Source organism: Melopsittacus undulatus, chromosome 12 (genome assembly GCF_012275295.1).
Source record: "Melopsittacus undulatus isolate bMelUnd1 chromosome 12, bMelUnd1.mat.Z, whole genome shotgun sequence".
NCBI classification, from domain to species: domain Eukaryota; kingdom Metazoa; phylum Chordata; class Aves; order Psittaciformes; family Psittaculidae; genus Melopsittacus; species Melopsittacus undulatus.
Window position 1 is genome coordinate 663,635 of NC_047538.1, and position 143,188 is coordinate 806,822.

At 49.1% G+C, this 143,188-nt stretch overlaps 1 protein-coding gene across 1 annotated transcript; it reads left to right on the forward strand.

The window, feature by feature from the left end:
* The first annotated feature begins 31,931 nt into the window (after nucleotides 1-31,931).
* RTN4R (reticulon 4 receptor) lies at nucleotides 31,932-105,362 on the forward strand. Its single transcript, XM_031043440.2, has 2 exons — nucleotides 31,932-32,305; nucleotides 103,331-105,362. Exons 1-2 carry the CDS (start codon nucleotides 32,284-32,286, stop codon nucleotides 104,761-104,763), a joined length of 1,455 nt encoding a protein of 484 aa, XP_030899300.1. The 5' UTR covers nucleotides 31,932-32,283; the 3' UTR covers nucleotides 104,764-105,362.
* The last annotated feature ends 37,826 nt before the right edge of the window (nucleotides 105,363-143,188 follow it).

A 143,188-nucleotide genomic window follows, 5' to 3' on the forward strand; every position in this document is an offset into this window, starting at 1 on the left:
TGCTTATTCAACAGCTTCCCTCAAGTTCTGGAGGCAAATAAAAACTACTTCCATTCAGGTGGATGATAAAGACTGCCTAAGAAATAGGCCACATTAAGATCAGTATAGGGTGATGGGAATCCACTGTTTGTTTCATAAAGCAAAAATGTGTTCTACTATGTCTGAGTTCCCACTAGCCAGCAGTTCAGATTAGCTCAGTGCACCTTGGAAGTGTGGTGGTGAGGTGATGCTGAAGGTGTCATGCCAGAAGACCTCACATGTTCATGGCCACACAATGGAGGATGCTCAAGAGGAGCATGAATGAGATAGATATCCTCTCTACCTATGCCACTGGGGAGCCTGGCACTGCAATGCCCCTCTTCTGGTGCCCTGTTCTAAAAACCACATGCTCTTCGATGGGGAACAGGACACACAAACCTGCCTAGAGTCCTCAAGGATTTATGGTTTCATGAGCACTTCTCATTCCTGCTTGCTGGGTTTGGTTGGCTGCAATTTGGACATCATCTGCCAGACTGGCAGCACCATCTGTACTGGGGACACTCCAGCTGGTGTTCCACAGCAGTTTCAGGCTACAGTTCTGTAAAACAAGGAGCTGAACCCAGCATTTCTGCCAGTTCCTTCTCCTCATCCCTTGCACATGGCCCGTTCAACCAACTCCCCCATCACAGAGTCTCTTATCCGTTTTACGACTATCTCCTTTGTGTTTGAAGACAACCAACTTCTTCCCCTCTGCCAATCTGCAAGTTTCTAACCACTCAGGACCTGTGAGACCTTTCCTTTCCTGTGTGCCTTCCTGAAATGGCTCAGGTCCCTCTTACCACAACTACCACAAGCCACGGGACATGAACTGTTTGTGTTGTCTAAATAATTCTCAACCCTCACATGCTGGGCTCTACAACATGGTTTATCATGCTCTTGCCAGGAACATGTGGGGCAGGTAATTCCTGACAGGTCCAGCCCCTGCTTCTTCCTCCAGGTGTACTGGTGCCATGCAGCTCTCAGATCTCTGCCAGCTCTGGCAGCCGCGTGGGGAGCCTGTGACAGCCAAGTCTGAATCCTCACTGCAGGGGAGACAAGGTCCACAATCACTGTTAGCAAATGTATGGCTCCATCTGTGTGTGCTGTGAACACGGGGGTACATGAGCAGCAGTGCCCTGGGTACAAGGGATGAAGGTGGTTTGGTACCTGGGGAAGGACATGGGATGGGAAGGTCATTGCTGCTTCCTTTTCCTCATATATCATTCTGGTGGTAGGAAGTGAAAGTCAGACACGGAGCAGGACCACAGCATGATTTAACCCTCTGAGCAAGGAATCATCACTTTGCTTTACTTTCCCACTAAATCCAGATTGGCCCCAGGGAATGGGGACAGTGTTTGGTGGGGGGATTTCCTGGGAGCTGTGGCAGACAGTCTTCTTTGCCAACTGCCTCTACTGGGATTTGTGTGGTCTGAACACCTCAATGCATGCCCCCAAAAGTGCCCACAGTCCTGGTCCAACAGCAGGAATGCTCTGTCTCCTTCCCCTTCCAGTTCTGATGAGTTGAAGCCCTGCTCAGTTCTAAGAAGAGCAATTAGGGAGAAATAAGGTGAAAAGAAAGGCAGAAGCCATTGAAAGCAAGGTGGGAACAAGTAACAAATTCTCACAGCCTGGTTTTGAAGTGGACAAATGAAATCACAGTCCTATCACTGATTGATAGCTTGGCTTTGTGAATGAAGATTTGGGAAAGGCTTTACCCACGCTTACTACAAGTGCGTTGAGGACTAAAAGGGCAATGTGGGATAGGCAAATCCAGTTGGAGAAAAGGCTGCTTGATCATTCAGGATGTTTTTGAACAAGACTGTCACCTCCTTGGTCAGTCTCGAGCAACCAATGTCCTGAACCACCTGCGTGCAGGGCTGCATCCTATCATAGTCTTAGTGTATCAGCCAGCCATGCCAATGGTGTCCATCCTTCCCTAGAGTATCATGCTGGGAAGTGACGTACAGTGATATTCAAAGAGGAGATCCCTCTTTGGATCTCCTACAGGAGAGGAGAGGCTGATCCCTCATCCCCATCTTTTCAGTGGAGCCATGATTCCTGCTGAAGCGTTTCCAGGCTCTTGCTGTAGGAAATGCTGTGAGTTCATGCACACAACCAGCCCTGGGGTTGCCCTGCAAACCCCAGCGTTTCCATGCCCAGTAAGAAGCAGCTTCAGGATGTTTCATGGAAAACAGTGCTTCATTCATGACATTGTTGGCTTGAGCCGACAGCTTTCCACCTGCACCAGCTGCAGCATGGACTCAGCTGCCAGCTCCGGGCACAGGACCCAGATCAGTCACTCAGAGCTAGTGTATTCTAGAAACGGCAGAAAGGCAGAGGGAGGAGTTAGCTAAGCTGGAGCGTAGAGAGCTGCAGGATGCCTGAGCTGACCCTGTTCTCAGCTCATGCTCTGGGATGAGTGGGAAGAAACAAGGGAGATGTTTTCCTAAGCACATTGGCAAATGGTGCTGGACAGAGGTGGTGGAAACTTTGCCCTTGCAGCCAAAGCTGAAACATGCTACAAAGTCCAGGGTGAGACATGGATGTTCCTGGTTGAGACGAGAGCCCTGGCTGCAGCCTGTACATTTACTAGGCCAACCAGTAACACTCATCTTGGCTGGTGCATTCAAGCACACAGCAGGATGCTCATGGACTCAGCCTGTTCAGTCTGGATCAGTTCAATTCCAGATGCAGGAGTCTGGAATAATGCAGAGATGCTCAATCCCGAGCCTGGTTGAGGCTAACCCAGAAGACTCCCAAACCATCTGCAAACTGCCAGGCTCATTCAGCAGATGGTGATCAGAGCCACTGCCCAAGCAGGAGCAGTGCTGTTGGCCAGGCTGGGGTTGTTCCTGGCAGTACTGCAATATTGTCTTAGTCAATAACTGACAAGATGCTACAGGCTGTGAATTGCCAATACTACATTAATGAGTATGGGCTGAATTATAGGAAGTGTGTAGCTGGAGAGACAGATACCAAGACATGTAGATACCCATGAGCACCAGGACAGTTTGGGAGAAGCTAGGACTGAGTCTTGGCAGCTGGAGGACAGACCTCAGGGGACAGACCCTGTAATGTCTCCAGGGCTCAGGGTCTACTTGTTTCTCCAGATTACTCTTACACCAAAAGTCTCATTATAGGCAAAGGGGAAGACACCATACCTACAGAGCCAAGTCTGGTTACTACTTTGGCCATCTAATAGTGCAAGTCACCTAATTCATACAGAACCCCCTACTTAGTAACATAACCAGAACTGTTATGCAAAACTGTTCCCAATGTCTGTCCTTTTCTCTGGTGCTGCACTCACTCTCAATGTCCCTCTGGGTCTGTGTGTACTTAGACATTGCCCAGAGTGCCAGGCCTCCTGAGGTAGAGAGGTGATGGGGAGGCAAAGAGAGCCATCAGTATCTGTAGTCCTTTGCTGTCTGATGTTCATGGTAGTTTCCTCTGCCTCAGTTTGGAGACCCCTGTTTCATTCTTTTATGCTCTATCTTCCATCAACTCCTAATTAGAGTTTGAAAGATGCACAGTAGCCTCCCACAGCCTGACTTGACATGAAGAGCTCTTTTCACTAAGCATGGCAAACCTAGATCTGTTAAACCATTAACGTTACAGTGTGTACAGAGTTTAGTTAAAACAGTATCATAGAATCCCAGCCTGGTTTGTGTTGGAAGGAACCTTAAAGCTCATCCAGCTCCAACCCCTGCCACGGGCAGGGGTCCCTTCCACTGGAGCAGCTGCTCCAAGCCCCTGTGTCCAACCTGGTCTTGAACACTGCCAGGGATGGGGCAGCCACAGCTTCTCTGGGCACCCTGTGCCAGCGCCTCAGCACCCTCACAGGGAACAGCTTTTGCCTAAGAGCTCATCTCAGTCTCCCCTCGGGCAGGTTAAAGCCATTCCCCTTGTCCTGTCCCTACAGGCCCTTGCCCAAAGCTCTTCTCCAGGTCTCTTGCAGGCTCCCTTTGGGCAATGGAAGGTTGTTATAAGGTCTCCCTGGAGCCTTCTTTTCTCCAGGCTGAAGGCAGTTGTTAAAACAAGCTAAAAGCAATGCAAACCAAGGCAAGACCAGACCAGTCCTGAGACTCTTCACTGTCAGGTCAATAAGGTGCCTTTGGCTTTATACTAGAATGACAAAAATTATAGGGCTACACTGCCATCATGATCAAACACATACGCACACACACGGTACCATGCTGCTAAATTTAATGTCACAAACTGAGTAATGCTTTTCAGCCTTGGGTTATACAAAGCTCCTATTTCACTGCCACAATGCCATGAGCTCCCTGTGTTTCCTTGCAGGCACAGGACTTGGCTCAGAATGAGGGTGAGCAGCACCAGGTTGGGACAGGATGCTGCTGAGCCCATTTTCCTGACCCATACATGAGGAGTGAGCAGGGATCAGGCTCTCCTGGTTGCACCAGGCAGACTACTGGGAGCAAAGATGCAGGTGGGAAATGTGCAGCTTTCTCTGTGTTCTCTTCTGCACATCTTTTTTTCAGAAATTATCTATGAATCAATCCTGACTCTGCTCAAATGGTTAATGCTCACCTCAAGCCCCATTTGCAATTGCACAATGCTCCTCATGTCTTATGTGATAATCTCCAGTTCATTTTCACCCCTCACTCAAGACCATTCACCCCTCCCTTTGATGCATTCAAAAGACTCTGATAGAAACCTGTACCCTGTACCCTGAATAATCTTCTCCAGCAAAACACCCTGAGCCACCTGTGAGCAATATGCTGCAGCATGACACAGGAGAGCTCAGACTGCACTAGCCTTGAGGGTAGCTCCCACTGAAGAGGCTCCTCATTTCCCTGCTTCCTCATACCAGGGCATGAGTTTCAGAAAGGAAATGGAGATTGCAGAATAAGATCATTTTGTGTCAGCGTGGAGGTCTCTGAGTCATCTCACTCACTGCTGTCACCTGAGGACATTTACCCAAGAGCTCTGCCAGCCTACCTGCTTCCAGGGATGCTCTGGGTGAGGTGAGGGAAGGGATGCACTTCCACCATGCTGTACCTGAGCATGCTGTGATGCCTTGCCTGTGCAGGGGCTCCTTTGAGCTGCTTATGGTCTTCTTGAGACACTGATGAAAGGAAGGAAGACACAGGAGGAAGCCCACAGTGTGTCCTTGTGGAAAAGTCATGGATGGGGAGTGTGTTAGCTCTGTACTGCTGTGCCTCAGCCCTGCTGCTCACACTATGGCTCGGACTCGCCCAGCAATGGAAGGTCCTGCCCTGACCCACTCCTCTGTGAGGCTCAGGCAAGAGAGGGGATGTGGGGCTGCAGAGCTGGCACCAAGTGAGCCAGGAAAAGAGACGACAATTTCCTTACTCTAACACCTAATTTCAGGTTCTGGGATGCTCAGTGTGTGTGTGCCACTCTGATTCAACTCCTTCTACAACCCCTTTGTGGAGATCAAGCGCACTATAGCACTAAGAAAATAACATGCACCAGCAGCATAGCAGAGACACTGTCTGGGAACAGGCACCGTGGACGGTGGCTTTGAGACAAGTCTGTCTAGAGCTCATTATCTGATTGCAAGGAACGTGGGCAGCAGAGCACTGAGACACTCCACAGCTCCCTCACCAACTCCCGGCACTCAGAACACTTGACTCAGGTCTCAGAAAACATTATGCTGTCCAAAAATAATGAGATTTTAAAAATTAATAAACTCCAGCTCTGTTTATTTGCCTTCCTATTTTTTTTTTAGCTGTTCAGGATGGTGTTTCCAGCTTCCCTCTGCAGTCACAGGTTTGGCTCTGATGTGATTTTCATTCAAGACTGAGCATCTCCTGTAATCCCCCAACTCTGGCAGCAGAAAAATAACAGCTCTCTGGGGACTGAATCATCAGAACTGCCAGCTCTGGTCAACCTTTTTGGGCTGGAAAAGTAGGAATGGGGATACTCTTCAGAACACTCCTGCCTGACTTGGAAACTAGAGAATTACTTTACTTGTAAATGCCTCACCTCTGGGCTTCGTGATCCTTCCTAGGACACAGCAATCTTCTTCTGGACCTCACCAAAATCCCAGGACCAAACCTTGCCATGGTGGTAATGGTTCAGAGCATGAGCACTGTACCACATGGGGATGTCAAATGTCAGGAGGAGCTGACTGGTGCTACCGTACCTGCTGGCACCACACCTGTCCTTGCAGAGAAGGAACTGGCATCTCTGCCTGGGATGGCAAAACATGGCAATCGGTGCTGGCTGCTTTGCTGTGATGTAGGGCTTGGCCTGGGGTAGGGGCTTGGGAACAGCCCAAATGAAGCTTGACAAATTTCAGCAAGTTCAAACCTTTGCACAGTGAATAACATCAAATTCACACCCATCATTTGTCCTTCACTCTTTTTCCACTCACTGACAGTTGATTTTCTCACCATGCCAGTAATGCTGCTGTGAAAACTCTGTGTTTCCGCAAAGAAGCGGGGAAGACTGGCTCTGTAGTTGCTCTTCTGTGCTATATGCTCTGTCCAGGCCCAGTGTCTTCCAGAGTGTTCACCAACCCAAATGATGCAGTTTAGTCATTTACTTCTTCAGCCCTATATAAGACAGATTTGCTTGAAAGCTCAACAAGAGAATTGGTCCTTTCTGAAAGCTTAGGAAAATGAGGACTCAGTATTCTTCAGTGATAAATTGTGCATGCTGACAATTCCCTGTGCCCAGTTTTCCTTGTTTGTACTCAAGAAACAAACAAGCTTGGGAAAAAAAGAGAGACTGCAATTGTGATGGGAGAGCCATGCGTTCCTGAAGTATTAATAAGTGAGGTATTGTAAGTAAGAGCAAGGCTGCTGGGCTCCTCTCCACTGAAGGAGCATTGCAGACATGCACATTCCCTGAGGGTAAGTCTGACTCATCCTGCTCTGGATCAACTCCACAATCTCTCCACAGTCATTAGAGGAGGAGACAGGGACTTTGTGGGCTGCAAGTGCACACTGAAGCAGGATCACGTTCAGTTTCTCATTGATCAGTACCTCCTAGTCCTTCTTCTCAGAGCTGCTCCATCCTGTCCAGCCCAGCCTGTGTTTATGCTAGGGGTTGCCCTGACCCAGCAGCAGGACCTTGGTTTATATATACAATACATAAACATCTATACATTACATAAATCATATCTAAATCTCTCTCTGTTCCTTAAATACATTATTTCAACAAGAGTAGAAAAAACTTTTGCTTCATCTTCTTATTTTACAGCTGATCAAGAAAACCAGGAGCGACCCTGTCGCCCACAGCCACTGTCACTGCATAATGAGCACAGAACATGGGGCAAGGCCAGGCTAGCACAGCGCAGCATGCTGCCTTACTCGCAGCTCGGGGTATAAAAAAGTGGGATTCAGTGTGCTGGATTTTGATCCGACAAGACTGATGTGTCCCTCAATTCTGGCACAACACAGGCCTGTGCAAGCCTCTCCCGCTTCTGTCGCTAATATTGAGCATTCCCTACAACACCATTCCTTCTTTGGGTGAAGAAACTGAGGGTACAGAAGAGCCACATGCTGGCACATGGCAAGGGGAGACAATTATTGCTGAATTATCCCCCTTCCTGTTCAGACTGTTTTTTTTGGGGGGAGGGGAGGAAGGGGGCAGTTTTTTCTGTGCTGATTGTGTTGCTTTTCTATGGGGATTGCTTGCTGGTTTCCATTCATTTAGGTAAGGAGGATTTGGTGGTTTTCTCTTTCTCCTTTTTTCTTTGGTTGATGGGGTGTAGGATTGAATGAGTATCAAGAAGGCAAAGTGCTGGGTCCTGCATTTGCATTGCAACAACCCAATAACAGTACTCAAGCTTGGGGAAGAGTTCTGGAAAGCTGCTCATGGAATAGGACCTGGAGGTGCTGATTGATGGAGCTGAACATGAGCAGTTTGTGCCCAGGCAGCCAAGATGCCACCAGCATCCTGGCCTGTATAAGCACCAGTGTGGCAGCAAGAGGAAACAGCCTCAAGCTGCACCAGGAGCTGAGGAACAATTCCTGCCCCAGAGGGTGCTCAGGCATTGGAACAGGCTGCCCAGGGCAGGGCTGCAGGCACCAGCCCTGCAAGTGCTCACACAGTGTGGAGATGAGGCCTCAGTGCCATGGGTTAGGGGTGGCCTTGTCAGTGCTGGGGTAAGGGCTGGACTGGATGAGCTTAAAGGGCTTTTCCAACCTGTCTGGTTCTATGATTCACCCACAGCTCATGTGCAGTTGCTGTATGGGTGTGTTAGCTGACAGATTCCTCTATCTACCTCTCTTTTTATCTTACTTTTGCATCCAATGTTTTCTGTTTTGTTTTCCTTAAATCTAGTTTGTTGCTTCTGTTTTCTTCCAGTATAATCTAGGGGCTTCTCCCCTTAATGCTTCTGCTGGTTGGCTCCCAGCTGGTGGCCCCTCATTAAAAAGGCGTGCACCAGTAGTCTGTGACTGTGGGAGAGGTTGGTGCCTCTCCTGGGGCTGGGGGTGATGGTGGGCTCCTGGCTGGGAGGCTAGTGCTGGCTGAGATGCTGATTTAGCAGAGGAAGGAGCTGTGGGGTCAAAGAGCAGACTGCCCTTGCAGGGAGGATGAGCACAAGAGTGATGGGGTTTTTGTAGGGATTTTAAAGAGACAAAGGCCCCTGAGGTCTGTGATGCAGAGGAGGAGGGGCAGCAAAACGTGGGGCCAGAAGGACTTCTGTATCAAGACTTCCGTGATGGAGGAGACTGGGCACTTGTAACTTTGGGCATGGGAAATGACCTTTCTCTGCCTGCTGATCTGTGTTAGCAGTCTGGTACAGATCCTTCACAGCCAAGGAAGGGACCAAGCCCCATGAGGTTTTCAGCCAGACCTGAACAAAGCATTAGGAGCAGGTGGTGCTGGTTATCACAGCTTCCCTCCTGTGCAGGATGAAGGCATGCATCTGCTGACTTGAGCTATGGCATAGGAGGTTTGTATGTTGTCAGTGACCTGGATATGGGATGTTTTGGAAATGCTGATAAGGCTTTTTTGGCTTTCAGGCTGTTTGGCTTTGCTGAAAATCAGGCCGGACGTGATGCTGCTGCCAAGGAATACCTGTAAGACATCAAGAATGACTGTAGGGCTGCAAGGGTGAGAGAGAAGGATTTAGAAGCCCAGAGGATGCTGGAGCTGCTGGAGTGAGTTCAGAGGAGGTACAAAGATGCTGTGAGGACTGGAGCAGCTCTGCTCTGGAGCCAGGCATCCCTGGGATTGGTGAAGCAGGACATGCAGAAGGCCTTGCGCCAGCTGCTTTCATTTCTGAGCTGAGTCGCATCTTCCAGATACGTTAGAGAAGCAGGGAAGGACTGAAGAAGGACTGTGTGGAAACAGCAGTAAGAGGGGTAAATGGCATCACTGGCTCAGCTTGGCTTTGACAGCAGAAAGAAGAAAGAACAAAGTACAAAGCCTTCAGTTTATAAGTACATATGGTATCTCCAGGTGATGGAAAAGAACCATTGGGGATTTGTCAGAACAAATCATTTCAAATCAGACCAATTTTTTTTTGACAGTAACTGGCCCAGTGGATAAAGAGAAGCAATAGATGTGAAGTATATTGACTTTAAGGCTTTTAACACAGTGCAACAGGATGTTCTCTGAGCAAACTGAGGAAATATACTCCAGATTTCTTAAGAGGATGAGGGTGCAGGTAGGTGAAGGGCTGTTCTCAGTGAGCTCCTAACAAGCTCTCTGTCAAACCAGGAGGCTGTTCAGAAAGGTCTGCCCTGACACCGATGCTCTTTTGAATTTTGATTCCTGATGTACAGGACAGAGTTGAGAGGATGCTTCCAGCCCTGTGAGGAATGCCCAGCTGGAATGAAAGACAGCATCAGAAATAGAGTGGTCTTGATGGAATGCAGAAGTGCTCTGAAAACAATCACCTAAAGGAGGGCTATGGAGAGGATGGAAGCGAACATACCTCTATTAAGAGAGAATGGGCATGAGTTGCAGGCCAGTGGTTCAGTGGAAATTTTCTTCACCTTCAGGACCAGAGAAGTGGTGGAGACTCCTCATCCCTGGATATGAGAGAGGAGCTGGAGATGGGATAAGAGGGCTGAGGGGAAGGTAGAATGTGGCGTATTTTGTGCTCAGCACATTAGACATGACAGACCTACATGGGTTGCCAAATGAGCTCCTTCCACCATCATGTTTTTTCCCAAAGTAGAGAGCATATAAACTCCTGGTTAGTTCTCATGAGGAAAAGTAATCCACATTAAAACAGAGGGACACTGCAGGGCATGCCACCCATCAGTGCTTGAGTCTGACATCACTGAGCTGCCTGTCATCTCATTGACACCCATGTGGAAGGCTGATACAAAGGAACAAATGCTCTGACATGTGCTTCCAAGAGGAAAATAGCTTTGAACCCTCCAAGAATCCATCCCTCCCTTCCATCCTGCACATGGGGCTCTGGGTTAGCCGTTGCAGCTTGCCTACCCCACCAATTATAAATCCCTACTGAAAGTCTTTTCTCTCTTTCATTTCCCTCTTGCATTTGGCTTAGAGGATGACAGTGATTTCTCCAAGGTCTTAACTCAAAGCTTGGCTGATGGCTCATCTCCATTTCCTTCTCCATCTTTACAGTGCTGGGATGAATCCTAGATACATACAGCATCTCCTATGTTTTCCAGGAGAAGCAGCACCACCCCATCACCAGCCTAGCCCAAGGACAGCCTGTGTGACATGCCCCTCACTGGGGCTCTCAGAGGCAGCTGAGCTGGGCTGGAGCACAACAGCATTCGCTTCCTAACCACACATTACAGAAGAGCCTTAGAAAGTTTTTGCTATGGGAGTTTTTTCTGGAGCTTTTATATTCTGCTCCAGTGGTGCATTTCTCAGAGCAGAGTGAGCTCTCCCTAAGAAAAAACAGGCAAGGAAAGGTCAAGCCAAACCTCGGCACAGATGAAATCCCTGAAAGAGCGGATGTGTGCAGCTCAAATGCTGCATTTGCCAGACTAAGATACAACGGCTCCTGCCAGCCTTTTGCGCAGCTCCCAAGAGCTTACCGTGGGTTTCCACTAATGGCAGGTGCTGTAAGAGCCCGGAGCCCTTGACAGGAGTGTTCCAGCAGGGCTGCAGACCAGCAGACACCTCCTTTGCCTTAATTGCTTAATTAATACTCTGTGCAGGCATCCAGTAGCATGAAAGCAAGCAGGTGTGAGGTTGTGAGCCACCCTGCAGAGCCACTTCCCATTAACATTCACTTGGCTCTCTGCAGAGGAAAGTGAAAGAGCAGGGCAGATAAAGCGTAATTAAAGGGCCATTCATTCAAATGTTACATTTCCATCTACTCCAGAGCTATCAGGAAGGCTCTGGCCTGATGCAGAATGCCAGCAACTGGATGTGCTGCAGGGACTGAGTCTGGAAATGATGCTGACCTGGATGGGCTGGTCAGAGAGTGTCCCAGTGGGTGCTGGGACTGGACAATGTGGGAGCAGCCTCTTCCAAACCAGCCCCAGCGAGTGAATTAGCAAGCTTGGGAAAGAAACTTGTTTTCAGAGGGGGAAGTTTAAGGTGCTTTTGTTCATGTGTGGACAAAAGCTGAAACTGGGCTTCATCCATAATGAAATCAGTGATGTTGAGAGGAGTCACCACAGCAGCCTGGCTGTGCATGGACTCCTTGCTGTGATGGACAGCATGAGCTCCCCAGCTCTCCCCTGCTGTCTGCTGGTGAGAGACGTCCCATCTGCAGAGAGCATCATAGTGATGCCTGAGGGGGTTGGTAAAATAAGAGAGCACACGTGGGGCTGGAGTTGTCTCTGTTGCTGACTCACTGTACCCCACAAGGCAAAGATGGGGATGGCTGCTGTTCCACATTGCATTGTCTTTGCAGCTCCTTCGTGCTGGTTGCTGGCCCTATTTCACCCCTTGTAAGCTCCAGAAAGGTCTGACTGCTGTTGCTGAAGTAACTGTGGGCATCGCAGTGTCCTGAATGCATCATGTCCTGGGTGGCTGAAAAGCAAATCTGAAGTTCTCTGGAGCTCTCACCTGTTGGGGCATATCCATGCTGACTGCGTGCCATGCATGTTCTCAGGTGTGATGGCTCTTGCTCAGGGTCACAGCCTAGAAGACATCTTTGTGGACACAGGTGGCAACTGCAAGAGAATTTTGCCAGCTGTTGAATTGGAAGGAGGTCCAAAAGCAAGCACCTGCCTTGGAAGATAATACTTCCTTCCAAGAAACAGGTCAGATGTTTTCTTGCAAACAGGTACTTGTTTGGCTGTGCTGGGAGTCAGCAGAACGGCAGCTGTTGATGTTTTCTGCTGGATAAAAGGCACTGTTGGAGTTTTCTTACCTGCAGAACATGTCTTCCCACCTACAGGCTACATTGCAGAGGTGCAGGTGATGACACATTACTCCAAGAGAAGGAGCCCCATTAGAGCTGGATTAGCAGCAAACACCCTGTTGGCTTCTACCCTTCTGACATCCCCACGAGAGACAGCTTCTGCTTGGAAGTGGTAGCAAGGCACTAGGCCCCTTCCCTGGAGCTGTCTGCCGTACGAAAATGCTGCTTGTCCTTTCTCTTCCCTACTTCCTGGGGACCAGTGTGGCCCAGAACTGCCACTGGAGCATCTGCATCTACAAGCCTCCAGGAGGAGGTGGGCCGCTTTCTTCTCCCTGTCTGCAGAGAAAGCTGCTTGTGAGACAAAAACCTGGAAAAGGATGCATGTGTCTGCCACTGTGCGGGCAGGGCTCCTCCAAAAGGTGCCTGTTCTGGTGCTGAAGTACTCCCTTCTCCAGCATTGGCCTTACTGTGTGTTCACTGCCAACCACAGTAATGCTGACATCCAAAAAACTTCCACATCCTGCTGGAAGCAGCCAGGAGCCCTTTCCCTGGGTGGGAGAGCACAAGGCTCTGCTCCCCCAGCTGCAGAAGAGGGGCAGGGGGTGGCTCTCACAGCTCCAATAGGAAAAGCACAGAAAGCATGACAATACTTGGTCGGGAAGCTGGGTAGGATGAGCTGACTGAGAAATGCAGTGGAATTAGAAGGAAATTTGGGAATGTTTGAATAAAAGATGTGAAGAAAATAATATCTCCCAGACATCTTTCATTTTATCAGAATTGTTCTGACTTCAAACACTTTTGACCAATTCCTTATCTCATGAAACCTTGTTTAGTCATGCCTGTCTAGTGTGGGAGCCCTGGATGGATGATGGAGCTTCCCTTGGAGCCACCAAAGCTGTTGCGACCTGCAGCAGTATGGGCTGCCCTGCTTTCTGCTCCAATTTAGGGACATTTCTGTGCTTTCCTTCCTCACAGAAAAGTGCACACTTAGCTTTGGAGTACCGGCAGTTCCTCCTTGAAATACCAGCCTGTACACTCTTCTGCTTCGGGACAGGGCAACATGACCAAAACCTGATGCATTTTACATTGCTCTGTGTGCTGCTGGAAAGCACACAGGTATGGAGTGGAAGGGTCTGGTGTCAGGTCCACCAGATGCAGTGGCTGTGCTGCCATTTCACAGCCTCAGCCACTTCTAGATGCAGCATCTAAGCAGGGAAGGACAGAACAGCGCACAAACACAGGCAGGGATCAGACACTCCTGAAAACCCATCAGACAGCTTTACAGGTGCTTTAATCAACATCGAGGACTGGGAATCCCAGTAAAGTGAGAAGAAAACAAATCAAAGCCTTTGCAGGGAGAGGGGAGGATGGCGACAGCGAGACAAGGAATGGCAAACGGCATCTTGGAGCTCTCATCACTTCTTGCCTGCAGAAGTGGCCTCTTGTGGCACAGCAGATGGTTGTGCTTTGCTTTTGGAGGGTGAACAGGCCTCCTGGGGCTGTTTACAGACCAGCAGAACTGATCCGTCCCTCACTTTTGGTCACACTTTCACTGATAACTTTGTTTTGGTGGTGAGCAGCAGGTAGCTCAGACAGCTCCTGCAATGTACCAGTTCCAGCACCCACGGGAAACAGTTCCTATTCTCTCCTCACCTCCCATCCCTCAGTCCAAACCAGGGAAGGTCTTGGAGCCTGTCTGCAGAGGAAGGCATGCTGCAGCCAGTGAGCAGCTACGTGGCACAGTGGCACTTTAGGCTTTGCAAAGCCTAGCCAGGCTTCCAGGGAAGTCTTGGGTTCATTATGTGAAAGACACACCAAGGTGTTTTCACTAATATCAATGCCTTGTTGCGTACTGTTCCTCTGCCAGTAATACTTGGAGTAAACTTTGCCACATCTTTACAAATGCCCCATCTTTTGGATGGAGAGAACTGCGTGAATGCAATGCTCTTTCCTCCTGTTTTGTATGTCCAGCTGCATCTTACTGATTGAAGCCACGACCTTCCTGCCCCAAACAGCCCTTATAATAAATGCGCAAGTGCTTCCAGTGTAAACATATTCCCTCAAAGACCAAAGCTCTTGACTTGCTTAAGTGAGCCTCTAATAAAAAGCAGAGCACTGATGGGATAGATGAGTTTGCATCAGGCACAGTCAGCTGCATAATGAACACCTGGGGAAGCATGAGCATGTTAAACAGGGCTCACTTACGCTATATGTGGTCACTTTTACATGCCCTTCATTATTGGAAGCTTGTAACAGGCAGATTCCTCTGCCTAGCGTGAATTAAGAAAGGAAAGACCTGACATTTAGGCTTCTCATGGCCCCTTCATTTGCTGCCTAAGAAGCATTTTTCCAGCAAGAACTTATACAAATAATGAGCAGGTGACTCTCCTTGCAATTCCTTGACATTTACTCTGAATGTCCTTAACCCCTGTCTGGAGCAGGTGAGTGCTACTGTCAGTGCACTGGGAAATGAGGCAGTTATCTCCAAAGCTTTCCTTCCCAGGACCCGACATCCCATGGAATGGGAATCCATGAATTAATCTGAATGGGACAAAGATTCCTGTTTTGCATTCAACCCACTGGGATCCCACAGTGGCTCTGAGCCATGCTGCAGAGCTGCTGGTACATCAAGCACGGAGCCAAGCTAAGAAAAGCTCAGCCCAAACTCTGGAAGGTGCCTGGATTCCCTCAAACTCCGTGTTAAAAGCTGTCTGTGAGTACCCAACATGCTGAGTGTATCTGGGAGGGAAAGGCTGATGCCAGACACTTGAGGGCATCTGGTTGTGCCAAGATGACTTGGCTTCAAAGCCTGGGTTTTCAGCAACATTTAGGTGTGGTAGAGTCAGATATTGTCCTATTTGTTCCACTGACCTCTAGGGGAGCTCCCAGCCTAGACTGCCCTCTTCAGACACCCTACTGCCCTGGGGCTTCATTCCATCTCCCCACACTCGCCCTGGACTACTTTCTCTCTGGATTACACACCAGGTCATGCCTCCAAATTCACTGCCAATTGCTCCCAACGCAGTGACAGTGACAGTCCAGGGTCACTGGTGCCATTTGTCTCCCTTTCGGCACTGGCAGGCTTGGCCATGCAGCCAGAACCCCTCTGAGGAGGAGCAGAGCAAGGCCCACAGTCTGAATCCAAATTTCCTATCTTACCATATGCTTGTAAAATTGAAATGGTCCCTACTCACGGAGCTGGGCTTTGTCAAGTTTAACGTTATCCGGAATATTTCAGCCGTATTTGGGATACTCACAGTGGTGAGATCACTTTACTGTGGAATCTACTTTTCAGTGCTTGCACAGAGATAGAAGATGCATAGATTTTGATAGGTAAATCCCATTTTTCTTTGCTACTTACCCAGAAAACCAAGGGATTTTCTGTTTCCCTTGGGAAAACACGGGAAGCCTGAGAGTTCAGAAATATTTAAAAAATTTCCTCAAAAATTATGAAAGTTGCTTAAAAACCATTGTTGTTTTTTCATAGACTGTTCCAAATATCCTTGAATTTTACAGATGCTTTTTTCATCTGCCCTCTTTTCTTCCTTCCTTTCCTGCCACTGAGCCCCACTGATAAAAGAGACAGCAACTCCCTGGTAGCCAGAGACATTTGTAAATGTAACTCCAGGCAGTTTGGACTATTTGTAGGACTTGTGTTGACTCTTCTGATTGCAGCAGCCAGGGCCCCTGAAGCAGAAATGGAGCAGTGTGCCTTTACCACGCACCAGCTGGGGACTGGCTTCTGCATAAGTCTGTGAAGCTCCCGTGTCCATCTGGGATGATGAGGCCAGACCATAAATGGTTCCTATTTGAGGTCATCCTGGATGCTGCTCAGCTCCCCTCTTGCCAGACAACTGGTTCTTTCTCTTTACATCTAAGAAGTCCCCCAAGTGCAGAGCTGGAGTCTGGGGTTGTATTTTCGGGTTTGTTTCAATTAATATTCTTTTGATGAGCTTCAGACTCCGAAGTTTCAGGGTTTTTCTGTCATTTCATGAATTTTTAATGATGTTCCCAGTGGCATCATTTGCTCACAACGCTGTTCACTACTGGGAGGCATCTGGGGCAACGCAGTCAGTGCTTCTCTCTCCTGAATTGTGCAGTAAACAGCTCATTACAGCCACAGTTCAGGGGAAAAGCCTTCCAAAGCTTGTCCTACCAGGCTGGGCACTGCTCAGGTGGCAGCCAGCAGATGATGCCTGCTTCAGGAAGGGTGCCAGTCACTGAGCAGGGCTATGAGAGAGCCTGAAGGTCACCTGAGAGAGAAGGAAACCCCAGCAGAGAAGATGTGTCCTCACAGCTCCTCATGCTGTCCCCTGTGGACTGACTGCTCTGCTCCAGCCAGGAGCTCTCCTCCCCTGGGTATCTGTTCTTCCAAGCTGGATGGGCACATGCTGCCCATGAATGACAAATAGCAGCAGCAGGAGTGCCAACTTTGCTTGGCTTTGACTCTTCCTGCAGCTCTCTGCTCCTAGAACCAAGCTGTCAGATGCCAGCTCTCCTCAAATTCATGTGTTCAGGTGGAGGCAGTGCTTGTTTTTGCTCCTCTGGGGCTCTAACTTCACATCCTGACATTAGGATTACAGAATCAACCAGGCTGGAAAAACCCTTTAAGCTCATCCAGTCCAACCATTCCCAGCACTGCCAAGGCCACCACTGACCCATGGCACTGAGGCCTCGTCTCCACGCTGTGTGAACACTTGCAGGGACGGTGCCTGCAGCCCTGCCCTGGGCAGTCTGTTCCAATGCCTGAGCACCCTCTGGGGCAGGAATTGTTCCTCAGCTCCATCTAAACCTGTCCTGGTGCAGCTTGAGGCCGTTTCCTCTTGTCCCATCCCTCGTTCCTTGGGAGCAGAGCCCAGCCCCTCCTGGCTCCATTCTCCTGTCAGGCAGTTGTAGGGAGCGATGAGGTCTCCATGAACCTCTTAAACCTCCTAAGAATGTTTGATAGTCAAGTCTTTAGGGTTTTGATCCTTTCTGTACAGAGAAAACTTCCCAGAAGAGATACAGCTGGCAACCCTTGACTCCAGTCTCTGCCCCTACCCCACCTTCTATGTTCCCGGATATGGTCTGGATGCTGCTGGTGGCCCTGGTGACCACACCTGGTTTGGCTGCATTGGTTATTCTCCGAGCCAGCTTGGTCCTTTCCTTTGCCCCTGCTCAGGATGCTGAGCTGGTCAAACCTGTAGTGCAGAATTGATTGCCACTGCAGAGCTGGTGCCTGGCAAGGTGGGGGAGCTGAGCAGGGAAGTGGAGAATGCTTTCCCAGCCAGGAATCCAGCCTCACAAAGCATCAACATGGCATGTTGTAAACCTGTGCAATGTGGATTCACTCACTTTTCCTTTGGTAGTACCTGGGGTGAGCTGCAGCTGCCCTGTGTGACCGTGACCCATTTGCTGTGACAAGAGAGGACATGCAAACCCTGCAAGACAGGACGTGAACAGCACATGGCACTGAAATGTCACTTTGCACCATTCCATGTGACACGTGGTTGAGTGTAGAGAGTTTGTAGCTACAGATTAAGACAGTTTGTAAAGACTGTTTTTTTACATATGTTTTTCCTTGTGCTGGACAGCTGTGGGCAAAAGCCTCACTAAGTCTGATTATCCTCTGCTGAGCTGTTTGTGCCAATGTGCTGCTTCTGCCACTTGGTGTATCTACAGCAGTTTGTCCTTCCTGCTCAAGCCTTTGTGCTGCTCAGAGCATCCTCCTTCCCACATTTCAGCTCCAACTGGAATAAGCCAAGACTCCTGCTGAGCCTTCACTGTTCCATGCCCTTAGTGCACTCACAAGGGCTTGAACTCGCCCAAGAGCTGCACTATCAGTGCATTCTGCAACCTGACTCTGAAAGGAACTGACAGAAGATATCCTGTGCCAGGCTGCGAATGCTCATGTTGAGTTGGAGAGCTTCTTGTCTCTTGCTTTGGTGACTGGCAGTCTCTTGAACTAAGCTTGCCATGATTTGTTAGTGACGTTTTGTTGGTTCCTAAATGGCTGCTTCCAATAAAAGAGTTGTTAATGCTTGGGATTAGAGCAGCCAGCTCTTGGGAGGGGGTTGCGGGGGGTGGTTGTGGGGAGCTGTGTTCTGGTTTAAAAGCCAGCTGACAGTAATGATGACATACAAAAGGTCAGTAAGACTGCTTTCCCTGCCAAATTCCTGCACTTATTTCCCTGAAGCAGCCGAGAACTCTCCAGAGGAATCTCTTACTAAACCAAAGAGGTGACTTTGGCTATTCCTTGCCCAGCTATGGGGAGGGTCCTGAGCCTGGAGTCCTCCTGAGGCAGCATAACGTTGCGGGAAAGGTGTTTTCTGCCCAAAGGATTCCTAGCATGGGCTGCCTATGGGGAAAAGTGAGTGACAGTGCCATGCCAAGCAGGATGCAATTGGGAGCCTTGTGATGCCACCAGCTCCAGTGCCCTGGCCAGAGGCAGTTGATGGGAGGGCTTTGGGCAGGTCAGGGCAGGGCTGAGCCTGCAGCAATACACCCTCCTTGGCTGCCCTCTCCCTGCCTGCCTGTTCCCCAGGCTGCTGCAGCACAGGATATGTACCCTTTAATAGCTAAGTAGCCCTGTTGACTCTCTGCCCAAAACTTCAGAGAAAGAGGCTCCATCTCTCTGCTGTACCACCTTTGGTAAATCAATAACGTCTGGGCCTTGGAGATCCCAACTAAATGAAGCACTAATTATTAATTTAATAGTCAGAATAAAAATCTCTCAGGTCATAAAGAGAAAGGCCACTCCCCTCAAAGGTGAACACAACAGTAAGCAGAAAGATAAATAGGCTGATAGAGCTAATGTCTCATCAATCAGCTATATCATCTTATCAGAGCTTTCTAAAAAGGCATCTCTCAGCCTTTCCTGTGCTTTCTGTACTGTGTCTACATTTGGTTTCTTAGATCCAGCAGCTTCCTTCTGAAGCAGAAGGTTTATTGTGAGGGAGAATGTTAATAGCAAAAGTTCAAGTGCTACAGTCAAAATCTGTTTCTCTTATTGGAAAGCTTATGCAAAAAAACCCCACAAAAACATAGATATGTAGAAATAGAGCTAGGAAATACATCACTTGGAGCAAGAAAATGAAAGCTAAAGCCTGTGGTTGCTCTGCATCTTAATCTAGATGTCCTGGCTAAGGTTTCCTTTTCCATTAGTGCATTATTTAGCAGCTAAAAGGTAAGAGGATGTAAGCTGCAATGCCTAACACATCCTCAGAGAGGTCCGTTCCTGTGGCAGTTACAGTGCTGAGCATGCACTCCAGAGACCTTAGTCCAGATTTAATGATTCTCCAAGAAATATGGACACACCTGGGCATGTGGTTAGATGCTGTGAATGTGTGAACGGGGTGGGAAGGGAGACCCCAGACTCACATGGCTGGTTTTGGCTATGGCTGGTTCAAAACCCCCAGTGGAATCCCAACAGCATTGTATGTCATTCCTGTGTCTGAAACTCCTCCTGTAGAACAATCTCCTCCTGCTGAGACCTGAGATCCTTCTTTTACCATGAGAGTGGTAAAACACTGGCACAGGTTACACAGAGAGGTGATGGGTGCTTTGTCAGGCTGGATGCGGTTCTGGGTAGCCAGATCTAGGTGAAGATGTCCCCACCATGAAGATGCAGGGGAGTTGGATTAGATGACCTTCGAAGGTCCCTTCCAGCACAAACTATCCTACGACTCTATGATTCTATGACATATCCTACCCATGCTCACCTGGAAGCACCAGTCTCCATCCCCATACGCCCCAGCTAGCAGCCTAACCGAGACTGTGTAGCCATGGCTGTAGGGGAAGACTAGAGCCACTGCATTTGGTTTTGGATGCCTAACAGCTTCCTGGCAAGCCCCAAAGCACATCAGTGTTACTGCAGCATTCAGATGTGCTGGGAAATGGAGCCACGAGTGCCAAAGCAGCCGGCTCTGGAGGGAGGAAGCATTACTGAGCTCTATACCCAAGGCAAGTGAAAGACACCAAGAGCTCTTCCTTTGTGTATTTATCCCCTGGAATCTTTGGTCCCTGCCCTCTGGCCTTTGGGACTGCCTGGGCTCTCCCAGCACTGTCAGGCAAATAGAACAGCAGTGGCTGCAGTTGTGGATATTGATGTACGCCTGTATTCATAGCTCCATAAAGCTATTTTATGGTGATATAATAACCCTAAATATGGGACATATTGGCAACAGGGAGTTAGCAATTCAAAGTGGTCTATCCATAGTGAAATAAATGCCTCCCAGATATCAATAGAGGAGCTTGATGGAGTCAAGTAAACAGCTGCTTTTCAATACCTCTCTCTGCTTTAGATTCACAAGGTATCAATATATCTATTGGAGTCCTTTGTGAATAAGACATAAATCCGGGCATTTGTTTGCTGGGAACAAATGTTTTATTATTAGCAACTTGTAAAGCAGGGTCTGGGCACTCTGTTAACAAGTGCACGATCTGCAATTCTAATGGCAGTTCATCTCCCATCTCACACACAGAGGCATGCACACACACACACGCCCCTCCAGTAAACACCTCTGTGGGAGTGATTAGTATCTCCTGATGACTGATAGCCAAGATTTCTCCTCCCGCTTACACTGCTGAAAATTAGATCTGCAATTGCTTCAGGCCTGGCAAAGAAGCACAGGGAAGAGCTGGGCAGCACTCTCCATGCACAGGATGGCTGCAGAGCATTTGAACATTTTGCCAGACTTCCTGAAAAAGGAAAAGGGGAAAAAATCCATTTTCATCAGTCCTTTTCTGCTCGTTGTCATTAAAAGTGAATTGGGAGCTGTGATTGTCAGGAGCCACAAGGCAGACAGGCTGCTCATCACCCATGTGGTGGAGAACAGGCCAAGCCAGGCTGGGAGATGGCTGCAGACATCCCTCAGGGCTCCCCTAAGGGATATCTCCTCCCCTGGTTTTCTGTTTTCCCAAAGCAGCATCATTCCTGGTCTGGGGCACGAGCTCTGCAGCAGCTCAGCAGATGTTCTGTGCAATTTAAAGGGGAAAAGCAATGCTGCGAAAGGCTGATGGGATGGGATTCAATCTGATTTCAGAAGACTTTCCTGTGCTGCTGAAGCTCACCTTCCCTCCCCAGTGACGTGCAGGCTGCAGGGCTGTTATTTCAGGGATACTTCAGAAGTGTGGTTAGCAAAGCACTGATCTTGACAGCAGCTCCTCTGGAGCACCGCAGACAGGCACCTACCACCCACTCCCCTGAGAACACATCCAGATATTTGCAAGCTACATCTGAAATGCTTTGAAACAGTTTTCTGAGTGAATTCTGGCAAATCTGTCCATGGTCTTCCTCAGCCTGGAGCTGTTTTATGCTATTTCAGAGAACAGTATCACACACATACAGGAAGATGCCCTTCAGAAATGGCTTGATGTTGCTTTAGCACACACCTTCAATTATATGAATGTTTCACAGACCCTCTGGAGCCTAAGGAACAAACCAGCCCAAGTCCAGACACTGAAGGTCCTTCCACAGCCAGGTAGCGGTTCAAGAACTTCCAGCCTGCAGTTCTCAAGCGCACATGACTGATAGCCTTTCTCCACAGGGCATCTGTTAGACCAGATCAGAGACGTTTGCCATGAAAACAGCCATGGAAGATAGAGTGTTTACATGAGGCCTTCCCCTGCTGCCTTGGTGGGAACTCAGGTAAGGTTAGTGTAGGCAAAACAACCAACAAGACATGCAGACCAACCGCTGGAGGACCTGATCAGTCCCCATGGACTTGCCTTCTTCCAGTTTCTATGTAATCAAGTGCACAAGAGGCGCCAAAGCTGGATAGGGTGCAGACTCATAGGGGGTCTTTCACTGGTGCAATTGTTCTCCTTGGCTGCTTGCATAAGTAAGGGGCTCCTGCACTGCTCCCTGAGCATCACTCCTGCTCGCAGTCAGAGATGCAGCTTCAGTCAGGACTGTCTCCACTTTCTACAGGAAAGCCTCCTTCAGCCATGCCCATCATGCCTCAGATGCCCAGGACAGCAGCATAACTTTAACATTGCCTTCTGCCTCCAGCCTATCATTGCTTAAGCCTGTGTCCAAGCCAAAGCTGCAGTGCTGAGCACATACAGCAGAAGCGGTTATTTCCAGCATACTGTGGGCAAAGCCCTGGCCCTGCAGGTACCACTCATGAAGAAAAGAAGCCAAAGTGACAGCTCCTGCAGCATGGAAATGCTCAGGGCTGCTTTGCCTGGCACCTGAGACTCTCAGCCTTGTGCCCTGTGGCCGATGGCTTTACCTGATGTCCCCAGCATCCTGCTAACTGGTACCTTGAATCCCTTCTGCTCCTGGAAGGCCTAATGCAATTCCTGCTCTCACCACATAGATGGCGTTGAGCTTTGCTCTGCTGTTTGCTGCGTACCAGTGTGTGTAGCAGCACACCTGTGTGTGCATGGCTTTGCACGGCCAAGCACGTATACATACACATATATATATAATTTCAAATTTTATGTTTTGATAGTGATCGATTTTCAGTGACTTGACTGATTTGTCTCTGTTTCATGCTCATCTCTGTGGTGCTTAAGACCCACTTCACCACTGTCACCCTGGATCATCTCCTGCTTCACATCTCTCCTTTATAGTGCCTAATAAGGGGACTATCATTTGTACCTGCTTGAGATAAGTGCAGTGATGTCCCTTGCCTTTGTGCTACTCAAGCTATGTGCCTGCACTGATGCTCTCCTGCTTCCTCTGGGGCAGCATGGTCGGATCACCAGCACCCTGCCAGGCTGGATTTTCACTGCCAGCTCCCCCAAGGTCTGGCCTGCTGTTTCCTTGAAACTTGTCCTGTACTTTACTTTGAATGCAGCAGGGAGTCAGAATTACGCCCACTGTTCCCTTCTATTCTTGGCCCTGCGCTTCCCTCACCTCCCAACCAAAATCTGTTCGCCTTCTGAAAATGGCTTATATTTTCTGACTGTGAGAAAGCATCTCTCCCACGGGGGTTGTGGTGCCATTGGTTGTCACACTTCAGAGCTGAGCAGCCTCGGGCAGGGCTCTGCCTCTTTCCCCTCCTGACCCCTCACTCCAGCCATGCTCAAGTGGGTCATCTGCCTGGTGGCAGTGGGTTTTGTGGCTCCTCCAATCACTGTTTGTTGCATTTATTGATTTCTTTGTGCCAGCATTGCTAAATTTACTGGAGTTGTCGCTAGGAACTATTTTGTGTGTCCGTATCTCTCTCCTTTAATGCCTCTGCTTGCTGCGTGAGGCGGAACATGCTGCTTGTCCCCTTTCCAAACAACGTCTCTGTCGAATCAACAAGAACAGATTATTCATCTGCTGCAGGAGGCTAATTGCAAACAATCATAAACCAAAATATTATTGCATTGCAAAGTAATGGACAGCACTGTCTCTGGAACATATGGCACCCGAGTTCAAACATGGCCTGGTCTGAGCACAGCCCTTATGCAAGCATTCTTCCACTTGCTTAGGGGGTATTCATTTAATGGGACATCTTTCTCAGCAAGGCAGCAGCAGAGAGCTGTTAGTGATAGTCCAAGGAGAGCACCTACAGTGCCAGAACAGGGTGAGGTGCTTCTAGGTAAAGCAAGAGGCCCTATGCTCACATTATGGCACGGCTGCAGCACCTGCACCAACTCTCCTGAGTTTCTGAACCTCTGCCTGTAGCACGGGAAATTGTGAGGTGCTCTCTGGAGTGATCCTTAGACAAGGGGTGGCACAAACACCAGCACCCAGGAATCAAGGCAAAGAGGAACATCATGGAGACAAGTGTGGACACCCTTCAGTTCAGAAATGTTGTGATAGGTTTTGAAGGAGATGAGGTTTCTGAGTCTTGTTTTCACAGCATCCTCCAGCATCCATGGCTGGACATCACCTCTTATGGTGTACAGTGACATTTATCCTTGATAAGCAGCTAGCATGGCATGAGTGTGCCTGTCTTTACCTGGACAAGAACTGATCAGCACAGCCTTGAGGAGTCCTAGATTTATCTGAGATGGGAACAAGAGACATGGGGCTCACAGTTTTCACTGCTGCTGCTATGTACATAAATCAACCAGCTGGTTTCCAGACAGCCAAATTTTCATTGAAAAGAACTGATTTCATGGGACACTGAGTCTTCCCACAGAGAAGTATATGTTTACCTCCAGCCTTCTGTCTTTTCCTGAACACTACTTTCTTTAGGAATCTATGTGGACACACAAAAACTTTAGGAATTTACAGGGACACACTATGCAAGAGCAGGCTTTAAGTCATCTCTTCACTAAAACAGGAAATGATAGATGACCGTGCAGCCACCAGATCAGTACGGTTCACAGGGTTGCCCAACCACAGGAGGTCTTTTAAGCTCAGGTCACCACATCTCTCTCATCAAACATGGCAGTATTGTTTGCCAAAACACTCTCTTCCATGAGCTGCTTTCACCACTTCCCAGTTTCCTCCTGGGAATCAGGTGCCCAAATGTTCCCCTGCCGTTTGTCAATAGAGCAAAGCCTCAAAAGTGACATTTGTCAAATCTTCATTAAGAGCTGTTGAATAATCATTTCCTTTGGGTTAGTTCTCAAAGCTGACATTTCCTTTGTAAAATCTCAGTAGTTTCAGCACGGATCTTCCTGAGAAATCACTGTGGTCCAGAGCCACAGAAACACTCTGGCTTGGTGCTTAGTGTTAGCTGGGCTGTAAGACGGGCAGATCCAACAGGCCAAACACTGGCATGTGGGGAGATCATGGTAGTTTGGGGCAGTAAGTGCCAAAATGGATAAAAGCCAAATCCACCAGGTTTCAGCTCACTGTTCAAGTGTTACTGTACTTCCCCAATATAGAACATACAGGACAGAAAATGAGGTTTCAAAACAGTCCACTCATTCTCTCCAGGTGATGTCTGCAGTCATGTTTAATCTAAAACCTTCTTGTGTTGTGAACAATATAATGTTCTTCCAGTCTTCTGCCCCACATGGCATGATGATGGATGGAAAATTCTGCTCTGAACTTTGCACTTCCACATCCCAGCTAGATGTTCCCACACTGTGCTTTCAGGAGCACATGGAGAACTCTGTTTAATTGTTAAATTCTGATAAAAGAAAACAATAGTGCCTCATACCTCTCCGTGAAGCACCTGAATGCACTCCAATCCAACCTACTGTTTCATATGCTGAGTTCCGAAGATGTGTGACTGCGCCAGTTTTTAGAAAGCAAAAGTAGCAGACTGTAGCATCTGGAGATCCATGGACACCAACAGTCACGATGACAAAACTACCTAAACCTCAGCTGAAGGTCCCATAGGAGGACCCATAAACAGCTCAAGTCACTTCAGAGGGAGCAATCTCTGTACACGAGTGAACAATCAGTGCCATATCCCAGCTTCCTATATTGCACCTTCCTCCAGCTCCATATGTTTCTCTTTAGCATGTATAGTTTTTCTGCTCTTTAGCCAGTTTCTTATGCATCAAACAATGCCAAGTCCTAAACTCATCAGCAAGAGTGCATGGGCATGGGATGCTGAATCCCCCACATCATTCAAACACAGCCTGCTCATAGTCTCGATTGCCTGGACAGTCTGCCTGAGATCAGTGGTGTTTGTCCAGGCTTAAGCTATTCTTAGGGAACTCATTTCTCTTAAGGGCCAATTTCTTCTAAGACTAAGGATTTCCAAAGGATGGCTGGGCAGAGTTCCTGGTTCCTCACACAGGTGAGCTCCAGCATCCAGCACACATGCCCTTATTCAGGAATGCTTTCATCACATACAGATGTGCCATGATGTGGCCCAGCTTTAAGTTATATTTTGCCTTCAGCCTGCCCTGCTCCTCAGTCTTTTTGGTATGTGCTCTCCTTTCCCCTCCATGCCCACCACTCCAACCCCTCCCTTCCTACCTCTATTTTGGTTTCTGCTCCAGGGTGGTTCCCTTTCCCCCATCTCTCTCTGATGATGACAGCAGGGAAAGGGTCTCGTTTTCAGCCTGGAACAGCCTTACCTTCACCTTCTCTGGACAACCCATTGAGTCGGTTCATGTTTGTTAGCAAATCCACATTAGGTGGGAGGGATAAACACTGGCCAGGACACCCTCATCTGCCTCACCATCATTGTGCCTGCCCCAAAACACAGCACTGCTTAGGGTATAGGAGCATCCCTGGAAATCTCTGCAGGTGCTGAAGGTTTGCAAGTGAAGACATGAGTGAGGAGAGTAATCTGAGATGAATAATTTATTTTGGTGAATTTTCCTTCCCTCTGTTTACAGATTGTCTGGGAGCAGATTGCTGATTTCGCACCTCAATTCATTATTGGAAACTATTTGCAGATAGTTCCCAGTCTGCAACTCATTTGCTAACTCTGTTGGGAGTGCTGCAGCTCTGAACTCGGAGCTGTTTTCATTGGTCATGTGGTACTGCCATGCTCTCCTTCCTCCAGGAAATAGATGTGACGTTTAGAATCAGGCTGTGAAGACTGGTGCTCCGACTCACGAATGAAGTGTTCATTCTCTGCCATTGTTCTCCAGTAGCCCTTCTGCATGTTCCTACAACGGCCCCTGCCAGGGCATTGGTCAGCATTGAGAGGAGTCAGCCTGAAAAAATATAGAATAAAGTTTCCCTGTCTTGTCTTTAACTGGAAAACAAACAAACAAACCCCAAACCAACCAGGATAAACCAGGTCTCAGTAACACAAGAGAAACCATACACAGCAACATCCATCCAGGATTGGCACTGTCATGGTGGGGACACTGTCAGCTTGGAGGAAAACAAAAAGCTGTCTCCTTTAAAAAACATATGATCTACAGCCCACAGCACAGAATCATGGAGTCACAGAGTGGTTTAGGTTGGAAGGGATCTTAAAGCTTGTCCAGCTCCAACCCTGGCCACAGGCAAGGATACCTTCCACTGGAGCAGCTGCTCCAAGCCCCTGTGTTCAACCTGGCCTTGACCACTGCCAGGGATGGGGCAGCCACAGCTTCTCTGGGCACCCTGTGCCAGCACCTCAGCACCCTCACAGGGAACAGCTTCTGCCTAAGAGCTCAGCTCAGTCTCCCCTCTGTGGATAAGAGATGCCAAGGAGCAGCAGTACAGAAATGGAAAGGCCATGGTTCTTTTCTTCTCCTCTGGGCAAGGTTACTGGTTGGGCCTGTGAGACACACAGCTATGACAGTTCAACCCAACCTCATGCACTCTGCCCACCAGAATGCTCAGGGGTCCCCTGGTTCAGGTCCATAGAGGAGCAAGTTTTACACTTGGTCCACACTTAGACTTCTGCTGCCCTCCTCCCCACTTCCCTTGGTACCCCCTGCACATACTGATGAGAATCCCCTACCCTCATATGGTCCATGCAGTCACAAATCCTATCAATTTTTAGAAGGAAAGAACTTCATCCTGCCCAGAAATCAGGGCCTAATCTACTGCCTGATCTGCTAATAGAGCCAGACACTCAGGATGTGGAGCCATTCTTAGCAGAGCCTACAAGCACCCAGATCCACCATGGGGGATCCTCCTTTGAATCAAGAATATGGCCAAGAAGTCACTAAAGAAACTTCTTAGGGCTTTATGTTTCCCTTTCTCCAAAGTCCATTTAGCATCTTTGACTCTTTACAGTTGCTTCCCAGTCAGTGCAAGGAGAGCTCAGGGTGGCTCCAAGCTGTGCACAAGCTCTTATCCTGCTAAGTCCCATTCTGGCTTGAAACTGAGCAGCTTTCTGCAAGAGATGCCTAAACAAATCTGTGGCCCTTCCTGCATGGCCCTATGACGCTCGGAGTGATTCTTGGTGCATACCAATCCCAGCAGCAGTGCCAGGACCAGGTGGGAACCTTTTACTGCGTGATGAGAGGCGATTGATGTGTCAGGCTGAAGCGGGTGCTGAGATGATTTACAGGAACAACTTGTCCAAGCCAACCCTATTGCTCAGGCAGAAGAGGCCTGAATCTGAGAGAAATCACGAAGTAGAAGCTATAAGACTCATAATTTACCTTCCAGGGAGAGGCAGCACCCATGGGGAATCACTGGCTGTGTAGGGGGTGGATTCGCTGACAGAGGAGAAGGTTTTCTCACTCTCCCTTGCCCATCCTGGCTCTCCAAGGCTCTGGTGCAGCTTTTCACAGCAATAAGAGCAAAACAACACATAAGAACAACAGATATTCAGTGCCATTGATATGACAATGAGCTGAGACAGTTGCAGAGATAGTGTTGTGTCTACCATAGCAGGTGCATGGTTCAAGCCAGACAAAGCTCACACCAGGACCCAGGACTCAACCAGCATGTCTCTGGCATGACAGAGACTATAGGAGTGGCCAGCCATGCTTCAGTCTCATGGCTGCTGGGTCCTCCTTGCAGTGCACTGTTTGCTCATACAGCCATGGGAGGTGTTCAGGTACCCAGGACCCTCTGTTCAGTGGGGTGTCCTGATGCAGGAAAGAAATGAGACCTGGGACTGGTCTTATGTCTGTATGTGCATATATGTATATATGTGTGTGTGTGTATATGTGTGTCATTTACAGGACCTTGCAGCTGGCAATGTCTTGTACCTCAGTTAGGGCAACTCCCAGCACAGACACAGGCTGGGTGGAGATGGGATGGAGCAGGGCTGAGGCAAAGGACTTGGGGGTGCTGGGTGAGGAGGTCTCCATGATCTGGCTTCAGTGAGTGCTTGAGCCCAGAATCCCCCCCCCCATGTGCTGGGCTACACCCCCAGAAGGTGAGCAGCAGCTCATGGAGGGGATCCTGCCCCTCTGCTGTGCTCTGGGGAGACCCCCCCTGCAGCCCTGATCCAGCTCTGGGGCAGCAGCACAAGAGGGACGTGGAGCTGTTGGAGCGAGTGCAGAGGAGGCCATGGAGCTGCTGCGAGGGCTGGAGCAGCTCTGCTCTGGAGCCAGGCTGAGAGAGCTGGGCTGCTTGTTCATTGGCAACACTTTACATGCCCTCTCTGCTTCTCCACATCCAACTCTCTCTTCCACCTTCTTCTCAGCACCCTTGGACCCAGAAACACACCCGAAACACATTAGAGCCACTCTACCCACAAATGTAGGTTAAAGAGTGCAAGTGAACAGCTGACACTTTGCAAACAAGACTCCCATTGTAAAGGAAGAGAATTGATCTAAGTGTGATTAAGCATTAGGTAAAGACGAACATGTAATTATCCAGTCAAAGTAAGGTGTCTCCTGATCTTGGTGAACGCTGGCTGCTTTCCAAGCTGCAAATGAGCTACACAGAATTACTTGCACTGTAACTCCAAGCTACCCCAGTTTCCCCAGACCTCCTACTTGGGAGACACCTTCTCCTTTCCCCTGTCCTCGTCTGACAACGCTCAGACACAGGGGGAATGGGAAGTGCAAACACCCAATATGCAGGCACAGGGAGAGAACCAGTGTCCTCTCCCTGGTAACACAAGCTGTCATGAGGACACCCATCCTTCTCTGGTGCCACGTGCTTTGCATGCCATGGTCACAGCCACTGTGTTGCTCCAGTGGTGACCTGTGTCTGATAAAGTGTTGGTTCTTAACCCATCCCAAAGTGGTGCAGGAATCCACAAGAAAAGCCAGTGCCAGCCCTCTCCAGATGTGCTTTCCTTTTCAAGATTAACCTTTCAGAAATGTCAGCCCAACATCCACACGCAGCCACTGCCTGCCTGCTAGAACCTCTCATTTTCAGCCTTATTAACTCCTTCAGTGATCGTGTTCACCTTCCAGCTCTCTCCCAGACAATTCCAGCTCCAGGGTCCTTTTATGTGCAGCAATTTTGATGCTCTGCACATAGGTGATCTCCTTCCTGATGCACCACGTTCGATGGCAAAGTCAGAGGGCACTACTGAAGCATGAGTGCTTGAAGGTGTGTTTAAAAGTGAGCAGCAGCATATTCCTAATCTGTGGTAGCTGCATTGTCACTGCAGAAATAGCAGGGCAAGAGCATTCTCTTTCCCCAGAAGATGTTCACAAATCAACAAGGCGGCATGCTGCCAGCAGATTGCATGGGAACACTTCTTGTCTTCTCAGGCCTCACCTTTCCTTTACCGCTGACAATCAGAATCATACAATGGCTTGAATTGGAAAGAACCTTATGATCATCCAATCCCAACCCCCCGCCATGGGCAGAGACACCTCACACTAAACCAGGTCACCCAAGACTCCGTCCAACCTGGCCTTGAACACTGCCAGGGATGGGGCAGCCACAGCTTCTCTGGGCACCCTGTGCCAGCGCCTCAGCACCCTCACAGGGAACAGCTTCTGCCTAAGAGCTCATCTCAGTCTCCTCTTGGGCAGGTTAAAGCCATTCCCCTTGGCCTGTCCCTACAGGCCCTTGCCCAAAGCCCCTCTCCAGGTTTTCTGCAGCCCCTTTAGGCACTGGAGCTGCTCTAAGTTCTCCCTCTAAGGAGACTTCACTTCTCCAGACTGAACACTACAATCATCTATGGAAACAAAGAAAGAAATGCAAGGAAGGCCTAAGTGGACATTGGAGCCAGATGGAGGTAGTCTACTAAGTGCAGGCTTCAATTATGAAAACAGCCTCAGCTGTCCACAGGTGCGAGGGAGGCTTCCAGATATCTTCTAGATATCTTTTGCTGACATTATATTGGACACCCACAATCAAAGTGTAAGAGCAGACCAGGGGAAACGCACAGGGTGCTCAGAGAAGCTGTGGCTGCCCCATCCCTGGCAGTGTTCAAGGCCAGGTTGGATGGGGCTTGGAACAACCTGCTGTAGTGGAAGGTGTCCCTACCCATGGCAGGAGTTGGAGCTGGGTGAGCTATAAGGTCCCTTCCAACACAAACCAATCTGGGATTCTAAGATTCCATTTACAGCTTTCTCTGGCACCATCCTTCCCTCCTCCTTTCCCCACCGAGGAAATGAGTTCACTTAATAAAAATCTTTCTGCCTCCCAGGACAACTGCAGATGGAGCCGCCTATGCAGTGAGCTCTTGTCCACTCCAGGGCAGGGAAGGAGGGAAGCTGCAAGGGGACTGAGGAGGATGGGAAAGCCAGCTTTACCCTGCCTCATCCACGACCAGTATAAGCCTCGTGCTTTTTGGGTAAACTGAGGTAAGCCGTTATGCTTCCCATACATCGGACAGTGATCCCAAAGAGCAGGGGTGGGACCTGGTGAGAGGGCTCAGACACGCCAGACGAAGACCTCTTTCTTCCTGACCCTATCAAAGGGCTTGTCTGTGCCAGGCTTCCTCCAGGGAACACAGCGGCTCCACACCAGCAGAAGCAAAATCAGGCGGGGGGGTAAGGATACGGCCCTGCCTGGGGTCTCCCGCCGCCTGCCCGGGTACCACAACGTGGGGATGAGACACCCGCTGACCCTCCAGCACCCCGCAGCTGCGCTGCATCCCGCGGAGCCGCCGGGGCCTGGCATCCCAGCGCCGGGCTTGGCTGCGGCGGGGAACGGGCCGGGCCGATGCCGGCAGCATCCCGGGCTTCCCTTTCCGCATCTTCCTTTAGGTGGCACCTCTCCTCCAGGAATCAGCCGCCCGGCGCCGCCCGGCCCCTCGCAGCCGTGCCCGGGCCGCTGCCGCGCACCGCGGGGGCTCCGCCGAGGACCCACCGCTGCCGTCGGAGCGTCCCCTGCGCTCTCCGTGTGCCCCGGCGCGGCCCCTCCCTCCCTCCCGCCATCCCGTGCCCGTCTCCCCCGTCCTCCCTCTCACTCCTCCAGCCAGTAAATCCGATCTAGGCTGATTCCTCTCACGTCAAACCACATGATCCCATAAAACATTCATCGCCTCTCCATCCCCGCGCCCAGCTTCGCTCGCGCGCTCTCTTCCCGGGATACAGTGCAGCGGGCTCCACGCTCCCCGCCGCCGGCTCTTTCCTGCCGCAGCCCCGGCCCCGTGCGTGCGGCGGGCGGGAGGGAGGAAGGACGGACGGAGGGAGGAGGCAGGCAGGGAGGCAGGGAGGGGAGCCTCGCCTGGATGCTGACTCCAGCTCGGGGGCTGCTCATTCCCCCGATGAGCGAGGCCGCCGGCACAGGGACACCCCGACCCCCAGCCCCGAGCGCCGCCGCTCCGCGCTCGGGCTGAAGTTTTCGCACGAGGATCTGCCCCTCTCCCGCAAGGATTGTACCGCCGCCGCTCGACTTTGCGCCTCCAGACGTGCCTTCCCCGACCCCTAAGATGAAGAGGGCGATAGCTGAAGGTAGGTGCGTCCCCCACACCCACCCCCCGCCGGGGCCCCCCGGGGGGCGGCAGGGGCAGGGCAGCCGCGTCCCCAACTTCGCGCTGTGCCGGGAACTTCCCTCGCTGCAACTTTATTTGTCTTTATTTTGATATCTTTATCTCTCTTTTTCCCCGCGGGGTCGGCGGGAGCGGCCCTGTCCCACCGAGGGGGAGAGGGGCCGGACCCCCGGGGGCCGGGCCGGGCAGGCGGTGGGGGGCGGTGGGGAGCGGGAGATCCGCGTCTGCAGGAGTGGAGGAGAGGCGAGGCCGGAGCGGGTGCGAGCACCGGGCTGTGCCCCGACACTGCGCGGCTCCATCCGCCGAGCAAGGCAGCGGGATGGATGGAGAGCAGAGGGCTGAGCCCCCACCAGAGGGTTAACCCCCCCCCCCCCCCCCGCCTCGGATGGGCCTTGGGGCGCCCGGGCCAAGTTGGTACCGCTGGGGAAGCGGCACTGCGCGTTCTCCAACCCGCATCCCTCGTGGGCTCGGAGCTGCTGCCCCTGCTCCGCTCCCAGGGCCCGGCCGCCAGCGGGAGCCTCCGACCGGGGAAGTTCGCTGAGGCTTCTCCAGGGGGGAGGGCGATTACCGGGGTGCGGCGGGGCCGCTTCTCTCTCGTGTCTGCCCTGTGCGGGGTCCTTTAGCCCGTGGCTGGGAAGAGCGGGGGTGCCGCGGGAGACCCCCCCTTGGGCTCGCCCCGCTGAAGCAGAGGCACAGAGCATGCGGCGGGGCAGGGTCCTATGGCTGGAAATAGCCCTTTTTCCACCTGCTCTGGAGTCCCTGGCGATGGTTTGTGCTTCCCAGCCCTCGGTGTGAAGGGATGGGGCTGCGGCTGCTGTCGGAGCCGCCCCTCCGTGCGGCTCCGGGTGGAACCCGAAATAAAGACCTACACTCGGAGGAGCACACGCTCTCACGCTGCAGGTTCAGACCACTCGGGGAAGCGTGTGCCACCACCCGGGTGTGGTGGCTGGAAACCCAGCCCACGGGTTGCAATTTTAAGCTGGAGGGATCAGCCCGGTGTAGGAGCTCTGCTGCCGTCCAGGCTGCTGGTCAAGGCAGTGTTGGGCAGGCAGAGCCTCCTCCCGTGTGTGCCATCTCCAGCTTGCTTCCTGTTCCCATCAGAGACACAAATACAATCCTTTTATTTATTTTTTTTTTCTTTATTCCTTTCTGTTTTGGAGGGCACTCTGGCTGATTTATTTGTGGTGATCAAAAGACATCTCCAAGCCTTGATCCAAATGACACACCACCTCCTTTAGAGAGTTTGCATTGCTTTTAAACCTGAAGCAGCCGATATATTCCTGTTTGGAAAACACCTTGGGAGCAGGTTGCAGTGACTGTTTCTTCCACGGGCCCATGTGGGAGATACTGATGTTTGCTATGTGCTATGCTGTAGCCTGGTACACGGGTTACCTGGTGATGTGAACCCCATGGTTGTGTGCCAAGGCACACTCCTGGTGCCAAGCTGGTGGTGTGGCTTGTTTGTGTACAGTGATGCTGTGGGGTGGCTGTGGGCTGTGTGGAGTAGTACCCAGGTGACGGTGTGGTACAGGCACGCGGGGTGGCCTTTCCCCCATCCTGCTCCAGCACTTCCCCTACACTGTAACACTCCCGGCTGCTACCAGCATAATGTGAAACAATGCAGAGATAATGAAATATAAAAACTGTGTTACAACAGCTTTATTTATAGAACAGGCTTTGAGGAGTTTGGTTGGGTTTTTTTCCCCTGCAGTTTATGAAATGCTCCCGTGAGAGGCTGGGCAGCCTGGATTGCTGCTAAATGCGACTGTGAAGTCCTTAAGAACCTTGTGAGATGATGTTTAGATGAATGCCCATCCTACTGTATGTGGACTACATTTCCCACCGCGGGCTGCCAGGATACTTCAAGTCTAAGCCAGAAATAGCCACCAGGGGCAGTTTGGCAGCAGAGCTTTTGCCTGTTCTCGGCACTTGCTGCCTTATTAACACAATTTATTTCTATTGAAAGCGGCCTTTCCATACTTATTCTCTTATAAAATATATTTAAAACCAAAACCCAAAGACAAGCTATGTCTGACAGGTCGGTGCTACGAGAACCTGCATCAACCGCAGACAGTAATTCACTGCTGTGAGAGCAACAATTTGAGAGAAAACACGATTCATCAGCTATTATTTCATCAGCTATTATTTTATATTTCCTTTTTGTATCATGTTCACTTTGTGTCAAGGAGCTGCAGCATTTCCTGAGCTTGGTGCCCCCCCCCCCCCCCCCCCCGCCCTCCCCTCAGGCAGCACATCCCTCAGCCCCTGTGGGATCCTCAGAGAGGCGGTTGGGAGCTGGGTTCTTAAGAGAAATAGGGCAGGAAGACGGAGGTGCCGCTGCAGCGCCCCGAGCCCGGAGCTGCGCCCGTGCAGGTGCCGCCGTGGCCCTGCTGCCGCTGAGATGCTTTCCCCGCTACGAGCGCCAGACAAAGCTCGCTCGGAAGATAACGGGAAGCGGTGGGAAAGGCGCCGCTGCGCTCCCGGCGGCCGTGGCTGTGGGCAGCGGGAACCGGTGCCGCCCGCCGCCAGCGCGGGCAGCTCGGCGGCCCTGCCTCGGCAAGCCCGGTCCTTTCATTAACCGCCTCCCTCCGTGTTCAGGGGCTTCGGGCTTCATCGGAATGAAACCCACCCGGGAGCCTCCTGCTGCTCGTAAGTGTGGAGGCACCGGTGGTGGGAAGGAGCAAGGGGATAAACTGCGACACAACTGAGGTGTTCCCACTGCTTTTGACTGCTACCTGCCCTGCTCAGAGGGCTTGGAAAGAGAGGGCAAGGGAATGCTTGTCTGTCACTCAGCCTTGTGGCTCACCATGGAGTTGGAACCTGGCACAGAGGATGTGGAGGTCCACAGCTCACATGATGTCTTGATAACTCAGTGACAATCAGAGTGCTGGGAATGAAGGCCTTGTGCCTCCATCATCTTCTTCTGACGCTGATGAGGACTTTGGCCATTAAACCTTCCAGAGGAATAAGCAAAATTTGCAAAATCCAGCAGCGCTTGTGTGAATTTTCCACCTTCTTTGGCTCAGAAGCAGTGAGGGAGACTATCAGATGGGGGCAGGGAAGGGGAAGGATGCTCCACAGGCCAGCTCTCAGGCTTACTGCTACACACACTGCAGGCACAGTGATACTGGCTGTGGGGAGCTGCTGCCTGCCCTGGAAAGTGCAGTGTCTTCCTTCCCTTCCCATCCTCCTGAGCCTTGAGGGAGAGGGAAGATCAGCTGAGCCAGAGACTCAGCATAAAGCAGGACAAGGAAGACTGTGGATCTCTGAGCTCCAATCTCTGCTCTGAGCCTGCAAATGACTGCTGTGCCAGTTGCTCACACAGCCTGGTCCCATGTGTATCCTCTTGGAGGGGCTGACGCTGTGGTCCCAGAGCAGGATTCACCTTGCACATCCAGCCACAGGCAGAAGAAAGGAGTCAGTCTAATTAGGTGTGCATTCTCTTCCCCTTGGATTTGCAATGCTTTCTGCTGCTGTCACCTTCATTAAGATGTATCTCTGAGTGCCAAGTTCCTCTTTTGATGTTCTTAGAGAGTTTTTTTTCTTTATGCAGGAGGCACGCACACAGTGAAATAGGAGTATCCTGTACCACTGCAATGAGGCCTTGTAAGAGGCAGCATTATAGTATGGTGCCTGCAATGGCTGGGAATCGTACTCGGGCTTCTCTCTTCTGCCCATGCAGAAAGCTTGGTGCTGTGTCCTAGAGCCAGATGGATCTATCTGGAATTTGTGAGTAATGGGGTTTCAGGCTCCCCCATCACAGACACACACAGAGGTGTGGGAGGGAGGAGCAAGGCTTGTGATCTACAAAGCCCAGACTCTCCTCCCCTTTCATGCTTGTGGTTGCAACTCCTGGAGGTTTCCAGGGACTGAGAAAAAATGAGACAATTGTACTGAAAAGTCATGATCAGCTGAAAGAAGCAAAGCATGGATCCTTCCATGTTTGCCTGGAGATGCCAAAGCAAGTCACACAGACTTTGCTAAAATGTGCAACTCACCTCAGCCTGCACTGGTGCCTTTTTATGGCCACTGAGATACGCAGCAGCATGAGTGTTGAGTGGCTGAGTATTCTTGATGGTGGTGTTCAGGGATGACGTGGAGATGCAGAGCAGACTGGCGTCAAAGTGAGAGATACCCCCTATACGGTGTGTGCAGCATGTGTGGAAAGGCCTCTGTGTAACACAGAACACATCTGCATGTGTTACATAGACCCTGTCCATGTTTACTTGGCTTTTAGAGAGCTCCTGGGAGCCAGGGCTCCTGGAGTCTCGTCTTGGCCCTGCTTCTGGCTTCTCTGTAACCTTGACCAGGTCAATGAGTATTTCTGTGATTTAGTTTCAGCATTTCCAGCTCTAACACAGGAGAATGATGCTGAGCTATCTCCCAGGGGATCCAGAATATGCTTTTAAAGGTCAGTCCAAAGCTAAAACGTGGAGGTCTGTGCAATTACAGATCACTCCTTGAGCAGTGACACAGTGCCAGGTGACAAGACCTGTGATAGTCCCCTTAGGGTTGTTGTTGCATCACCAGCAGGTTTGTCTCTGGTCTGGCCTCACCTTCCTCACAACGTTTGCATTGTAGCTTGGAGCTGATCAATAGCACCAGCAGATCTTACAGTATTTACTGTACCTCTCAAGTCTCTGCTCCTGGAATCGGGGGATTAGAAAAGTATTTTGAGTTTGATTTTTATAGCCTTCTTGGTTGTCAAGAAAAGCTGAAGCATTACAGAAGCATGTGCAAAACATTGGGGAAGCTGGAAGCAAGGAAGTATTCCAGTGCTGTGCGGTTTAGTACAGTTTCTTGATAGCTCAGCAGTATGAAGCATCAGTCTGATGACTCACAGGTAGCAGGCTGCAACCCTTCTCCCCCAGCCAGCCAGCAGTGTCAGGGTCCAGGGTTAGAGCCAGGCAAAGCAGGGCTTAGAGCATGTTTTGCTGTCATAAAACATAGGATAGTTTGGAAGAGATATCTGGAGGTATCTAATCAACTTCCTGCTCAAAGCACAGCTCATCTCAAAGCTAGATCAGGTTGCTCAGAGGCTGTCAAGGATGGATGTCATCTCCAAGAGTGGAGATATCCTCTTCTCTGCCTTAGCTCAGGTTTCTTGGCCTGTCTGGCCAAGGCTGCTCAAGCCCTTTGTCACCTGGCCTGGGTTAAGACCATGAGTGGCCCATGTCCCTTAGGCAAGGCTGGGATACCTCTTGTCCATCACCAGGCCTAGCAGTGATGGAGTAGGCGTGATGGTGCACATAGTGCCTGGAGAGTTGCTTTGGACAAGGGCCTGCAGGGACAGGACAAGGAGAATGGCTTGAACCTGCCAGAACAGGGGAGACTGAGCTGAGCTCTTAGGCAGAAGCTGTTCCCTGTGAGGGTGCTGAGGCGCTGGCACAGGGTGCCCAGAGAAGCTGTGTCTGCCCCATCCCTGGCAGTGTTCAAGGCCAGGTTGGACACAGGGGCTTGGAGCAGCTGCTCCAGTGGAAGGGGTCCCTGCCCGTGACAAGGGTTGGAGCTGGATGAGCTTTAAGGTCCCTCCAAGTCCAAACCATTCTATGGTTCATGTTCACCCTGGTGTCCACCATAGCTCCCAGGCTGTTGGCAGCAGACTGCTGCTCACAGCCTGCAGGCTGGTACTGATGCATGGGGTTATTCTGCTTCAAATGCAGAACCTTATGCACTTCTTCTACTGACTGGGTACTTCTTCATACTTTTCTTCTTTCACTCATTCAAAACTCTTGGATATTCAAGAAAATAAATGTTTCCCTGCATGTAAATTGGTTTCTTTATTATACAGAAGTGTTACTTAGCAGTGGGTCAGAAATACTTGAAAAAGCCCAGGGTTTCCACCTCCCACTTGGCTTCTCCAAAGCTGAATGGTTGTTTCACATTCCCCGTGCTACTGCCCATGTTCCAGTCCAGACAGCTAAGGAGAAGCTACTTCTTGACATGGGTTGTCTTCTTCCTTCCACCATCAACATCCTTATATGATCAAAGTCCTTTCTCCAAATGATACTTGTTTTGCTGTTTAGTTCCTCCAGCTGGCTGAGAAAAACTTTATTGTCTTGCATTTCTGTCCTTTATCCAAGGAGGTCTCCATGAAGGTCTGGAGAGTCTTTATTGTCAGCTATGCTTTGATCCCCATCCCCAGCTGCAGTTCCACATGGACATGAAAAAGGTCCAGAGAAAGCAAATCAAATACAGCAGCAGAGTGAGGTTCACTGCCTGCATGGGGGTTTCCAGCCCGTCACAGCTTTGCTCTATCTCGTGGGAGTTTGACATATTCCCTCAGATGGCTCTTTGAATCTTGTTGCCTTTTTAAAAGTTGTGCTTTCTTTCATCTCCCTGTGTTGTACCTTCTGCTGCAAACAAAGGAGTCTTTGCATTCAAATTTGATGCTTTCCTTTCTTCCCTGAGTGCATGGGATAATTACAGTGCCATACATGGACTTGTACTAATTGATCAGTTATTAGTGATGATTACAATTGACATGATAATTTAGGAGGAAGAGGCACTCCTGTGGTGGGAGCGATGCTCTAGGATAACCATGCAGAATAGGTTGCTCATGTTTCACATCACCTCCTGTGTGCTGCTCACTGGGGAAACAGGCTCACTCTTGTTTTAAAATCCTCTGCAAGAACCATCTGGCTACAGAATTCTTCTCCTGGAGCTGTGCAGTTTGCTGGGAGTTCATTTGCCTCTTTAGCTACTAAAGAGAAAGTAAAAGTGAGTGATTAGTCTGAGGCTGGGGCCGTTCACATCAAAATGACAGATTTTGTGAGCTGGATTGGGAAAAGTGTTTAAAAGTGCTGTGTTTTCATTACATTGTGAAGCCTGTGGGCAGACCCGTGCTCTCCCAGCTCCAGCACAGCTCTGCTCCGCACCCAGGGTCGTTATGTCAGAGTGAATTGTGTGACTGCTTAAATTTGGGTGTGCTTGTTTGATGACTTTAAATATTGATTGTAATTGTGCATCGTTCTTACGGCTGTGAGTGATGATGGGAGCCACGTGTGATGCCCCATGTGCATAACAGAGACGTGAGCAGGGAGGAGATGTGAATTCAAGCTGGCTCTTAAGCAGAAGGTGAGGAGGGAGAGGAAAGGGAAACATCTTTGGAGGTCTCGATTTCAGCTTTCCTGCTCTCAGGCACCACGGGGCGGCGGTTTGGCAGAGATGTGCCATCAGCTGCAGGGCAAGAGGGGATTTCAAAAGTCTTTTGCAAGTGAAGGCTCCCCACCTTCTTCTGACAAAAGGCACCTTTTGAATCCTATGAGCAAATACTGAGGCTGTTAATGCTGTATTTGAGTCTGCAGAGAAAAACAACCACCTGAAAGCCACCAGGACCCTCAGGACTGGAGCATCTCCAGGGCATGGGCATGTTTTGAGGGGTGGTGGGAAGTTGCAATGTGAGCAGTTTGGGAGCAAAGCCATCTGCATGGGGACAGGTCCCTTCCCAAGAGCACGTGTCCAGTGTGGGTCTGGCTGTCACTGAGGCACTCCATGCCCGTGCAATCACAGTTAGCGTTGGCTTTACACTAGAGGGCTGTCTGTCCCTTTCCCTTCAGAGAAAAGACACGAGTCTGTGTGCTGATATCCACACAGTTTGACAGCAGCCAGCGTTGTCAGGTGGGTAACGTGATGCCGGCCTGTACTTACTGCTCACTGTTTCTCTGTGCTGCACAACAACACCCGTGTCCTGGTCTGGGGGCACTTTGAAACTTTGTGATGTGGAGCGCCTCTGGTGCTACCAACAGGCAGTGTTCTCCTGCATGGGTCAGCAACCTTTATTCAAGAGCAAGCAGGCTCAGACCAGTGGTACCCTTCCCCTCTTATTTGTTCAGGAGCAATAGCACCGAGTGTTAATGCAGGGGCTCACTCTGGGTTTCCAGGATTGTGGCATTTTCTCTGCTTGTAGAGCTGTGTTTTGCACCCAGGCCAGAGGTGCTTTGGAATTGGGGGCAGGAGGAAGTTCTGCAGTGTCCTAGGGCTGGAAGACATGTGGCAGGTTTTCTTCCATAAGCTCAGGTGGGATGATTTGCCCTGGCTCTTCTGTTAGCAGCAGGGCTGGGACCTCTGTAGATATCTTAGGCACTGTGAAGGCCAATTGCTTCATGTTTGTGCAAACACTCATATCATGGCTTTGTTTAGTTCTGTCCTCACTCACCTTTGTCTAGACTGGCTTTCACTTAGGTGAAGATGAAGGTGAGGTTTGCCTCCACTTAGACTTGGTTTGAATGCAGACCTTCCCTTAAAGAGGTGTAGCTGCCTGGAGAGATGCAAGCACAAACACCAGCCCCTCTGTGACTTCCACGTGCGTGGTACCAGCTGCGTTTGTGGCATTTGTGTCCATTCCTGGATGGCTGTGCAGTCATGTTTGGCTTGGTTCTTTGCCAGCAGCTGATTTATCAAGTCCAGGGGCTTCTCTCCCACCCTCCCTCTTTCCTCAATCTGCAGCTAATACTTCCTGAAGGGAAGGGGGATGAACGATGGTAATTACAGCAGCTCACAGTCCTGAGTATGTACATTAACCACATGCACAGTGATGGATGGTGGGATGCTCTGCAGGAGGAAGTTGGATGTGGGGATGGCCTGTTGGACCTGTTGGGCTGAGGCAGCGGCTGCTGCCAGATGTGAGGCAGGAGGGGGACCAGCAGCAGGAGCAGGCTGAGATCTGTCACCTGAACTCAAGGCATGTTCCATAGCTGATGATGATTAGGGATGAGCCCATTAGCTGCAGGCAGGCATTGCCTTGCAGGCAGGCAGGAGGCCTGATCCTGCTGTCACACATCTGCCTTGCCCCTTTGCTCTGGCCCTGCTCCTCTAACAACCCTCTCATACCTTGCCCTGGGGTCTCCACAGAGCATGTAAAGGTCTGCAGAGCAGCCCAGCTCTCTCCAAAGACCAACAGCAGTGCATGACCAGTGTGGGTTTTCATGTTGGTGCTGCCTGGGTGGTCCCAGCCAGGCTGGTGTTTGGGGCAGTTGGGAAGCCCCATGGGCAGGGGCCCAGGCTGTGCTGTAGGGCTGCATTGTCCACACCAGCCCCTGCTCCCCCTGCACTGTGCAGGCTGACAGCTGCTGAATCCCCCAATTGGCTGCTTCAATTTCAATCCATAATATGAATCTGAGCCCCTCTGGGTGAGACAGCAAAGGGATGCTGCCAGCCAAGCCTGCCTGGGAGCCATGGGGTGTCAGATTGTGCGGGATTTTGATGTGTCATATTTAAGCCTCAATTTCTGACAACGCGCATTGAAGTGAGACTTCAGCTGGGGTCTGGAGGCAGAGCCTGGCCAAGGGGTCGTGGAACCTAAGATGGGAAAAGGTAACATCGTTGGGTTTGATGTCACCCACAACTGTGGCAGATGAGCCATCTCTCCTGGTGTGTCAGGGACAATAGATAATGGTCCATGGTGAAACACACAAATATAGGAAAGTACTGTCTCCACAGTACTGTTTGTCCTCTTTGGCTCCTTCCTGGAGTGTCCTTCTTTGGCTGCTCCCCTGAAAGTCCAGCTTTGGTTCCTACCTGGAAAGTTCCTCTTTAGAACTCCCTGGAAAACTCCCAACCCTTGGAGGCCTTTCTAGATATTGCTGGCCACTTCTTCCAATGTAAGCTGGCCCCCTGTGTCAGAATGAGTGTGCATTTTGGTCAGTATAAAAGCCCAAGCCTCATGCAATGCAGGGAGGCAGACCCCCATACCACCCAGGTCAATGTTGCCTCTGTGGGGATGCCTGCTAAGGTTAAGCCTGCCACCTCACACTGTGATGCTGTTTCTTGGAGCTGGTTTCCTGATCATCATCACATAGTCCTTGGGGTTGGTAAGATAACCAAACATCAGAGATACCCTTTACTGTATCTTTTGTTACCTCTATATTTTCCCTGTATTAATAAACTAGTTATCATTCTTTATTATGCTGAGCTTCTCTCAACCCGGAATCCTCAAACTCCAGAACACCTGCTCTTTTTAGTAAGAGACAGTTCTGTCACAACACACTGTTTGCTGCTGGGGCACTGGGCTGTGCTAAAGGGAAATGTGATGTCCAGAAAGCAGGCGGTGTCCAGTTAAGCATCCTCAGCTCAGCGAGCCCCATTCCTATTTTCCTGAGGCTGCTTCCTCTCCTGTGTGCAGCCCCTGGGAGGGGCTGGGGCTGCTGCTGCCGTGTGTGCGAGTAACGGGCCCGTTTCCTCCCAGGTTGCATGGGAGCACCGCGGAAGCAGCACAGCCAGACGGAGACGTTTATGCCAGTGGCACAGTAAATGAATGTGAGCTGCCTCCTGGGAGCCAGCCCAGAAGAGACTGACTTTACTTGGCCATGGCTCTCTGGTGGGAAATGCTCTCCTTTTGCTCTGTTTATTTTTAGCTTTCCTGCTGTTCTGCTAGGCTTACAATTAATCCTGAGCTCCTGGGTGGCCAGCTGGGCTGTGGGGACACAGCTCTGTTCAAAGCAGTGTGCTTGGTCATTTCCTGAGCACCTTGGATTTATAAGGAGCTTGGGAGAGCTTGACCTCAGGCATGTGCGCACAATGCTCGTGATGGAGAAGGGGTGCCTGTGGCTGAAGCCTGCATAAGGAATCAGTTGGAGAACCAATTGGTATGCTCCCATCAGGTAGACAGGGAATTTTCTCTCTCTTGGGATAGCAGCAGTTGGTATGTTGCTGCTGGGAGCTGGCATGTGGGGAAGGGGCTGACTGCATATAGCTGTGTGTGTGAGCTGGTGGCATGTTGGCACGGTGCTCGTTGCATGGGAGTTGGAGGTGGGCTTGCCCCTCACGTAGTGGCATCTGGGATGCTTTAATTGTCATGAGGATCCCCCAGAAGAAGACCCCTTGCCTGCTCCAGCCTTGCCACCTGCCCAGCGTTATGTGAAGTGTCTTGGACATGTGCTGTGATGGATGGGCTTCAGGGCTGGCAGGTGTGGAGAGAGCTGTGCTGGGCTCCTGGAACTCCCTGCACTGCATGGGCTCTGCCTTAGGTGCTGGAGGGGGATCCCAGCCCTCTGACGTGTTCAATGCCTGCGTTTTGAGCTTATTTCTTTGGCAAACACCCACAGGGTGCCAGCCAATTCAGCTCTCTGTGTGCTGTGGACTCATTTTCCTGCCCGCACCCTCTTCCCTGCTCTTGCTGCAGCTGAGGTGGACCCTCTGGAGTGTGTGAGCTCTGTTGGTTTTGGCTGGATTTCTGAGCCTTTTTAACTTGCTCCTCTCTTCCTAAAATGAAGGCTTTACTGCTGCTCATCTGAGCATGACTCCCTTGCTATGCACATTTGTGCTCTGTTTCCTGCTCATAAAGCCACCCTGTAAAACAATGGCTTAATGGGGGAACCTGCTGATGTTGAAACCCCTAAAACCCACAGTGACAGGTGTGGGGTTTGTTCTACTCACTGTGTGGATGGGATACTTGAGCTTGGCCATGTGCTGCTGCCCGCAGCTGCAGTGCAGACACCGTACAGGCCAGGAGCAGAGCACGGGATCACCAGGTCCAGCTCCACTGGTGACCCACTGTCAGGAGAGTGATTTACCCTGTGACATGCACAGGCCATGGGCCAGCGACTACCACTAGCTGTGTGTAACCCAGGCACGCAGCCCCTCCTCATCAGCTCTCGTCATGGTCCCTCTGTCTGGGTGTCAGTAGTGATGTCTGTGTACCCCCTGCCTCTCCCCACACCCCCTGTGTTAGAACACACCCAGTGCAGACTGAGCATCCCAATGGGAGGAGATGGGGCAAACTGATGGCACTGCAGGTCCCATGTCCAGTTGCTGTGAAGGTGGGGAATGCAGCACTGGGCTGCTAATGAAGAAGTGAGCTCATCCTGCATCCAGGGCTGGGGCAGGGCAGGCATTTACTGCTGCCTCTAAAATTGAGAGGTGTTGTGAATTAAAGGAATGAGCCTGACACTTTGCACTAGGAGAAGTGGGAAGTGATAATGGGAGATAGGGCTATAATGGCACAGGATTCTCTCAGTGTGATGGGAGCTAAATGATACTGTAAGGAAAATTGCACCTCATTGTGAGTGTCAGAATCGACAGAGAGGAAAAGGAGATGAACGGTGTTTGCAAGTGCACCCCAACAGCCCCTGTACAAGATCCTTGACTCTGAACCTTTGGCTCAGGCTGCAGTCAGGTGCCAGAGCATCTCCTGTGATCCCCAGCTCCCCACTGCTGCCTCCCCTAAACCTTTCATGAGGTGATGGGCAAGATCCACCATTCATGTCAAGTGCACCCTCGTGGAGCCTTGCAGGGGCCTTCCAGGCCTTTCTGGATCGTGAGGCTGTAGGGATGGTTGTGGGACCAAAATGCCCGTTTCATAGTATGAATGTGCCTGGATGTATGGTACCATGTGCACATACGTGGGGCTGTTTGTGCCAAGGCCATACATGTGTTTGGAGCCAGGTGGGCATGGTGAGTGCTGCACAAGGGGCTGCCTCTGTTTCTGTCTGGGCTGATGCTGAGCTACATGGCATTGCTGAGATGGGAGCTGGTGCTGCAGGGTGGTCCTGTGCCCTGCATCTCCCACCATGTGCGCTGCTGAGGAGCTTCTTCTTGTGTTTGAGCAGCCTGTGGCTGAGCCTAAGCCCTGTCCCAGTGAGAGCCCTCCCTGATTGCTGCTTTGCTTCTGTTGAGCTGAAGCCAACCCTTCCCTGTTGGGTGATTCACTCATGACTTGTTCATTTGAATTTGTAACAGTCCTTTGCACACACCAGAAGAGTATGTAATGTGCAGCGTTTTGTTGAGCCTGTAGCCTTTGGAGCTTTTTGTTGAGACTTTCTATGGCCTCCATGGACACATTATTGGAGCAGTACAGTCCCAGGCACAGTGTTGAAAGCAGATGTTATGCTAGTTAATACAGAAGTGCCTCCTTTGCTTCGGGGTGCATCCAGTCCTCGCTGTGCCTCAAAGGGAGTAATGGAGGCAATGCTGGCTTCCTCCTCAGCACCCTGGGCTGTGCTGTGGCTGCATGGCCAGAGCTTCACCCCCTCCACTGCTCATGCTCCTTTGGTTTGCTCCCTTTCAGAGCTAAAGGTCCATGTGGAGTAGTTGCATGGTGCCACCCAGGAGGGTCCCTCAGCCTTGGTGGGCTCCGGATGTTTGCTGCTCCTTGTGCAGCAGGTTGGCAGCAATTCCAACCAGTGACTGGCTCTTCAGAGCAGCACCAGGAAATATGCAAATCTAACCTTTGAATTGACTGAGCTGTTCTTTTCCTGGGAAATGTCACTCAGGGTATCAAGCTGGGATTGCCAGGAGGGAATGGGCATCACTGGCATATGCTCTGTCTCTGGGGATGTATCCGGCCAACCCACAGCATGGGGAGCTGGGTCCTCTGGGGAGTCTTTGGATGCTCCCTGAGAGCAGGATCTCCAGTGCTGTGAAAGTGCTGGGAGCTCACGTGCTTGGCCTTGCTGTCAGCAGAGCCTGACCTTAGCTGATGTGTTGTGATGGGTGGAACGTGTTTCAGTGGTTTGAGCCGGCTCCTGGGCGATGTCAGGAGATGATGTCCCCATCGCAGGGTACTGGGGGTGAGCTCTCAGCAGTGACACATCTCACAGTGGCTGGAGCACCCTGGGGGAGCCAGCCCAGTGCTGGGAAGGGTTCCCCTGCCCCAGGGACCGCTGCCAAGTCAGATCCAGATGATGCTGCTGCAGCAGGAGGGAGCTCCCTGTTCCATTGAATGTGCAATGGGCAAAGAGCTAAAGGGAATCCCAGCTCTCACAGCTACCAGTGACTGATGGGACAATCTGAGCTCAGACCTGAGGCTTGAAATGAGTGGCTGAGTTTAGAGGCTGCCCCTGGGAGGTAGATATGGAACAAACAAGGAGGTGTGATTACAGTGTGGGCTGGAGTGACCGAGCAAAGTAGATGAATTTCAGGACGGGTGAATAACCAAAGACTGTATCAACATCCCTGGGGGGCTTTGCCCTGGTTGCTGGATCTCCTGCCAAAGCCTTTCCTGCCACATCAGCTCTGTTGCTTTTATGAGCTCCTGCCAGGGTGGATATCATAGAATCAGAGTAGTTAGGGTTGGAAAGGACCTTAAGATCACCTGGTTTGGGCTGGGAGGGACCTTAAAGCTCATCCCTGCCACAGGCAGGGACCCCTTCCCCTGGAGCAGCTTGCTCCAAGCCCCTGTGTCCAACCTGGCCTTGAACACTGCCAGGGATGGGGCAGCCAGAGCTTCTCTGGGCACCCTGTGCCAGCGCCTCAGCACCCTCACAGGGAACAGCTTCTACCTAAGAGCTCATCTCAGTCTCCCCTGTTCTGGCAGGTTCAAGCCATTCCCTTGGCCTGTCCCTACAGGCACTTGTCCCAAACCCCTCTCCAGGTCTCTTGTAGGCCCTCTTTAGGTGTTGCATGTTTCTATCTCTGCAGCATTTCCACAGTTCCTCTGTGGACTGTGCTAGCTTCAGGTGCAGCTCTGGGGAGGCAGAATACACGTGCAGAGCTGTGTGAATGGCTCTGGCTGTGTAGCCCTGTGCAGGATGTCACCTCCAGCTTTTTGCAGGGTTACTACAGTTGCCAGTACAGACCTGTCTCTGTTCAGGACAAATGCTTCAGGGTCAGCAGAGCAGAAACTCTCAGAGAACAAGCCAAGGTGTGCAGCTGGGCACTCCTCCAGGACCCTTTGCTATCAGCCAGCATGGGCAGCTCTAGGCTGGCAGGACCCTGAAATAACAGTGTAGCCTGCCTTCACAAGCATCCCTAAAAATAGCAAGGCAGGATGTCCATGTGATGGGTTTCAATAGGAAAATAGATTCATTTCCCAGCTCCCAGAGGGGTTTTGGAAACAGCACAGAGTAAATAAGGGTTTTGAAAGTGATGACAAATACGTTGGAGGTGCCCTTCCCAGCAGCCTGAACTGTCTGAATTAGCACTCACATATCTGGTGTCTCTGAGGAGGGGAGCATGAGGCTCTGAGGATCTCCAGATCTAGTGTACTCTTATTTGCCTGGGTGCTAATGAAGAGAATGACAAAGCTCTGCATGTATTGTGGAACTCTCTGTACATTCAGATAAGAGCTATTACAAATCCATCACAAGGTGTATTAAAATCTACTTAATCAATAAACAATAAACGCAGAGGTCTTGGGAGAAGGGCTGTGAGCACTGAAGGGGAATATAGGGCAGAGATGGACATCAAGTCTCAGACCAATGAGATGGGGAGGATGTTCACTAAGGAGTATTTCCATTTCAGGAAGCATTTCCTCTCCCAGATCAGGATGCTGTGCTGGTGCCACCCACTTCTGTGGTATGCTGCCTCTGGGGACACAGCATTTCAATCCACATGACTATGCCTGTACCCTGGGTAGAACTGTCAGACTCACTCCTCTTGGTCTTTTTCTCATGTTGCTCTTACACCAACCAGGCTGGGTTTTCCTGGTCTTTACTGTCTTTAGGACATCAAGTGCAACAGCTAAGAGGGACATACTACTGGGTGGGAGTGCAGCCAGTAAATGGAGGTGGCCTGCTTTTACTAAAGCTATCTCAATTCACATGTTGGCACTGATTGTGTGGTCTTTCATGAGCAAGAAGGCAGTTGTGTCCCTTGCTTGGTGGGTTCAGAAGCCTGAATGTCCCTGACTAGGTTTATTACTTGGCTCATGCTGATAATATGATGTTTGAGTCCATGCCTTGTCCAAGTTGCCTTTAACTCCCTGCGGTACTCCCCATGTGCACCAGCGGAGGGTTGAGGGGGTGATGTGTGACCAGCATCCGGGTGCTGCACTCACAGTCTGGCAGTGCTAACAGAGAACTCACCAGGCAAAAATGCAAAATCTGAATCACCCTCAGACAGCATCTTAAACCCCCAACAGGCTCCAGACACGTGGTTTCTGTAACAGACTCTGCTCTCATCTGCCCTGGGGCAGAAATACTGCTCTGTCTCCTGCTGGTGGTGCTGGTTCTGCCCCTCAAACTCATTGTGTCCTTCATTGTCTGATCCTGGCATCTCTTCCGACCATTCCCTGTCCTGGGCGAGCACGTGTCATGCTGCAGAGTCTCCTGCTCCACTCTGGCACCTTGCAGGGCAGCTCCAATGGCTTTGGCTTTGTCCCTTAGGGACAGAGGTTGGGACTTTGGAGCCTGGCCTGAAAATAGCAAAGTACAAGTGATTGATTGCTGTGTGTCTGTAAAGAGAGTCTGTCTGGTGTCATGCTTCACTGTCTAGATGAGAGCAGGGGGGTGTGCAGTGGTGGCACTCATGTGTACCTCTCCAGCTGTGCTGCCTCGGCCATCTCCAGCTGTTCCTGAGGCAGATGTGCAACTCACCAAGTGCCCATGTCCCTTACCCCCAGCACAGAGACCCTTGAAGTCACCCCAGCCTGCCTTCTCAGGTACCTATACTAAAGGTTTCCAGCCACCACTATCTATTGTAACTCCTTTTCCAGGGAGAGTGACAGCTCCTACTTCAGTGACCCATTACTGGGGTACCCATGCTGTGTGAAAGCTGTGCTGTGGCCTCGATGGACTCACAGCATCAGCAAAAGGATGGATGGTGAGGGCTTTGCACAAGGGTTGCATATGCGAAAGGGTCTTTCATAGGTTACTGACCAGGTTAAAGCACTCCAGTCTGTCTGCAGCACTGACCCAGCACTGCGTAATGCCCCCATGCTGTCTGCCCTGCTGAGAAATCCCTTCAGCAGGCTGTGGCCAGCCAGGCATGAGGGAAGAGCTCTTGCTTCAACTGCAGCCCGGGGGCATGGGGCTCTGCTTCCTGGATGTGCCCTGGGCTGGCAGGAGGGGCCAAGTGTCCTCCAGAGCAAGCCAAGGAGGGCCAGGCACTGTGCAGGGCCAGGGGGTCTCCATCCCATGTGCTTTTATCTTCAAGATGGCTAAAAAGTCTGCATAGAAAGCCACCCTCCATACACCTTCAGAGGTTGGCCCTGCCACCAGGGCAGCCTGTGCAAGCCAAGAAGGGGTTTTGGACACAAATCCAGCATCAGAAGCTGTGGGCTGCAGGGTTTCTTACCCCACTGACATCCTCTTCACCGCTGCTTTGCTTGGCTCTGGAGATAGTCAGCTTCTCCACATCTGCCATATGGTGATCATAGAATCACAGCCTGGTTTGGGCTTTTCCAGCCCAAAGCTCCTCCAGTGCCAACCCCTGCCACAGGCAGGGACACCTTCCACTAGAGCAGCTTGCTCCAAGCCCCATTCAACCTGGCCTATTACAAATACTTATGGTTTTTGAATAAAGATGAGGGCTCTCCCATGTCTGGTAATACATCGCAGCTGCACACATCCAGAGCTGCAGCTCCCACCCACTGTGTGATGCCTGTGCTCTGGGGTGGAGGCATTTCTTCCAAAATGCATTCAGGAGCAAACATGTGAGCTGCTTGTGCACATGTCTAACTGCAGCTGTAAAGGGAAACAATGGAGGTTTCAAATGGCACTGCCTGTTTCACCATTTCAGGAAGAAGTGTGCCTCATAATTGCCTTGCTTATTTGGAACAAAACCCCCACTGTAGTTACTAGAAATTCAATATAGAAATTGGTAGTTACTACCCTCTGTAGACTAATTTTGAAGGTAGAAGAAGAATGAGGAATTTAATGCACACTATAATGAATGTCAATCTTCTCTCGTAATGAATAGGAATCACAGTTTGCTGCACATTGTAGGGAAATGAAAAGCATCCAAAGTTCAATTCACTTTTTCCTCCTTTTTTTTCCTGTTTTTTTTCCCCCTTTCTTTTGGAGGGAGATAACACAGTGCACAGCAGATGGGTGCATTCATTTGTGAACATTGAGGATTTTTATCTCTTGCTGTACAAGTCAAGGTTTTCCTTCAACTGAGCTTTGTAAAATTCCCTGTACAAGCCAAGGCATAATGGCATTTCCAGAGCTGGAGCCTTGAGAGCAGAAGCGGGTTGGATTATTTTTTTCTCCCTCCTGTAGCAAACCACACAGACAATTCAAAACAGGTGACCCAGCTTGTGCTTGATACGTGTTTGCTATTCTCAGCCACAGCTTTGCTCACTGGATTCAGGAGTGTGTGTGTGACTCTTGTGCAATTAGGTTCCTCAGAAGGGACACAAAGCCCCATCCTATTTCTGCACATGAAAGTAGTGCCTCTGCCTTCTGCCTCGATGCTTCCCTCATCAGCAGGGATCCCCCACTGTGAGCCAAAGGAGGAGTTTGCTGTGAGAGCTTTCTGTTTGAAGAGACTGATGTGGTTAGCATGGGGCAGCCTCATTCCTGCCTGAGGATTGCGTGTGTTATAGCAAGGAGAGGGTGAATGGACTCACCACACCCAGCTCCATGGTCCACAGGACCTCGATCTGAGAGAGGTTGCCCTGCTTGCATGGTGCAGGGTCACTGGACGGGCAGAGCATCTTGTTCTCACAAGGGGCAGGATGTCTGTGGAGCAGCAGAGCCTGTGCCAGAAGCACTTTGTAGTCATAGGATCCCAGAATCCCAGAGTGGTTTGGGTTGGAAGCTAGAGCCCCTGTCTTGTTAGAAGTTACACCCTGAGCCTGCGTGGACTTTAGGCTGTGGTTGGCTTTTCAGATTTCTCCTTGAATCTCTCAGGGTTTTGAAATCATTACACTTGTCTGCAGGAGCCACACTGAGGACCAACGTAAGCCCCAGCCTGGCCTGAAGGGACACCGATGGAAAGTGCCCCATGGCCACAGACCCATGCTACAACGGAGGTGATCCATGGACTAAATGCTGCAGAAGGGACCTGTGCCTGCCCTGAGCAGGTCCATCTTGCTGCATTCTGTATTTGCTTCTAGTTCCCTGAGCTGAGATCTATCAGTGCCCTCAGGAAGGAGCTTTATGAGGAGCAGCATCCTCAGATGACCCATCTGTCAGTGTTGTAGGTGGGGCAGTGCATGCTCAGCCTCTCTGAGGGCTGTGCTTTGGCAGGTGGGACCATTGTGCTGCCCCAAACTTTCAAGTGCAGCCTGTCCTGGGCCAGTGCTAAACCAGTCCTAAACCAGTGCCAACTCTGCACACTGTGAACTTTCTGTGGGAAAACCCAGCCCTTGTGGACCAGTACCTATTGGAGAGGCCTGAATAGGTTATAAGAAGGATACTCTCGTATGGTTCAGGTCCTTTGCTCAGCATGTTCTCTGCTGGATTACGTGCACATCTTCCTAGAGCCTGCTCTGTCTCCCCCTCCTCTGCATGGACAGTTCATGCAGGCATGGCTCTCCATCATGCAGATTGCTTCTTGCATGCTGTGAATTCACGCTGATGAGGGTGGTTTTAAGGCATGCACTATGATCAGAAGGTCTGAGATGGTTCTTTACTCCAAGAATGTCCATTCCACCAAATGGCAGAATCTCCATCTCCTGCTTATTTTGTGACCCCCATCAGTCTTGAGCAAGGACAGAGCCAAATCTTTTTTTCTGGAGCTGATACTGCCCATCTTCTGCCCAAAGCCTGTGATTTTCCTGATGTTCCCAGGCAACTGCTCTGTGCCCTGCATCTGCTTCTCAGTAGCAGGGGGAGGAGGCTTTAGGTGTGTGTGAACACTGGGGGTCACAGAGAAGGGCTTCCCCCTGCAGGTCCTAGCACCCAGAGCTCAGGCATGGAGAGGGTGTGCGACAGACAGGGAAAGGGAATTCTGAGGAGCTCCTGAGGACTGAGCTGAGGGCTTGGCTCCATCAGCCCCTGGGTGAGTCTCGGGAGACATCCTGGGTAGGGATGTTCCAGCAGAGCGTGGTTTGCCCTTGGTGTGAGCCCAGCATCCAGGTACAGACCTCGGAGGAGGTGTCTTACAGGGCTCCTGCTTTCGGAGGTGGAGAGAGGAAAGGAAGCTCCACCCAGGCAGAGGTGCTCTGAGGTTCCATGCTAATGTGGTCCCGGGGACCGGCAATGTGTTTTTCCATCCGCTTTCTCTCATGTGCAAATGCAGCCTCCAGCTGAGCAGGTGCCAGCTCCGTGCCAAAGGAGATTAGAGTTCCATGGGTTTAAAATATTTATTAATGTGAAGATGTTGTTAGCACTTAAGCTGAGGCAATACAGTAGAAGTCTTTCTGTTGGAATGGAAGTTAGTGATGCTGAAAAGCCATTAAGCTGTAAATATAAACTGTATTAAGTGCTCAGTAGCAACCTTAAATATCTCTTCGCTGGTTGCTTCTGCAAGGCTGGGTGTCTGTGGAGAGGATTACTCACCTCTATCTCTCCATGTCAAGCCCAGCTCTGCCCAATCGCTTTAAGAGGGGTGTGAATGGGGCGTGAAAGGCTTTGCAGGTGAGGTTTCCTGAGCAGCACAGCTCAGGGCTTGCCTTGCAGCAGCTCATGGGTCCACAGAGATGCTCGCAGGGAATGTGAGTGGGGCAGGACAGCAGAGAACTGGAGAGGCTGCGTTGGGAGCCGGTGGTTGCTGGGCTCATGCATCACAGGCTGGTGCCTTATTTCTCTCTCCTTGGTCTCTCTTATGGTGCAGAAGGTCAAGGTCTGAATTCCTGCTTTGTCCTGGAGGCACCAGCACCTGGACAAATTGAGTCCCTGCAGAAGAGAGGCTGTGAGGGAGATGCTGTGCTGGGCACTGCTCCTGGGCATTACTCACAGCATTCCACATTCAGCCCCTGCACCTTCCCATCCAAATGGGCTCCTTGCCTAGTACAGGATCAGCCCTGATCCTCTATCCTTGCAGATCAGTCAGAAAAGAAGGGCTTTTCTCAGAAAGTGCTTCCAGAGCTCAAAGTGGATCTCATGTAATCACACTGGCTCTGAGCCTGCCCCTCTCCATCCCTTTCCTGCAAGCTACTCATAGGTACAGCCGTAAGGGAAGAAATGGGGTGATGCTGGCTGTCATCCATATTCTCTGGGCTATGGCTATGCTCCATAAGTTCATGCTCAGCACAGGGTAACGTAAAGCAGCAGAAACCCTTGGTGCTTGCTCAGCCTGGAGAAGCCTCTGGGATGACATTATAACAGTTTTCCAATGTCTAAAGAGGCTACAAGCAACCTAGTGAGGGGCTTTGGACAAGGGCCTGTAGGGACAGGCCAAGGGGAATGGCTTTAACCTGCCGGAGGGGAGACTAAGATGAGATCTCAGGCAGAAGCTGTTCCCTGTGAGGGTGCTGAGGCGCTGGCACAGGGTGCCCAGAGAAGCTGTGGCTGCCCCATCCCTGGCAGTGTTCAAGGCCAGGTTGGACACAGGGGCTTGGAGCAGCTGCTCCAGTGGAAGGGGTCCCTGCCCGTGGCAGGTGTTGGGACTGGATGGGCTTTAAGGTTCCTTCAACCCAAACCAGGTTGTGGTTCTATGGTATCCTCCTGCTTGTCCAGCTTGGCTCTGCTGCCCAGAGTTTAACAAACCTTGTACTTTCTACCTGAGCAAACACTCAGCTCTTCCTTGGACTTTGGGCGTGCTGAGTTCCAGGAGCTGTTTTGGGGCAGATTATCCCAAGCAAAAGGGCTTTATGGGCTCTGCACTGTTCTCAGCCCTCCCACAGACCCTCTAGCAGCAGGGCACTATGCAAAGCAAAAGGATGCAGCCTGCCTTGCAGGAACTGCTTGCATCCATTGTTTAGCCACATCCTTCTGTGCTTCAGCCCAACTGTGGCACTTGATTTAGCAAACTCCCTTTATCCAGCAGAGCTCATATTTCAATCTTTAAAACCATCCTGAATAAAGATTGCAAAAAGAAGAACCTGCTCTGGCTGCTCAGAGTATGGAGCTGTATGGATTTCTTAGGCAATTAAATTTTACATAATAGAGTCCCTAGATTGTACAAATTTAAAGAGCACCTGGAATGTGCAGGCATATTCTGAAACTTCTAATCTCGTATTTCAGCCCTAGACCATTAATCTGTCACATTTCTTGCCTCTATTTCTTTTCTACCCATGCTGCTTCAGAGTTGAGATGTCACTGGTAAATGCATCTCTTCCACATTTGCTTCTAGCTCCTGTTCTGTAGGAGGGATAAGCAGTGTCTGGGTCACTACAGAACCCACATCACAGAAACCTCTGGCAAAACCTATTTGCTGACACTGCTGCCTGCTGCTCAGTGGCTCGATATCATCCCTCTCATTCCCTTCTGAGCTCCTGAGCACCCTGCTGAACTCTGGCTATCATAAGTAACAGTGGCCTCTTTCCAAAAGCCCAACTGGGCCATGCTCTGCACGTGACCTGCTTCTTCCCCTTCATACTGATCCCTGTGTAGCTGCTGCCCTCAGCCAGCCCCATCCAAGCTGGGGTGAGGATGCAGAGCCCCATCATCCCCAGCCTCCTGCCTGGCCAGCCCAGCCCTGACTTCTTCATTCTTCCCATCCCCAGCTAGCCCTGCCTTCCAGCCCTGGCTGCTGGCTGCCTCCCAGGACATGCTGCAGTGTGTAATCCTCTTCCTGTTGGGCAGCTAATTCTGGTGCGCCGGCCCCTTCCCTGCCACTCTCATCTCTGAGTTCACCCCTAAGCTGCTTTCCCAGGTCAGGCAGACAGGGGCGGTGCTTCTGCTTGCCCTTCCTGAGTGGGAGGATGCTCTCTGCCTGTGCTCATAGGCAGATGTTCTATGTCTGTGAGCATGAGCTGACTTCAGGAGCCAGAATCTGTTAGTTGTTTCTGATGGTTTAAAGCCTGAGATGCAGCCACTGGGCTCTGGCCCTGAGCATGGGGAGAATCAGGGAGAACATCTCCATGTTTTCTGCTCTCCCCAGTGTGGCTGTTGCTGTCCCATTTTCATGGGGGCCCTTTTCTGCTCTGACTTACAATTTCCCTGTTGGCAAACAGTTGTAAGGGGCCCAGCTGTACGAATCCTGCTGCTCTGAAAACTCCTGTCTAGGGAGGAGAGCACTTTGGCAGGCTAATATCCATGGGACAGCTCCTATTTGTGCTGTTACAGGTTTGTCTTTGGGTGAGGAAATGAAAGGGGGAATTTTTCCCTTTACCCATTCCAACAGTATCTTCCATAGCACAGCTTCTGTCACCCATAGCCCTTTGTTGCTTCTCTCCTGGGGAAGGTGGAAGGTGTCAGCCTGGGGTTTAGCTGCACACTGTCCCCAAGGTTCTTCCAGAGGCTTTGGAGAAACAAAGGCATAGAGGAGGCAGCACATCTGGGATGCCACACCAGATATTCCACCCTGCATGATGCCACATGTCCCAGCCTCCATGATGCCATGCATCCCACCCTCTGCACTGCACCCATAGGCATCTGTGGGCTCAGGGTCTTTCCTCTGTGATGCAGCTTTGTTCTGCCTCAGCTGAAACTCCATCTGCTTCCATTTGAAATCCAGGTAGAGAGAAGAGGGGAAGAAGACAACTGACCTGGTTTAGTTTGACTGTGCACACAGTGCAGTCCTCTTGGCTGCTTTAAGCTACTGGTCCAGATGGTTAAAAGATACATTATTTTCATGTGAAATTGTTTGGGAATAAAGACAGGTCTGGATGTCAATTTGCTCTTTGTTGTTGCTGAAAGAACTGAGGGGGTTTGGAACAAGGCAGCTCAAGGTTTGTGTTGTTCTTTTTTCCTAACAAAGTTGGAGGGATCTACTTTGCAGAGCAAAATGAGCAAGAATGGAAGCAAAGATGTGGATGTGATCTCTGGAGCCTGAGACCTCTGAGATGCTTTGGAAATTCAGAGCTGACCCCACTCCCTGTGCTTAGAAAAGTACAAACTAAACAAACCAGCTCTGCTTCCTGCCCCATCCATGGCATTTGTTGTGAGGACTTCTGAAAGACTCTGCAATGTGCTGCCTGCTGAATAAATGATAACCATGCTCCCTCTGGTCGGGCGCGTGTTTCAGACTGCACATCCACAAGCAAATGAAGTGCTCTTCACTGTAATTCCAAATGGAGCCGTTTGCTTCATTTTGAGGACTGTACATTCAAATTGTTTGTCTTTTTCTCAGGCTGCTCATGAGGCTGATCCCTCTGCCTGGAGCTGGGATGAGGAGCGGGCTGGATGGGGGTGCTAGTGTGAGATGGTGTGTGCTGCTCCAGCTCTGCACCAAGTGCTGGGGCTGCCCAGTTTTGGAGAGGGCCCATGAGGTACATACTTAAATCATGCTGTTATTTTAACCCAAGAGAGCCCAAGTCCTGTACCTGGGCTGTGGGAGGGCTCCCGTTGTGCCCCCCTGCAAGGCAGCGATGGGGCACCGAGGTGCTGCCAAGTCTCCTTGGAGCAGGGATTTTGCTGTAGGGAGCCAGACCTGTTAAACCTGATCTTCTTGGCTGCTGTGCTTTGAGAGCAGCCTGGAAATGGCCCAGCAAAGGATGGGGTAGGAAGTGCCAGAGTGCTCCACAACGAATCTTACTGAAGGACATTTTGCAGCCCAGCACTGATTCAGTGTGAAGGTCCCTGGGATGTGACACTGAGAAGCAGGGATTAACCCTGTTTGGGAGGCACAGGGCCTCCTAGTGCTGTGTGGGAGATGATGCTCCCACTCTGTAAGTTTGCTGAGCATGGGGCAGTGGTGCCGTACACCAGTAGAGCTGCATGTGAGATCTGTGAGCCCAGGAATGTGGAATGCATGGAAAATAGTGGGTCTGGGGCTGTTCCAGCTGCTCCAGTTCTCCACAGGTTAGAGGAGAGGCAATAGATGAACATTTATACACTTAAGTTATGTAAGGATATAATAGCACTTTATGTTGCAGAGCAATGCAAACTGCACCTCATCACCCCTTTTGCTGGCTTCGTGCCTGCAAACTGGATGCATGATGTGTCAGTTCCAGCTTGTGTCTGTCCCCAGCGTGAATTATCAGATTGGTTTCAGAAAAGGCTTTAAGTATATTTGGAACATAAAGGGGAGCAGGATCCCCGCGCACCTTCTCCATGAGCAGAGTCCAGTCAGAAATATTAGATTGATCAGTATTTCATCTGGGAAGGAGGATGGCTCCTTAACATCATTAAGTGGTGACCTTTAAAAGTCATATTCTCCTGTCAGGTGGATCGGGCAATGGATGGAGCAGAGACGGATGGCAGCGGTGGGGAATAGAACAAACTGTTTGCTGAGATCAGTGCGTGTGTGTTTGCAGGGCTGTGGAGGTCCCTGGGCCACTCTTCACCATCTCATTCTGCACATTTCTTTTTTACAGCAGAATAAATTCTGTTTGGTGCCCAAGATGAATTTTCAGAGTCATATGTCATGTTTTACAAGGGGCTGACAGCACAAATTGGGGGAGAGTAATGGTGCTCAGCCCTAACTCACATCAATGACTTTATTAGATTTCTCATCCAGAAGCAGAAGAGTAGGCTGGGTTCTTGGGGTGTTTTCTGTTGAGAAGCTCATCTGTTTAGTTTGAGCTTCAGGTTTTGGTGTGTGTTCGTGGTCTGCCCAGATGAGACTGTGAGATGCTCTGGGTGGCAGCACCAGAGACAGAGGTGAAGCTGTTCATTGGGGAGCATGCAATGGCAAAGCAGACCTGGGCAGGCTTGCCTTGAACCCTCTGAGTTTATGGCAGCCCATGGCAGAGTGGTGGTGGGAATCTGCTCTCTCCTACCTTCTGTGTGGCCCTGTGTGTTCTAAGTTTGTGCACTAAGTTTGTACATTGTTGATGCTGTGAAAACAAAACCTTTTCATGGTAGAAGGCTGGATCATGGCTGGCAAGTGTTGCCCTGGTGGCCTGGGTCCCTAGAATCATAGAATGATTTGTGTTGGAAGGGACCTTAAAGCTCCTCCAGCTCCAACCCCTGCCATGGGCAGGGACCCCTTCCACTGGAGCAGCTGCTCCAAGCCCCTGTGTCCAACCTGGCCTTGAGCACTGCCAGGGATGGGGCAGCCACAGCTTCTCTGGGCACCCTGTGCCAGCGCCTCAGCACCCTCACAGGGAAGAGCTTCTGCCTTATCTCCAATCTGAACCTCCCCTGTTTCAGTCTGAACCCATCACCCGTTGTCCTGTCGCTACAGTCCCTGACGAAGAGCCCCTCTCTAGCATCATTGTAGCCCCCTTCAGACACTGGAAGCTGCTCTGAGGTCTCCAGCAGCTTCTCCTCTCCAGGCTCAACAGCCCCAACTTTCTCAGCCTGTCTTCATATGGGAGGTGCTCCAGCCCCTGCTCATCCTCATGGCCTCCTCTTGACTTGCTCCAACAGCTCCATGTCCTTGTGTTGAGCACACCAGAAGTGCACATAGTGCTGCAGGTGGGCCCTCAAGAGAGCAGAGTAGAGGGGCAGGATCCCATCCCTTGACCTGCTGCTCATGCTTCTCTTGGTGTAGCCATGGAAATGTCTTCATGATCTTGGCTCTCATCTTCCCACTCCTCCATCTTCCATGGCTACAAGGTGAGGGCAGGTCCAGCTCCATGCATGGCAACACGGTCCTGCAGGCACAGGACAGCCTCTGCCACAGCCATCCCTGGAGCTGCAGGTATTTGTCACCCCTGTGCTCACAGATGGCCTGGATGAACTGTTGCAGATCTGTGGCTGCTCTTGCATGTTGGCTGCAGCCTGGGAGCCCTCACGCAGCCAGACCCTGCATCTCTGCTGGGGTGAGACCAATGGGTGTGCACCTCTCTGCTGTCCCACAGCCTAGTGAATCCAGCCTCTGGGGGTGAAATCAACCTCATGTCCATGTGCTTGGAGGGCCCAGCTTGCTGTGTTCCCACTGGCTCATGTAGCTAAGGTGGGCGCTGTGAAGTGGGTCCAGCTCTCATGCTTCTGCCCACAGCTTTGACTCAGTGTCTGGCAAGCAGGAGAGACACCCCAGGGGAAGCGAAGTGGGAAGGAAGCAGGTGAAGGTCTGGTGTGGAACGGGTGTAACTCTGTGAGGTTTCTGCTGCCCCAGGGCAGTGGGTGACCCATGATTCTGTTCCTGTTACTCCTGGGGCTGGATGCAGAGAGGCAAATCCCAGTTTGGTCTCTGCTTCCAGAGCCTACAGCCCTGAAGCTCAGAGTGAACCCTGGAGCATCCTGCAGACAGCAGGGATGCATGTGGGATGTGCAGGAGGATGAGGCAGGGCAGAGAGAGCTTGTGTGTGGTGAGGGTCAGTGCTGGGGCTGGATCCTGAGTGTGGGAACATGGCATCAGGCCACTATGACCCACTTGTGGCTTGTGGAGGAGCAGAGGAACAGGCTCTGTGGTACCCCGAGCTGTCTGCTCCTGCCAAGACACAGTGCAGGGTCATCACAGGGTAACGTGATTTCAGAGGTGGGCAGGGAAGTGCTGCACCTCTTTTATGGTCCTTTTCTTTGACTTCTGAGAGGTGATGGTGAGGACTTGGCACTCATTCCCATGCACCCAGCATCACGGCTGTTTGTTGTTCACCAGTGAGGCAGTCGCTCACCCTAACCAGATGTTTGGGGACAGTGGCAGAGAGGAGCTGCATGCAAGGAGGGGTGACAGGTCCCAGGGACAGCGGGAGGGGCACAGAGACCAGCTTTGGTCTCCCCTCTGAGGACCCAAATCAGTGTTTTCCCCAAGCCCTGAGCAAACGCAGCAGTTGGAAGGGCAGCTCTGTGCCCCTGAGCCAGGCTGTGTGTCCCAGGGAAGTGAGGACAGAGCTCCTATGTCTCCAGTGAGGATCTGCCTGACTTTGGGATGTCTTTGCAGAGCTCAGGTAGGCCTTAAAACAGAAGGTTACCCTAATTTATAGTCCCTGGATTTATGGGAGGTATATATCAAGGGAGAGTGTAATAGCTTTCATGTGGCCCATCAGCAGAGGGGGGACCATCCTGAAGTACCTGGGAGCAGGGACAAGTAGGGAGCAGGATCATTCACAAGTGTAGCTGCTTTAACTCTTTCTTTTCAGGAGCAGGGAAGAGAATCCTGCCACTGCCTCAGTGCTGCTGCATCTGGTTCCATGCACTCATTGCAAGCAGATGCTGAGTGTGCTGGGAGGAAGTTGGAGGTGGTATCCAAACCCCCTTGGATTCACATAGTGAATGTGAAACTTAAGAAGCAGAGACTTCCCAAAGCTCATCCAACGCAGCATATGAGGCCAGAGATCTCACCATTACCATCAGGCTCCCTCTCCTGCCTGAGGAACCTTCTTGCAGATGCTCTGTCCCACACACACCTTTTGTCCATGCTCATCCTCCATTCCAAGGGCATGTTCGGCCTTCCTAACCATTGCTGCATCCATACCCATGGTACTGCTGTGCTGGGCTCTTGGTCTGGCACTGGGGACTTGCCCCAATCTGTGCCTTCAGCCAGCATCATTTCTTGGTGCTCTTACCTTATGAAAATGGCTTCAGTGCCCTTTGGTTTGACAAACAGAAAGATGGAATGGCTGAATTGCTCCCCCTTTGCTCCCCATAGCTATTCCAAGCAGCCAGTGGGCCCTGAGGAGGGCAGGAATAGAGCTGCGGGGTCTGATTACTGCTGCACAAACCCTTTCCTTCTCTCTGTGCCATTGTGTAGTGCCCCATTGCCCCCACCCAGAGCTGCTGCAGGGGGACGTTCACTGCCTTGGCCCTGCTGCCACACTGGTGCTGGTACAGCCCAGGATGCTGGTTGCTTCTTGGCTGCCTGGGCACAAGCTGTTCATGTTCAGCTGGCCCCATCCAGCATATACCAGATATTCCTAGCTGATGGCTTGTCTGGGAGCTGACTGCAAGCAGCCGCTTCCCAACAGGAGCTGCTGGATGAGCTGCAGCACTGGGGCGAGAAAGGCTCCTTGGGGTTTGGTGCCTGGTGTGGACTGAGCTGGGCTGGAGCAGACTGTATTCCCTGCTGAAGGGCCAGCAGAATTACTCCCTTTCTGACTCATTCCTGAGGCTGCAGGCAGCGCCTGAAGCAGCTGACAGATTCTGAAGCTCTGGGAGGAGTGGGAAGAGGGAAGGGTGAGCTCATGGGTGGGTGCAAGCAGGGTCCCCGACCCTGCATCCATCAGCACCAACAGCCCCACGCATGATGGAGAACATGAGTCTTCCTCACATGCCCCAGATAGCATCAGTGGCTGGAGTACCTCAGCTTCCTGAGCCTGTGCTCTCACTGAGCAGGCTCCTGACACCAGGAAGAACCAGTTGGATTCTGTCACAGACCCAGCAGGGCAGGATGAGCCCCTGAGGTTCTACTGACCCCACCAAATGGAGCTGCACTTTTAGAGCTGCTTTGTTGTGGGTGTAGGAGGAGGATGGTTGCAAAGCTGCTATTCCTGGGGCCCAGGCTCTTGCGTCCTTCCTCCTCCTCCTCTGCAGTCCCTGTGTGGAAATGGCTGTTGCCCACTCCAGAAGCTGGCGTTGCTGCTAGGAGATATTCTGCTTCTTTAGCAGATCAAGAGCTTCAGCAGTTACAAAAACTTCTCTTTAAAAATTCATGCTGTTCTGTATCATGTTAAATATTTATTCTTAAGGAACAATGAGTCCCCTCCTCCCCCATCCTGCTATGATACCTCTTTTGCATATAAGCTGATTAATAATTAAGCATTTCCATTTTATTTTGACTAACAGAAGTTGTGCTTTAGCCAATTGGATGCCTCTTGTATTCTGCTGAGCTGTGAGTTCACTTTTCGCCTCCAGACCAAGGGATCCTCTGCGGTCTCATCCTGGAGCTCTCCTGCACTGGGAATCCTAATAGGCCATGGGCAGCCCTGGACCACCTTCATACCTGAAATGATGCAGAGCCCATGCTTACCTGGCCATGGAGCAAGCTGCTCTAGTGGAAGGTGTCTGCCCGTGGCAGGGAACTGGGACTGGATGAGCTTTAAGCTCCCTTCCAACTCAACCCATTCTATGCTATGGTTATATGATGTGGTTGGGCATCCAGGATGACCCACTGCAGCAATGAATGCCTGGGTGCTAACTTTATCCCCTGCTGAAGCAAGAAATATAAAGAAATTGGGCTTAAAGTTAACTGTCCCAGCAGCACAGAGCTGCTGCTGAGCCACTGGACTCTATGATGAACATTCAGGTGGTGACATGAAGTCCAAGAGCACAGTTTCTTCCAATGCAGTTTTGAGTGTCCCCTTTTGGGGAAGCCACTGCCGAAGCTGAGACACAGACTCCCTAAATATGGAAGGGGAGACCTGTGTCCTTGAAACAGGGACTTGCCCTGGTGATGCAAGCAGGGCTGCTTAGTCCCTTAGACCCACTGGATGCACACTCCTTTGGGAGCAGTTGGTAGGTCCAGATCTGCAAATGGAACCTCCCTGCACTAGAGTTTTGTGCAAAAGAGAAGCACGGTGTCTACAGCTTTGTGAGACTGGGCACAAAGCAAAGCTGTGCATGTGCTGACTGTGCACCTCCCAACAGGTATGGGGCCCTTCTCCTGTGAAGCCAGATCCAGTATACAAAGGGTACCTGGAGAGACCTGGGACCCAGCCCTCTAGGCATGAGGCCTAGGCAGCTCATGGCAGTGTTACTCAGACACAGCTAAGCTCAGGAGCAAGGGCTGAGGAAAGAGCTGACACAAGGGCAAACTGCACCCAAGGATTATAAAGATTTAATCCTGCTAAGAAAACTGGATTACTATTCAGGAGAGATGCTGAAAACCCAGCATTTGTATTCTGTGGGTGATTTCAGTGTTAGCCCCCTCTTCTCCCCGTCCCAGATTTCCCAAGGAAGAACAAAAATAACTCTTAAGTTTTCCCCTGGAAATACAATCCTGGCTGCTCTGCAAATATGGGAGCATCTTGTTTTCTGTAATTCCCATGCAGAATGTTGTATATTCTTTTCAGCAATAAAAATGAAGCTACAGGATCCATTTTGGAATAGATATTTGAATGTTCAGGAAACAGGGCAATTAAAGCAAATTGTGTTGAGGTGTTTGTTTGGGGAGCTCTTGTCAAAATAGATGTGATTCCTCATTGTAGTCTCTTTCAGGAGTGCTGCATTCTCCAAATGCTCTGTCAAAAGCATCTCAGCTGGCTCTACCCTTCAGACTGGAATTACAGAATGAAGAGACTGCAAGACTGAGATTTATGGGAGCATTTGGTGCAGATTCCACATGAAATCATTGTCTCAGGCTGGGTTTTAACAGCCTGGCTTGTAAACGCTGTCATGAAGAGCAAAGATTGCCTGTGGGGCTGTGAGCAGAGGGCAAGGATGGGTGATGGCAGAGCACGGGGTGGGGGCTGCGGCTGCGTGTGGGTGCAGGGGACACGCGGCAAGCGGCGTTCCTTATTTAACAGCTTCATTAGTGAGCTCAGGCAGGCGCAGGCAGTGTGGTGATGGAGCCGCAGATGGTGCTGAGCTGGGGGTGTTGCAAACAACAGCTCAGTGTGCAGTGCCTGGGAGAGGATGGGAAATGAGGCACGATGGGGTGACTGACACTCAGCTCACAAGCAAATGGCCCAGCACAGAGGTGGCCAAGGGTAAAGCTGGCAATGAAGCAGCAATGAAGACCAAGGGGAGAGCGTGCTCAGGAGGCTGGGTGGCAGGTTTCATGTGCTGTACGTGCCGCAAAGCCCTCCTCAAGCAAGGGGAGCTATGTGCATCCGCATCCCCGGCTGCACTTGGTGTCAGGGTTCCAGCAAAACCTGATGACCTGGAGCAGAGAGGGCAGCAGGAGAGAGCAGGGTGTATGCTGTTTGCATTGATGAGGGTGCTGTCTGCCCTTGCATGGGTATGCATGTTATAATCTGCTCGTAGGAGGGGAAGGGACCATGAATGTACAAGTTCCACCTTGAAAGGGCCAGGCACTGGCTGTAATTGCATACAGGGCTGTAGGATCCTTCTGAGGACCCAGAGCTGGGATTGTCTAATGGAAGAGCTGCAAGTGTTAAGTACAGCCTCGGATTGGCTGCCACATCCCTCACATCAGGCAACGGCGGCTTTTTCCTGTGGGGCTTGATTAAAAGAGTGATGGTGCATGGGCCCTGCGGGATGGGGTGTGGGGATGCAGCTTGTATTTCGAACACTGTCTTTGAAAGTGCCAGTAGATGGAGGAGCTGCTGTTTCCATTCACTGTTCGTGATTGAGGTTCATCACTGTGACTCATCTCATTTCTGATTTGAATTCTCTGGCTGTAACCATAAGCCACTGGATCTTGCTTTGCCATCCTCTGCTGAGTTAAAGAGCCTTTGAGTATCCTGTAGTTTTCTTCTCTGAAAGTGCTTAGGTGCTGTTATCAGGTCACCTCTTTTGGCTTCTCTTTAGAGGAGAGGCAGATCATGTGTCCTCTTCTCACCATTTTTCCTGGCTGTTGGCACTGTTTTAGGCTCTTCTTTACAGCTGGTCCCCCTCTTCAGGATTGTGCCTCTCTCTAAACACACTTGGGATGGTTTTGCATGCAGTGACACTGTAATCCTGTCTTCCTTTTGCTGCAGTATGGGCCAATTCCCTTCCGGACTTACAGAAGGCCACCGAAGTGTGATCATGTTTATTGCTGGCATTGTTTCCCAGCACTGCGACTTGATCCATGACACTGGCTGGATACTGCATGTTTGATGAGCAGTTCTTGTTTTCGGACATGCCCTGGCAGATCCACAGACTTGAGGAACAGGAAGAGTTGGATCTGGTGAGTTTGGACAAGGACAATGAAGTTTTGTTTTACTTTGTTCCTCTCTATGTGGAACTGGCTGACCTTGTGCCAGCAGTTCTGCTCTCCTGTGCTTGGACAGTGGCAGCCTCTCCCTCCTTCCTCTGCATTTATCTGCTGTTCAGTGCCAGTGCTTGGCATGGGGCTTGAAGGGGGGTTTGACTTTTTATGCCATCCTGGATGGATGCAGCCTTGACTCTCCCACTGTAGGGTACAAGCTGTGGCTACTGCCTGGGCCTCCCAAGCTTCTCCTTTACTACAGCATCTTTTCTGAGGCGGGACAACATAAAAGATTAGTGTGGCTGCCCCATCCCTGGCAGTGTTCAAGGCCAGGTTGGATGAGGCTTGGAGCAACCTGCTCTAGTGGATGTCCTGGGCTGAGGCATTGAATGGACGTGGTTAAAATGGTCAAACCAGAGGTGAACTGTCTTAACTCCTGCAGGCCCTTTCCCTTCCTGTGCAACTGCCCCAGGGCTGCAGGAGTGAGAGGCTCAAGGTTCATCCCTAGACACCTAATGCAGTGGCAGAGGCAGGACTTGGGCTCAGTTGCAGTTCCCCACACCAAGGACCAACCCCCAACCCCTCTGAGGTGTAAAGGCATAAGCTTGGTGAGTCTTCCAAAGACAAGCTGGTACCCAGCCTGTCCTGCAGCAGATCCAGCATTCCAGCTCACTTCTGCTGGCAAAGCCAAGGCAGTTGATGCTAGGATAACAAGGGTAATGAATCAGTGGCAAGGGAGAGCAGCACCAAGACTTGGACCAGAACTGACCTGGAGCCTGTCTCCGAGTTGCAGGGACCAGGAATTGCCCCTATGCACCCTCAGCCACCTGCTGCTCCCCCCGAAGCTGGACTTCTCTCGTCATCTTTTCTCTGCCATGTGGGTTGCAGCCAGGATCAGATTGGTGGGTTAGCAAGTCCCTCTATTTTGTTCCATCCCTGAGAGCAATGGTAAGTCCAGGAGCTTGCTGGACATGGCTATTCCAGGATACAGAACTACAGTCGTCAGAGTCCTTTGGGATCCTGCCTTCAGGGCAGTGACAGTTTTAATTGCCAGCTTTGAGTCTGAGAGAAAAATAAGTGGTGTCTAAATAGCAGAGACACAGTGGGAACAGCAGGCGAGTTTGCACAGCTGGATGTGTGCAGTGTAGCAAAGGCAGGGGTAAATGTGCACAGAAGTTTCTCCCTCCTTTTTTTCCTGCTCTTCAATTTCTGGTGGAAGCCCTCTGGTTCTGCTGACTTTTCTTTCTTTGCTCACACTGAGCTCCATGAGTGCTGCAGAAATACTCCTTTTCACTGCAAAAACACAGGCACAGTGAAAAATCAGCATTTTCCAGCACTTGGAGCAGGGGGTGAACATGTGAGCAGGGCTGGGGATGGAGCAGGAGCTTTGCTAATAGAGGTCAGCACCTCTCCTCTGGCTCAGGACCCTGTCCTGAAATTGCAAGCACTGCCCATGGGTGAGAGGGACACCCCAGGAGGGACAGTGTGCATTCACCCATGATCTACCCACAGGAGCCTGGTCCTGCTGTCCTCCTGTGCTGAGCTGCTTGGTGTCTGTCTCCTTCCTACGGCATAGGGTGATTCTGAGCTTCACTTGCCCATGTGGGTATGTGGATGGTCTCATACTGAGCTTTCCCCATAGCCCCCCTCAGCAAGGTGAGCAGCAGTGGGTAGAGGCACCAGTAATGTCATGGCTGATGCAGAAAGCAGGTATGAGCCCTTGCTCAGCTGGAGGATGCTCAGGTCCATATCTCCCCTAGCCAGGAGCTTGTTCCTACTCCAGCTGACAAACAAGGAGCTACACTTGGGTCTGCACAATGCCTCCAAGAAGGCACTGCTTGTTCCCCTTCTTTTCCACACTTAGCCATGCTTTCTGCTGGAGTTCCCTCCTCCGCAGGTTCTGCAATGCCTATTTCCATTGGTTTCAGGCAAAGCCAGGCCAGGGCTATACCTAAGGAGCAAAGCTTTCCTAGACAATGTATAGGAAGGCTAATAACTCCTTCCTCTCCTATTCTGTGTGCCAAGCTTGTCTCCTGGGAATGTCTCCTCTTTAAATAGCAGCCTGATTGTTTTTAGATTTCAGAGTGGTTTTGCAACAAATTGCATCAAGGACTCTCAGTGCTCAACCTTTCCCATCTCACTGCGATCCCTGAGCATGAGGCTCAGGCTGTGAAGTGCCTGGAGCTGCTGCTGACCCCAGGGGACCTGCTCTGGCATCCACAACTGGTGCTTGTGATGGGGCTCATGAAGACCTGGCCCATTTGTTGCATGGGAGGTGTTGGTGGAAAGTTCCGAGGTGTCAGGCCACAGCCTTGACATGTGCCATGCTGGTGCTGCTCTGCCTCTGGGTGTGATGGTGCTTGGCTGGGGGGTGCTGGGTCTGTAAGTTCCTCTGGCTGAAGTCAGAGGGGCCAAGTGGCACCAGAAACACAGACACTGAGAGTGGGAGGAGGCAGAAGCACCTGAGGTCTGTGCATGAGCAGACCTGAGGGACTTCGAGCAGCAGGAGAAGGTCACACCAGCGCCATGCAGGAGATGAGAGGGGCAGCCAGCAGGGTCTCCTGCCTGCAGAGGGGCTTGCACAGAGCTGTGGGTCGCAGGCCCACAGTGGCTATGCCAACCCCACCTCAGATACACGTCTTTGAGCTGCAGTGGCTCATGTCTACCAAGGCCAATGCAGATGACACCTGAGTGGGAAGGGCTCTTCAGACTGGTGGGAAAAGGTGAGATAAGGGCTGGTATCAGGAGCTGGAGCTAAAGCACGTGTTGTTTAACTAGGGCCTGCACTAGCTGCTGTGCCAAGGGGGATGGTGGCTCTGGTGTCACTGTCAGGTTAAGGGGACAGTTTTTGCATTTGCCTCTTGCTGTGATCCTGAAGCGGAATTAAACCCAGGAAGTTCTATTGTCTCTGCAGTGCAGGAGGTCAGAAAGCATGGCTGTCTCTTAGGGCTGCTCAGCCAGTGACCATGGACAGGGCAGAGACGTGCCTATGGGGCAGGTTTACTCTCCCTTCAGCTCCCTGACCTGTCTCCTGCATGACAGATCCTTGTTCACCCCTTGCACTTGCTGGACCAGGTCTGTGGGCTCCATCCCTTGCCCTGCAGAGGATTGCAGTGCACTGCTTCTTCAGAGGAGGAAAGTGATCAGTAAAGGCACATACATGGCTTGGACACTGCTCCTGATCCTGCTGCAGGATCTGGGGGCCTGAATGAGCACAGATCTGCTTCAAAGCCAGCACTTCAGAGAGCTGTCAATGTGTGTGTGACACGGCAGTGGCTGAGCTGTGGCCAAGGGCTGTTCTGTGCAGAGAAACCAGGGAAAGTACAAAGCAGTTGGGGAAAAAAATAATTAAAAGAAAAGATGGTTTTTAAATTTAAATTAGTTTTGTTTCTTTTTCTGTTGTGCGGCTGCTTTTCCTTCTCTTCTTACAGGCTTCTCTGCTGCTAGCATTGTTTTGTGCTGCTTTCTTTAATTAGTTTCTTAGTAGCTTCCCAGCTTTTCTAAAGAGGCTTCTGCTTCTGAAGGAGTTTATTTGTTAAGGTTAGTCCTTAAGATGCTCAGCCATACTGAAAAGCAGCGCCAAAACCCAAGGAAAATCTTTGTTATAGGAATGATATATTTAGGCCAGGTTGGACAGAGCCTTAGGTGACATGGTCTAGTGTGAAGTGCTCCTGCCCACGGCACGGGGTTGGAACTGGATGATCTTAAGGTCCTTTCCAACCCAACCCATTCTGTGATTCTGTGATACAGACCCATTTGCTGAGCAACACACTCCACCTTCTGATGCACTGAGGTATCTCCTAGCAAGATGGCCAGGGGTTTTTATTTGACCATATCCTGTCATTAGAGTTTGAAGATTGAACTTATTATGACTTTGTCTCCTCAAGCAGTTAAATGCTTTAGAAAGGCCTTCCTAATTCTCAGGGGCTGGGGGTACGAGGTTTTATACTGCTTCATTTGGAAATGTCAACTTGTGCGTACAAGTAATTTACAGCAACTTTTTTTGTGCATTGAAAACTGAGATCACTTTTGAATGTCAAAAAGGAATCCGTTTGTTTGGAATGTGCAAAGATTTTATGCCACTGAATAGATTTTTTAATATGTGTATATTAAGTCTGTGTGTATATTAAGTTTGAATAATCATAGAATCATAGAACCATTGGATGATTTGGGTTGGTAGGTACAAAATAGGTCTCAGGTGGGGAAGGATCCACGTAGAGTATTTTACACTTTCAGAAACCTTTTACACAGAGGTCTCCAAAGCAATGAGTGGGGGAGGGCAGATGATCAGACAGTCACTATAACACTGGCAGCATGCAGTACAATGGGCAGTCTCGTGGCACATCCATCAGTTTTGGAAATCTTTGCCCAGGATGCTGTGGGAGTCAGAGAGTGAGTTTAAAGAGAGGAAAGCCAAGCGTGGTCTCTGGGATCCACTGGTGGTGGATGGTTCATGTGCAGTCCTGATGTTGGAAGTCTCCAAACTGCTGATCCTACCTTTGACAGTGTGTTAGGGGAAGGCTTATCACATTCTTGCCCTGCTTCATGTACTCTACCTAAGTGGAGGCTGCTGGCTGTGTTAGAGACAGGATGAAAGCCCTGCTGACCTTTGCTCTGCTTCAACATGCCAGTTCTTGTACAAAAAAAAGGATGTAAAAAACAGGTTCATAGGAGCAGCTAAGACCCGGATTCGGAGCTGCTTAAGTGATGCAGAGACAGGGATTCAGTGAAGCATCCCACAGGTTTGGGGCTTTTTTCCTGGTTGGTTTATTCTGTGTGTGTGTGCAAGCACGTGTGTGGAAATGCACAGTGTATTGGTGCTACCTGCTTAGTTTCCATAGACAGCCCATCCAGCTGCTCAGTACATCATGTGTAAATCACACAGCAAATACAAGTAGCATCAATCATTGCAGATGTTCTGAAACAGTATGAATTGCCTGTATAAAGAAGGTCCCAAATAACAGTATTACCGGCTCTCCTTGTTCATTGTGATCGGATCAGAAAGCTTTTGCTGTCAGTATGATGGGAACAGTCATTCACCTTCCAAGCTAGCTCTGAGCTGGAGGAGCCTGGCTATCTCCTCCCAAGGATGTTTCTCATCCTGGGAGGAAATAACCTCTTAGTGTGAAATCCCAGGATCCTGCACCTCGCAAATGCAGGATGACGATGAGTGTCTGTCCCAGCTTTCCAGACTCTCATCATGTGTGCTGGGGAAGGAGTTGCTTCGGCTGGATCATCAGCAAGATGCTGTCCCTATGGGACTGCTGTTCTGTGTGTGCCAGCCTGACCTGAAGATCACATCTACCTCTTGACGGGGTTAAAACCCTCAGTTTGGCTGATTTCACCAAAGTCAAAGGGATCCTCCTGATGACAGCCTTGATTATAACAAGAAGTTAGCAGAAGGTTACTCACTGGCAAAGACAACCAGCAAATCCAGCTCCACTCCCAGGTCTCCTCTGGTCTCTGCTCCCCCACATCTTCCTACCATGTCCTCCAGGACAACACAAGCATGGTGACACCGCGTGTCTGTCTGAGCTGGTGGACTCCATGCATGCGCCCTTGGCTGGGGAAACACAGAGCAAACACAGGATACAGGCATGTCCCGGGGACTCCAGAGTAACTTCCGTCCACATCACAGACACCATCTCCAGGATCTTTTTATTGTACTGCTGTTGGAGCTTCCTTACGTTGGGGTCTTGCTGGCAGCCCTTGAACATCTGCAGGCCTCCTAATGAAATGCTCTTAAGATGATTTGAGAACAAATCTCTTTGATAAACAAAAAGGGACCCTCAAGTGCTGATTTCACCTCTTGCAAGAGGTAATTGAGCTGCTGTCATAAGAACACACTGTGACAGTTTGCAGATTACACTCCATAGGAGGTCCTTGGTGTCCTTTCACAGTTTGAGCTCGGGTTTCCCTCTCCTTACCAGCACACCCTACACCATGAACCTTTTCACCACTTCACAAAGAGCTTGAAGTAAGAGCATTTCAGAAATCATTGATTATTCAATATTTATGACAACCTCAGAAGGCAATTCCAGTTGCAACAAATGAGCGCACAGGTGCTTACTCTGTCATTACCCAATTTCTAAGGGTTTTTCCTGGAACCCTTATTTTTCATGGTTTCATAGTCCTCTTGTTGCAAACCTCTGATTTTGCCTAGCAAATGACTGTACTTCACCACTCACCCTGAATTTACTTTCACCTATCTCCTTACTCCATCAGGAATGGGAGTTGTCCCCTGACCTTGACTTGTCACAGTCTGAGCATGAAGATGTCATGCTGATCTCTCCCAGATTTCTGGCCCAGGTCAGCAGATAGAATCCCAGCCTGTTTTGGGTTGAAGGAACATTAAAAGTCCTCCAGCTCCAACCCTCTGCCACAGGCAGGGACCCCTTCCACTGGAGCAGCTGCTCCAAGCCCCTGTGTCCAACCTGGCCTTGAACACCGCCAGGGATGGGGCAGCCACAGCTTCTCTGGGCACCCTGTGCCAGCGCCTCAGCACCCTCACAGGGAACAGCTTCTGCCTTAGGACTTCTCCCCTGTTAAAGTTTTAACCCATTCCACCTTGTCCTATCATGAGCATCATGGTTCTCATGACTCTGATTGGGTTGAAAGGTGTGTTAACAGATGCTCACTTACCCTGTCCCTGCAGTGACCTGCATGTGCCAGTTCCTTGCAGATCTCCAGCCTATCATTCTGTAAAGAAAAGATTAGACCAGAAGCTGTTGTGTTTAGTACAGCAAGAAAAACCTGTGTCTGTAACACCAAAACTTTGCTACCTTCTAGTTTTCTCTTCTCTGACAGCTGGGATGGAGCACAGATCAGATCATTACGGTTTAAAACAACCTGTGGCTTGAGCATGATTGTGTAGCTCGTCCTGCAGCCCTTCTCCTGCTCCAGGAGCCAGGGGCACCTTTACTACAAGCCATCTGCCACCCCTGTGTGCATCCCAGCATGGACCAAATTCCAGTTAGCTGGATGTGATGATGCTGGTGTCTAGACACATCAAGAGACACATCTTGGCTCTTTTTAACTGCTTGGCCATACATCTATTTTATCAGGTGTTGTGGAAAGGAGCAGTGTCCTCACTCCTGCAGCATTCCCTGGAGTGAGCCATTCTGTGGCTTATGGGTTCTCAGTCTCTGCTGGGTTTGCAACGTGGGTGCAGGAGCTCTGAACACCTCCCTCTGCCCTTGCTCAAGCTGGGATAACATTTTTTCACTCCCCCATGCTTTACCGAAGTCATTTATAGGAGATTACCAACACATTTGTATGTGCTATGTCACCTCCCAAACACTGCTTGCTTTCTGCGGTGCTGGAGCAATACAAAGCATGCACGTCAGCATGTGGGCTGGGGTTGCTTTCAGGGATGCTGTGGTGTCACAGGCTTATCCCTTCTCCTTGCCCTGGAGCAAACCCCTCTTGGGATGCCTGAAGATACACCTGCGCGATTAGCTTCGTGTCCCACCTTGGAGTGCCTCCCCTGGAGTGAGGATGTGGACTCCAGGGATAGTGGGGCAGCCCCTGGCAGCAAGGAGAAAGAGCTCCTAGGAAGGCAGCAGGAGCCCAGAGAATGCATCCTCATCTCCACTGGTGTATTTCCCTATGGAGAAGGTAAAAGCTGTACTCCTGGCACGGAACCTTGTCCTTGGATGTGAATGGCTCAGCACAAAGCGCAGGCATCACAGCACCCACCTCACCGTGTGTTGATACAGGCTCCTGGGAAAACAGCATCAATAGGAGGTGAATATTAATACTAAGAGGTGGAGGCAGAGCCATTGTTTACCCTGCTTTTGTTAATCAGTTTGTTTCCGTTCGTGATCCCAAAATGAAATTAAAAGGCTCTGTTTATATTGCTGAATTATCATCTGCTCCAGCAGGTAAAGCACTTTGGCAGAGAATTAATGGAGCCGTGGACAGATTTGTGTCAAAAATATGTGCATATTTTCCCAGCAAAGGATTTGTTTGAGATGAGCTGGAATCTGATGCGCTTGTGTTTAAATAAAACATCATCCACCAACCACCCACACTTGCTGCTGGGATGTGGTGGCCCTGAAACAAGTTCACCTTTAAAACAGCTGAGTTGAAGGCTTCTCCATTGTGAGACTCAGAGGTGATTTTCCAAGACCAGAGCTACCTTGGAGGGTAGCTTAAGGAGTCAGGATATGCTTGAAGGAAAAATCCAGTCCTGAGGCCAGAGGAAGACAAGAGAGTGTGCACAGGGCTTCGGTTTGTCCTCGAGAGCTAAATTGTGCTGGGGAGGCAGGGCAGGTATTTCCATCTCAACAGCAAGAGCCAAATTACCTTCTCTGTTGCCGCAGTGCAACCCAGCACAGAATGGGGCCCTTGCACCTGCCTCAGAAGGCTGAAAAAAATCCAATTCTGATCATTTTTGCTCCAGCAGCACTAAATTTATAACCCAGCACAAGGAAGACAAGATCTAAAAGCCAATTTAGCAAAAAATAGCCTTTGCAACTAAAAATTAATGCTTCAAACGGCCTAAATGAAGCTTGAAAATAGCTTTTTTTCTGCTCCAACTGATGATTCACGTGCCTATTTGCAAACAATTCAAATGCAGTAAATTGAGAGGAAATATAAATCAGGCTCCTAAGTGAAGCTGCATAAATCCAATAAATGATTGATGAGAGAATCCTGTTTTAAGACGCTGCTGTCTGTCTCCAGTGCTGAGGCAGAAAATGCTGGGGCCTTCACCTCTATGGGCCATGCTGAATGAAGTGGGTCTGCACTGACCTCTGATCTCCTGACTCAAGGTCAGAAGCTGCCCAAAGAGAGACCTGCAAAATAAGACCAAGGACCTGGCAGGGATCTTGATGGAACCCAATGGAAGAGGCGGGGAATGGACTTTCTGGCTGTGCTGCAGAGGAGCCAGAACTTGCAGTGCAACCCTGCGAAGGCTCCCCTGGTCCCAGACAAATGTGGCTTGGACCTGGTGCTGTCGTGCACCAAAAGCATGGCTCCATCCAGCCAGGAGCTGTGCATCTGGAGAGGGGCTTGGGACAAGGGCCTGTAGGGACAGGCCAAGGGGAATGGCTTGAACCTGCCAGAACAGGGGAGACTGAGCTGAGCTCTTAGGCAGAAGCTGTTCCCTGTGAGGGTGCTGAGGCGCTGGCACAGGGTGCCCAGAGAAGCTGTGGCTGCCCCATCCCTGGCAGTGTTCAAGGCCAGGTTGGACACAGGGGCTTGGAGCAGCTGCTCCAGTGGAAGGTGTGCCTGCCCGTGGCAGGGGTTGGAGGTGGATGAGCTTTAAGGTCCCTTTAACCCAAAGCAGTTGGTGATTCTATGATCTCTACCTGGTTTCAGGGCAAAGGAGCTGATACATGCAACAAAATGCTGTCTCTGCAGTAGGCTGTGCTCTTATGGCAGGTTTGGGGCTGGATGTGCCTTGGTGAGAAGCTCTATTGTACTCTGTGCTGCTCTCTGCACATGGGGACCTGTGTTCTGCTGGTATAGGGAAGGTCTCAGCTCTGATCTGAGATCACAATGGCAATGGCAAGGGCACTTGGAAGGGTGGCTGGAGTTGATGTGTTCCCAGAGCTGATGACTGGAGCACAGAGACCTGAAGATACACCCAGAAATCTGCCCAAGAATAACCCAAATCCAGCCAAGGCTCCTGCTTGTTGCAAGCTATGGGTGGTACAGTGTAGTATCCGAACCTACATGGGATAACCCCCTGCCAGACACCAGCTTATGACCTAGTGATTGATGTGAGCAATGAGTCTGTAACATACCAGCAGCTCAGTTAGCAAACCCTTAAGGCAAGGAGGAGATCTGGGTATCCCACCCAGCTGCCAGCGCCCTGTGTCCAGTACAGAGCTGGGGCCAGAATATCCCGAGTCCCCTGAAGGGCTGGTTGCTCATCCTGCTTGTATTGAACAACTCTGCAGGCATGTGCAGAGTGGGATGTGTCACACGCTGCTGATGCAGCCCTGAGGGCTGGCAGTCACGAGTTGCTTTTTCCATTAACAGAGCGATGGGTGCATTGAGGAAGGGACAAACCTCATAGGGTCTGCTCTGCAGCCCTAGTATGGAGTACAATACTTCTATGGTGCCATCTTTCCCATCTCTTTTGGGATAGAGAACCTGAGAAACAGCAGGCTTCTGGTGACCATGTGGTGCTGGGCTGTGCTCCACTGTTCCTGCTTTGAGCTGTGTCAGCCTGGGTTGTAGCAGAGAAGATCCCCCCTGAACAGGCCTTGCATTTCACCTCAACCATCACCCTTACCCTGCCCCACCACTGAGCTGCCAAAAATGCAAGGGGAGAGGAGGGCTTGTTTAGGGAGGCAGCAGTGCAGACAGCAACGTGATGCTCTGCCTGCCAAGGTGCTGGGAACAACTTGAGCAAACACCATAGCCTCAGTGTTCCCTGCTTTGTGCTGGGTTTGGGAGGTTCAGCAAACCTTTTTCTGCACCTGACAGGTCAGGACAGCTTCCACCAGCTCCTGCTTCCAGATAGCGTGGCATCAATCAGCTCAGTGGAACAAGGTGGCTTGTCTCCACTCCAGGTTGTCCCTGTTTGGATTTGGCTGTGACACAGTTTTAATGAAAAATTTATTTTGTGAGAAAATGGATTTTCAATCAAATGAGACATTTCTGCATAAAATACTGTTTGCATTGACATTTCCCATTTTTTTTTCAATGATGCAGCTCCCTTCCTCTCTTCTCCCACCCTCTTCCAAAGAGACAAGCATAAAAATAATTCAGCAGCAGTGTTAATTTTTCAGTGGAAGTGTCTGGTTTGAGTAACAGAGGGCTGCATATTTTGAGAGAAAATCAAATATTTTTCATCAAAACTGAGGAAAAGTCGGTTTTCAGAAACGAAACCAACAACTGCTAATGTAGGGAGGGAATTATAACTATCTGCAGAGAAGTCAGGGTCTGTAACTGGCTGCCTGCAGCGCAGGAAGGGGATGCTGTGTCCCACCAAGCCTCTGGGCTCTACAGCCCTGACCAAGCACAGCCACAGGGGAAGTGGGGACAGCAGTGTCAGTGGTCTTGGGTTCCTCCTCTTGGACATGGCCAAAAGCCCAAGATGCCCTTCTCCATGTGATGGGATTCACTGAGACTGTCTTCTGCTCTCAGGAGGCAGTGCCTGTTCCTCCTCTCTATCTCAATAAGCCTGGATCAGGCACCAAATTCATCTACTCTGGTGGCAAAGAACATGAGGGGCACAGGAACAGGAGCGTGTCTGGGGTCTCAGGGGATGCCTGGTCTGTAATGGAGCTGATTTTCATGCGCCCCACATGGGATAGCTGCTGCTGGGGACATTGCCAGCCCCTGGTGCCCTAGATTTGGATTCCTTCTGCCCTACATACTGCCTGGCCCATTGACAGGCCAAAGAAGGTTTGGCTTTTCAAAAGCTCCATATGATGAAAGTCTTACAATGGCAAAGATTTTACTTCATCAAGCCATTATGGATAATTTAGTACTTATGTTATCCATATGTCTATCTATTTAGATGGGATCTTAGGCAGAAGTTCTTCCCTGTGAGGATGCTGAGGCACAGGGTGCCCAGAGAAGCTGTGGCTGCCCCATCCCTGGCAGTGTTCAAGGCCAGGTTGGACACAGGGGCTTGGAGCAGCTGCTCCAGTGGAAGGTGTCCCTGCCCGTGGCAGGGATTGAAGCTGGAGGAGCTTTAAGGTCCCTTCCAACCCAAACCATCCTGTGATTCTATGATACTCCCTATGTACCCACTGGACACAGATGAGCATCCCTCAGCAGAAGACTGCAGGTCTTCCATCCTTTGGGTGTTTGGCTCTGCTGATGCAGGGCTCAGGGCCAGCATGGGGGAGCACAGCGCCTTGTCTGCAGCCATGAGACAGCAGCAGAGGAGCAAGCAGCAATTTCTGAGAGATGCAAGAGAAAGTGTTCCATATTCCTACTCTTGTGTTTTGGGAAGCAGAGGCTGTATCTCCCCACACAACTCTTTGCCTTTATTGCAGCTGAGCTCATTGGTAGGAGAGATCTTCTGGGGATCCACAGCTGTCCCTGATGAAGGTCACAGAATTGCAACCTGGTTTGTGTTAGAGGGGACCTTAAAGCTCATTCAATTCCAAGCCCCTGCCACGGGCAGGGACCCCTTCCACTGCAGCAGCTGCTCCAAGCCCTGTGTCCAACCTGGCCTTGAACACTGCCAGGGATGGTGCAGCCACAGCTTCTCTGGGGACCCTGTGCCAATCTTATCTGATATTAGGTCATCATTTGTGATCCTGCCACAGCCCTGAGCTGGCTGTACATTCTCACTCCCAGACACAGCTCATCCTGGGAGCAAAGGGTGCTGGTGCAGGATTGGAGCTAAGGCTGAGGCCATGGTTCTGTAGATGTGGTGAAGCTGTTGAGGCACTTAGCTCTGCCTCCTGCACGGGGAATCTGGCTGGTTGCCTTTTAAAGCAGCAGAGCCACCTCCAGAGGGGCCTCGGTGAGATTCCCCTGCCAGCTGTGGCTGGCAGCTGGCTGGGCATGCGGCCTTGGGAAATTCTTGCTGTTTTCCAGCTCTTGCTCTTTTGCAGGACTAGCAGAATTTCTCAGTGTAGAGACATTTGTCAATTTGCATAATTAAAGCACAGCAAACTCATCCAGATTCACAGATCCCTGCGCTGGCTCCCCTGAGACTCACCACTTCTCTCCCATGAATTATTTATTGGCAGCCTGTTTCAAACGGGCCCCTTTGTCTGCTGTGTTTGCTCCAGATTTCATCTCTCTGAGGCGGAGACGATGCTGTGGTCCTGTGAGGCAGAGCGTGGGGAAAGGAACAACTCCATTTGCCACAGCCCTTCTTTTCACTCTGCCCATCAGGTGAGAACAAGGGAATTCCCTTGAAACTATGGAACTGCCTGTAGGAAAGAAATGTGAGCTGAAGGAAATGGTACCTCTGCCCCTGCTTGGGACATTAAGGGTTTGCATAGGACAGGCTACACTACCCCTCCAGCTCCAAGTACCTGGGGAAGCAAAGGGCTTCCCCACCCCAGGCTCTCCTGTGTGCTCCCCTTCTACTAGTGAGAGTACCAGTTAACGGCCTTGCTTGCAAGAAACCCCTTCTCCCTGATTCAGGCACAAAAGAAATAACAGGTAACACAAGGGAGAAAGCCAGAGAGACAGAGGAAGGCAGGAGCAAGTGGTGTGTACATAGAAACCTCTCTCATATTTGCAGGCTCTCCCTGTTGGAGTCGAGTGTGTGCTTGTAAATCCCACATCAAAGGAATACAAATATTTGTGCTGCGAAAACACTTCCAATGAAGTCCTAGAGCTCTCCTTCTCAATTCCTTTTAGCCTCTCAGAGGTCTGTTTGCTTCTCGGTCTGTGGGAGCCCTGCAGAGAGTCAACCCCCTGAACACACAAATGCTCCTTCCCCAGCCCATGGCTGTGATGGCTCCCCGCTGGTGGCATCCACAGAACCAGGACCCCAGCCCTGCCCAACAAATATGGGCAGAGATGCAGCTGCTTTGCCTGCATCTCTCAGCAATGCCTACAGAGAAGAGTGGGGGTGAAGCACACTTGAAAGCAAAACGTAAAGGTCCAAAGTGCTGAGTCAATCAGAGAATCTAGGTGTCAGGGCTGGAAGACACCTTAAAGCTCATCCAGTTCCACCCCGCTGCCATGAGCAGGGACACTATCCACTAGAGCAGCTTGCTCCAAGCCCCAGCCAAACATTTAAGAACTAAGACATGTTCTGCTCAAAGAGTCCTTGCAACGAGGCTTCTCTTTTATTCCTCTACCCAGCAACTTTCCATAGCTCAGCCCTAAAAAGTTGCAATCTGCCAAAACTGCAGATGCTCTGCGCAGTTCTCATCCTCTCCCCATCCATGAATATGTATGTTCAGCAACACGGCTTTTAATAACATAAGCACTTGCTATTCCATCTCCTGGGGCTGTGCCAGCCCTGGGCTGCCATGGGAGGGAAAGGCAGCGATGGGGCTGACCTGGGCAGGAAGTTCACGGTGCTTCACTATCCTGGGCCCTTTGGCTGCTGGCTGGTCAGAGCTGAGGGAGCTGGTGCTGATGGTGGTGGTCTTCAATGGGTACACAGCTGAAGGCTTCCCACTGAGAGATGGGAGAGCCTCTCCTGTGCTCATCAAAAGGTGTGATCACGCCTGCAGCAGCGAGGCCCCCGCCTGTAATTTCGAGCTCCTATCCCCTTCGTTAAAGCAGATGAGGCGAGAAATGGTACTATGCAGTTGGGGGCTATTGTGAAAAACCTCTGGGAAGGATGAAGGATCCTCACAGTGTGATGGAAGCCAGAATATTCATCTGGGCTTCTCGTGCTTTATTGTTATTTATTTATTTCCTTCCTTTTCTCGGGGACTGCTGTTGCAGATGTATTATTTATACAGCAGGAAATTAGACTCTGAGGACTCAAGTACTCTTCAAATAAGCTTCCTAATTCTGTCAATTAAGAATGCACAGGCTGCTGGGTCTCTGGCTTGGGAAGCGCTGCAGAAGAGCAAAAGCTGTCCCTGGTCATTGCTCTGGTGTGCTGTATCAACAGCATGCTACAGACATTGCAGCTAGAGGAAAAAGGTCTTGGTCCCCAAATCAAATGGGTGAGATGCTAGGAGCATTACACAGCAACCCTTGCTGATTTCAATGGGACAATAACTATCCTGTGCTCTGTCAGGGGAATACTGAAGGCCTGGAAAAAGTGGTTTCTCCGTTGTTATGTTCTGTAATGAAACCTGGTGCTTTTCGTTGCTACTAACAAATGGCTGCTGAAGCTGGGAGGATGCTGTTATGAGTTAGGGGTCATTCAATCTCTAATTAATTCAGTAATTCTTCATGTGCTCCCGGGGTAGCTCTAGAGCAAATGAGTTGACATGTAATTAATACATAAAAGAGCTTATTCCCTCCTTTATTTCCTCCCCTTAGCCAATAGGCATTTGCAAATGGGTTTGGAAGTCTCCTCCTGCACCAAGGCATGTGGCACTGTTCCTGGCCATGGCAGAGGGCACAGGGCTGCAGAACAGGGAGGTTCTTGTTCTTGCCTCCCACAGGAAAGGGAATGTCACAGGGCAGAGGAGAGGGTGAAGCAGACAGACTCCATAATGTGGCTGGGCACAAGCCACAGGCTGTCAGCACCACACTGGGAAACACTGTTCCCTTCTACCTGCAGAGTGCTCAGCCCTGTCCTGGAACAGATGTGCATTCTGTAGCCAGGAAGAAGCAGCAGGCAATGGGAGGGGTGCTCTGGTGTTGAGATTATATTTGCCAGCACATTTACGAACACCTTGGTGCATTTTCTGCTTGTCCTTCCCTTAGTCTTGCGATGAGAAAGGTGAGACCAAAGAGGACAACCCCAGTCTCTTATGCGCTGGACAGTGTCTCTCCTACTGTCCTGCAAGCACTGTGTGCACGCAGATGAGGGAAGGAGATTTATGGCTGCAGCAAGATTTTTCTTTTTTGCTATTAATTTAATGTCCACTGCAAATGCAGATCTCTCCATCTGGAGGAGAAACAAGTGGTTGCATTGTCTGCTCTGCATAGACGTGATAACTCATTCTGGAGGACAGGGATGCACCACTCTGTGCAGCACTTGCATGAGTTCTGATGAAGGACAGGACTGCCACGACTTGCAAACCCCCTCACTGCTCCGGGTCAGGGGTGGAGAGCTGATCCTTCTCCTCCTGCATGCAAAGGACCAGTCCAGAAGAGGATCGATTCTCCTGTGCCCTGGGAGCATGGGTCTGGCCCCAGTGCAGATAAAGATGTCTTTGCAACCTCCAGCTCTTCCCATCCCCTTGCAGATGAGTCCACAGTGACTGCCTTGCACAGTGCATGTGTGAATTGAGCTGTGGATCCCTTGTCACAGAGAAACAGAGAAATCATTTCTCTTGCTTTCTGTAACCCTTGCTGCCCTTGGCAACATTCTTCTCTGCCTCTCCTTTGTCACCTAAACAAGTCTTCCCACCCAGCCTTCTGTAGCACCTTCCCTTTGTTGGGAGCCCTGCCTCTGGTAGCATGGATTTAATCTCAAACATGGTTTTGTAGTCATGATGGCTGTGGAAAAAGATGAAATAACTTAGCCATTTGGATTCATGCTGTTTTAGTGCTAGTGTATCACATGGACTTCTGCATGGGGTGCTGGATGTGGAAAGTGACCTTTCATGTGTCCTTTCCACCGTTTTCCATTCAGACGTGCAGCTAGAGTCCGGAACATGGGCACGCCTCTGTTCAAGCAGCTTCACATGAGAAGCAGAGATGCTGGAGGGTGAGCATGACACCTTTGCTGTCATGGTTGTAGGACTGTAGATTATGGAGGGTACAGGCTCAGCTCCTCTGAGAGCATGGAGCACCAGCTCCACCATCAGGCAGGGTGATGCAGAGCAGAGCTGAGAATAGCTCTGATGATGATGAGGGTGCCCACTCTTCATCCATGGGCTCTCATCTTTTTTGGGCTTGACGACGCCAGCACCTCCCCAGGTGCTTTCCAGAATCTGGATCTTAATCCCATGTATCCCTGGCAGTTGTTTTCTCTTTTCCTGCCTGCTATTTGGATGCAGCACTCTTGACCATCTACACCTCATGTCCATCATCTGCCCCTCTGTCTCATCCTCCCATGCTGTCTATTGAGGTTGTAGTGCCTTCAATTTAGTTTTGCCCTTGGCTGGTTTCTATCTCTGCTTCTCAGCAATGCACATGGGCCAGGAGCAGCATGTCAACCTGCTGTGGCACAGCCTGGCCCACTGCTGACCCTTGGATACTGCATGAAACCAACAGTCTGATAAATAGGGAACAAGACTCAGCTCTGAATTGCAAAGGCTTCAACTTGTGCACTGAGTTAGAGGGAAAAAGCTGCCAGCAGGCACTCACTAGCAGGCTATTTCTGCTTTGAGGAAGCTCATGAAATATAAACCACACATGGCAGTAGACTTCTCCCTGTCCTTCATGCTTATGGGGGAATAAATGCTTTTCTTTTCAGCTCTAGCAAATGCAGGGCTGAGCCTCTCCATCTGAAAGCACTGGGTTTGCTATGGAAACCAGTCCTTGTTATGACAGCTCTCCAGTCCTCATCCAGGGAGGAATCAGAGACAAGGCTTTTGGGTTGGAAACAATGAACATATGAGAAGCACTGAACCTCTTCCGCACCTAACTGGGGCAACTAACTCCCTACTTGGTTGGCCTTGCTCTCAATCTGGGAGGGCAGTAATGGAGAGGGGCACTCAGCACAAGGAAGCACACCATAAAGCTCAGCATTCTGCTTGTTTCTAAATGGATCTTTTTCTTCCTTTCTAAGCCTATTCTTCATTTTTCTTCTTTTTCAGTTCTGCCAGAAAGGAGTGTATAGAAATATAAGCCGCAGTGTTTTAAAGAAACAGCACACTTACAAACAAGGATATATGTAGTTAAAAGTTTTCACCTTGCTGGATTATTCCTGCTTTTCTACTTCTCAGGAGATGGAGCTTTGCAGGGACCTGCCCTTCTGCCCCCGGGGATGACTGTGCTCTGCAGCGGGCTGTGGGTGAGAATGAAAAGCAGGACAGTCCTGCAGGGCATCTGCCTCTCATTCTCAGACATCTCTGTCACAGGCATGATGCTCAGCAGAGATGCTGTGCAATGATCAGCAATGGAGGAAGCCACTGGGGATTTGCCTATACACATTACTGAGCCGCCTGCCTCTGCTTCCAAGAGTGTCCATAGCTGAGCAGTTATCTGCAGAGCCAGGAGATAGCAGAGAGGAGGGTCTGCAAAAGAGCAAGGCATCTATCAGGGCAAAACCTACTGTGCTCAGTGTCCGCACAAGTTCTCACTGAAGGTCCTTGCAGAGGTGTTACTTCAAACAAAGGCAGAGCTGCCCTATATGGATGTGAACACCTGAGCTGGTTGTCCAGCGACATTTATTTGACTAAACCTAATAATCTTTGCACTCTTTACAGACAATGGAGTCCAGAGCACGATGTTTCTTTCTCAACACCTGCACTTCCTCAGCTGAATTGAGTCTGTAGACCAGACTGGTTGGATCCCCTCCCCAAAATTAGAATAGTGAAATACAACTGCAAATGTAAGTGAATATCTGAGATTTATTGGTGTGACCAAATTCGTGCTTGCATTGGAGCTGGCCCTTGCAGAGAGTGAAACAGGGTTTCCTGAGATTTATGGCTGCCATGGATCATCTCCAGGACCTTTTCTGGGGGGTCCCTGGCCCCATAGCAACCCTCCAGCCAGTGCCCATTGCTGCTGCAGGCAGGAGAGCCTGTCCTGCTTCCATAGCTGACACCAAGTCTGTAAATCACTACACCCCCCTCCTACCTGCCTGCCCTCCCCAGGAGTACTTAAATCAACTCTAAATGAGCTCTTTTAAGGAAATGTAGGCAATCAGTGGTGAATTATTGCAAGGCAGAAGGGCTTTCTTAAAAGCAATGAGCACTTATTGGTCATCTGGACTCCAGAAGGCACAGCCCTTTAAATCAAAACCCACAGGTCAGGCTAAGCAAAAGCCTCTACCACGCTTCCTTGAGCAGTCTGTGAGTGCAGGTTGTCAGCACCTTTCTTCCTCCCTCCCTGCTGTCCTTTCAAACCATCCACTGTGGATGATCGCTGTGTGTTCTGCTCCCTCTTTTCAAGCATGCTTTTGTGAACAGTTTTTCAGGCTGAGGACAGGGTGTACTCAGTCTCTGGCTGGTTTGCGGACCTTCTCAAGCTCTTTCCACACTACCCTGCTTAACGCCACAGGGAGGCTGGCCCAAATCAGAAGATCATGGTAAATGGCTTGGGAAAGGGGTGTCACTCTCTTCAGGGGGCTGCTGTGATTTATGAGCTCGTCATTGAGCTTTTCCTCATCCGCTGTGTTTGCAAACAGCAGCTACAAACCTCAGCTTTGAATAGGGAAGGGAATTCTCAGAGGGAACACAGTCTGGAACATTTCATTCACCTCCTTTAGGAGATTTGGGGAGATAGATGAGTTGGCATTTTCATCTTCTTTGCCAGGAAAAAGAACAGAAGTAACATTAGGAAGAAATCTGTGTGGAAATCTTGGATGCAAAAGCTGGAACTGCAAAACTTTCACTAAATTTCATAAGATCAGTGACAAAATCCTGAAAGTTATCAAGACCTGCAGTGCATGAGTGCCTACACATCTCCCTGTCTTTGGTAAGTGGGCTAAGGCTGAGGTGGAACTCCTGCCCCTTGCTCCTCCTCCCCTTGTCTTTCCTAAGCTGTTGAAGTGAGGGGAACAATGGGATCAGAGCAATCTCCATTTAATGTGAGGACAAGTCATTCATCATTGTCCTGATCCACTAATTTCCATGTTGTGTAGTGGCAGTGAGTGACAGCTCCATAATCTCACTCAGGGAAGTCATCGTGTGGGTCATATTCTGTCGAGGAAACCACAGGTAATGTTTTGACTTCCTTCTTTGAAGGAAGCTTTAAAGCATTTCAGAGTTCCCTCCTGTTTTGTCTGTGATGTGAGTGTGAAGGAGTCGTGACAAAATGTCATCCCTCCCCATAATATCTTACCTGTGGATGAGAGCAGTTTTGGTTTTTGAGTGAGGCTGGGGCCTTGATAGGTGCAGAAAGTGGAGCAAGGACTGGAATTCAGCCCAGGGCAGAGATTGCTGTAGCAACCATATTGCAGTTACGTGGCAGCTCTTAGGGGCTGTCTTAGGGGAAAAGGTTGGCAAACCCCTGATGACCTCCCACTCTGGGGCCTCTGTTCCCTCAAGCATCTGTTCATTACTTCTCAACATGAAGCCTGCCACTTTCATGCCTCACCCAGGCACTCACACCAGTGAAACCCTGCCTGCAGTGTGCAGAGCCATATGACCCCAGTTTATAACAGGCAGAGCAGATATTCCTGCTGTTAGTGGATGTGGCATCTGCTGTCTTAGAGCTTTCTGGTATTTAGTGAACATGAAAAGTCATGAAGTCAGTGAATCCCGTAGGTTTCATCAGCATTTGGTGAGGGAGAGTATGCTTCCACGGCACGGTGACATGCAAGGCTGCAGTACCCAGCCTGCTATTGGGTCTTCAAGGCATCCTTGTGCAGGAAGTGCCTCTGCCTTGCCCCTCTGACTGCAAGTGCAGGCATAAATGAGCTGTCAATCCTGTTGGCACCACCTGCAGCTCTGGGGTTGGGATAGCTCTGAAAATCAGGGCAGCAAAGAATGAACTCCAAATAATTCATAGAATCACAGACTGGTTTGGGTTGGAAGGGACCTTAAGCTCTTCCAGTCCCAATCCCCAGCCATGTGCAGGAGCACCTTCCAGTAGAGCAGGTTGCTCCAAGCCCCATCCAACCTGACCTTCCTGCCTGTGCTTCTGCCATCAGGGTAAAAGTGAGATTTAGGAGCCAAGACTGAGTTGAGAGCCCCACAGTCCATGCTGCCTGGCTTCTGGCTTTCAACAGTTACCCAAGCAATGTACTGTTGTTCAGGGGGGCCCAGATGCAGCCAGTAGTGCAAGGATCCTGAGGGAGAAGAAGAGGACAGGGTTGTTACGCACTGGAACAGGCTTTCCACCCTTTTAAATAGTCTTTCTATTTTCCTGGCATCTCTCTCTGATCTGTCCACTAACTTGCGGTGTTGAAGGTGGCTAAAATGTATGTAAGAATATTCCATGGCGGGGGTGTGTGTGTGTGTGTGTGTGTGAAACTAGATGATCTTTAAGGTCCCTTCCAACCTAAACCATTCAATAATTCTATTCTATCCCAATTTAAGTCTTCATTTTTGCTTACGTAGGCATTAGGTAGGCAGTCTATCAACATCTGCTTTTGCTTGGAAAGTGTTGTGTTTGGCCACCCTCTTTAACTCGTTTTGTCCAGCATCCAGACTGGCATACCAGTGCTGTGAATCTGACTGGGATGACACTGGTTGTTTCCAGTCAGCCTGGATTTCTGGAGTTGATACAAATGCTTTTTGTAGATTAAAGCTGTTTTTTCTTTCTAATGTCAGAGTCACTGGAGAGTCCATGCTCTAAAATGTCAGCCTATTTGTACTTTATTTTGGGGATAATGGGTCAGTGACTTCAGCTGAAGTTCAGCTCAGACCATTTCTCTTAAAGGTTGTTCCTTCATGCAAATGTTCCTAATGATCTTAGCCAAAGCTCTGATACCTTTCCTCACCATTGTGTGTTATTTCAGACAGTCCACAGAGGCAGGGTGATTGATAGTAAATTTACACTGAGATTCAGCTATTACAAGCAGGTTGAGTGAAGCAAACACAGAAGAGCCAGGGGTGACAATGTGCCCCTTCTAGAGGATATGTCACTGGGGTGGAAGTCTGGGTGGGATGTTCTGTTCCATCAAAAAGCAAATTTGTATGTTAAATAGATACATTCTCAGTATCTTACATATCTACCAACACAGAACTAAATTGAAGCCTTTTGGTCTATCCCTATTATCCTGAGGGTTTCTTCTTTCAGATTAGGTGGTGTATAACTAGCTCATAAGTTAGAGACACTGATTTCATGCCTCTTGTTTTTTCTTGGTCTGCTGAATTGCTTGTGTCTGGATGTGATCTGATCAGTGTTTAATAGTCTGGATTCAAATGAGTGGTCTGTAGCTGATCACCATTTATTTATAGCTATGTTTATTGTTTTAACTTAGCACTTCGCATCACCCATTTATTAGTATGCCAAGGTTGTGAAAGTCTCAGATGCACCAAAGCTTACAAGCATCTCAGCAAAAATCTTGTGTCCCTTGTTGCAAGTGCTTTTCAACTCTCTCATTTAGATTTTCATCTCAGTCTCTTGTAAATGTCTTACAGCAATGGCCTTTACTTGTACTGTTTCAATCCTCAGGAATGGTTGAACTCCCCTCCAGCCATAAAAGCTCCCATCCTTCTGGAAGCTGGGGTCTGTTCCTCCCAACATGCACAAATATTTTTGCAAGCATTGACGGAATTGCTTTGGTTTTGTGCATTGATGCTCCTAGGAAGTCTTCACATTTTTTGCCATTTTGCCTTGTCTCTGCTCTTCAGTAAATGTTTCAAGCAGTCAGACTTCCACATTTGCCTTGAATATCTCACTCTTGTTTGAAGTTACTCCCTTTAGAGATGGTTTTAAGTACACTTCGTCTCCCTCTTTCTCAAAGAGCTTTGTCTCACAGTTGCTTCCCCACTGGAGTGTGTGTGTCATGGGACCTGACTTTCATTGCTGTCATTTCATGGACCACTTGGACTGCAGCTGGTTTAAGTTACAGATTCCTGTGAAGCTCCAACTCGTGTGGAGCAGAGCTAGGGTGAGGGACTTTTATCCCTCTGTCATGGCCTGGGAGTATTTGTACCTCTAAAAGGTGATGCTTTGATATCAATTTTTCTCCAAACATTTTCTCCTAAAAAGAATCCTTTTTGTGGAGCACTGAATGTCCTTCCCTTGCATAAGGATGACAAAATGGAGGCCCATTATCACTGACCTGTGATCCTCTGCTGGTCTGAGTGATGTTTTTACATCTAGATGCTCTGTTCCACCCTAATACAGAAAAGGAGCTGGAACTATTTTGTCCAAAACTTTCTGATTCTATTTAACCTGCCTGGGGTTGTCCTAGCATGTGTTTGGTTCACTGGCTTTCTGCGGCTCTGGCTTCACGTGAGTACCAACCTGACCATGTGGGGTAGCCAGTCATTGCACAGCTCATTTCTGAAGTTCAGATTTGAAATAGAGAGGATAAACAACATGCTTTCCCCTGTGGTCTTCCCATACCTCCTTGTGGATGAGCCTTGCTCTAGTCCTTAGAAGGGCAGTTGCTCCTCCTTCAGCTCAGTTAATTTATGGTGGTATTCTGCTTCCTTCTGTGTTTTTCTGGGATTCTGCAGCCCTTAGGACACACAATTAAGACATTACAGCCTGTGCACAGAGCTAGTCCCCCAAGTTCACCTCTGGTTAATGGTCTTTCTCTTGCTACTTCCATAAATTTCTTGGTGTTTTGGATAAGGAAGAACATGAGAACTTGAGAGCTGTTGGAATGGCGATCAATAACAACAACTGTATTCTTTCTGATAGCCTCCAGGAGCCCCAAGCTAGTCCAAAGGTTCAGCAATGCAAACACAGAGTAAAAATTCACTCCCAAGTAAGCCACCTTCCCTTGTCTCATTATCAGCCATCATCTTGCAGCTCTCTGGCAGCTCCTCAGATATGGCTCTTTTGTCTATAGTCTTTCCCTTCACACTGATTAGTTGGAAGGCTGATCATTTGCACCAGAAGTAACTGCATTTCTCGAACCTTAATCAATCTGACTTTTTTTTTCCACAGCCCTCCCTGTCATTTATCTCTCCCCACTAATGCTGAAAGCTTCTCCAGCTCAGTAGGGGCAAACTTAATTAACCTGCTATTTTCTCCCATTCTCATCTAGATCATTAATGAGAGTGCCTAATGAGTCTGGGTCTAATAGTGGTCCCAACAGCCTATCACAGCACACATCCTCCTCTCCATATATCAACCAGTTAACATTAAGCTTCAACTGGGATCTTTTAACCAGTAGTAGTTGTTCCTCCAATCCAGTATGAGTTGCTGTTACATGGAACGTGTCAGGAGTGAGGGGGTTGATGCTGTGGTGTGTGTTGTCCATCTGCCTCCCTTGCCCAGCCAACTGGAGGTAAAGGTGGAGGTCTCTGCCTCAAGTCAGATGTTGAGGGGATACAACAAAGTTTCTCACCACATTGGGCTTATGGATGAAAGGATTGTACAGCAACAGGCACTGCTGAAAGTCTCTCCATAATCAGCTGGCCAAGCAGATGCCTGCATACTGAGGTCCATCAGCACATGGAGATGGAAGAGTGCACCCCCAAGCTGGTAGGGGGGCAAGAGAATTTATGTGCCATCAGCTTCACATGTGACTGAGTTCAAGAAATGCTACCCTTGCCCCAGCAAACGGCAACTGTGGCTGGTTCACTCACCCTAGAATCATGGAATCATACAATCACAGAACCAGCCAGGTTGGAAAAGCCCTTTAAGCTCATCCAGTCCAACCGCTCCCCAGCACTGCCAAGGCCACCCCTAACCCATGGCACTGAGGCCTCGTCTCCACGCTGTGTGAACACTTGCAGGGACGGTGCCTGCAGCCCTGCCCTGGGCAGCCTGTTCCAATGCCTGAGCACCCTCTGGGGCAGGAATTGTTCCTCAGCTCCATCTAAACCTGCCCTGGTGCAGCTTGAGGCCATTTCCTCTTGTCCCATCCCTTGTTCCCTGGGAGCAGAGCCCAGCCCCTCCTGGCTCCATCCTCCTGTCAGGCACTTGTAGGGAGCCATCAGGTCCCCCCTGAGCCTTCTCTCCTCCAGACTGAACCCCCAGGTCCCTCAGCCGTTCCCCATCTCTCTTGTGCTCCAGGCCCTGCACCAGCTCCATTGCCCTTCTCTGGCCCCGCTCCAGCCCCTCAAGGTCTCTCTTGCAGTGAGGGGCCCAGAACTGAACACAGGATTCAAGGTGCAGCCTCACCAGTGCCCAGTGCAGGGGCACAATCACTGCCCTGTCCCTGCTGCCACACGGGTGCTGATCCAGGTCAGGATGCTGGGGGCTTCCTGGCTGCCTGGGTACAAGCTGTCTCATGCCAGATGGAGATAGGGGGATGCTGTTCTATGGGAACTGGCCAGAGTCCCAGGGGAGGTGAACAGGAGAACATTGAACTTGTTTGATTTCAGTTCAGGCAGTGATTTTAAACAAACCCAGCCAGCAGACAACCCCCCCCCACCCCGTCACTGGAAACCCCAGAGGGATGTTCCAAATCCAAGATTAGCCGGTTCCCTGATAATAGCCTCTGGGCGCCAGCAACTAACAGGAGAGCTAAGAGGCATGCATCACCTTCAGCAGGATTTAAACACATAAGAGGAGAGGAGAAAGAAATAGCTGCTGGATTTTAACATTAGCAAATGTCAAACCATACATTTGGGAATGGAAAAAACATAAGGTGACCTCTAGGCTGCCAGGAAAAGAGCTGGAATATTTTTATAAAAAAGGGGATTTAGGGATTCAGAAAGCATTATCTTAAGGATGAGGGACACAGAGTGGCTTCAGCAAAGGATGCTATCACCTGGGAAGAATAAAGATCCAGAAGGTGCTGCAGAAGGTATCCAGCTCTGGAGCACCCAACACAAGAGGGACGTGGAACTGTTGGAGTGAGTGCAGAGGAGGCCCTGGAGCTGCTGCGAGGGCTGGAGCAGCTCTGCTCTGGAGCCAGGCTGAGAGAGCTGGGCTGGGGCAGCCTGGACAAGAGAAGGCTCCTGAAGGGGAGACCTGAGAGCAGCTCCAGTGCCTAAAGGGGCTGCAGGAAAGCTGGAGAGGGGCTTGGGACAAGGGCCTGTAGGGACAGGCCAAGGGGAATGGCTTGAACCTGCCAGAGCAGGGGAGACTGAGATGAGCCCTTAGGCAGAAGTGCTAAGCTGCTGGGTATACACAGCAGCAGAGATCAGGATAGAAGTGGTGCAAAGTCAAGCAGAGATTGTCCTCCTTTGCAGACAGCACAGGCTTGGTCCTTGAAGCACTGGAAGACACCTTCCTTGAACTGGCATTTTATCACTCAGTGAAGAATTTGTCCACAGTTTACTTTGCTGTCAGCCTGATTTGCTCTGTGTGCTTTCTCCAGTTGCTTGGTGTGTCAGGCTGCTGCTGCTTGCTACATGCACTGCTGCATGGTGCTGGTTTCACCAAGCTGTCCAACAGAAGAAGCTGTTTGTGATGGTTTTCTCAGCAAAAGGTGGAGTGAAGGGATGTCACCCCAAATAACACCTTAAAAGGAAAATAATAAGCTAGAGGCCAAGGGTGCTGAAGCAGAAGTAGTAGCATCTAAATCCTGGGTAGAAGTAGGTTTCCATGAGGATGAAGGTCGTAATGCAGGAGCCTTGTGGTCTATGTAATCAAGGTGAGATTGCCTCAGTTTGCTTAATGCCACATCTCTAAAAAAAAAATCACCAGGGGAGGGAAGGCAGAGACAGTGTCACTGGAATCATGGAATCACAGAATGGCTCGGTTGAAGGGGACCTTAAAGGTCATCCAGTTCCAACCCCTGTCATGGATAAGAAAAGCATAGATTGACATTGCTAGCTTTACTTTAAGGCGTTTGTGTTTTCCCCATGTGAGATTCCCAGCCTGATCCCCACCCAAGGCTGGAGGGGGTTTGCTGGGGTGAGGTGGTTTGTTGGGCAGTTTCTGTGGAGCTCTGGCTTTGGGATGTGACAGTACTGAAGAGGTTTGTATGCCAAAGCTGGCACAAAACACACTGTTTTGAACCACGTGGTCTGGATAGTGCCTGCTGGAACTGTCAGGGTTTGTTTTCCTTGTCCTTGCTCCTGTCAGAAGTTGCACAAGCTATTTCCCTAGAGAAAAGAGAGTTTGCTTTCCCTTTGGCAGGGAAAAGGGAGCAGGAGAAAATGAGGAGTGATTTTTCTGTGTCTTCAAATCCACAAGATTTACTCTTCTCTTTCCTTGGTTTGCACCAAGTGTGAGGAATCAGAATGAAAGTAACAGTGAATATGTTGGGATGAGCTTTCTCCAGACTGCGCGAAATGGGATATTCTGCTTGTAAATGTGTGCATCTCCTATCAGGTGCCATTTTGATGCCTGATGTTATTGCTCTGAACTTCAGGGTTATTCTGCAGCACTGAGCTTCCCAGGTGCATGTTTGTGATTCTGATGTATTTTTCTATTCATAATCTGATGAGTCTCTTCCCTTTTTCACTTTAATGTAATTCCTCTGATAACTTGATTCATATTTCCCCCAAATCAGCAGCTGGTCCTTTGGTCTCCATCCAGTGCTGAAGGGAGTGAATTAAACAAATAAAGATAGCAAATGAAATGGGAAAAAGTTCACTTAGTGCCATGAAATATTAATAGCCACTTAGGGGAAATTAGTCCTGCTGCACTAAAACTGCTCTGCATGGAGTGGCTGAACGGCAGGGTGTGAGGTCTGTGTCCCTGTGGAGATCTGCAGGTCCACACTATAGGATGAAGATTGCCTTCAATAAGCTTCATGGTTTGGTTCTTTTAATTAAATAAGATGCTTCAGGGGCTGAAGTAAAATGTGTCACTACAACATCCCTTTCTCAGACAAGGTCAGCAGTGGGACACCAGTGCCTACCTTGCCTGTTATGGAAGACTAAAAGGAAGTTTGGTTAGACAGGGCAGTGGCAGAATGGTATTAACTAGAGTGGTCCTGAGGAAAAACAAGTCTGTCAGAGTCAGTGCTAAGAGAATCTTTGGTTTTCTCTGGAATGATCCTTAAGCAACTTGCCTGTGGAGGCTGTGAAGTAGCATCTCCAGAGAGGGATGCCCAGCTGAGGTGAGACCCCATCCATCAGGAGTGGTTTATGGAGAGTGACGATAATCCAGCCGTAGGTGGATGTGCAAGCCGCTTCATAAGAAGCATGCATGGGAATGCTGTCAGAATTAGATGACAAGGTCCCAATTGGTTTTCAACATCTGAAAACCAGGGGAGTCCCAGAGGCAGGGAAAGCCAGTGCCCATCACTGCTTTAAATCAGCATGTGGGAAAGCCCAGGAGGTGAGAAGAGGCTGCTCGGGTCAATCTCAGTGCTGCAGGAGAAAAAGGAAATGTTAACAAAGCTACAGATCAAAGGCATAGAAATACCATTAATTTCAACTGGTAGATTTCCCAGAAAGTATTCTTGAACCCTGTTGAGTTCTCAATTTTTTCTGATAGTGTTTTTAAAGATATTGCTGTCACTATTATTTATTAATCATATTGCCACAATGCCAACAAGCCCCAGGCATGGACTAACATCTCTGTGTATTGGATGTGGACCAAAATCCCAACAGTTTCTGCTCATGTATCTGGATTTTCGTAATATATTTAGACTTACTTTGGGCACTTGATCTACTTGGTTGAAAATATACTGTCTATAGAATCAATGGAGAGCTATTAAATGGATTAAGAAACAGGCAGCTAAAAGCTCTCAGAGTGTGACTGCTGTTGGAGAATCACTGCTGAGAAAGCTGCGAGCATGGAGGCTGTGCAGGATTCAGTTTTCACCCCAGTGTATTTCACAAGTTTCATAAATGATCCGGAAAACATCTATAAATTAGTTGCCCGTAAATTTCACAGCCAGCTCAAATTTGGCCATGATAAATAATGATGAAGGCAAGCCCCTAATGCAGAGCAATGGCAATTGCTTGGTAGACTGGTAACATTGAAACAACATGAATTTTAATACAGCTAAATGCTCTCTCATCCATCTCCGAGCGTGGAATGTAGGCCACTCGTCAGGCTGGGAGACTGCCGGCTCGAGGGCAGCAGCTCTAAAATTGATTTAAGGGCCATACTGGATAACAGGTGATTATGAACATTTAATGCCCTGTAGTAGTGAAATGGATGAACACGATCTCTGAATAAAGAGGGGAAGGCAGAGTCTAAATAGGGAGTTTTCATCTACCTTGATTAAAAAGCAGGAAGGCATGCTCTGGCTGTAATGAGACCCAAAGGCTGGGAGCTGAACCAAGGGCTTTTGGCATGGAGATCTGGTGCAAATCCTTGGTGGTGAACTATGGGATGTTTGAACTCAGGGTGGGTATTGCAAGAGACGTGGGCAGCTCAGCCAGGCACGAGGGGCTGCTGCCTTCACTGAGGCTCAAGCTTTGCCTCAGCTGCAGGCTGGGATCTTTTCCCCATTGCTCGCTTCCTGACTTCCATGCAAACAGCAGAGTGTATCACCAGTGTCCTATTGTATCCTGGTTTAGCTTTACAGAGGCTGCACAGCTCAGAAAAACATGTTTATAGAGTCGTGGATGTTTGTGTCTTATCTGCTGAGAGCGGATGAGATTGCTGCAGAAGGGCAGGCAAGCATGTCTAATGCCGAAACTGCAATGGAGACAAAGCCGGCACTCGATAGAGACAGAGGCAGTTGAATTTGCACACTTATTAAAGATCAGTCCCAGCTTTTATCAGGGAATGAAAGGATGAGCCACGGGAACGTTGTGGGGATGCATGCCAGACTGCTGGGAGGAGTGCCAGGAGAGACAGGGGAAAGGAGGCAGAGGGGATCGTAGGCTGGGCTGTCCCACTGCCTGCATGGAAGGGTCAGGAGTCCAGGAGAGCACTGAAAAGTGCCCTGTGTCAGCACCACAGAGCTTGATGTAAGGCAGCTTCATGGTAGAGACCTTACTTTTCTGCTACTCCACTGCTCAGGGTGACAACATAAAGGGGTGGTTAGAGAGCTCTGGTCATCCGGGCTTAGAAAGGAGAGCATCATGTGGTGAGTAGGGTAGAGGAATAGGATCTTCAGTGATCTGTATCTGCTCTCATGTCATCACTTCTGGCTGCTCTTTGAAAAAGAGCTTGTGTCTAAAGTTGAAATTAAAATGCCCTCGCTCTCCCCATCCTGCTTGTGTTGCTGGGGCGTTAGCTCCTGAGCTGTTCCTTCAGCTGCAGGGGTTGTCTGCATCCATGCAGACAACCAGAGTGAGGTCATGGGAAACAACTGGACCAGCTTTTCCTCCCAGGCTCTTTCCTGGGCTTCACCCCTCCACTCCACATCTTCTGCAGGTGCTGGGTCTGTAAGCAAAACTGAGACAAGTGCCATTGTAGAGGGAAACCGAGCAGAACACTGCCTGGTGCAATGGGACACTTGCAATGCTGACGATGTGTTGGTGGGACTGCAGCTGCGAGGTGGGGTGCAGTCCCAGATGGCTGGGGTAGCAGGTGTAAATGCCATCTGGAGCTTTACCTCTCCTCTCTATGAGTCACTTGTACTCAGTGCTGTCACCAGTGCCAGGGCTGGATATGCAGGAAACTCTGTTCTTAGTAATGGTGCTTCAAAGCATTCCTTTGGGCTCCACAGGAGATCTAAGGCATCTCAGGAACCAAAGTTTACTTCCTCTGGAGACCTATTTGTCCCTGATGTTTTAAAGACATGGCACAGATAATACTAACTTCTGTAGGAGCTAGTTGTGATTCACAGTGTGTATCTTCCCACCTCATTCTTCACAGTATGAGGATTGAATGGTGGCAGTATCACAGATGATCATAGAGTCATGGAATGCTTTGGGTTGAAGGGACCTTAAAGGCCATCCAGTCCCAACTCCTGTCACAGGCAGGGACCCCTTCCACTGGAGCAGCTGCTCCAAGCCCCTGTGTCCAACCTGGCCTTGAGCACTGCCAGGGATGGGGCAGCCACAGCTTCTCTGGGCACCCTGTGCCAGCGCCTCAGCACCCTCACAGGGAAGAACTTCTGCATGAGATCTGAGAACTGCAGGGGCATCTCCCCAAAGCATAGTAGAGGGGGAGAAACCCCTCCCTGACCTGCTGCTCATGATCCTCTGAATGCCACCCAGCATACAGAATATTTAGGCATCTGAACCTAACTCCTAACTTCTGTAAGTATGGCTGCATGCTCTGGTACTACATCCAGTTCCATTAACCCAATTTGGGACTGTGATGCTCTTCAATCCCTGTGGCAGTACATTGGCAAATAGCCCCTGGTCTTTGGTGTATCCAGCCTCTACCATGAATGACACAGGATTTCAGCAGAAAAAATATTGTATGTGGTCAGAAATGAAAGGTCATTTCCATAATGCATCCAGGCAGGGAATGGAGGTAATACATGTGACATTTCCGAACTTCTGGGCATTCATCATTTCCACTTAAATCATGCTCCCTTAATGTGATTTTTGGACTTAACATTGTGAGGATATTTTTAAGAGAAGAAGGTAAAAGCGAGTTATGTCATGTGCAACTCTTAGAATCCACCCTCACAAACCTCCAGAGGGCTTTGAATGCTGCTTCTTCAGCAGTGCTTCAGGCTGAGCTACACGTCTCATTACGTGAGCTGAGTGCAGCACAAACCTGAAGCAGGGCAGCTCCAGCCATTCACGGGCACGTGCCAAAATAGCTCCCAGGCCCATCCCTGCCAGTGGCTCTCCAGCACTCCCAGCATTTTGGCAGCAGCATTGATTTAGCCTAACAACGTTTGGGCAGGGTTATATTGCTGGTGCTTTGCCAGCTTTTTCCTCAGCAACATCAGGGAGAGAAAGGAAAAGGTGATAGTTAACGGTTTATATTTCAGCCTATTTGAATATGAATTTAATAATAAAAAGCCCCTCTCTCTTCTGAAGCCAAAGGGTTTTCCTCCTGCTGAATTTCAAAGGCTTGCTGCAAGCTATGCAGGTGTGAAGCCATCTCAAAGAAAAGGTCACAAGAAACCTTCATAGGAGAAAATATCAGGGGATTTAAATAGTGGAGTCATTAGGTCCCTGTATAACAATAACACTAATATGAATTATTATAGCCTAGTAATGTCCTGTGAGGCCAGGGAATGAGGAAAAGAAAAGCCCTTGTTATAACAGAGGAATGTGGAAAAGCTGCAGGGAGTCAGACAAGGGTCCAGCACGGATCAGAAGCAGATGCTGAAGGAAAGGCAGAAGTAAGTGGTGTGAACATTGCCCTGGCATAGTCCCCACTCCCCAGGCAAACAGTGACGCAGGACCTGCCTACAGCAGAATGTCCCTGTCTCTACGACAGACTATGAAGCCTTCTTTCCACTCTAGCAGGTTTTCTCCAAGCCCTAGGTCGTTATATGGAAGCTGCTCTAGACAATTCTACTGTACTTCTCAGCATCTTTTCCAGATCCTCTTCATGGTAGAAGTGGGAGGATGATACTTAGGATGCAACTGCAGCATGGACTCATGCAGAGAAGTTCAGATGTCCTGCTCTGTCCCTTGCAGCTCCTGCACTGTGCCTGCTATCATTCAGCATCAGGCTGAGCTTTTCAGAGAGCCCTTCACAAAGTCCCCAGGATCACTTTGCTGAGTGGCAATAGCTCATGTTATTTGTTTAGGTAAGGCTCTGGGCTGTTTGCCAGTGTACATTACTTTGTATTTATAAATGCTGAATTGCATCTGCCATCTAGTCTGTGGTTATGAATTTTACCGTGAAATCCCTCTCTGCAACAAATCATGTGCCCAAATATCCACTTTCTTTCAAGCAGAAATATTACCATAGTTCACAATTGTGCCCAAGTCTTAAAATGTAAGCTGGTTGTAAGCAGTGACATCTTCCTGATCCAGCAGCCAAGCTGCAGCAGTAGCTCACAGAAACGAGGTCTTGGTAATCCCTACCTATCAACACAGGGTAAAGATGCTCCTTAAAATGGTTTACATAAAAAGAGAAACAAACTTTGCTTGAATCTTTGATATGAGGTTATTAGGCAATAAAAGCTGACCTAGTTATCACTGTTTCTTATGGATAGGCATAGGAAAACCTCATGGATATCCTAGGCTATTCTTCAGTGAGTGCTCTTGCCAGCTCTGTGCTCTGCTACCTCACCTAGTGGGACTAAAACTCTGGCAATTTTATCAGCAGAGGCAGAATTTTCAGCTGTTCTCATGTGAGATGTACTAAATCTGCATGTTTTCCATCTGTCCTGTTTCCAACTATCTATTGCATAGCTGGAAGGGAAAGGCTTCTGACCTTTTAAAAGGAAAAGCTTACAATCTTAAAGGAAAAACATGGATTATTCCTGTAGAAAAGGCCAACCCAACCAGTCTGTGATTTATATCAGAACAAACTACAGCTGCCAGAGGAGTACAGGTCTGCTGGAGGAGCTATGTCAGCTCTGCCAGCACTCCTATTGACACCTCAGACCCTGAAATGGAATTAGCCACCTGTTTTTAGGCAGCTGGGGTTTGACACTGGAACAAGGTGGAGGTGTTCTGGTGTGAGCTGGGACTCAGAGCTCCAGCACATGAGCTGCTGACCCAGTCACCTGAGCCTAGAGCTTGCCCAAGAACAGACATGGATCTGCAGTCCCTTGCTGCAGTGACATCTCAGAGTGTTCTCCTCAGCTGGGACCTTCTCTGTTCATATCTGCTCTGCGTCCTCAGTTCCCCAGAGCTGTAACAGTGGTTGCTTCTGACAGAGCATCACTCCTCTCCTCCTCACCCTTAAAGCCACTCCAGCTGCACCATCACAACCCATCCTTCCTCTCTGCCACAGAAGGAGGGAGGAGGCAGCAGAAGGGAGAGAAACTCTACCCTGGGATGATATTAATCCAAACCAATTTTCCTTTCTCTTTCACCTCTCAATTCTTCTTCAACTTGAAATGCATAGAAGTGCTACTTTTGGCACTCACAAGCTCACACACACAGACCCACCTTTGGTCACAGCATAAAGCAACAGACACTGAAGCTGCTTTGCAGAGTGTCTTCCGAAGCCATGTGCTGAATTTCAAACAATACCCATTCAGAGCAGGGAATTAAGCAGCTCGAGTGTCTCTGTACTATAAACAAAGGCAGAATGCTGTGTGCATCAGCAAAATGCCTTGTATTGTAAAGTGCTCTCTTTATGTCCAACCAGGAGAGAATTCAAATTATTATTGACCCTCCACTGTAGGAAAGGCACATTATAATATCTCCAAATCAATCGAGACAAGTGCAGAGCAGCAGAGAAAGGCCACGGCTCTGCAAACTGCTGAAAATTGCATTTTGTTTTGGCCTCTTACAAAGTTTGCAAAGCATCTATTAGAGGCCCCCAGAGTCTTTTCTTTCTAATTGCCATGTTTGACAATGTGATCACACAGGGGACCAGCGGAAAGACAGATAATGGACCCACTTTAATTGCTTCCCAGTTCCATGAGTCATAACACTTCTGAGATGGCAAAGGGGAAGTGCGGCAGTTTGACTGAAGGAGGTTTCTGGCTTTTAAGAAAGCTCAGGAGGAATAAATGCTAAACTCAAAGCCAAAGTTTTGGAGGGACTGAAGGTTCCAGGTATGGGGTTTTCTTTCATCTTTTGCTTTTGACTGGAACTATGCAGTTAAGGTTTAATCAAGTTCTGGAAGGGGTGGGATGGCTTCTTGTCTGGGAAAGGAGGAAATGGGTGTCACGCCAAGACCCTTTTTCTCAGGGATGGGCACTGAGATCGGGTCCTGCAGGCAGTGGAGGGTCTGGCATCAGTCATCTGGCAGTGGTGGTAGAGAACACTGTGTATGCAGAGCTCCAGGTGGATCTATCTGGCAGGCTGATGGAAGGATGCTGCAGCTCCCCACTGGGAGAAGGGTTAGCATGTACTTACAGGGAGCGTTTTTCCTGGAAAGGGAAGGAGCCCACAGGCAGGGATGAACCAGGACTCCAGGAAAACAGATGTCATTTGATTCTGCCAACCAGACTGTGGAGGAGCTTGGCTCTTTCTGCACAAGTCCTCTGGATTCTTGTCATCTGCCCTCTGACCAGGGCTTTGACCTCTCCATCCAGGGCAGCACCCTGATGCTAGGAGCCCTCAGCATCATGGATACTTGGTGCTTCCCAAGAGGAGAAGGAGCCCATGACATTCATGCTATTTCTGGACAGTTTTAAGCTATCTTTGTGTGATCTTTACCTGATCACCCTCTTAAGGGCTTCATCCTTCTCCTCTGCTTTTTGCCAAGGGAAACTAGCTGCTGCATGGTGTACAGGACATTGTAAAGGCTCTGGGCACAGCCAGGGTGTGCCCCAGCCCCTCTGGGAACGGACTGGCTTGCCTGGGTGCTGCCTTCACCTCAGCTGGATGAGCCCTGTGATGTGGTGGTTGTAAATGAGGAAATGAGAATGAAAAGGAAGAGGTCATCAGAAAACGGGAGGAACAAGGGGAGGTGAGGAGGACAATGGAAGAAGATGGAGTGCCTGGTTTTGTACCTGGGTGCCCAGTTCATGGGTGTTGGGGTGTCTGGTTGTACACATACGTGCAATATGGTCACCAGATCAGTGCTCCAGCTCCTTCCATTGTGTTATAGCCCCAGCTTTGTGCTAGAGCAGGAGGCTCAGTGAAGTGATGCTCCACACCATGCTGCAGCATAAGGGGGCTTGGGTCTGTGCTTTGCTTTGTGGCATCTGGCTGGAATGGCTTTAACCTGCCACAGGAGAGACTGAGATGAGCTCTTAGGCAGAAGCTGTTCCCTGTGAGGGTGCTGAGGCGCTGGCACAGGGTGCCCAGAGAAGCTGTGGCTGCCCCATCCCTGGCAGTGTTCAAGGCCAGGTTGGACACAGGGGCTTGGAGCAGCTGCTCCAGTGGAAGGTGTCCCTGCCCGTGGCAGGGGCCTGGGACTGGAGGAGCCCAAACAATTCTATGATTCTATGTCACTGGGCCCCAAAACAGGTGCCTGTTTCCAACTGATGAGCTCCAGGTCCAGGAGCACAGGGCAGTGATACCATTGACCTGTCTCAACCTTGCAGGGCTTGGTGTAGGATGAGAGAAGGTGAAAACATGGCTGTATACTCCAGGCAGACAGGAATAAGCTCTGCTGTGCTGCAAACCATCCTAAAACCGTGTCTGTGTTAACATGGCTTGATGCCAGGTGTTAGCAACCTTTCTGTCCCAGGCCCCTGGCTTCTGCTTATCCCTGTCCTAAAGTGATCACTTTTCACCTGGCTTGGGAAGAAAGGGTCACCTTGTCTTCCCAAGGCTGTCTGTGGACTGCACCCATTCCTGCTTGTGATTGAGGTCCTGAGCCAGCTGAGAGCCCTCTGATGACTGCTGGGTGCTGAGCCTTGTTATGGATCAGTCAGAACATGCTTGAGCTGCACAGCAGGAAACTAACTGGAAAGAGGCTTTCCGGGATGATTGACAGTAACTGTCTCTGGTGGAGGGAGCTAATCTGAGCAACTCGTGAACACCAGGTCCCTAATTAAAGCACACAGGCCAGCCCTACCTGTAATTAATTTCCCTGTACTGCTCGGCTGGCAGCTGGCTATCAGTGTCATTGACTCACAGCTCCCAGCAGCCTCAGAGACAGCAGCAGCAGAAAATCTGTGGCTCAAAGTGGAGCAGGATTTACCCCTTTTCTTCTGCCCCTCTGTTCTGGGGAGGTGCTGTAGCATGCCTTGAGCCCTGCACATATTCAGGAGCTGCTACAGGACCTTGCTCTGTCCATAGGAAAGGGCTGGTGGTGCCTGGCTGGAACACAGCAATGAAGTGATGCAGAGGATGCAGGGGCATGGCTGTCAGGAGGGGGTGGCACAGAGCAAGGTAGTATCTATATGCATGGCTTCTTCTCTGCCAACTGCTTTGTGCTCTCTCTTTCTCTCCCCGTGTATATACATAATTATTATGCACTTGCCTCCCCTGGCTGATCCTGGAACATAAGTGTCGTCATCATGATTCCTCTCGCACAGGAATGGTTCTTCGCATTTACTCCACTGCAAGTGTGTCACATAGTTATAAGGCATATAGGATGTATCTGGGCTGGAGGAGGTAGCTTCTGTGTAATGGCCAGGGCAGGGAGGATGTGTGATATACTCTAGGTTACCCTGCTCTTGCAGGGGGGTTGGGCTAGATGATCTTTCGAGGTCCCTTCCAACCCTTGGGATTCTGGGATTCTGTGATCAGCTGGGAAAAGCCATGGAGCTTGCAGTGGTCACTGCTTCCGGGTGCTGTTCTGCTGAAGCAGGTGCTGTTTCATAGTGAGGTGAATCCCATCGCTCTGGTGCCACCCTGGTCCCCATCACCTGAATCATGATGCTGGAGAAAGAGGCTGCAGGAAGTCCTATTTCTCTGGGTACAGGTTTTCATTATCAGCTGGAGAGGAATCGTGCAGGACAGAGGGTTGCCAGCATTGTTTTGATATCCCAGGAGGCTCCTCTTGGTGTGACATGTCTCCAGCAGGGAATTTCAGTTTTCTCATGTTACTTTGCTCCATACAATTGGACGTGATATGTCAAAACATGACATGCCAGCCAGAATGTGTCATAATACTGCACTCAACACACTGCCTTCCAGGGTTGCTCAGCAGCTAATAATATCAGGCTCAAATTATCTCTGTGTGCTGAGCTGTTATTTTTTTTCCCATGTGGACTATGATATATAGAAGTCTCCTACTTACATTGGACTGTTGGATCACCACAGATTTATTAGCTGCACAGAGTGAATTATTTTGACTAGAATGAAGCTCAGACCTGGGATCCCACATTGCAGAAAAGTGACTTTCCATCCTTGGGTTCTCCAATACCTTTTGTTTTTGCTTCAGTAAAAAGTTTGGTGAGATTTACGTATTATTTAATCCGTTATCACTGGGGTTTGAAGTTGCTACTTCAGTGCAGAGATGATGTGGTTTCATTAGCAATGCAGTTGCCTTTTAGGCTTTTCCATGAGATGCAGCTTCTTGTCTCCAGGATCCGGCCCCGTGTGCTGCACAGTGTACACATGGCTCAATGCAATCAGGCTCTCTCCAGTCTCCCCAGTTTATCCCATTCTGCATCATTGTCCTTTTCCGCCTGCCTTTTTGAACTCCACTCTTTTACTTGAAGGTGTAACAAGGTGTCAACAAGCCTGAAAAGTGTTCTCAGTCTTTCCAGGAAGAAAACAACCTCCCACAAGAGTGAAGACGGGAACTTGCTGTGGTTCCTGGGCTGGAGAAATGTGCTCTTTTTGCCAGAGATACTGTGATGAGATGGGAAGGAGACACATGTGTTCCTGCTCACATGTGGTATTTCACAAATTGAGCCTCCTGCTGCTACTGTTGCCGCCCATTCATTTTAGCTCCTGTCTGTGGTTTAGAGGAAGCAATCTAATTACTTGCTGCTAATTGCTGGTAAAGCACTGCTGAAGCTGCTTTTCTTCCTGCCTTCCCCTCCATGGGTAGAAAACAACAGGTCTCTGTGCAGGTGTCTCAGCTGGATGTTCCCTCCAGGTCCCCTTTCAGAAGATGCTGGTGCACAGCCTCTGCCCATCTCTGTCCCTTTTCCAGGCCCTTTCACAGCATCGTGGATGGGGCTGGTGAATGTGGTGAATCAAAATGCTTCCTTGTGATTCCTGTGCAGCCCTGCTCCTGGGGAAGCAGGTGATCATCACCATGGAAAATGTTCCTCTCCAGGGCTCTTTGACCTCAGTGGGCTGCCTGCAGGCTTGGGGCACATGGAATCTACTTGTGCCTTGCAATCTTTGAGGAATCCCTGAATCAAATGTTGCACATGATTTCCTCCAACAATAGCACTGCCCTCTGTGGAAAAACATGTTGTTTTCTCCTCTTCCTCAGTGGCTGCACAGATTGAAAGGATTGAAAAGAGGAGAGAGGAACAGAAGGAAGAATATGTGGCATAAAGGTTTGACCAAGAGAAGGAAAGGATGCTCTTGTACCTGAGACCTCTACAGGCAGGTTGACCTGTAAATTATTCGGGGAACCTTTCACAGTTATTCCTTGCAGGATGACTAGATCAGTCCTGAATTGTTCCCAGAAAGCTGCAAAAGACACATTTCCGTCTCACATTTTGGGTGCAATCTGGAGGCACTTGCTTGGTTTGGAGAGTTGTTAATGATCTGGAAAAGGAAGGAGATGGTGGCACTGCTGGAATGGAATGCAGAGTTGCTTAGTACAACCCTGTGGCTGCAGGCATCAGCCACAGCTGGGCAGATGTTTTCCCATAAGCTGAACTGTTTGAAATGTGCCTGTGGCAGAGACAAACATCCCCCTTGAAGACAGCTCCTTTGCTCAGAGGTAAGCTCTTTGGAATAGGCCATATGTTAGATGTGCATCCAGGACCTATGATGCAAATACATAATGATGGTGGCTCTCTTTCTCCACCAAAGTCAGAGGCCTGAGTGAAAGAGTGAAAGGCTGAGGAAGTACTCAGACTTTGTCACTACAAGTGTGTATCGATTTTATCTCGTGTTGAGTGATAGAGCACTTTTAATTCTGCATTTTGTTTGGCTCCCCTGGCATATGTTGTTTGTGGTTAGTGGCAATGCACTTAGAAGGGTGATTTTCAGGCTCATCTATTAGCTGCAAAGAAAAGCGTTCTCCCATAACCCTGCTTAATTTGCATACTATTTTTGTTATCCTTTAGGAAGCAAACTGCTGATTTTGGTGCTTTGCTTGAACATCCAGTCAGAAGTGGAGTCTTGCCCCGGGGCGTGTGTGTGCTACAGTGAACCGAAGATTACAATAAGTTGTCAGCAGCAAGGACTGACAGCAATCCCCACGGAGATACCCATCCAGAGCCAGCGCATCTTCTTGCACAACAACAAGATAACCCTTGTGAGGTCCACCAGCTTCACCTCCTGCCGCAACATGACAATTCTCTGGATCCACTCCAACAACATCAGCCTAATTGAGCCTGGAGCCTTCTATGGGCTCAGCAAACTGGAGGAGTTGGATCTCAGTGACAACACGAACCTGAAATCTATCAACCCTGTCACTTTCCGGGGTCTTGTTCACCTCCACACCTTACACCTGGATCGCTGTGGGCTCCTGGAGCTCTCCACAGGGCTTTTTAGAGGGTTGTTCTCCTTGCAATATCTCTACCTTCAGGATAATAAACTTCAGAATCTGCTGGATGACACTTTCATTGATCTTGCAAACCTCACCTACCTGTTTTTGCATGGTAACAAAATCAAGAGCTTGTCAGAGAACGTCTTTCGAGGGCTAATCAACCTTGACCGGCTGCTGCTGCACCAGAACAGGGTCAGCCTGGTTCATCACCGGTCTTTTCATGACCTTGGGAAAGTGATGACCTTGTATCTATTCAACAACAACCTGACCGTGCTGACGGGGGAAACCATGGCTCCCCTGGTGTCCCTTCAGTACCTGCGCTTGAATGGCAACCAGTGGATCTGTGACTGCCAGGCTCGCTCACTCTGGAATTGGTTTAAGCAGTTTAAAGGATCATCTTCAGAGCTCGAGTGCCACTTTCCCCCCCGCTTGGCAGGGAGAGATCTCAAGAGGCTGCAGAGCGCTGACCTGGAAGGATGCGTCGTTGACTCCTACAACCAGATACGAACAAGTGTTTTTAGCACTAAGACCAGATCTGGTAAACTGCCAACTGGGATCCCCCCTCTCGGCTCCCATGACGGCTCCTCCAAGTGCTGCCATCCAGAAACAGATAAGTCTTTTATTTATGAAGCTAAAGGCAAGTCAGGTCCTTCTTCCCACAGCAGCCGGCCATCCTCCAACAACCCTCTCAAGGATAAGGAGAACATGTCCAAAACCAAGTACGTTGAGACGGACCGTTCCAAAAATGGCAGCAACAAGCAGATAAATGATTCCCCCTTTGGGACCTTCCCCAGCATTGTAGACCCTCCATTGACCAAGTTGAGACCAGAATTTCCAGAGCCTATTGAACCTTCCACAGTCCCAACCAAAAAGAGGCAGGGCTGCTCTAAAAAGAACAGATCAAAGGCCCAGTGCCGCCTCACCCAGCCAGGAAACAGCTCCACGTTACAGCTCAGCCTAAGCCTTTTGATCCCCCCCTTGGTGTGGAGCTTACTGTTATTCTGCTAAAACTCTTTTCCTGGGTTGATGACACTTTAATACTAGACTTTTGCTGACCTCCGTAAATGTGCAGACAAAAGCAGAACTACCATCCACCCTGAGAGAGCTTTGTTACACAAAACTTAACTGGATGCCTTTATAACAAAAACCACAAATCAAAAACAAAGACAAACACCAAGATGTACATAATTTATTTGTCCTGAAACCTGTGAATTATACCTTTGGTCTTTGGAACTGCACTTGCCCAAAAGCAGCTTTTGCTACAGCAGATGGTAAAGAAATACGGTTTATTTACAGGAGAAAAAAAAAAAGTGTAAGAAATGCTCTGAAAAGAATGTCTCAAATCTGTTTGTAACTTGACATCTCACTGAACAATACTGCAGGTTCCCATTTGCAGAGGTAATGAATTTGATGCTGTTTTAATCCTATGTTTATGAATATTGCAGTTTTTCTGTATTCATTCCATCACGCCATGTTTACGGGCAGCATTTGTTAAAGAATGCTGCCTTTTCCTCCACAAGATTGCAGTATATATAGATATGCATTTTATTTTACTTGTGTACAAGTATACAAAAAAAAATATAAAATAAAGATTTCTTTTTCAAAAATGGTTGTCATCTGCAAAAGGTGAAGTTTGCTAACCGGCCACAGAGCTGGAACAGTCACAGGATGCCAAGTAATCTGTGATCCAAGTGCAGGTTGAACATTTAGCACAACAGTAATAAATAAGACATACTCAATGTGGTTATGCAACCTTTAACTGGTGCCAGCAAAGGGTTTCCTTGCTTGAAACATGCTCTGCTAATGCTGCTGTTCCCCTTCGACCTGTCGCATACATTCACCCAACATTATTCATATTTCAGAATGCTCAGAATAGCAGGAGATAATAGCCCAGCCTCTTGGAACTGAGGGCTCCAGGTTGCAGGTAGAAGGACGTTAATGAGCAATCCCAACAAGTCGGGCAGGGCCATTTTTCATCTGATACGCACAGATAACTAGACTCAGCTCTGTGATTAATGAAGCAGAAGGTAACTCCAGATCAGAGCAGCACTTCAGGCTTTGTATTTATGAAATAGGGGGCATTTCCCCAAACACGCAGCTCCTGGCCTGTAGACTTTCTTCTCTTCAGGAAGATTATTGAGATACTGAGGTCTGTGCATGCAAGCCCATCCTGTCACATGCAGGTGGCATCTAATGGAAGCTAGAGAAAAGCAAGAGTAGTACCATGGTCCCAAGGTCCTCGGAATGTGTGCTGGAGAACTGTGTGTGCAAATCAAGGCTGAGGGGCTCCAGGTAGCCCTGGCCACCCTTGAGGTTTGTAGCACTGGTGCTCAGCTTCACAGAATAACCACAGGTGGAAGAGGGAGGCACGCTCTCCAAGCCAGGAGTGAAGGACACCAGCAGGGCCATGACTTAGTGCCAGCCTTGCTCTGGACTAGATGGTTGATGAGGATGGAACAGTAACCATGGGCAGAAGCGGGGGAGGTTGCTTGTTGGATGGCTCATGTCCCAGGAAGGCTGTGCTGCTGCAGTTTGGGCAGACAGCATGGCAGTATCTGAGGCCCATCTGCAATATCTTCGTGGGATGCTTTGTGCCTCTGCTACAGACAGTTTCCACCTGTGTGAATGACAGGGATGGCAATGCCCAAACTGGTGTATTTGTGATGTCTCTTCCAAATCCATCACTGGAGCTGCCAAAAAGATGTGGCATAGACCTATACTAGTGAACAGTTCACTCTTGGCACTGAGATGTGGACTGATCTGTCAGTACCAGCTCTATGGCTGGGCAGGAGATGCTATGCCTCACAGCCCTGGGAGCCCAGCAAATCTCACTGCTGCTATCCCAGCTCCATAACCAGCATTAGCTTCTGCAGAGGAGCCAGGCATATTTTGGTGCAAATACACTGTCCTGCCCAAAGGATGAAGTAAGAGCTCGGTGCCCTGTGTTGGGATTCTTAAGTGTCTTGGTAAGCTAGACAGCCTTGACTGTCCTAGTGCCTGCGTGCATATCCAATCTAGGTGCATACTTATCTACAAAGACAGGTGAGTGAACAGTACATTACCAGCTGCTTTCTCTAGCACTCGCTGGGATTTATTCCCTTCATGCCAGCAGTGGAGGATTTTCTGGGATCTTGCATGGCCAAAGCAGACCCTGGCACCTCCTACTCACCCAAAAGCATCATTCAAACTCTTGAGGGATTCAAACACCTGAAGCTGAACCACAGTAGCAGAGAGCAACTCAGCCTGACATGGCCATGGGGCCAGCACCACTCCAAGCCCATAGGAAAGCCAGAAGGAGAATTTCTACATGCTGTAATGGGCAGCTGTGATCATGACCTGAGGGCACACCCATGCCTCTTATACAGCAGTCAGTGAGTCTTGTGGTCAAAATGCTTATGAGAAAATCAGATGAGCTGTAAAATCCAGGATGAACCTGGACAAAAGATTAAAAAGAGAAAGAAAAAAGAGCAGAGCTGTGTGTTGTGGCACTTCCTGAAGCAACTAAATGGGCCCTGAGCAGACCTAAGATCTGGGCTTGCCCATACCCAAATCAATATCAAGGGGAGTTTGGCTTTGATGCTCCCTGTGGTTAACACAAAGCAGACTAGTGTGTTACTGTCACTTATCCTGAATGGACTTTATGTTGCTTTATGCCAACACAGTGACACTCTTCCTGCTTTCTAGAGCTTGACTCTGCTATGCTTTCAGTGGCTCCTTGGACTGTTTATTGGCCACAAGCCCAGAGGAGTCCCTTGTGCTAATTTCCTAGATTTCCTGCTGTTCAGATGCCAATTCCTGTGTTTACAGGCATCAGAAGGCCATTTGAATGACAAATAATGGAAGAAAGGGATTCAGTGGACAGCAGGAACACCTGTAGGAACTCCGAAGAGGCAAAGGGTGAACTGTGGTATTGGTGAGGATAGGGAGGGCTTGAGGACTTCAAAGGAAGGCAGTTTCACATATCTTCTGTGCTTTGTTGGGCTTGGAACAAATCTTCCAGATATCTCTAGAAGACCTATTTAACACTCAGTCATCACTGAATTAAATGGAATTTACACAGCAGCACTCAGGACCTTGTTGACTTTTCCCCATCTCATGATACTTTCTTTCTCTTCATCTCTCACTGTGCAAGTCACAGTCAATTTTCTGCTCATGTCCTTGATGCCAGGAGTGAAATCAAATAAACAAAGAAGCCAGGACAGCTCTGGATGGATGAGGGATACAGTCCAGACTGTCCTGGGAAGAATGGACTCAACATTACAGAGCTGCACAACTCTGCACATGGTGTCCTCTCCGATTTGACATCACTTGGATAATGCAATGCCCCCTCTTGAAGATGTGATAAAAATAGAGACCTTCAAGTGGTGCAAACGCATTGTGTTCAAGCTTACTTCCTTAATGGCTTTTGCCTCCACAGATCCACACTTTTCCGTTGCTGCCAGCTCCACACATGTGCTTGTAACAAGCAGGAGCAGTACCAAAAGCGAAACACTCTTCCAGGTTTTCAGGTCCACCTTTAAGCACTGCCAAGCTCTGTGCTAGCCAAGGAGATTTATATTCCCTTCCTTAACATTTCAAGAACATTTATCCTCTGCTCTCTCCCTCCATCTTCCCATCCTCCTGCGGAGAGCAGGGAGATTGGACTCTACTTCTACTGTGGATGGGGCCCATTTCCAAGCTGGTCCTCCGAATCTCTGTGACTCTACAGCTGCTAGAGTACAATACTCAGGTGTTCAGAGTGAAATCAGTTTAATATGGGACTCCTTAACAAAACTCTTCTGCATTCTGCTTGGCTGCATTCTGGTTTGGAGACCACATTTGGAAACTGAGCTTTTCTCACCTGAGGATGAAGTGTTCCCACTCCTTCTCTGGGAAGTGGAGAAACATCAAATCTCACAAGACCCAGGGCAGTGTTGAGAGCTGTGTCAGGGACTGGAACCTGCTCTGGCAGTGGTACTTGCTACTTGTAACCAGGTACACAGGTACCAGTGGTACCTGTCTCTTGTAACCCCAGCCCTGGGTTGTAGGCAGATGGCATCTCTGTTCCATCCTTTCCCCATAGATCATAGAGAAAATGTCTCCACAGGGATGAGATCTCTTCTTCCAAACAGGCTTTCATAAACCTTGTGAACAAGTGGCGTTCCCACATCTCTGCACTGATATGGAGCAGATTATCTGAGCTGCTGAGTTTTGCTACAAACAAGCATGATGCATAGAAATAATAAAGTCTGGAAGGTTTTATAATTCAAAGCTGTGCTTCTGGATTAGTTCCCTGTCATTAGACAGTGAGGAAGAAGAGCTATTGCTGCTCTGCTTCCTTCTCAAACTCAGAAAAGGATAAACCCCCACACACAGAGTCACTGGGAGTGGGGGTGGGCAGGAAAACAGGCAAGAGAAGCAAATGTTTCTCAGGGATGATATTGGACCATGGTATCATGCTGGCTGATGGGAAGCTCTAGAGATAACATGAACTCTGGGTACAACCACGGTGAGCGAAAAGGACCTGTGAAATTATGCGGAGACCTTCCCTATCAAGGCCAAGCCCAGACATCTGAATATGGCTCAGGACAGAAACACCAATTAAAGACCCCTTAATTTGTGCCATAACTAGGGCATTGGATGGGTAAATGCAGGTGAAACTTAATGGAATGTTTCCCAGGGCATCTATAAATAGGGATAATGGAGACTTGGCAAAGACACACAATGAAAATAAAGGTATCCACTGCCCACTCACTGAACGATGAGGCACTTCAGATCTTTAAATGACCCACCTTCAGTGCAGGCTGAGAGACTTGTTCTAGGTCAGCAGCTACCAAAAAGGCCCAGCTGTCACCAGGCATAAAAACAGTAACGTCTTTTGGGATGAAATCATAGCTTTTGATAGGCTGCCGCAGTCCTCACAGCACCAACACAGCTCAGATGAGTCACAGGCTGGGCTCCTTCGCAACGTTTCGGTGGTGGGTGGCTCCATCTGCGGTGGTTTACTTGTGTCAGGGTCCATCTGCAGTGGTTTATTTGTGGGTCAGGGCTGTTGGCAGCAGTTTGCTCATGGCTCAGCTCATTTGTGATGGTGTGGTTGTGGCTGGCTCCTACTTGTAATTGTTGTTCTGTGGCTGGGTTTGAGTATTATTACTTGTATTTAAAGCAGAAAGGGAATAACTGCAGAATCTGGGACGAGGTGGAAGTGCTGGACTTTTCCATGGGAGGAAATAGCTAAGAATTTAAAACACTCAAAATGCAGCTATTGGCCGGTTGTGGTCAAAGGGGTTTAAACCAGCACTCCTGCAACTCACTGCATGTGTGGCTGCTGCTGCCTGGGCTGTGAGATCCTGCTCTGCTTTCTGCACAAGCCTCTCTAGAGTGGTTGGATCCAGCACCTCTAGAGCAGGACAAGGAGGTTCCTGGCATGGACAATGTGGCCCAGGAACACAGCAGCATCTCTCACCACATCTGCTGTGTGATCCCCCCCATTGCCCAGGAGCAGGAGGGCAGGTTATGCACCAGCATGTCTGTGTTTGGGAGGAGTGGTACAGCATCTTTCTTTACAGAACCCAACATGGACGGTCTCCAAATACATATGGAGCTCCCACATTGATACTGTCTGAAATCAGCCTGCCTACCAGTGCCTTGGCCTGCTTGAGGAGTTCTGTTTAGCCTTCGAGCCTTGGGATAAAGCACCAGAGACAGCTCCAGCTGAGCTGCAATCTCCACCAGTGTCACATGCACAATATGAGACCTCGGGTGAGTCATTTAACCTCTGGGTCTTCACACACATCCAAGCTTCTCCTTCAGCAGGAGAAGGGCAGGATTCTCAGCTACTTTGTGTTTTCACTGGAGCAAAGCCCTGGTGTGGGCTAGCTGAGGACTCTTATTTGGTTGCACACTTGCTAAATAAGGGCAGAGCTGCTCTTTTCTCCCCTGGTATTTCCATTCAAACCACAACAGCAGCGGCAGCAGGAGCAGCCGCTCCCATGGAATATTTATTAGTTGTTTGTAGAAATGTCAAGAAGAGCCAGTGGTTGTATTAACACACTCTCAGAGCAGCAACATCGGAAAGTTATCTTATGTGCTTCGTACTCAAAGTGCTTTATGTAATAGTTACAAGCGCTTACAAATCCCAGTGACATTTCCTTGTTTCTTGACAAACAGCCGTTCAGTGTCCTGACACTGAGACAGGAATCAATCACTGCTTCTCATTCATTAGCTGTCTCCATCCTACCCTCCACCCCCCAGTGAAATTAACACCAGGTTACCTGGAAGGCTCAGTCCCTTTCTGCATGACAATTAGAGACTTAGACAAGATGCAGCAAGGCTGGGTAACAGGCACGCTCCTCACCCAGCCATGTCAGTTATTCACACGAATTTCAAGTTGATTTCAAGATGCAAAGACTAAATGTTCCCATTTGCTTTGGGCGGTAAAGGTGGAAATTCTGACAAGGTTTCCAGGCAGCACTATTAAATTCTGTATTTTGCTAAATCCTTTTCTCTCCTCACTGACTCTCCCTTGCTGTCAGACAGAGCTTGCTGGGGCTGTGAGGATGAGGCTGTGAGGACAAAGAGTATTGAAGAAGCTTCTCCTATGGAGCCAAGCTGAGAGAGCTGGGCTGGATCAGACTGGAGGAGACTCCTTAAGGGGAGACCTGAGAGCAGCTCCAGTGACTAAAGGGGTTGCAGGAAAGCTGGAGAGGGGCTTGGGACAAGGGCCTGTAGGGACAGGCCAAGGGGAATGGCTTGAACCTGCCAGAACAGGGGAGACTGAGATGAGCTCTTAGGCAGAAGCTGTTCCCTGTGAGGGTGCTGAGGCGCTGGCACAGGGTGCCCAGAGAAGCTGTGGCTGCCCCATCCCTGGCAGTGTTCAAGGCCAGGTTGGACACAGGGGCTTGGAGCAGCTGCTCCAGTGGAAGGTGTCCCTGCCCGTGGCAGGGGTTGGGACTGGGTGGGCTTTAAGGTTCCTTCAACCCAAACCATTCTATGAGTCTATGAAGGGAAAGCAACTTCAAGTCTCCCGAACAAGGGAGTCTGGGAATACATTCAGATGCACATGTGATTTCTGTGAATCAGAGGTGGGATGTTTACTATGTATGTTTTGAGGTTGTGTGTCACTTTTAGGTGTGTTTTCAGCAGTGGCATCTCACCAGAGGGGTTCAATACCAAGGTCCTCCAGACTCCATGTGGGTAAGTTCTTGTGGCATTGTTGTCTTGGTTGGAGCTGAGAGATTCTTTGATCTTTGACCAGTTTGGTCTTGGTCAGGTTTTGTAACCTGGAGAGTTCAGGAATATTGAGGTGCACTCAGAAACACTGCCTTCAGCTTCTGATATGTTTCCACCCTTGGAATATATTATTTATCTATACTAGAGTTGTGGTCTTTAAAGAACCTAAGAGATTATATCCAGCCACTGGGTAAAACAGGGACCATCCCAGAGGGAATGGGTGTTTGTGGGGAAAATATCTGTTTTCTTGTGCCACAGTGGTTTATTAGTTCTAGAAAGAAGAAAATTGTAGTACACAGACATCCCATTTTCCACTGTGTGTTTCTCTATCACTGGAGAAGCTCACACACTTTGCCAGGGCTTCGAGTTAAATAATGGGTCCTAATGGTCCTGACCAGCCTTGTTTAGTGTTTCCACCCAGTCTGTGGGCCCAGAAGCTCTATGTATGTTTAGCCTGGTGCCTTCAGTTGCTGTTGGAGCCATGCTGGAGGAGCACTGATCTACAGCTTGGCCATAATCATGTCTCTGCCTGGCCACAGAGCCCTGCTGATATGAACCCTCACTGAGAGCTGACTTTGTGGCTTGACCTTGGAACTGTCACCTTGCTATGGACCTGCATGGTGGCCACTGGACCTGTTCCTGACCTGTGGATTCATTTTCTGGCTTCACCTTGGACTTGCCTCGTTGCTGTGCCATTTGTGCCTTATGATGTGGACTCTTGGCTGGACCTGGCCACCATCTCTTGGTCTTGTTTCCTCACTCAGGTGCTGTGGGGCAGCCTGTGGCTGGTGGGTCCCGTTTCCAGCTGTGGGATCCCACTCAGCTCCTGGCTTGCCTTCCCTGAGGGAGCAGCCCTCCTCTTCCTGATCCCTGGCAGATCTCATGGAATCATTAAACCTCACAGACACCAGCTCTACAATGAGAAGGAACCAGCAGAACAAAAGGCAGCCCAGGTGGCCCAAAGCTTGTCTAAGGTATGACCTCAGCCTTCTTTAGAGTCTTGGAATTTTGCTGCTTGCAAAACCTTTTGTGGGGCTGCAACAATGCATGTACCTATGGGGGGTGTCGAGTAGAGCTTGATACTTTCCAGGTTCTTTCTGGTTTGCTTGAAAAAACACGAGGAGGAGGGTGGGCTCCAACCCTTGTACCAAAGACTGGAAAGGCAGCATCTGGTGTGCCCAGGGATTGTCATAGTGAAGATGAGTGACACATCGTAATGATGAATTCACAGAAACTTTCACCTTGATTTCCCTGCTCGTTCCAGCTTTGAAGTGAGCCTCTAATATTATGTTAGCAGTTTATTGTGTGTGCTTCATTAAAAATACATCACAGACCTTTCTGAGCTGGAAGGGACGCAAATTAGGTCATCTAGTCCAGCCTCCTGCTGCTCTGCCAGAACTCTGATCTCGCTAATGACTCCAGCCCAGCCCTGACAGGTACTCGTCTGGCTGCCAATTGAAGCTCTTGGCTGACAGGGGGGAACCAGGCTCCATCAGAGACCATTTCACTTGATGAAAACTTTCAGGTTCTTGTTAAACGGGGTTTTATTTCATGTTCCAGAACAGCCGCATGGCCGGTGCTCGAGCCGCAGGGACAGCAGCTTTGTCTCCTCTGATCTGGTCCAGCTCCCCTCTGTGCTTTGAGCCGGGCACATTGTGCTGCCATGACCACTGTGGAGCAATGCAGGCGCAGGCAGGCATGACACAGGAGTTGGTCACCCATGGGAGGTCTTCTCAGGTGCAACTCTTTGGTTGAAAGCACTTTGGTGGCTCCAGAAAATGGCTGCAGTGGCCTTTTCTCATGATTTATCCCTAATCCTTTTCTACCTTTACTTTCCCCCATGCCTGTCCCCTCCAGTTCCCTTGGCTGCTCCTTTGGGATAGGAGTGCAGGCAAAGGTGAAAACCGCAGCAATACTGAGGGAAGAAGGATCCCTTTGTATTGAGTTCAGGGATATTAGAAATGTAGGGTTTGCCTCAAATTCTTTGTCAGCCTGAGTTGGAGGACACAAGGGTCTGAGAAAGCAGGGATCTACATGAACATAGATCTCTGCATGCTACCATCTGATTTTCCCTTTGGGCTGACTATGGAGTGATGCAGCTCTTGAGGTTTGGTAGGATCACAGCATCACACAGCTTGTTTCAGGTTGTGTTGCTGGCTCTGCAACTCAGCCCCTGCACCCTTCCTTCCAAGGGAAGTCCCAGCAAAGCTGAGATAAATGCTCAGCAATGCCAGCTGCTGTGGACAACCAATGGGGCTGGCCCCCATGTACACCCAAGAACTAGCTCACCTAAAACTATAGCCATGTGCATGGAAGAGCAATGAGATCCACAAGCCCCATCCACTCTTCCTTGGGCAGGCCAGGAGCTCTGTGCACAACTGCACCACAATTGAAACAGACTGGAGCTGCCAGGTCTTCACTGATGTGGGTCTGTGTTGGCTCTCCACAGCTTGGAAGATACATCTGAGATGTGTCCTAGTAAGGAAGAGTCTCGTTTGCTGCTTCTGGAACAAGAGACTTGGCCAGGGTCAGCATGGTACTGGTAGGTCTGGGGTTGAAAACAGCAGCAGGAAATGCAGGGGATGGATCTGCAGGTTTTGAACTGAAAGACCATCATGGCACAGCACTGTTCCACTCTGAACTGAGGTCTACAAGCAGGGCTTCATCTTGGGGGGACATCTGAGTGCATGCCTCCCCTGGGTGCATGGGGACCCCACTCACTACCTGTGCACCAGGACCTGGAAAGTCCAAGCAGCCTGAGGTGGCCTTCCCTGCTCTTGGAGGCAGAAGGAACTGATTCCAGCTTGGAGAAGGGTCTGGGTTTTTCTCCGGCTCCATACCTCCTCCAAAGGAAAGGGAGCACAGACCTTCATTAGCTGTAATGACTGTCTGTCTTGGCTGGGGCCACCAGCCCTGAGCTGCACAGTGCTTGGCAAAGTGCTGTGCTGAGCAGTGTAGTGTGACCTAGAAAACCCTCTTAATGGGTTGTTCATTTTGAAAGGGGCAATGGTCTTATCTAATCACAAACCACATCCTTCAGCTGCTGCAGCCAAGTTAACTCAATTAGCAAATCACCACGCAGAGCTATTTAGAGACAGTCTTTAATGGCTGTAGCAACAGGAGGATAATAATATAGATACAAAGAACACTAATATGTTGTGATGGGATAACAGGCATCCCTCTTCACCCTTGCAGGGTCTTTGCACAGCAGTGCTGTTACATGGGTCTTCCTCATTTCCACAGAGGCCCCCTCCCTAGACCCATTCCCTGCAGCTCCTTCTTTGTCATCCCTGCAGCCTCAGAGCAGCTCACACATTTTCAAATTTCAGAGGGTGTGAGGTGAGTTTTTCCCTTTTTTGCTTTTCCCAACAACCTTATTTTAAGTCTGTCCTCCCCCTCTTCCCTCCTCCGGGTCTGTTTTGCCTTGTGTGAGCCCACTGCAGATCTGGGCACTTGCACTTGGAGGTTCTGTCTCCAGTTTTGGGAGAGGGGGGGCTGCAGGCTGCCTGTGGGGACAAAGCCCAAATGCTATTGCAGCTGTAGGAGGTCCACCAGGGAATGGGGACCGGTCTCTGGAAGGGTGTTTGTACCTTGAGCCCTGGGACCGTGCTGCTGGGCTGGCAGGATATTTTGTTAGGACCCTTGGGACCTTTTCTACCCTTTGCCACAACCAGCAGCAGCAAAACCTGGCCAAAGTAAAGGGGTTGGCAGTCACCAGAGCCCCATGTCACAGGAGTTATGAAGAAAGGCAGAGTTCCTGTGCAGTACTTCTAGATCTCAGTGCCTCCAAGAAGGGCTCAGCCCTACATTGCAGTTACTCAGTGGGAGAAAGGGAGACTCTGAGTGGGTAGGATGTCCCAGCTGTCCTTAAAGGGTGATAGCAGAAGAGGGATTTGGACACAAACTGCTGCATGTTCAGCCAAGGCTCATCAAATAATATGTAGAGAATTTAAATCCTTAAATGAGCAACAATTGACATCTTTCCCGAATAAGGCTGAAAATTAATAATCATTTATATTTGGCTTCTTCTTTGCATTTAGCCTCATATATCGCCACCAGTGGCAGTCAGCAGGTTTGAGTCAATTTTAGAGATGCTCATTTCCCCCACACAAGGTGGGCAGCAGTAGCTGGAATGCCTGGTTTGAAGAGTGACCTTGCAATAGGGTGATGCTCCATCAAATGCTATAGAGGCAGGAAAACCAGAGCTGCCTCCACGTGCAGCCTTGCGGCAGACTCCTTGCAAGCATGGATCATGAACTAAATGATCTCATGGCTTTCCCACACAGCCTCACCTCACTGAACCTGGTTGGAGCAACACCTCTGTTCTCCTTTCCACAGGCACTGTTTAATGTGTGGCCTGTTTCACCGAGCTCTGCTCTGAATACAGGCTATAAATGGCCTGGTGCTTATTGCTATGGTATCTGAGTGCTTCCCAGCTGGTCCTGAATGTTCTCAAGACTGTTGTAAAATACGCAGATTGTTTTAACAGCATTGGAGGCAGAGCTTTTCCCCAGTGCTTGGAGAGCAGGGCAGTGGGAGAGCAGAATCTGGTGCTGCTGCCCTGTGACCCACCCAAAACACACATGGGATTGGACTTGTCAGAGCAGCAAACTGCCAGAACAGCTCTAATGAGAGTGGTGTAAATGGTACCAACATGTAAATAATCTGTGAGGTATAAAGTGGGCAAAGGAGTTTGGACCCAGCAGAAATGTCAGTGGTTTTCTGCTTTTCGTTTTGTCCCTCAGGAGGGCTGAAAAGAGGAAAACTGTGCTTTCAATGCAAAAAAAAACCCAACCCAAAATCTGTTTAACTGATTCCATTTCAGGCTTCTAGAGTGGAATTAAAAGCTTGGAAATAGCAGCCTGCACTTAGGCACTGGTCCCCAGGAGTCAGGCAGAGGCATCCCCTCTCCTCCCAGAAAAGTGAGGAATGCAGGTTAGGTACCTCCCCTGAATCTGTCCCTCAGGAAAGTGATTTCACCAGCCAGGGGAGAGGAATGCTAGAGGCAAAGAAAGGTCTGAGGGCACCTTCCTGCTCCTTCTTACACTGTATGTGTATGTGGGCTTGCTGAGAAATCCCAGAATCCCAACCTGATTTGTGTTGGAAGGGACCTTAAAGCTCCTCCAAGGGACACCTTCCACTGGAGCAGCTGCTCCAAGCCCCTGTGTCCAACCTGGCCTTGAACACTACCAGGGATGGGGCAGCCACAGCTTCTCTGGGCAACCTGTGCCAGCGCCTCAGCACCCTCACAGGGAACAGCTTCTGCCTAAGAGCTCAGCTCAGTCTCCCCTGTTCTAGCAGGTTCAAGCCATTCCCCTTGGCCTGTCCCTACAGGCCCTTGTCCCAAGCCCCTCTCCAGGTTTTCTGCAGCCCCTTTAGGCATTTGGTGCCCAGCATCAGTCCCCAGGGCCATCCACAAAGCTCTGTGATCCTGCATTAACCTTGGGGAACTAAATCAGAAGAGGACTAAAAGCACAGTCTACAAAACATCTCAGTTACTTTTATGAGCTTCTCTTTTTCAATCAGGGAGTATTTTTGGGGCTGGAGACGCATGTTGAAAACAGCCTGGGTGCCTCTTGCCTGAAACCAATGGGCTTCAAGATGGAGCTGCGTGAAACAGTCCTCCCCAGTAAAAAAAAGGGGCTGTTGCCCATTTTGCCTGCGTACATCTGTGCAGATACCAGTTTGGTTTCTTTCTCCACCAGTTTTTGCTGAAAACACTGAAACAGGAATATGTTCACAGCACTTCAGCTTTCACAGAGGGGGAAAAAAAAACCCCAACATCCGTTGTTGAAAACTAAAGATTTTAGTGGAAAACTGAAATTCCTGATGGTTCCTTTCCCAGAGCTAAGGGGAAATACTGCAGAAAGTCATTTTTCCTGCAAAGAAGTGTGAGCTTTGTCGTTTTTTAAACAGCTGTAGCATGAGCTCATATAAGGAAAAAAGAACCGGAGCCTGTGCACTGGGGGCGAGATGCGTCTGGTGAACAAGAGCAGATTGTTACACCAGTGAAAGGCATTAAGATTCAACAAGTGAAAACTGGCAGTCTTGAGCAAGGAGCAGGGAGGGAGAGGATCAGGTTAATGAGCCTCCCAGAAGATTGGAGGCCACAAGCTCAGCAGAACTTTGTGGAGGAATTAATTAAAGGTTTGTTTGGAGCTCAGCTTGGTGATAAAAGAAAAAAAAAGGAAGATAAAAATCCCTGCTGCAAGTGCCTGTTGCGTCCTGACACATCGAGCTCCTCCTGGGCTGCTGCCAAGTGCTGCTACAGCCCCGTGTTTACACCTTTGAAGAGCCAGTGGACAGCAGGGAGAATTAATTGCCATGAGCCCAGATGAGGCTGCCAGAGGGGGACCATCAGAGCTGCCTTCATCCCTCCTGGGGTGGGCAGGACAGTGAGAGCGGAGATACCCAGCAGGGCACAGCAGGGCTGGAGGGATGCAGGGATGCACCAGGCATTGCTTGATGCTGAACACTGTCAGGGTCAGAGTCAGAACTACCCTGGAGAGAGGGGTAACAGCTGAGCATGGTCCCTGCAGAGCTCCTTCCCCCTCTCCCTATGGGTAACCCATTCACTGTGCTTGCAGCACCATGGGGTGTGCTGAAAAAGAAAACAGGAGCACATCAAAATCTTGCAGCAAGGTTTTCCTATACCAGGAGCACCATAAGACTTCCTTCAAGAGGACCAGTGATTGGGAATCACAGATTGGGTTGTGTTGGAAGGAGCCTCATCCAGCTCCAACCTCCTGCCATGGGCAGGGACCCCTTCCACTGGAGCAGCTGCTCCAAGCCCCTGTGTCCAACCTAGCCTTGAACACTGCCAGGGATGGGGCAGCCACAGCTTCCCTCGTCCTGTCATATGCAGAATACATCAAATACAGAATACAGGAGCTCTGCATCAGCAGGGCCAGCCCTCAGGGCAGAGTGATTTCCCCTTTGGACAAAGATTCCTGGACCTTGAAGTCTGAAGTATGCTTTTATGATGTTTGGTTATGAGGTTTCAGGACCATTGTGTATGGGGTGAACAAAGCAGGACACACTGTCAGAATAGCTGGGTTTCATGGCACTGAAGCCTCTCTCAGCATGGAGCTGACAGTTATAACCCATAAAAGGCTTTTGCACAGGATCTGACATCATATTCTCTTTTTAAACATTAGTATTGGGCATTACCTAATCCATGTTAAATGGGTTGGGAAGTGACAACAGATTACAAAATGCTAGTAATCAACACAAAACTGTCACTGAATGGGGATGTTTGTGTGGGGATCTCAAGGAAACGGTGAAACCTTTGTACTTTCCAACATTTCTATCAATTATCCAAAAATAAATCTGAAATTTGCAGATGACATCAGGACAGGAGAGTGGCACATACAGGGAAAAGCAAGCAAGCTTTCCAGACTTAGCCAAGTTCCTGGCTGAGTGGGGCTGCTCAATTAAAATGTGTTTTCACACAGGCAGATGAGTGTTAGCAGTTTCTGCACAGGGCAGACATGAGCTGTTGAAGGCACCAGCTCTGACAGGGATCTGCAGGAGGTGAGGTGCTGGCCGTCATTCCCAGGCCAGCAAATGAAGGTAGGATTTAAAAGGATTGAGGACCAGGTAGAGAAGGTAATTTTTAACTTCTACGTAAGACACTGATGAGACTGGTGGGAAGATGCTCTTCCTTTGAGACTCTCTGCTTAGTGAGTTCAAGGAATATTGATGCTGTGGGATTACTGCCACCTTACTGAGCATCATGTTCCTTCATTTGGAGCAGCGGTGAGGACCACAACACACTCTGGACTCGGAGTTTCTTTCTCAGCTTGGCTGCAGCCACTGTAGCTTTGGAGGCTTTTGGACAGTTTATTTTGTCTCAGCTTTCTTGCATTAACTGACTTAGGAGCAAGAGCATCCCTGGCTGAGGCTGTGCACCAGGACACCCATATACCCCAGTTTTGCAGGTGTGTTTTAAGCCTGCTTCTGCTCTGGGGGAGATTATAAATGTCCCATGAGGGAGTTCAGGTGCCATCAAGCACAATGTGCTTAGGTTTGAGGTTAGAGCTGGATCTTCACTCTGTGTGATCAGCACATGGATGGAAAGACTGCCATTTACTGTCATGGATGCAGGTCTTCAGCACAGGCCAGTGGCAGGGGGATGCCTGGAAAGAAAACAGTGCAAGTGCCTATGGAAGGAAAACTTGAGTAGAAATGTCATGTTTTACAAGACCTGTCCATGCAAACCACCCTTATATACAGAGGTGCAGGAGAAAGAGTCTGTCTACAGCACTGTCATAAAGGTTGCTTAATAAAGCAAGCCTTTGAGATCTTTTGCAAGCCATAAGATAAAGGGAACTGAGGCCAGAGGAGAGGTAGGTGGAAATGCTCTCACTGGGGCATCAATGCTGGGCTGGCTTCAGAAGCAAAGCTCTGCGAGAAGGCTTTTCTCAGTGATCAGAGCAGAACTAATGATACAGCTAAAGAGGGAGCTGAAACATTATGGGAATCCTGAGATCAGAAGGAAAATAAACAGATGTAAACACTTAGAATAGAGGGATTTTATCCAAAGGTGACAAAGAGAAAAGCAGAATCTTACCAGCAGCACCAGTGCTGACTGGGGATGAGACAGCATCCCCAAGCCTCCAGAGATATGGGGGATTTATTTGGAAGACAACCACAGGCAAATATGTTGTGGGTTTGGGTCTTTATCCTTGCTTTTTGATGAGGAATATTGCTGGAATCTGCTCAAGGGAGGGAAGCTTTGATCATGCTTTTGTGGAGCAAGAAAAAAGCTGCTTTGAATCCTGGCACAAACCAAATCCCTGAAGGGACTGTGCGCGTGATGCTCACACCCGAGACAGTGGCATCCCCTCTTCACACCCCACACTTAGAACAGATGTGCATGGGCAACAGAGCACTGATATCCTCACAGGGTGGGTGAAGAGCTGAGGAATTAAAGGTAGCTCCTCCAGTCTGAGCTGCTCCTTGCAGAACTTCCTCTGCATAAAGGTTGTTTGCACCTAGAGCAGCCCTGTCCATTGTGCACCCTCTCCTCAAGAGACCAGTGGAGGCACTTTTTACATTCCAAGCCCTGCGCTGCAGCCTCCCCTCCTCCTCAGGATGGAGGTTCCCAGACTCTGTGCATTGAAGCGTCCTCTCTGGAGCTGCTCACCTTGGCAAAACAAGAAGAAGAATATGCCTTCTGTACTGAGGTGGGTCATAAATAGACTTTGCCCAGCAAAACTGTCATTAGGGTTTTTCAATAGTCACAGTAGGTCTGCTAGAGGATGGGAAAGATCCAGATCCAAAGAATGTGATCAAAAGAGTGTGTGTGGATTCGGTTAGATTTGTCCTATACTCAAAACCAAGAGTATTTGCCTGGATGGTGTTAATTGGAGTAGCATGAAAAAAAAATCCCCAAATTAGTATCTTTTTTCATTCAGGAGCCAGTGTTTCTCTGAAGAAAATGGCTTTTGAAGGACTGACACTGATTTTCAATTACTTTTTCATTCTATTTTTAAGCAAAATGTTTGAGAAACAAAATTTCTTCACAATACTCCAAGAGGGCATTTAGTTCAGTTTGTGGATTTTCTTCTCTTTGGCCACCAAACACCTGTGAGAATGGAGAAAACAGCTTCTCCCACTTGGATACCAGCTTCCCAGCTCCTGCCACCTGGTAAGATCAAACCTTTTCCGAGGGTAGCTTTCTCTGTGCAATCATGACTAATTAAAAACAAAGGTTTGCCTTTTCAAATGAGAATTTGCCCAATTTTTTAAGTGGACAAAGACCAAGTAAGAGGGAATATTGCAAACTGTGGGAAAATAAAATCTTCATATGAAAGTAATTGTAGAGATTTCTTCCTGAAAATACAGTAACTGAACAAACAATTAGAGACCTCCCTAATTTGCTGGGTGGTTTTAGTGTTACTATTTCCCTGAACCACTTTTCTCTGCTGAAAGATTTTACTCAAAAGAGTGATGGAGAGAAACCAAGTGAAATTTATTCCCAGCACCTGTCCAAAGAGCTGCAGGTTCCTTGATAGGTGTCTGAGATTATTACTATGACATACTTTCTTGTCAGTAAAATCCTGCCCTGGCATTGCAGCTTTCATCATTACACATCAAACCCTTGGAAGGGTGGCCTGGGTGCAACCCATGCAGAATTCCCTGCCTGCACCCATAGCTGGGCAGCAGAGGCAGTTCTGCAGAGCTGAGCCCTCCTGGTACTGGAGCCAGCTTGGCCAGACCCCAAACTGCTCCTTCCTCACCCTTCTGTGATACCCACTTGTGTAGCAGATCCCAAGCTTGGCTGCTTGAAGGTGTGGGAAGAAAGCACCATGGACCCCAAGGAGCGCTGCCCCACGGGTGCTTTAGGCTGACTCTACCCTTTGCCTCCGAACTCAGCTCTCCCACACCTAACCTGCTGTGTTTCAAATTTTGGCCCTTCTACCAAGGATGTTGTGGATCCCCAGGCTGCCTGTCCCCATGGCTTTGTCACCCCCAGAGCACACAGGCTTTGCACTTGGCTGCTGCCTTGGTCCTCTTTTCATCTTCCCTTTATCATCTTCAGTTCCCACCTGTAGCCAGCCAGCACTTCCAGCCCAACAATTAACAGTCGCAATTAAGAGTTGCAAAGATAGGTGTTTCCCCTTTGAAGGGACATGATGTTTTCCATGCTGAGCATGAGAGAGATTCCTACTGAGGGAGCTAATTTGTGCTGCTTAGGAAATGCAGTTGAATATTGTCCTTGCTGTAATGCAGCCAGCTAAGTCTGAAAAGCTGTGAAGTATTAAACCAGGATTTCTTTAACTATTTACTGACAATCCCAAATTTCTGTAAAAAATGTGCTCTTCAGAGCTGTGGAACAGTTTAGAAAATCAGATAAACAATGAGGAAAACCAGTAGCTGCCCAATAAAGGATTCCTTCCCATCCATTCTAAGGAAATGGTTGCTACATGAAAAGTAGGATATTACGGTTCCCCACAGAATACAGCCAGAAAAGTAACACTGTTAAGTAAATAGTGCATCAAAATGTTTCTGTTGAGCTCTCAAATCCTTTAGTGAATGATAAAATGGTAGAAGCTGGGAAGTAATGGGAAAAGATGATCTAGACCTGAATGGAACAAAAAATATCTGCAAACATCGAAACAAACGGGAAATGACATGGAGTGTTTTCACTGACTTGTAGCTCCTGAATTCAGACATGCTCCTCGTGTCCAATAATGGCATTTTATGTCTTTGCAGTGAATGCCAGTATGGAATTAATAGTGAAAATATGTGTTTTACAAATAAGACACTGTGTCTCAGTATCTGCAGGGGGAAATATGTTTAGATCTTACTCTGCTTGTTGCTAAAAGTGATCTAGTGTTGCAAGCAAAACAAGAAATGCCTCCAACAATGTCTGTCTAGTGATGAGAAATGATTAATATAATACCTGCTGGAATAGCTTCCTAGGCATCCCCAGGACAGCTGGATGGATTGTGTGATATACCGAGACATAGCACTGTGCAAATAAAACAATGAAGAAATAAGGAAGTGATATTGATGGAGATTATTCCTCCCCTTACTTGATCATAACAGTTTTATATCTGTGTAAAAATGAATTCCAGTTTATAATGTGGTCTCTGGGAGTTGTATTTATTCTGTTTATTGGTATCAGGAACTTATTACTTTGCATAAATTATTCATGTGAATTAGAAATGCTTATGATACTCACATTATTTGTGTTTGGAGGGATGGGTAGTAGAAAGCCACTATTTCCAGGAGTGCTTGGAAATCATGGGATAATCCCAGTATGAATGGTGTCGTTCTGCACACCACAAAATACTCCTGGCCACATGAATCACGAGGGTGTTGGGGCATCTCTACCAGGCTCAGTAGAGCACAGAGCAAAGCCTTCCTGTCCCAGCATTGATGGAACTCCATGGGGCTTCATGGGCACAGAGCAAGGGCCCTTCAACATAGCAAAGGGTGGCAGGGGATTAGCTCTTCCCTAGCAAAGCACAAGTTTATCCCACAGCCTTTAAACGTGCAGGATTTTGTGCAGAATTAGGTGAAGATTTACCATCTTGCTGTACCATCTGTTCTTCAGCCATAATACCGGGGCTGGACGGCTATTGCTCTGTGATCAGCAGGCAATCACCAAAGATCAGCATAATAGTCCCCTCTGGTTATGAATTTATAACAAGGAAGTACAACCACTTCATTCACTGGTCTCCACTGGCAAATGGCAGGCAGGAGGAGCCCTAATATGAGTGAAAAACCGCTGGGATTGTGTCTATAGCTGCTGTTTGATCCATAGTTCACTCATCAGGGGCAGATGTTGGGTTTTTGCCTTGGCTATGGGGTCTTTTACAAACAAATTAGCTTCTATTTCCCTCTGCAGTCAGTATATTTCTTTCCTAATGTGACTGAACTTTTATTAAAATACTGTTCAAGTTTGGTTCTGACCTTGAGAGATGGTTTTGGCAGTGGTGGTGCTGCTGTGACGGGTGCCCTGCAGCTGAACAGAGCAGCACTGCCCTGCTGCTGCACTATTCAACCTGGGTGCTTTTTCCTTCCCAGTGCAGTTGTTTCTGCACAAGCCTTCCACCAAGTAGCTGCTCTATCGTTGCCTTTTTGCAAGTGGTAATTCAAAATACCTGGCTAACATACACTTCTTGGAACTGCTGAGGTGTTTCTGTGTCCATCTGAGCCACGTGTCTGTCCCATTGCAGCTGCGCCTTCATTAATCATACCCCAGCGGTGATGCACTCAGCAAGCTGCAAAATGTTTTTGCTGCACAGCCTGTCTTTCTATCCTGTTCAGAGCAAAGCTAGAAATTCCTCTGGTGCATCTTCCTTCAGCTGCTGGATGTATTTTCTGTACAGCATCCAAATCTCACACCTGCACAGTGGTAAGATAAACACAACAGCCCTGTCCACCCTTGTTTGGGTGAAGAGCAGGGAGAGCCCACACTGAGGCTCTGATAGGTTTATTATAGGAAGAGAGTAGCTCTCTGTGAGCTCCACAGGCACCAGATTGCAGCACCAGGGGCTGGGTGTAAATTTTTAGCTGTCAACTGGCTCAGTCTTCCTCCAAAAGCCTGGGAAGCAGCAGTAAACTGGCCAGATGCTCTGTGACTTGCTCTTCTCCACTGACAAAGGAAGAAACAAGTATACTGGCAAAAGCCACACTTCACTGATGTTGGAAAACATAGGGCAGTGGAGGAAAACAGGGCAGCTGAGAGAAAAATTGCAGCAGAGAGAAAAACTCTGTACACACAGAAATAACTTAAAAACGTGGGATCATGGAATAATAGAATCATAGAATGGTTTCAGTTGGAAGGGACCTTAAAGCTCCTCCAGTTCCGATCCCCTGCCATGTGCAGGGACACCTTCCACTAGACTCGTTTGCTCAAAGCCTTGATGAGGGAGCTGGTGAGGAAGCTACTTGCTTCCCCTGTTGGAGTAATGCCACATGGCAAATCTTTGGCCATACCACCATGCACGCTGCACAGCCCCAGCAGAGTGAGATGCCCACCAAACTCTCCGTTCAGCTGCTCTGGTGGGGTCTGGTCTGTCTTCATCCCCAAACCATTCAACGGGAGTTGGAATGATGTACAGTAGTCTTCAAAAAACTGGAGAAATGGCAGGTCAAGGTAAACAGTGCACATCTTAACCCATGCAGAGACTTAAATCAAGTTTCAGACAGCACAGATCATACTTGTGATATGAGAAATGTTAATGCCATAACCCCACAAATGACCTGGAGATCATCTGACCTAACCACCTAATGGAAGCTCACTCTAAGGTAAGGAAACTGGGATGGTAAACATGAGCCAAAAAATTCATTCATAGGGAAATGCTAACTGGATAGAAAGAGGTGGTGTAATTTCTGCATACCGTATTAGGGAGAGCAAGATAAACTACTGGATCGATATCTGATATCCACATTGTTAATCTGGAAAAGGTAGACAAAGACTTGCAAGGATGAGTCAAGTCTTGGAAAACCTGCCTGAGTGTGACAAACAGAAAGGGCTCCATCTTTCAGTTTATTAAATTGAAGTTTATGAATAATAGTCACAGTATAAAAATCCACCCATAAGGTGCAGATCACTGATAGCAAAACAGTGTCTAATTTTGCAGATAAGGACAAATCAAAATTCAGTGGTAGGAAATTACAGGCATGGAAGACTGCGTCTGCAGATGATGCACAGGCTGCAATTGCTGATAATGTTGCTGTTTAAGAAGTGCTGGACTTTTTGCTTGAACCAGTCAAAAATTAGACACACTGAAGCTGTGCACTGTGGGGACCAGGTTGGAAGGGCTGCATCTTGCATAGAAATTCAGTGCCTTGCAGCTGCATGAAGTCCAAAGCAGCAGATTTGATAAGCAGCAGCCTGAGATGGCATTTTAGGACTGAAATTTGGGATGTGTACTCCTGTCTTAGAGCCAGAGGCATGTCTAACACCCATGTTTTCTTGGGTGTTGCCTTGGTGAACCCTAATCCTTCAGTCTGCTCAAAGACGGAGGATATGCTAAGCTGTAAATTCACATTTCAGGCAAAAATAGTAAAGTCAAGCAGCTTTGTGGCCTGCATGAGTATACTTCTTTTACGCTGAGTCCCAAATATTCCATCTTCACTGGGTGCAGCCTGCTGCCTGTACATTACTGCACAAACATGACAATTAGTTCCTGATCCTAGATAGGAAAGCCAAGGGCAAAAGAAGATCAAGATTGCTGGTGTCAGTCCTGCCCTTCCAAGAGGTAATTTGCTTCCACAGATTGTCCCTTTCCATGGAGAAGGAAACTGCACCAAAGACTGCAAAGGACACAGTGGAAACCACAATGGAAATCAACCCAGCAAAGACCAGTGAACAAGAAAACACACTTCCCATGAGCCCTGCCTCACATCTACAGCCCTGATCATCACTTTGCAGTTGATGGGTGGCTTGAACAGACACAGGGAATCATCTGTGCTGTCTGCAGTTGTGAATCCTCCCACATGAAGGAGGGCTGTAAGATCTGATAGGAAGAAGTGAACCTGCAGCTAACAGCCTCATAAAGCATTTCTCCTTTCTACCCTGAACTTGCAGTGTGTTTGCTTCCTGTGTTCTGAATTTCTCTGATTTAGGTGCACTAAAAGAAATGGCAGCAACAAAAGCAGAGCTGTGCTCCAGTGCATGTAATAGAACAAATCATGAGGGCGTCTCTAAGAAACTGTAAATATTTAATCATCAACAGCTTTGGGGCAGAATCAGTCATATTAGATCACATCTGTACTAAGTGTAATTGGGAGCAGCCCTTAATAGAGGTGCTGGGCTCTCACTCAGTTCAGGCCTGCTCTGAGGGTTGCACTCACTTTCCTGGAAGCATCAATGATGTGCCGTGGGTTTGCTTCAGTAACATCTGCACCAAGGCACACTTTTCCATGAAGCTCCAAGCCACGTGCTCTGAATCCCAGCCCATCCCATCCTCAGTGCTCCAGGGAAAGGAGCTCAAGAAATAATTAACTTTACTACTTCCTGTAAAACGACTTGTTTTTCTAGGCCCCAGAAGGCAATTGCTGCCAGCATTGCGTGTGTGATAGTGATGGCTCAGATCTTTCACCTCCTTCTACTGCTTCTGCAGATGGAGGGCAAGGCTGCCTTGTCTGATTGTCACAGACAGAGATATGCAAGTAATTGTTTTCCTGATCTGGTCAGTGATCCAGAAAAAAATAATTGTTTGAGGTTGACTGAAACCCACAACTTTGCAGAGCATTTTGTAAAGTAAAACAGTTCCTGTTGGGTTAAAATGCCCAATGAAATACCTCCTCTCACAGGAAGAGAAGTATTTTATCTTAGGGGAGTTGTTTTTAATCTGGTTTACAGGAAGGGGGAGTTTTACTCCATAGACGCTCACCTGGCTTATGTTGGAACTGGGGTGGGAACTCAGCACTCCTGTGACTCAAAACCAAGCTATAGGCTGGAAGGACACAACCTACACTGGGCTATGGGGCAAGAAGGATGGGATCTTATCCTCCTGAACTCATCCAGAACACTGAGCCATGAATCAGGTGAGGCAGAGTGCTCCTTCCTGGTGTACAAGCATGTGTCAGTGACTGGGATCCTGTTAGGATTCATCTGCTTGACCATTGATGCAGACTGAGATGTCTCCATCTGAGTAACCATCTCAAGTCCCATTATGGTCAACAGTGGAAAATCTTCTCTGCCAGAAAGCCATCAGTCTTGCTATCAGGGAGATATCTAAGTAGGCAAAAGCAGTGACTTGCATGCTTAAAACTGTGTTTCTCTTTAGCTTGGCTGCATGCACCTAAACTGTATGAAACTGTGAGGTTTTATGCCTGGAAGCCTTGGTTTGTCAGAATGATTGGGAGCATGAATAAGGGTCCTCTACTCCTGGGAAAGGGAAATATTTGTTTTAGCCTTTTTCCACAATAAATTCCTCTTGTGTCCAGTCAGAATCTCCCCAGGAGTGACTTGTGCCCAACACCCCATCATCTTTTCCATGAGACTCCTTGTAAAAAGGGGTGTCCATTTGCTTTGTCCCATGGGCTACACACTGGTTGTAGTGGTCTCCATCACTGTATGGCTCATAGCATTGTGCTTTCACATACTTTTAGCTCACAGTGTGTCCATCACTTTCCATGTCCTTCAGCACTAAAAGTATTTGCCTTTATTCTTCAAGACCTCTGATTTCTCCTGTTTTTCCACTTGGACTTCTCTTCACACCACAAATCTTAGAAGAAGGGCTTCATCAAGGATGTCCCAGTGGAGTGCTGGATCATCACAACCGTTCCGATCACATGGAGATGGTGAGTGTATTTGGGGAGGGAGTATAGCAACGTGAGCATGACAAGAGCACCAAGCTGCTGGGAACTTGGTGAGGTACAATAAGCAGCACATGAGGAAATATTAAACATGACGTTTTTCCAGTGTGGCAAAGGCTTTTAACAGGACTAAATAGCTCAGTGTATGGAGAATGCCCCTACATACGTCCTTGAGTTCCCAGCAACGACTACTGCAGATTTCATCCCAAAAGGACTTCTTCCTCGAAAGAAGAAACAAAAAGAAGAAATCCTGACTGGTTCCTTACTAGATATTTACTAAACCATATTCTAGCAATAAAAGTTAAAAGACCCCTCAAATTAGGATGCAAATCCAAGAGCTAGAAGATAAAAAGGAATGGTTCTGGTGAAAACTTTACCTCTGCTTATGTAAAGACCCAGATTTTTTCATGGAATCCAACTTAATTCCAAGCTAAAGCAAAACTGAACCTGATTTTTTTTGGAAACCAGAAATTCAAAGAACAGTTTTTGGGGGTAAGGTGAAAATTTGTCAAACCACAAACATTTCAATTTAAAACTGGAAATATCTTTTTTCTTTTTCAATTCATCTAAAACTCTTAAAAGCAACAGGATTGGAAACCAAAGAATGTGACATTGCCCGAGTGTCCTTAATAAATGCCAAGCTGCAAAACAAGTATGGATTTGCAAACCATTTTTATTGTTAACACATTTGCATTTTTACTGACTAAAAGGATTTCTACTAAATTTCAGCCAATTCCTTCTCTAATATTCTGCCTTCTTAACGCAATCATTTAATACTGATTTAAAGGCTGTGAAATGAAGGATGAAGAGCTGATATTTCTCTGTAACCTTTTGATTTTCTATATTCCGACTCCAGTCCATTTGATCCGTAACACCCAGATTGTGGCGGCAGAAGGGATTTTTTACATTTATTTTCATAATTTAATGTTTGTTTTAGAAAGAGGAGGGGAGGGAAAGCTGCCAGAGCTTCAGCCTGCCGCAATCTTGAATCTTACCACGACTGGGGGAGGAAAAGAAGCTTTGGCATCTTTGCTGCAGTGCTAATTTGCATCGAGGAGGATCTTTACCCTTCACAGCTAAAAAAGATGAAGTGCTAACTTCCAAAGTGACATTTTGGATTTCGTGTGGAGGCTCTCACGCTGCTGGGGCTGTGTTTAATGCTCTGTTTCTTTTATTAAGCTGGGGAATGTCAATTTTGTCCAGAGGAATAAATGCTGTGGGGGGGAGGTGCTGGTGGTATGTAACTCAGGAAGGGAAGTTTATCCCCACAATTAAATTGATGTGGTACCAAAAAAATCTGCCTTTTGAAACCGAGGGGGTGAAAGGCGCTGACATATTCCTCAGCGCCGCTCTGCAAAGATCCCCTCATCCCCTACCAAAGAGCCCTTCTCACCCTTCTGGGACAAAATCAAGAGACACAAAAAGCTTCATTTACTGACAGGGTGGTGAATGCTCTCAGGTCTGCAGCTAAGTCTCAGCTCCCCACCATTAGGACATGTTGCTTCAGTTCTGTTACAGGGCATCTGTGACCTATGTGGAGAGATAAAGTTGCTTTTGGCCAAAGCATCTTTCAGTTCAGAGTGAGCACCACAAAACATGTCAGAGAACAAAACAGATGTCCTGGTTTTGCAGCTCTGCCTGGGAGATGGTTAGATACAGCTTTTATGGCCAGACCTTCAGACTGTGGTTTCCACTGAGAGCATCTTGGCACATGTATATCATCCTAATGCTGGGTTTCCGCATGGTGCTGCCTTTGTGCCATGCGGAGTTCCACAAGCTCCTAACTTTGCTGTCAAGCACATCCAGAAGGGTGTGTGTGTGTTGGAATGTGTGTGCTTGTGTGTGATTGCAAGGTGGGGAAATTCTCCCCTTGTCTGCCTCTGCTGCTGTCACCCACACCCCCCAGCAGTCTCCTTCGAAATGGAGCAGGCTGAAGGCTCAGGACAGTGTCTTTAATAACCCAGGTGCTTTCTTTCTAGTTACAATTCAGTAAGCATCCCTCTTCATTAAACATTAATGAGAAGCCTGAGTAATGGCTATCTATGTGATGCCAGTATGGGGTGGCCCTTGCAGCTCCCTGCTCATGCCAATCCAAACCTTTTATTCAAGGCATTTGCATAGTGTGCTCAGCATCCAGGTCCAGAGGGGCTCACATGGAACAGAGCATGAAATCACTGCCATGCAAGCAGTGAGCAGTGGACATTTCTCCTCAATGCTCATAAACTGGTGCAGAGAGCTCCTCTATTTATTGTGGGTTACAGACTTTTGTGCACTAGAAAGGCATGGTCCTGGGTAGAAAAGGAGTTGTGTGTTAAAAGCAGTCTGGTGGAGAGGAGAGATTCTCACAGTCTTTGAAGGATTTTGGCCATTTCTAGAGATGCCATGAGGGAGAGGAAGGCCAAGCATGCTATGGCATCATGAAGATTGGGGTGCATACATAGTGCTTAAAAGCTGTACTCCCACTGCAGTCCCCTGCTCAGTGTCCCTTAGCCAAGCTGCACCTGAATGAGTTATACACACTGCTTTGAGGCTGGGAAAATTTCTGTTTTGGGTTCACAGATAACTCCAGGCTCTGCTGTAAGGAACCGATCACAGGACTGACGTCAAGGGGAACAGGTAGCGTTAGGGGAAGAATTGCATTTTACCCCCAAAGCTTATTTGAATCTATGGGGAAAAAGTTTCACAACTAATAGACAACTCCATAGGACTTCTTAAACTCTAAAAAGCCCCTGTTTTCTGTCTGCTTCATTTCCAAACCTGGTCACCAGGGACTGGTAGGAAATATAAGCAGATGATATAAGCCTGCTTCTTTCATGCACGGCTGATTGAGGGTGTCCCAGCTGGCTGCAAAGGCCAGATTGAAGGAACTATTTTCATGCTGCTCCTCAGTGGGTCATCATATTACTTGGGCTCATCTGGAAAAAGTAAAGGCAGAAAAATCTTTCTCTAATCCTCAGTTCTGCTCAGTCCTTTGACAGCTAACAATCCTGAGAAGGAGAGGCCAGAGGCCACCAGGAAACCTGCTGAAGACCTGGAAGAAGCAAGAGGTGACCAAAGTCTGGAGAAGTGTTCATTAAGGAAAATGGATAGCAGAAAATCCCTGTTAGTTCCTTGCACTGGAATATGGAAACAGTCCTTCACTGGGGCCTTTTGGGTAGTGGGAAGGACAAGTTAGAGGAAAAACCTTTGACTGAAGTGTCAGTGAGGAGGGTTTTAGATTTTAGAGTGGATAAAGTGAATGACAGTCAGGACCAGCTGCTAGTCACACGAGCATTATGAAGGAGCTCAGATATGAAACTGCTAAGCTGCACACTGTGGCTTGTAACCCGTTGTTTAAACTGGCCCCAGTACCAAAGGAATAAGAAGTGACAAATGAGATGCCAGATTTTCAAGTGAACTCCTGGGGAAGCTGAGGCACCACAGAGCAGTGAGTCTGGCTTCTGTACTGGGACAACTGGAAAAGCTGGAGTGCAGAATAAATTAATAGTTATGGATGTGCAGTGGAAAGAAACGCTTCAGATGCTCGTCTGAGCTCTTTAAAGGAATTGACAAGCACGTAGAGAAGGGTGAACCAGCTTGATATACAGCACATGGGTTTCCCAAATGCATCCTGCATGCTCTCTCATTAGGAGCTCCTCAAGAACTCACTGCCTTGGTGTAAGTGGGAACATATCGTATGTTAAAGGAGAGGAATAAAGAGCAGAAATAAATGAAATCAGTTGCTGACAGTGTTCCGCAAAGGTCTGTGCTGAGGTTCAGGTGTGTAATGTTCTTAAACTACCTGAAGAGGGAACAAACCAAAAGGAGACAGCATTTGCATATGATGTGCTGTTACTGAGAATAGCCAAATCTGAAATTGGCTATTAGGAAACGGAGCAGTATTCAACAAATAGAAGTCAGGAAGTTATAAGACACATACTAGTGTTGATAAAGACAAAAGAAAGTGCATGGGGAATTGAATCCTTTCCACATTAGTACAATGGCAAGCTCTGAACTAGCCCACACTGGTCAAGAAAAGCTTGGCATAGCTATGGACATATTAGTGCACTCCGATCATCAGGAAGCAAAGGGCACTTGATGAGTGTAAAGAGATGTGAGACACTGAACCAAATCAGACTCCACTAATCCATTGTCTCCGAGATAGGTGGGGGGAGCTGAGATAAGACTTCCCTCCATTATCTTAAGGATTGGTGTGAAGAATTGCTGCTCATTATCCCAAGAAATGCTGCAGACACTTGCAGTTGAAGAGCTGGCTGCAAGGCCAGGGATGTATAATATGTGACATTAAGAACAGAGGTACTCCCCCATCATAAAAAGGGGGCAATGACATTGCCAAAAGAGCACCTTCAAGGGGACAACTCCAGGAGGACACCTCCACGTGGACACCCACCCACCTCCAGCAACTACTACAGACTCCTGAGGCACAGCTCCAGTACGGACTACAGACCCTGGTGGACTTCCACCACCTCTGACAAGGACAACAGACCCCCAGAACACCGCTGGATCCATGGTATCTCTCTCTCTGCACTCTGAATTCTTTCTTCATTTCCATCCTTTTCCTGATCTTTCCCATCGCTATCCCCTTTTTTACAATAATTTCCTTTTTATAATAATTGTCTGTTTGTACTTAGACCAATTGATCGATTCCTGTCCTGAGCCTCATTTGTGTCTTCATTTCACTCTTGAGATCATGAAGGAAAGGGGTTCGACACTGGGGTTTTCTCCAGGCGGACCCTGACATTAAATTGGCTTCACAGACAGTGAAAAGTACCGCAATGTCCCGTAAAGTGTGAGGTGTTACATGTGAGCCTCTCGGGGACTTAAGGGCTGGGTTTTGTTGGAGCAGAAGTTGCTGCCGATTGTCCCATTGGAAGTGAGCAGCAGTGAAGCTGCGCCTCAGGGCAGGGATGTGCCATGTGCTCTGTTACAGAAACAAGGCTCACCCCTCTCTGCCAGGGGTAGAGGGGCCAAGAGAAATGGGCTCGATTTGCACAGTGAAAGAGAGAGAACAAGAGCCCTGCGACAGAACATGGCACTGTGGGCCGGGAAGGGGGAATGGATCGTGTGTGCCGCGCTGGGGACAGCTCGGCTGCTGCAGTGAGGATGGAGAACAGCAGCAAACAGAGAATCTCGGTGCACACAAACTTCACCATCCCTGGTCTGAGCCCAGCGGGACCCCGTACTCAACCTAAAACAGCAGTGCGACAAAGAGAAGAATCAGGTGAAATACATGCAATTAGCACTGAAAGAGCAACTCCTGGCAGAGAAAAGCATCTCTGCATGGTCCAAGAAAACAATTGAACCCTCCCCAGTGACCTGGAAGAGGTGAGACTGAGGTGAGAAAAATTAAACGTTCCTGCCGCTTCTCTCCACCCCGTGGTTAAAATGGGATATACTTCGGAAGGGGGAGAGGACGAGTTCCCATAAATTCCCACCAACGAGTGTTGCAACAAACATGCAATTTGTAAGTACCGGCTCTCCTGATGGAACTAAACAAAACAGATTAGTATGTCCACAAAAACCATCAGTTGTAGAAATAGTTTGAACCACTTCTCGTTTTATTTCTTGGCTTCTTTTGCACTATATCTTTTCTAAGACCACCTGGATTCAGAACAATCTCTGAGACATGGGTGGTGTGTTCCGTGAACCCTGACAGGAGCAAGGACCAGAGCAGGATGAACTGGAACACCCAGGGAACATTTGCACCCTGAAGGCCATGTGCCTTTCTGTTGTCTCACTTCAAGAACACTGCAGTAGGACTAATGTTATTCTTTTTATTTCTTTGTTTTAAGGAGGTGCTGGGAGTTATCATATGGCAAAATCTAAATTTCCATAGAGACACAGGCAGTGAAGATAGGATCCAGCTCATTACCCGGAGGTGGCTCCAGTAACAATAAGTGTATCTGGATCATCCAGAACCATTTTTCATAGCCAAGGATCTTGAGACATAAGTCACCAGTCTTCCTTCAAGCAGGATCAGCTAAACAGGATACATCCGTGTGGCAGCCCTGAAGTCCATGCAGTCCAGGTTCAGCTGTGGTTCAGCTGCATGGATATGGATATGTGCTGCTTGAAGGCAAAGCAAGCAAATTCATTTTTTTCTGTAAGTAGTCATGCTTTCACTTTGGCTCCACTACCAACAGGTCTTACAGGCATATCTATCCAGTGTATCAGGTGAGAGGTGATGCTCACGTGGAAGTGGCAGTCCTTCAGCTAAGGGGAGCAGCTTTCCACATACATAGAGACTTTTCTCTTTCCAAGCCTCAAAGCGACTGTGTCAGTCAGTGCAATCAAAGAGAGAGGACATGGGCAAACCCCAGCACTATGGCTCTGAGATGTTCAAACTGTGATGTTTCCAGTGCTGTTATCTTTGTAAGCTGTGTAGCAACATGGTCCTTGTGCATGGCTGGGGCACGTGGCACCACACAGTACCTATAGTAGTATGTAGTACAGTATGTTCAGTAGAAGCTACTACTTCTACTGGCAGGCAGGGTCTTGCAGGGACTGAAACTCATTCAAATTAGACTTGTACTGAAAGGATTTCTGGTAAACACTCTGATACAGAATCTCATTAGCAAACACAGCACATTACCCTGTGAGCAGCAGTAGCAAACATAGCAGTCGCTTCATGAGGATGTCAGATTAGCTGCTTAGCTTTGTAACAAATATACCATGGTTCATTATCTTTTATATGAATCCACCTCTCCAGTGCTTTTAAGGCCTGGTGAAACAGGCATTTGCTATTTGCTTTTTGCTCATGCGGCACCTAATTCTCCAATTATAAATTTGTATTGGAGCCCACATACATGAAGCCTGAAGCCAAGACCCTCTGCTCAGGGCAAGAGCTTCCCAGCTGACCAGATCTTTGCCTTCAGCAGGGTTCCTTTGTAAAGTCTTTGGTGGCAGCATGGAAGTGGCAGTGGCATTTCAGCACCATTTATCTCCCTTTTTCATCACAAAGTGGGGATGGTTTTTGTTCTCAGAAAAACTCAAATTAAGAAATGAGCAGTCTCTTTGATGTTAAGGAAACTTGAAATGTTGCATGTGGAGAATCCACATGCATTCTTCATATAGACTGCTGAGGACATCTTTGTCCATTGCCTTGTTGTCCTGGAAATTCACCCTAGGTGCTAGAATAGGAACAAACTCAGATGCACACATCAGGGAAAACTTTGGAAAGCCTAAAACCTCTTTATGAAGCATTCTTGATGGTGTCCATACAGTAAAGCAGTCTGACGTTTAACAGTTATTCACTTGGAATAACTATCACAGCTCATGCGTTCTAATGCACCATCATAAAGCCATGCCAATTAAACATTTATAATATGCCATCAATTATTACAGAACACTGCCCAGAGATTCATAGCAAAAACAGATCCTTCAAGCCTGTTCCATTCATATGCAACTAATTTGATAATGATCAACAGTTGGGGGACACTATTGTACTCGTTCCAAGTCCCAGGAAGTACGGGAAGTCCATGTTCAGTCCTAGCTTCAGTCCACCCAGGGAACACTTTCATCATGCTCAGAAAGGAAAAGAAGGAAAAAGAAAACAGCTGGGAGGGGATAAAGACCAAGAACTGCTTAATGACCTCTGCAGGGACCACAAGTATTCCAGAGCAGATTCAACAGCAATCTCTGTGATGTGCAGGAGGTGGATCTAGGCGGAGGGGAAAAGGATGTCACTTGAAATGTGGAGAGAAAGGCAAACATTTGCTGCCCCAACTGTTTCTGGAGGGGAAGTTGGATTCTTCAATAAAGTGCATTGATTTCTGAAGGTACCTGGTTCCTGTGGGCACACAAAAACAGGTAGATAAAACTTGAGAGCTTCAATGAAAAGTCAGCTCCAAGAAATAAGATTCTATCTGCAGCTATTTTCCTCCTGATCCAATACTGTTACAGAAGGTTAGTATTTCCCCAGTTAAGCTGTATTTTGATTGAGAATTGAATATTTTTCACTAAACTACTTTTTTTTCCCCAAGTTTCTCCTTGTACAGACTTTGAATTATAGCAGAAACATTTCAGATAAATCCCTATTTTAATTTTGAAATGAAGAATGGAAAATGCTCAGGGAAACATTAAAATCACTTTCTATCTACAATTTCATTCAAAGGAAACCCATCACTCAACCAGCATTGAAAGCAGTATTTCCCCAGCTGCTTCCACCTCTTTAGGCTGTATTTTTCTGTAAGGTTGCTAATACCTAAAAGGCCAAAAGCCCCAGAGACCCTTTGTGCCAGGCAAGTCCTGGTGCACTCACATGCAGTGGTGGGTCTCCCATAGCTCCTCATGAGAGTAGGAGGCAAAGGCTGCACATGGCAAGGCTGAGGCCACATGGCAGAAGCTGCCCCATGCTCTAGTATCGGATGCAGGCTGTGTGAGTGTACAATGGGGTGTTTGGAAGGTGTTTGGCAACCTGCGCACAACCCTAGGGCTTCACTCAGTGCTCCAGCCTCTCTGGAGCCTCATACAGTTATCACAGACATGGCTTGGTTTGGGCTGGGAGGGACCTTAAAGCCCATCCAGCTCCAATCCCTGCCACAGGCAGGGACACCTTCCACTGGAGCAGCTGCTCCAAGCCCGTGTGTCCAACCTGGCCTTGAACACTGCCAGGGATGGGGCAGCCACAGCTTCTCTGGGCACCCTGTGCCAGCGCCTCAGCACCCTCACAGGGAACAGCTTCTGCCTAAGAGCTCATCTCAGTCTCCCCTGTTCTGGCAGGTTCAAGCCATTCCCCTTGTCCTGTCCCTACAGGTCCTTGTCCTAAGCCCCTCTCCAGGTTTCCTGCAGCCCCTTTAGGCACTGGAGCTGCTCTCAGGTCTCCCCTTCAGGAGCCTTCTCTTGTCCAGGCTGCCCCGGCCCAGCTCTCTCAGCCTGGCTCCAGAGCAGAGCTGCTCCAGCCCTCACAGCATCTTCATGGCCTCTTCTGAACTCTCTCCAACAGCTCCAACCATGGGAGAGAAAAGACCAAGACTCTCCAGACAAAACAGGAGATGCAAGGCAGAGATGCCACCTCAGGTGAGCAACAGAAAGGAACAGAGAAAACAGGCACAGCATTGAAGGCACAAGTGAGTCGTAAAGGAGAGGAACCTGCTTGTGAAAGGAGCAAGGGAGGTCCAGGAGTCCTGGGACAGTTTCTCTACACAGTGATTATGGCACATCGTGCAAAGGAGCAGCGAACGGCAAGGAGGGGGCATGAGGGAACCTAGCAGCAAAATCAATACTGAGCGAGTCAGCTGCTATTGAATGAGATCTGAATTTCACACCATTGCTGGAAACCTTGAAATAAACTGTACCCCTTCCCAGTGCATCAGAAATTCTTCCTTACAAGGCAATATTGCCTGCTGGATGCTGTGGGGGCAGAAAAGGGAAAGGAAATGGAATCCAGAGGTCCCCTCCTCTTGCATCTTTGCAACCCTTTCTTTCTCTGCAGTCCTTGGGTCAGGAAGGGCTGTTTTCACCCAGCCTGTGTCAGAAGGGAACGGGGTTCCCATGGGATGAGAAGCAGCAGAATGACAATTTCTGATTCAGTGCCTGCAGTCAGCTTAGCATCCTGCTTCTTGTTTGGAGGGGGAAGCATCTGGCTCAGTGTGCTCCTCAGGGAGGCCCCTGCCCTGCTTTTACCCCTAAAACGGCGCTGTAGAGCACAGAGCTGAGGACTGGGTGGCAGGGGAGGGGAATGGTGGGAGTTCAGATCCACTGATGGCTTGGGCAGGCTGAATTTCAGTTGTAGCCAGCTTCTAAGCAGAGCAGGGGGATGTTTATAATGGGATTTAATGAAGCAGAGAATCGCTGTTGTCCTCTGCATCAAAGGGGCTTCCAGTTACAGGGGAATGCAAAGCTTTTCACTAGCAAATGAGCACAGAAATACACACTTGATAATCCCCGGCATTTACTGAGCACTTCCTAACTTCAAACGGCTTTGCCAGCCCTAGAGGAAAGCCTCAGAGTGCTGCTTTGAGCATTGGCCATCGCATTTGCACCTCAGTGGCAGCACTGAGACCAGGGACTGCAGCTATAGGGCACTCTGCCTTGTCCACTGCTGCTACCCCATCCTGGGGGCACATTGAGCCCTGCTTACTGCTCCACCTTTATTTCCATCCATCTGACTGGGACACAGGCAGTGTTAACAGCATTGCACAGTTTTAGCACTGCAATCTGCCCATCCATCACTTGTCTGATGAGGTCCTGAATTGTTGCTGCCATGTTTTATCAGGGTTCTTCCCAGAGTTAGGTAGCCCCTGAAGAAGGGCTGGATGTCCATCCAAACCTCTCTTACCCTTGAAAACCCTAAACCTCCTCCTTCTTACCTGGGTTCAGATGCAGCTCACCCAAGCCCAAAGTCCTTTGGGCAGTTTCAGCAAAGCCAAAACCAAGCCAGGACCTGTGACCTGTGATGGTTTTTCATTTTGTTCATAGCTCACTCACTACATGCAGACTGAGCTGACGATTCCATCCCACATGTGTAAATAACACAGCTTTTCCCCATGTCTGAACAACTGGAATCTTAATCAGCTTGAGGAATATTTCCTTAATGGATCTATAGAGCTGAGTTAATTACTTATGCAGTAGATTAGTCCTAGAATGTTTACTTCGAATGCAGACAGGCTGAACATAATATCAGATGTATTTATTCTCTCTGATAAAATAAACACACAAGTGGCCCCACTTACCATGTGCTTCCCACCACCCCACTCCAGGACCTGCTCTGGGCAGCCCCATGGTTTGGATCCTCCACCCCTTTCCATAGGAAAGGGCCTCAAGGCTCCTCTTCTGACTTCCTATCTTCCTCTGCTTTCCGCATCATTCAAAGAAAATCTGATGTCTTCTAACAGGGTTTTTTCCACTATGTTTGGAACCACTTGCACCAAGACTGGCCACATTTCTCCTGTTCCTGCCTTGATTCAAGCACATGGGGACCCATGAGTTTCTGTGCACTTTCTCCCAGTTTCCTGGTAGCTATTACCACTTACATCTGCATCCACACTCATGGGTCTCATTTACCCTGCCAGGTCCTGGGCATGGGCAATATCCCTCTGCATGTTTGCAACTGTGGATGGATGGATGGGTGGTTGGATGATGGATGAATTGATGCATAAATAATGTGGGGCTGACAGTGATTATCATCTGTGTTCATGATGCCAGACTGCAGTCCAACAACCATCTCTGTTTCCTGAAGAGCCTGACTTGGTGCCCACTACATCAGTTGGTTTCCCAGTTCCAGATGAATCATTTCCCAAGCATCCCAAGCTGAAGTCACTGTTTGCTGAAATGGAAATGAAACAGCAATTTCCCATGACCTGTCTCTGAACTGGCAGCCTGGAAGGCATGGAGGGAAGCTGCCTGCCCATGGTTGAGCAGTGCTCTTCTGCAGTGGGAGCATCCTGTTGAGCCCCGGAGTAGGATGTGTCCTGGGGGGTCCTGGCGACCTGTAGACTGAATGAGTTAACCACAAACCTCGCCTCTGGCATGTCAGCTGTTCACTTTTGGCCAATCCATCCTTCCCTTAATGGAGATTTATTTCACAACATCTCAGCAGAGGTAATTTCCATATGGCACAGACTGCCAGAGTGGGCATTTTTCATGATATTTAGAAGCCAAGTCACTTCAATTTGCATAATATTCAAATGATTTCTAAATGTTGAAAACAGTTCACAGAGGAAAAATAAAAAGGTTACTCATGAATTCCACATCTTTCCTCCTGCCTCTGGGTGAAGGGAAGCTGATCAAGTACATATGGTGCATCCTGGGTTACTGCTGTGAGAGCATTGACTGTATTTGATGCCCAACCTGGTGGACAGGGTAAAAGGAAACCTGGTGCAAGCTCACCTACACATGGAAAGCAAAGGGATGTGCGTCAGATTGCTATTACCAGTCAGTAAGGCCGTTTTGATCTGGGAATCTAGCACTGTTCCCTTGTGTCATAAGGTGATGACATGATATGCCAAGGGCATCATCTCGCAGTGCCCTGCTGTCTACACAGGCAGGGGTTGTTTGCTTGTTTGGCCAGTTCTTGTGAACTGGGGAGCTTCAACATGGAGACAGGAGATCTGGCTTCCCATTTTACAGCGTCTGCCCAGGTGGGAACACCCCCATGTGAAAGAGGAGAGGACTTCCCAGGACACCACAGGAGCTACCAGAGAAATACAGCATATTCCACGTGGGATCCCCATCAGGGATGAGTGCTGCAGATGATGAGATCCCAACCTTGCTCCTTGGAGCTGATCTCTGAAGCAGGCTCTAATCCATGCATGTTTTCCCTCTTAAGCTCATTCTGGGATGGCTCTTTGCTGTGTGTTATTTCTTCTTAAGTAAACCTTTTCTCTCTGTTTACCTTTGACAAATATTTGCACATTTAGTAGCTCACATCCTTGGGAGGGATTATGCAAAATTCACTGTAGCCCTCTCTGCCTCCCATACAGTTCTCCTATCTGAGATCTACTAACAAGCTCAGGCCTTGCTCCTGCAAAGCATTTAGCTGTGCTTTACCTTAAGTACCATCCACACTCCTGGGTGCCTGTGATTACCCGTGAAGGCTCTGTGGTGCTGGGAGATACTGGGCAGAATTTATCCCTTGATTTAGCTGAAATGGTATAAATAGAAAGGCAGGAAAAAAAGACTGCAAATTCTTTTCATCCCACTGGCTTTGAAACGGATCCAGAGTTCATTTGCTTTTTAATTTGTCACGTAAAAAGTATATATGATTCAAGGTTGATTTTTATTTCCCCCTCCCTATCTCTGTCTTCATATGCCTGATTTTTAGGCACTGTTTCACGGCTGGTGGAAGAGTGCAAGGGGCCACATTAGCTCCGCTGGCCACCAGGAAAGGTTCTTGGTTAGGTGCTGGGAACTGGGGCAAAAGCAGGAAGAGGCTCTGATTCGTTATTGCTAGATGGGAAGCACCTCTGAATATTATCTCAGCATCGCCTCTGTTCTTCTGTAGCATAAATAACTGGCTCATCCCTAATGACTCCGTTCTTGTTAAGAGGAAACTTCATTTGGGAGCTGCTTGCAGCCACTTAACATGCAATCTGCATCTTGCTGACTGTGAGTCAGTGTCTCTTTGATCCTACAATGCCATAGAGGATAGTGCTGAGCATGAGAACCTGTATGCAGCTCCCTCCCTCAGGGGCTCAAACCTGCTCTATCCTTTGGGAGGCTCTTTGGAGCGGGGAAAGGAATACTCTGATCAGCCCTGGGGTGACAAGGTCCTGAGAGCTGGTACCTCCTTCACCATCTGCTTCCTGCATGGAGGAAAAAGGGGTACGGAGCCTGAAGGGAAGTGCTCCCTTCCACATCTGAGCCCCTGTCCTCTAGAGGAGTATGATTTTGAGAATCCAGCTGGGCTTTCTGGATCCCAGGCACACAGGAATGATGCAAAAGGCACCTTTGGCATCACACTGTGAAGCAGTACTCCACTGGTTCCCCAAAATATGATCAGACTGCAGCCCTGTCCAAGCCAAACAATCTCACTGCACCCTGTGGCTCACTGGCTTCACTCATCTCATCTCACGTTTTTCCATACTTGAAGCTCTTTAGGGAAGGAGCTGTCTCATTTTGTTTGTTCAGGCCCCAGCATAGTGGGATCTTGGACCATGATTGGGACGCTTGCATGTTCCATGAATACAAATGTAATTAATTAATGAAAATAAGCAGTGGGAAGCCAGAGCTCATCGCTAGAGGGACTGATTCAGTGCAACAACATTTCTTTTATTCATTCTAAGCTCTTCAGTGCAGGAAGCAGCTCTGTAGCTGGCATGGATGTCCAAAAGAGCTTCCACCTATTCTCTGCATTAACCTTTTCAGTACTGGCTTAGCGAATCAAGTGAGATCCCAACTGTTTGCCTGGTTAGAGGGTCTCTTGAGGAGAGACCCTGAGCAGCACTGCCAGGAGGCTGCAGAAGGCTGAAGAATCCCTTTGATGTCTCTGAGCTGGACTGGAATGAGATAAAGGGCTCCTCATCAATCATCCATCAAGCAGGGAAAATCTAGTGTTTTCGAGCAAGCTTTTGCCACTGTATTAGAAAGCATCTGCCTTTTAATTAGAGGATGGCTAAGTGCTACCTTGTGATCTGCAAAGTGATGCATATTTAATAGCCCAGCTCCCCTTCACTGTTGCCTAGTGCTGTGTTTTAGGAAATGCAGGCTGGAAAGTCCCCTTTGATGTTTTTTTTCATGCTGACTGTTCTTAGAAACAGGGAGAACACAGGGCATGCTTTGGCCATTCCAAAACCTGGGGGAAACCATGTTGTGCAGGGAGGTTCCTCACCTGATTGTGCAAGGCATTGATCTCCCTGCTTTGTTGATGGTGGAGCTGAAGTTGTGCATCCTCTAGATGAGGAGCAGGACAAATATGGAGAGAGAAGGGGAAGCAGGACACTGCTGCTGCCTCTCCTTGTCCAAATACAGTTGGCCAGACCTCTGCTGATAGATG

What these genes read in the sequence shown, in the direction of transcription:
- RTN4R (XM_031043440.2), top strand. Translation starts at nt 32,284, where the DNA reads ATGAAGAGGGCGATAGCTGAAG. An exon ending in GAAGAGGGCGATAGCTGAAG is followed by an intron (nt 32,306 to 103,330) that starts GTAGGTGCGTCC and finishes GTTATCCTTTAG; the next exon opens with GAAGCAAACTGCTGATTTTG.